Here is a 121896-nt window from a genome sequence, read left to right as displayed (position 1 = left end):
AGATGTCACTGAAAATCCACTGTTGAACAGCTGCGCACGTACACAGCATATTTCATACACAAATACTGACTGTATTTATTCCATCTATGTTTAGGTGTTGGAACTAATAGTCCAAAAATTCTACCTTGGCTCAAACAAAAACAGACCATAGCCCCAAATAGTGAATAACATTAGAGTCATTTATAGATTTGAGGTTCGTTTTGTCTCGTTATAGGGACTTTTTAAAAATAGTTGTTCCAAAGACGGGGTTAGAATAGGTAGTATTGGAACACTATTTTTGCTGTGGTACATGCTTGTATAGCGCATGACGCTTTGCATTGCAAGAACTTGGAAAATCGCAGAGTAGACTGCCGGTACGCCACAACAGCGGTTTATTGTGCGCATGCGTGTTCGTAACTGCATGCTACAGTAATCCTTTATAAACACTTGTAATGCTTAATTCTAACCTAGTAGAGCATATAAGACTTTAACGATTGCTGTGTTGGGTATGGCAGGCCTAGGTCGTCAAAATTATGGTGCGTTCGGTACGTTTGCTAGTGCTCCAGTGATGGTGAATCCTCCCTATCTCGTGACTGCAGCTCGAAGAAAGTACGGCCGCGGAATCCTTGTTATTGGGACACTAGACACTCAACTGAACGAGTTTTGGGGAAGAGTAGAGATGCGAGCTACACAGTTTGACGGCCAGCGTCCTCATGAAGTAGGGCGAGCAGTTGTGGACATTACAGCTAAGGAACACGTGAACAATGGCGATAAAGATGATACGGTGCAAATTACTGATGATAAAGTGGAAACAAGAAGCGAGAAACAGACATACTCCGTTTCATTTAAGAAATCCTGGGAATTTGGAGGCAATTTAAATGTAGGAGCTAGTTTTTTCAACATTATTGGAGTTGGAGGAGCTGCATTGGGGCTTGGTGGATCTTTTAAAAAGGCGAAGGAAACAGGTGAAGAAGTGAAAAAAGAAGAAGAGCGTTCACTGGCACAGAAATATGGTGTCACGGGAACAATCACTGTACCACCAAATTCAAAACTGAAAGTGCAGATTATCACTTATGCAGTCAACTATGCATCTGCTGTCAAAGTAGCCTTTACTGTTCCTGTAACAGCTGTGCTCAGATTTTACTACAAATCTGGTTTGAGTAAACTATGCTGTGGAGGTACTGGTGCTACTTGTCGTAAGAATGGCTTTGTCACAGCAGAAGAGTTATTTCAGAATGAAGATGAATTTAATATAAGTGGGGGGTATATCTACTACACTCGAGAAACAGATCTTAGTTACCTTGGGGAGACTGTAGAGATGTTCAAAGAACAGACATCACTCATATAGTTTGTTTTATAGTTGTGTTAGTATAGCTATGTAAATTAGCCATAGGAATTTGGACAGACAATTGCTACAAGTTAATTATTTGAGTAATTTCAAATGGTGCATGTGTATATTCATATATTTATCTAAGACCAGATTTTAATGCTGTGACCTGTAGGGCATGTATGTACAGTGCACTATGCAGTGCATTGACAAATGATGCACACTCAGTAACTTCACTTATAATAGACAAAGATAAATACAATACAATTATGTAGTCATTATTTGTAAACTGCTTAGTGACGTCATAGATTATAGTCTATAATCTATGGTGATGTTGAGGGTGACCCACCAGCTGGAGGTTGTGCTGCAGTACAACATGATCATTCTAAAGTGCAACAAGCAAACTTTTATGTCAGTGGCAGATCCAAAGGGGGCACAGGGGCATGTGTCCCCCCCCCCCCCAAAAAAAATCCATACAACAGATCAAGATACTCAAACAGTCAGTCAAATACTCTAATATAACAACAGTCACCACATGTACATGTAACATTATACTATAGAATCCTCCACAGTTATTGCTGAGTATGAAAACTTGCATCTGCATGGACTATATAGCCTGCTGCCTGCTAGTAATTTACATTAAATTCATTTGGTCCTTTGTACATCATTCTGTAATATTATATTTACTTTAGGCTCATAACTGAACTCATGACTGTCACTGTATGGTCCCTACAGCTCTGATCAATGCTAATCTTTGAAAAAATGATATTTTATGCTTAAAACTACTCTACGTTAGTCATGAATGAAACATCTTTAACATCTGGGGGCACAATCCCCTACTACTCTGGTCATTCTCCCTGGATCTACTCCTGGTATGGTGTCTATTTGATGCAACACAGTAAATCTTTTTTCACAGAATAGATAGCTACCCTTGCAGCTATGCACCCATAGTAGCTACAATAAAGCTGATATGCAATAGATTAAGGCCCATACAGCTACATCTGTATAGTGGCAGTGGTACAGCCGCACAAGATGTAACTATACTATGTACATATGCCAATGAAACAACCGAGCATAAATTGCTAACACATGTACACTGCATGATACATACAGTAGCTACTACCAGTGGTACATCATATTATTATAAACATGAAAGTACTATATTTTACTTTGTCAGCCATAATAATTATGTGAATGGGTATAAATCATTTTGAAAAGTTGACTGAAAGCTTTGAAAGTGACTAAGGCAGCTCAGTGATTGTCCAAGTGGAACATCTCATTATTAATGTGTTGTGTTGAAAACAAACAACATGCACAAACACAATTACCACAAGATGGCAAGTACTCCTTGTAACAAAATATAAACAGACCATGCACATAAAAGAAAAACATGGGTGTAACATTTGAAAGACTGTAAACAAGCAAAAATACGAAAAAAACATGGTCATGAATGTATCTACGTAGCTAGGATGTGGATTTGTATTAGCTATACCAGTATTTATGTAAACAACATGCATGTTGACATCACTATAAGAAGCCAGTATGACAATCAGGAATACATAGCTCCTCCACACACAGGACAATTATTTTACAGTGCAAATCAGGTTCACCAGCACTCTACATGTGCACCATTCAGGAAAACTTGACCTAATCAGGCCTTGTTGAAAGAAACAAGTATTTCCTCAATTGTGCACAGCACCCAGTCTAGTTTACCACTATCCCTATGAAATGTGGTTGTACACACTACCAAGAATTAAGATCTGTTATGAGCAAGTGACAGCATAAACATACTGTGGTCTATATTTTGATCACAACAATTTTGAGGGATCATATCCAAGTTAAGTTGAGTAGATTACATAAAACAGTATTAGCAAGTTGTAAGGCTATGTGGAGTCTGTTGCTTACTTAGGGCAGAATGAAGACACTGGCAAGATCAATGACACATTTATAATAGCTAGCCAATTCCAACAACCATTTATATTAATTGCTTAAATAGAAAATTTATACTAGCCTAAGGAATAGATGCGAGTCTGAAAAGATGCAATGTAACTTTAAACTAGCTTGCAAACAGTGAGACTCACTAACTCACATAAGCTTCAAATAAAAATACTTTCAATTTTCAACAACCTCTTGGCTTACCATTGGTAAATTTCTGCAATTGTATTGTCAATACAGTTGTTCATGCACTGTTGGTTGAGGACCAACCCCTCCCTCCTTTAGGAAATAAATATACTCTTCAATCGTTACATAGGGGGAAATTTTCTTTATAAAATTGCATGTTTTAATTTAAACAGCCACACTATATAAAGACCACTTAAACCATTACTCAATACATGCATGCATAATTTACAATAACAGTTGCAGTAATACTGCAGTGCAGTAACATTGATAACAAATTGTGTAGAATAGTGCACAGCATTAAATTAAGAGATTATCAGGATGGTTCTTTCTGTACTGTAGGCATGTCAGTGGGCCTGCTACTGGATTCTCAGACAAAACGCATCATCTTTCAAATGAGCATCATCGTTACTTATACTACTACCTTGGTTCGAGAAGATGAGTATCTCCAGTGTAACACTGGGGATACTCATCTTCTTCCTGGCTCTAAAAGATGAGAGGACTTATAGAATATTTGTTTGATAAGCACAGTGGGTGCACTGCTATACTTAACATGAAGCCATAAAAGTTTGTGGACCAAGGGATTGTTCAGTGGAATACCCGTGGTGGCATGGACATAGAAAATAAAATAAGTCAGAGTTAATCTAATAGCAATGTTCCCATAGATACAGTAGCAATTTTCTGCTTGACATGCACACAGGCAGATGTTTCCCAAGTTGTATAGCAGTAGCTACATACTTTTATAAAAGTGATGATCATGCCAAAGAACCCCTTTTCTAACAGTGTTATTATGTTCAACCTATCACGCGCCATGTTGAGATGTTACCGCCACTATTAGCCACTGGTGTGCCAACAAGATTGTACAAAAACAAGTTCAGCAGAGCCATCAACAAATTTGAAGGGTCAACTGCTTTGAACAACCACAATACAGTCTACCTACTGTAAATAAACATCTCAAAAAAATATTTTTGAAAGAAAACCACAAATGGGTTGACACTTGCATGTCATGTTGGTGTAATGTTCATGACCTCCTAAACCATTTTTAGTGATAGCCAAAGGCTTTATACATACTGTAGCTGTCAAGTCTTTCTTGCTTAACATACATAGCAAGCACACAAAAAAAAACCAAAAACACTTACAAGAGCAGACTATGTGAACTGAAGCACTCTGTAATCATTCACTTTCAATGGGAATAATCACAAAAAAGCTTTCACATTAAATTTATCCAGCTTGCTATGAACACTGAAGTTCCAAAATGTATACATACAAGAGCAGTTGCATAGATACAGTTTCTTAGTTAACAATAATATGTCATGACAGTTGCTAAGAGCTGTCATTACACACAGTCATTACAATAACAGTATTTTGTGCTGCAGTAATACTGCAGTATAATAACATTGGATAACAAATAGTGTACAATAGTCCACAGTACTGAATTAATAAGTATGGTCAGGGTGATCCTTCCTGTACCATACCCAGTAATAAACTTGGAAGGGAATTCCCACTATCAGGCATATGACAATTGTAATAACAGTAGCAATAATCAGAGGATTTGGGTTTTGATTCCTGGAGCTCTGGAAGATTGCCTGTAACAATATAGTACATGACACAGATAACAGGCAGATACAAAACTACAACTACAATAACTTTGCATACAAGAAACAAACATCAACGAAAACACTTGTAAACTTCATCTCCCACAGCTTATTTACACTTGTAGTTATATATGTGACTGTCTCAGCAAAAACCCGACTTGTTCGAACAAGCATGCATATTGAGAAAAATTAAATTCAAAAATAATTATTTGTAAAATTATGCATGCTACAATAAAATATACAAGTTTTTATCGGGCCATTACTCAGAGAAGGAAGCCTCAAATCAATTAAAACTATATACCATCTTACTCACCTTTGCATGGAGAGTTTGAAATTTTTTATTTCATTTCTATAGCCCCAACAGTATGTGTGTCACGTACGTTTGTTTACGATGCGGTAAACATATATGCATTTCTTCAACTAAACCGTCAACATAGTTCATACCCATATGCGTAAGTGACTACAGGGCTAACACTATACCTTGGCTGATGTGCTAATCCATGGTGAACATTTTAAGCCAAGTTGCAGTGTTGTAGACTAATGCAAATGGAAGTTATGGCAGTGAATGTAGTATATTTTCAGTATAATCGCTGTACAAATCAATTATCTTGTTCTTCCTTCTGTATGGCACGATAATTCTAAAACTACTCACCACAAAAGGTTCAAACTTTGGTGATCCATTCCTTGGACACCACAGATAATGCTTACAAAATAAAAAATTGTGTGAACAAGTCTGGTTTTTGCTGAGATGGTCACATATACATGAGTGATAGTACATGTAGACCACTACATGGCCACAACACAATTCTTCGTTAAGGTTTAGGATATATCATACCACAAACCAAAACCCAGCTATTCAATATACAGTACCGTTCAAACACAACGTCATCTCTCAAGAGTGCAAGCGATTAAAAAAACTTGCTAATAAAGGGCATGGCACCTGTTTCGCTTGTGACTGTACATCCCAAGCGAAATGGGATGAATACTCACAAGCAAAATGGGTGCCACTCCCTTTAATCAGTGAGCTTTTTAATCACTCGCACTCTCGCGAGACAATGTTGCATTTGAGCAGTATCATAGAACCATGCACGTATATGAAGTTTATAGAACCATACATGTACAAATAAACAATCCACACCTGAAGAATCAAACAAGTGTTATTGAAATGATTATGGTTTTTCACTCTACCAGCATGTATCAACTACCTGGATACACAAGCTATTGGTGTTCCAAAGTACACAGTAGGAGAAAGCTTGTCACGTAACAACAGGAGCCCATGCACACGGAGAATGATATGTGAAGCTGGCCTCTGCTTTCTTTGACAGTTCGAGGCATGGTGCAAACAAAAATTACAGTCGATCTCAGTTTTATCTTATATGATACACACAAAGCCATGATGTACTACCATGAATCAACACCTTGCACTGTCAGTGAAATGAAATGGAACACAAAGGAAGACAAAGGCGATGGGTGCATTGCATGTAAGCACTGCAGTATGTCAGGCTGAAGGGACATCTAACAACAAAAAATCAAGTCTGTAGCCTTAGCTGTTTGTAGCCTTAGCTGTTAGTGAGTTACACTGATCTGAAAGTCAGGATTGAAGGCATTAAGCAAGTCAGTCAGTCAGTCAGTCAGTCAGTAGAAAAGTCCATTTGACATAATTGTATTTCAAAATTTTGTGGCAACTTGTTAGAAGCACTTCGAGTTGCATCAAGATGCAAAGCCAAGTCTTTTAGAAACCTTTCAAAATCATTTGTACAGGAAATTACATGTAACTGTGGCTACCTAAGTAATGAATTCATTACAAGCCACAAAAATGTTAGATTTCTACATATAGTAAAATCTCTTGATAATGCCTATTATCATCCTTCACTTTGCTTTACTACTATAGCAATTACAAAGTGAGACCTTCATTTATCTACTGAGCAAATTTAATCTGTGCTCATTGACTACGCAATCTTGTTGACATTCTACCAGGCAATTGAATATATCTCAAATCTCATTACAGCAGAAGTCTCAATCTTACATGGCTTCCAATTCACTCAGCATTGTATTGAGTGACACTCACACACACACACATGCTAGCACACATACATGCGGTCTCAGGGGTGTTTCACTGGTTTTCAGAAACCAGTGAACTTTTTCAGTTTTTAATAAAAGATTGACATATTCATACATTTCATTAACTACTCTAATACAACAATCACCAGCTTTGGAGCACTTGTAGGTGCGATTGCTCATGTGACATTATCTAAACTTATAAAATGTTGGTAGTGCTGTGTCAGAAACTTTTAGGCAACATGAGGGGCTCCTCTATGTGAGTAATATTGATTCCAGGATGTAACACAAGACATGATGTCAGGTTTAGAACAAGTATTATTATAGACGATTTGCTTACTACATTGGATCCTCAGTTATCCAAACAGCTTTGTTCTTATAGTTAGCCAAAAGTGTTCAGATAAGTGAAATTGTCCGGATAACTGAAGTCCATTGATTTATACACAGAGCTTCGTTCAACTACTCTAATAGAACAGTCATTTACTCTAATAGAGTGCACACTAATGACAAAATACTCCAATAGAACAGTTGCATTTGGCATTCGGATAATCGAGGTGTTCGGATAACCGAGGTTCGGATAAGCGAGGATCCACTATTACTCCAATAGTAGACTTCAGTGCTAGCTTGTTGGACAGAGCCACACTGAGTCATCTTCAGTGACCACTGGAAGATTACATGTAGTTACATGTAAATTATCATTGCACCATAAATGGCCATATGGGACAATTATGACAGACCCTATTGTAGTATAGTCTCACATAGCCAGACTGCTTTTTTTCTTTTGTGCGGGCATTGGGGAAAAAAGGGTCTGGTACATATACGTACATCAACAAGTATAAGAAAAAATTAGGAATTTTAAATTAGAGTAGGGACAGTGTATAGTGCTGCAATAAAAAGTACTGAAACAAGCTGGATCGGAGTAGTACGTAATGTCCAAATACTATAAAACAATAAGAAGTGAATATCCCAATGCACAGTAGGGATATACACTTCTTATTGTTTTATAGTATTTGGACATTACGTACTACTGTACTCCGATCCAGCTTGTTTTAGTACTTATTATTGCAGCACTATACACTGTCCCTACTCTAATTTAAAATTCCTAATTTTTTCTTATACTTGTCTGTGAAGTATTTTTGCAAGCTTATGACCACTAAATAACCTGCTTTGCACAAAACCAGTCACAATATTACAAGAGTTAATCACAGCACTATTATACTAGATTATGACTCATACAATAACAACTGATCAGTGGGTGCGGCTCTACATAAGCCTGTAGACAATAATGGATGTGGATTTGTGCATACCTACAGACGGATGAATGGATGTGGCTACCATATGTCTACAGACAGTAATATACGTAAGTGGGCATGGCTCACAAAAGAAGCAGGGCTAAACTATGACATGTAGTAACACATCCACATTTAATTTAGCACGTGGGGTCAGACCCGAATAATCTGTAAAGCGGGACCTGGATGACCCGACTTGGTTTAACATTGTTACTAAATAAACTATATTTATTGACTTACACATTGCTATATAGTTCGCCGTGAGTTGCTCTCACTGATCGATATCAACAGCAAGGCACGTACGCGTGTGTTGTAGTTAGGTGCAACCAGCGACCACGTGTATTCGAATAGTTTGATGCAATATACACTGGTAGATGGAAGCCGTATTGTAGTCCATTAACATTCAGCGGTAGAACCTTGACTGATGACCATAAGGATAAAAGGTAAGACAATAGCGCAAGCATTGTATGCTTATCAATATACCAAAGGTTTTCTTAAGCAAGCTAGAAACATTTCTGCGAAAGAATTAGGGCTGTAGCTATAGACAGTTTTCCGCTATGCTTGACTGAAGGTGTCAGGCAGGCAGGCAGGCAGGCAGGCAGGCAGGCAGGCAGGCAGGCAGGCAGGCAGGCAGGCAGGCAGGCAGGCAGGCAGGCAGGCAGGCAGGCAGGCAGGCAGGCAGGCAGGCAGGCAGGCAGGCAGGCAGGCAGGCAGGCAGGCAGGCAGGCAGGCAGGCAGGCAGGCAGGCAGGCAGGCAGGCAGGCAGGCAGGCAGGCAGGCAGGCAGGCAGGCAGGCAGGCAGGCAGGCAGGCAGGCAGGCAGGCAGGCAGGCAGGCAGGCAGGCAGGCAGGCAGGCAGGCAGGCAGGCAGGCAGGCAGGCAGGCAGGCAGGCAGGCAGGCAGGCAGGCAGGCAGGCAGGCAGGCAGGCAGGCAGGCAGGCAGGAAGGCAGGCAGGCAGGCAGGCAGTAGAAAATTTTGTTGAATAATTTTTTTAATTTTTATAAATTCTGTAGCAACTTGATGGAAACGTTTCGGGTCAATCTGAAGACGCTACCCAACCAATACTGTCATGTTGTTGTGAGGCAGATTTTTGGGTTATATTATATCATGGATCACCCCCACATCTTCGATGTCCCTACTATACAGTACTATTGTACTGTATGATAATTCTGTACAACTGCTCCACTGCAGTCAGGGTGAATGTTGATTGTTGCTGATTGGCAAAGCCAGCTGCACTTTTTAACAGGTCTAAGAAGTTTAGGGCTTTGCCAATCAGCAGCAATCAACATTCACCCTGACTGCAGTGGAATCCTACACAGAATTCTGTACCAGACCCTTTTTTTCCCAACGCCCACACAAAAGAAAAAAAAGCGGTCTGGCTACATCAGACAAATTGTGGTAAGCACCACAACAAGAATGCGTCATCACTGCATATAGCTTTGACACATTGTTTGTTCTACGTTAAGAAACTCATCATCGTCTCAGAGAGCAAGGTAGGAAAGTATCGCAAGATTTTTTTTCTGCTCAACATGTAAATAACCCTAAGTTTCATCATACAGTATGTCATTACCCTATGACATGCTATTATGCAAGCATTGTGCCAGACGTTTAACACATAAGGCGTTGTACTGAGAAAATTTGTAAGGGACCTAGGACATGCTGGAATAATAGGAAGTGTGACAATGATGATATACCTTTTTTGAGATCACAAGTATCACACCGTATGGTATAGTATAGGCAGGATTGTATGGTGATCTTGTTAGTGCATGCAACACCATTAGTGGTGGGAAGTAGCTAGCTGTCACATGTGACAACTTACATATGGTGAGACGTGGTTGGTCATGCATCATTATTCATACAAGATTATGGATCACAGGAAAAACAGTAATGAAAACAAACAAGAAAGGTCACTAAGTGGACATTTAATCCCTAGATTCACTCTAGGGATTAAATGTTCACTTGTATTAGGCAAACTTCCTTGTTTCATTACTTTGTTTCCTGTAATTCCTAATCAACTTCTAATTTTTCCTTGTGCTTGTACACACATACATGACCAGTGAAGTTTACCGGGGTTTTCAAGTCCGTTGTCCTATGTATTTTGGCGCATGCGCTTAGCAGTGCGAAAGAAATGGCAGATTCAAGTGAGATCAGGTAACTGTGTGTGCCCTATTATGATGGATGATTGTAAATGTGGTAAAACTATTACTCACTGTGTTGTTGTGACTCCTTTATCACCAGTGAATGGCCCTTCGGTTAGTAGGTTTTTTAGCGCATGCGCAATTATAATAGGACAACGGACTTGAAAACCCCGGTAAAGTTTGGGAATGGGTAACCCTGTTGTCAGAAAAATTCTTAAACTATCCTGCACACAAAAAACATTCATGTGTGCCTACAGACATCACAAATACACACATGTATACACTCACAAACAAACATAAAGGACTCACCGCACAAGTTAAGCAGCAAGCTACCAAGGATATTGGCCAACAAATAAAAAATGCCACAGTCGAACAGATGAACAGTAATATAAATTTGGCGGTGTAATCTGAAGGACTGTATAGTCTCTCCATTTCAATAGTAGATACAGCTGTTGGCTATATCAAACACAAAGTATGAACTCAATAGGAATATCTGTACTACATATGTACTACATATGTACTACATATACTAACTAAGAACAAAATTGATACAAATGACTGAAATGAGATTGGAATTTTACATACAGTATGTACAATGCCTACTGAGGGTAAATGTTATGCAATACATTACACAATTATGATCTTATACACTAACTACTAACTACAGTACCACATTCACATGCACAGGAAATGAGTACATACTGCACATAAACAGTGTACATTCTGTATATACACAGTTGCTACTGTAAATGTGACAATTGACACAGCAAATCCTCTACCCATCACATGCATAACTAACACACTAACACACACACACACATACACACACCTGAGTCATAATCACATGCGTCTCCTTGACACCAGCATACTGCGGATGATAAGTTGATGGGTACTGTTGATACTGTTGATACCCTTGTATGGGTGCTCCGGTGTAGTTTGGAGGTACTCCAGTATTATACCCTGTACCACCACCAGTTTGAGTAACACTGTAACCTGGATTACTGGGAGGTGGAGCACTGGTGTAATCTGGAGGAGGCTCTTCTAAGAAGACATGAAAACAAGCAATAAAGTTAGACAAAACAGGTTAACTCACTGTGTACTATGTGTACACCTACAGTACATGTATTATGAAATTTATCATATGATAGAGTAATTTACACAACCTGTATTACAATAATCACAAAGGGAGGAAGCATAGAATCTCAAGCACCACACTACATTAGTGCTCACTTGAGTTACTAGTATGTAAATAAAAATTTAGAGTTCATATAATTGATATGATTCAAAACAACTTGTAGAATACAGCATACATTACATTATATTTCAGAAGGCTCAGTCTCTCATATCAACGGTGTTTGACCAGTTTTCTTAAAATAACAGCTACGTTTACAGCTCAAAATTAAACTAAATGTATATACTGTACTCCCACAATCGAACCCACCAATCGACCTTTTTCTTAGCTTGAACACGTGTGACAGCTCAGGAACGACGTGGTCTACTTTAGTGATGACTGACGCCAACGAAGTACTTTAGAAACTGACTGATCAGTTACAATCACTACAAGACGATGTTTCTTCACTTAAACAGTGGAAATCGAAGAAGAAGAAGAGGAGATCTCACCGCTCCAGGAGCCATGAGAGGCGCTACCATTCTCGGAGCAGAACTAGATCTAACAGCCCTCGGAGAGGGCGAAGATCTCACTCTCGGAGTAGAGCGTACTCTCCCCATGTCTCCCTTTCCCACAGTAGATCCCCCTCTCAGAGTAGAGGACCAACACCCTCTCGGAGTACAGAAACTGCTTTTTCACACTCTCGGAGTAGAGTATCGCCACGCTCTCAGAGTAGAGTACGCCATAGGCACGATGGTGAGTCGCGATCCAGAGGTAGGAGTTATTTGCGATCACAGAGCAGAGGTCACTCACGTTCCCGGAGTAGAACAAGACACTCTAGATCTCGTTCTCGGAGTAGAACACCTAGCCCAGTAAGCAAGAGCAGAGATAGGGCAGACCGGTCGGATGACCCGGACTATGATGAACCTGTAGTCTTTTTAGACACGGAAACTCGTGGTGCCAAGACTGCTCCACCTACCAGACTGGTAGAAGTCACCGACGAGACAGCAGCCTTCCTGAAGCAAGCATGCTCTAAGAGACTAGAGAGTTCCGACCGTCTGAGTACAAGAAATGCCTATGCTCTCCCCAAAGTACCAGCCACAAAGACAGCAGTGCTTGATGCATATATAAAACCAGAGGTTTCTCAGAATGGAAAGGCAACTGATAAAGAGCTGGGAGTGATCCAAACAGCCATTCTAGACTCCATGGCACCCCTCACTGCCATTGTTGAGGCCGACGCCAAATGTGACAATGTCACCCACAAACAAGCTGTTAATGCTGCAAAGGCAGCCATTCAACTTGTGGGCAATGCAAATGCCAAATTCAACCATTTGAGGAGAACTAAGATTATCTCACAAATGAACAAAGCTCTCCTCCCCCTAACAGAGGATGATGAAAACTTTATTGGTGCTGCTCCTTTCCTATTTGGAAGGGAATTTGCCCAGAAGTCCAAAGAGCTAGTGGATCAAGTTAGAGCTATGAGATCCCACCTCCCTGGAAACAAGGACAGCAGCAGCAAACCACGTTTTTTTTTCGTCCCCAACAGCAGGGGGGGTACCAGTACAGCCAAAGGGCAAGGAGGGAAGGCGACCAAGGATTCAGACGTCCCACACAAGGGCAGAGACCCCAGTGGAACAAATGAACATATTGACACATACTGTTGTTCAAAACTTTTTGATAATAGATTTCAAAAGTACACTGCAGAATCACCTAGCATGTCTGGGTATAAACCCCCCCAAACAAGTAAGCTATCCCCCAGCCGGGAGACTAAGTTCATTACCAACAAAATTGGTTGAAGGTAACCCAGGACCGTTGGGTCCTAAACACAATCCAAGGTTACCTGATAGACTTCTCCTCAAGTCCACATCAACCTGTAACACCACATTGTCCCCAGTATTCTGCGGAGCAGACTCATCTGAATTCAGATGAAATAACTGAATTATTGCAGAAAGGGGCAATAGGGGAGATAGTACCTGTAAAGCAACCAGGCTTTTACTCAAACCTCTTTCTTGTTCCCAAGAAAGACAGAGGGCAACGCCCAGTAATCAACCTCAAAGCTTTGAACAACTTTGTGAACAAGCAACATTTCAAAATGGAGGGCATTCATACATTGAAAGACCTCCTGAGGAAAGGGGACTGGTTAGCCAAAATAGATCTAAAGGACGCCTTTTTCTCGATCCCCATTCACCTAAACCACAAAAAGTTTCTCAGGTTCATTTTCAAGGAGAATACATACCAATTCAATTGCCTCCCTTTCGGCCTGTCCTCAACCCCTTGGGTGTTTACAAAAACTTTGAAACCAGCATTGGCCATCCTCAGAGAGAGGGATGTGCATCTAATAGCCTATATCGACGACATATTAATTCTGGAGGAGTCCAGGGAGTTGATCCTAGATCATGTGATCGGAATGCGGTACCTTCTAGAATGTCTGGGATTCATTGTGAACACCAAGAAATCAGTACTAAACCCAGCTCAGGTAATAGAATTTCTTGGTCTGTCCGTAGACTCAATAGCTATAGAAATCAGGCTTCCTCCAATAAAAATCAAACAAATTCGAGCAGAATCTCGCAAGCTAGCGAGGCAGGAAACAGTCTCAGCCCACATTCTCGCACAACTACTGGGCAAAATGAATGCCACAAACTGTGTCCTTCCTCCAGAGCCCCTGTTTTATCACCACCTACCTGTACAAATGGCACTAACGAATACATTGGGGCAGAGCTCCCAATGTTACGAAGTACAAGTCCCCTAACACAAGAGTGCCTGGAGGAGCTGGAATGGTGGGACAACAACATGTGCAGGTGGAATGGCAAAACACTCATTCAGAGGGACATAGATCTGGTGATCGATTCCAATGCATCCCTGAAGGGATGGGGTGCCTGTTGCTCCAAACAGAGAACACCTTGGTCCCAACAGGAACGCTTGATGCATATCAATTGTCTCAAACTACTTGCAGCAACTCTAGCAACCAAAACCTTTGCAAAGTCCAAGACCGCAATATCCATCTTATTGAGGATCGACAACACCACAGCGGTAGCCTATATCAACAACCTGGGAGGAACAGCCTCCAGAGAATTGGTGATGCTTGCAAGAGATCTTTGGATGTGGTGCCTGGAGAGGAATATCCACATTGCAGCAGTGCATTTACCAGGTGTTCTGAACACAATAGCCGACACAGGGTCCAGGGAAATGCTGGACAGGACAGACTGGAAGTTGAACCCTGTGATATTCCAGGAAATCAACAACCTCTATGGACCCCTAGACATAGACCTGTTTGCGTCCAGACTGTCCACCCAGTGCCCACTCTACTTCAGCTGGCAGCCAGATCCCTATGCACTGGCAGCAGATGCCTTTCTCCAAGATTGGACAGCCATGAAATGTTATGCGAATCCTCCATGGAATCTAGTAGGCCGGGTTCTTGCACAAGTACAATCACAACAGGTTTGAGTGGTGCTAGTGGCTCCTGTCTGGAAGGCTCAACCATGGTTTCCAACACTTTTGAACATGTTGATAGACCATCCTCAGTTAATCATACCGAACCTGAGGAAGCCGATCAGCATAGATCCAATGCCTCTTCTTCCTCAGTTAGCCGTATGGCACATCTCAGGGATAAGTTCCAAGGTCAAAACCTTTCAGAAGAAGCTACAGCACTCATCCTCATATCATGGAGGACCAAAACAAACAAGTCATACGACACACCCTTTGGCAAATGTCACAGCTGGTGTGCTGAATGGAGTTTTAATCCATTTTCTGGACCTATAATTAATGTAGCCAATTTCTTGGCACAGCTATGTACTGAAGGATACCAGTATAGCTCAATTAATTCTTATAGGTCCGCAATCTCATCAGTGCATGAGCAAGTTGATGGTCACAATGTGGGACTACACCCACTGATATCCAGACTACTGAAGGGTATATTCCACGATAGGCCTCCACTGCCCAGATACACTAGCACGTGGAAGGTTCAAACTGTGTTAAATTATCTGGAAGACTTGGGAGAAAATCAGTCCCTCTCCTTAAAGGCATTATCATGGAAATTGACCATGCTGCTTGCTCTGACACGCCCTTCACGGTCAGCAGATTTTGGACTTGTCAAGAAGGGTGCACAAACCAGACGGTATGTGCTTCTATCCTAATGTGTTAGCCAAACAATCTAGACAAGGATTCCAAATAGCCAATTTCTCTTTTCCCTCTTTTCCTGGAAACCCTACACTGTGTCCAGTGATGGCTCTTAAAGCCTATGAAGATAAAACCGGACCTATTCGTGGTGATGAGACTAAGTTGTTAATCTCCTTCATCAAGCCACACAAAGCCGTGACATCCAGTTCTGTGGCTCGTTGGCTTAAGTCAGTTCTGGGTGCAGCTGGGATAGACACTGCAATATTCTCTGCACACTCCACTAGGGGGGCATCTTCCTCTGCAGCTGCTAATGTTGGTATCACCACCAATGATATTTTAAAGGCAGCTAACTGGAGTTCAGAGTCGGTATTCCAAAAATTCTACTATAAGCCATCTGACAATTTGTCATATGGTAGAGCAGTTCTGTCCAATTCAGCTACAAACAACACCATTGATATGAGAGACTGAGCCTTCTGAAATATAATTCATAAATGGCTCAGACCACGAAGTGGTTGCATGCTATTTAGAATTATATGAAGAAGGTGAAGTCGAACATATCAACGGTCCCACCTACCCGCCCTTGTAGGCTTTCTCAAGCTAATGAAAGGTCGATTGGTGGGTTCGATTGTGGGAGTATATACATTTTATTTATTTATTTTGAGCTATAAACATAGCTGTTATTTTAAGAAAACTGGTCAAACACAGTTGATATGTTCGACTTCACCTTCTTCATACAATTCTAAATAGCATGCAACCACTTCGTGGTCTGAGCCATTTATGAATTCATTAGTGTACACGATAACTCCACGAATACCAAGAAATGTAGGAAGTGGTTTGTTAGTCTCTATAGTACATACATGGTACATTTACACTTATATGCACTGTACATACCATGAGTTACATCAGTGTTAGGAGGTGACAACAGTGGTGCATTTTCACCTTTCTCTGTCATGGCTATAATGAAGAAAGAAATGCTGTAAATGAACAAATATTTGTTGTAAGTGTGTCTATTGTATACTGAGAATTTGTTTGAGACCACATTTACCTTTGTACATATACAAGAGAGATACATGCCCCCTTTCGATTCAAAGAGATATGCTATTATAGTCTACAAGGCCTGATTTTAGTCATTACAATACCTGTACAGCCAAAATGAAAGGTTGCTCACGTATTATTGATAAACCAGTTTTACCCATTATTTGACACAGCACCTCAGCACAATGCTTACCTGCCTGTGTGCTTAATATTGGGCTTATAGAATAATCAGTCTGGAACTTGCACAAGTGCAGGTGTGGACAGACTTACATACAGGAAACCAGGCATGTGCTAACAAAAATTTTAAATTTCATTAAACATCAATAGTACTGAGGTTACCCAGTGGCAGATACAGGGGGTTGCAATGGTTTCAGCTGAAACCCCCTCTGAAAATAGTGCGTGCACCCCAAATTTATTTATGATTCGTGTGGGCGATAAATCACCAGGAGTTATACATAGTGTATTATAGTGGGACTTTTTCTAATGGCCAAACTTCATACTATTGCCTTTGAAATCACTGAAAACACCATACGGCATTTAAGCATGTAAGCGCCTCTAAAAATAATTATCATTCTAATGAGTACAAGTGCTGTTTTGCTTCTGGATTGGTTGTGAAACAATGTTGTGGAATTTTTACTTATTCGTTCCTAGCTATAGACCACTGAGCTATCATATACTGAGCTAATTAACATTCACCCCAGCTGGACTTTTCAGTCCGGAACCACCTTGGGGATCACCTCAGGGATCACCTCAGGGATCACAGTTATTGAAAACTTCTTGAACCTGAAACCCCTTCTGAAGATTTCTAGATCCACCATTGTTACCTACACCTGTAGTCATACTAACACACATTGTGACTAAAGTTTCAGGAGAGTACAGTTGTTGAATTCTTTGGTGAACTAAAGAAAATTCAAGAAACTTTATTTGCCAGTTAGCCATTTAAATTCAAGCATGGTGCTTAAACATATAGTAACAGTTTACCACACTACTGTAAGCAGGAAAGGTTCTACAGTTTACCACACTACTGTAAGCAGGCAAGGTTCTAAGGGGGTTTCACTGGTTTCCAGAAACCACTCAGCCTTTTTAATCAAAAAAAAATCATAAATAGTACTATTTAAGCAAAATATAAGTCAAAAACGAGGTGTATTACTAAAAAGATGGTAACTTCTAGTGATCTAACTACGTAAACTGCTTCTCTGCAGCATAAAACTGCTTCTCCTGAGCCTTGTTCGTGTTAAGCGTCTCAAAAAATAATTATCGATTAAGCTATTGTGACTTTTGCAACTCTTCAATGATGCATCAAATCTAGGGTGATTTTATTCATATTTAGCTGTCTCAGAATGTACCCCACTCCTGATGGGCTTTTTTCCCTGCCTTTTAGTTGGAAACCAGTCAACAAATTTTCTAGAACCGCCCCTGACTGTAAGCTCTAACCATTTACGATGGCTTGATAGCCGGTTTGAGGGTGATCACATTTCAATGCAAATCTTGAGTTTCTATGACAATGACAATGTAATTTTACAAGACAAGCAAATTCACCAAAGTACAGCATGCAGAATAGTAGACCTAGGCAAGCTCAGCCAGATAGTTTACTTCGCCCATGTGCACAACAACACAAGAACTACCCACATGCAAACTTTGTCCATTTTGCCTCATGATCACTACAGATGAAGAAAATACTTTAAATAGTTTTAACTGTATGCTTTAAAATATAAGGCACTCATGATGACAATGGAATCAGTTCTATACAAACAGGAAGAAGCAAAGCACTCCCTATCATGGACTGCCCACTCAGCTAGGCTTGACCTATATCCAGCACTCGGTAGCTTTGCCCTCATGTGAAGACATTTATACAAAATTTTAAATCTTGTGCGTCACTACACTATGCACCTTGATTATGATACAACTAAGGCGAGGTCATGTTGATCAAAGATTGGCCTTGAACCATTCACCACAGCACTGGATATCTAACAGTACTTGTCTGGCTATACTACTATTTGCATATATTTGAAGTTTCTTCTATTCCTGATCAATCATCTCAAACGTATACTACAGATAATTTCACCATAGATAATAGACACCACTGCCTGGATTGGAAACATCCATATAGTGCCCATACAAAACTATGTAACTATGGAAATTTTGTAATACTCTTTTCTGTTCAAAAAATGTTTGCTTGAATACAGCTCAAATGCTTTACCTACTACTGTAGTTTAATAGATTGTTTCTTGGGAGGGTGATTAGCCTTCTACTGGTATAGGTGTCTTCCATATATAAAGTATATACACATGTTTATGAAAATGGCAAGAGTCAACAAGTTTAATTTAAGGCTGATGTTTATTTAATAGTTATACCACGGCTGCGAGGGATTTGCTGATATATACACCCAAAGCCTGAGGGCACAGCCCAAGGGCTGCAGGTGTATAATATCAGCAAATACCAAGCAGCTGTGGTATAAGTGATTTATATCACTTGGGGCGCACTCACCTAATAGGTGAAAGAACTACTGAGAACTCATCCTGTTTGTTTCATACAGTAGCATCTGAAGATCGATCGTGGTTTTAATAGCGTGGGCTAATAGCCATCAGAACGTTATTCATACGTTAAAACGTCATTAATACGTTACTATGCTTCAACACGCAATGTTAGAAAACTTGCGATTGTGGGATGGAGTTTATATTGTTATCATTTTTGTACTAAGTTAAGCCAACTAACTTCGCTATTGGGACAGTAAGTAAGTTATTATATTAAGTTAAGTACTTAGGACTGTAAGTTACTAACCTATTTCAACGTAGTAGTGGCTTTGCTGTTCCGTGGTCTGCTCAAAGGCTGATACGCGGTGGGCAGAAATACACATCCACGATTGTCCAAACAATTATTTTGTGCCTTCATTATCCTTTAGTAACAACTAACTAGTCTATCTTAGCAAATATACTAAGCTTAGCAACCACTACAAAAATGAGTCCCACAATACAAAGCTCTATGTCGCTCAATATAATGAGTCAAAGCGCATCGATTCTTTGAACAGGCTGGGTATCAAAGTCATTGGCAAACCGCTTTCCCATGATATTTCCCGGGAAATAAGCAAGTTAAACACCGAGTGGCACCTTTGAACGCCCACGCAAAAGTGGTATATTAATCATTAACACTATGTGTACTTGTAAACATGGTTCATGGTATACTCACTCCTGTTTAGCCAAGTGTGTAATTTTTGTCATATAAATCACTTACACTTGGTCAAACTGCCTTTGTTAACACACGATAGTACATAAGAATAGGCCAACCCTTATGTTTCGTAACAGTTGGCTACTACTTACCAGTAAACAAAACATGTGTTTATAAAATCTACAATACAACAGGCCAGGGCATGAAATACTGATGGACTACTAGAAGTTACCAGTACCATATACAGTTTCCAGTACCATATACAGTTTCCAGTACCATATACAGTAGCAGAGGGGAAAGTTTAATTTGAGGTTTCGGGGGCTAACAGTGAAATTTTTATCCATTATAATTTTAGGATTGTTTGCAAATATGCAATCACATCTCAACCTCAAAATTTTCCCCTTTGAAATATTTAGGCTATACGGTATGGGGCATCTATTGGGCCACTCCAAATGAATTCTCTGTTTCCCGTCCACCGCCCGCATCTGGTTGCTGTCAGCTCTACACTATTCCGTATTCTTCCATTATTTTCCGGTTATTCTTCCATACTAACAGACTCAGTAAAGGCTATCTTGAAACAGTGTCAGCTCACGTGTCAGCAGTGCTATCACGTAGGAACAGACTTCACGTTTGCCATTATAATAAAGGCAGTGGTTACTGAACCGATAAGCTGGGCTCGCTATTGAACCGACAGTAAAACTTAGACAAAAAAGGGTCACTAAACGAAAAAAATACCACAAAACTCAACCTGGGCTCGAACCCTGGACTACTGGAACTATAAGCAGTGGGCTTACCACAGTGCTACCGCTGCTAGGTACCCACTACCCCTACTTTTCTACCTTATAAATGCTACTCACGTAGTAGTCTCACTATATACACTATAATACAGTAAGAAGAATGTAACCTAATGGTGAAGAAGAAACCAAAGCTGAACCCGAGCCTAACCCTAACGCTAATGTTACTTTTCGCATCCCCTAAAGTCGAATGCTCGGGGAAACTAGACGCAAAAATAAAAAACCTTTCGGTTCAGTAACCACTTCCTATAATAAAATAATGGAAATGGACCGCCCGCCCTCATGCAAATATGCCCGAGTCCAGGACTGGAAACAGAGAATTTATTTGGAGTGGCCTTATCTATGGTTTCACAAAGTCACAGCCAACAAACTAACCATTTATATGACCATACTACACAGTAGACAGATCTTGAGTCTTTCACATTCAGTTGAATTATTACAATTTACAACGGCACTTAAATTTTTATGCATTGTCTACTAAAATACTCATTTCTATAGTAACCACGTTTAAAAACACTGTTAAGATTCATAAACCTGACGGCACATCCGGTGTTTTAGAACAAACTTCAATGCCTTTTGATATCACGACCATTTTTAACTACTCACGAGTACCTGTCACGATCGTTTCTGTCTCTAGCGTTCCAAACTTTTTCGGTGTCAACAGATAGGTCAGTGCTCGGGCGGACGAACTTAGGCGAGGTGACTCAGGATCTCGAAACCAGCTGCACGTGACAACACGTCACATGATCAAACAAAAATAAAATTAGCGCTGGCGCTAGTAGCCCATTGATACGTATTTGCTCAAGATACAAGTGTCCGTGCGTGCCTCCAGCAGTTGATCTTGCTGTTGCTGAGGGGCACCTGCCTGCCCATTGAACCCTGGGCATGCTGTAAGTTCTGTGTAGGTTCTTTTCTGTAGGTTATAATTAATTTTTTCAAATATTTTCTTAGAATTTTATAGAGATGTGTGGGAGGAAGGGAGTGCCATTAGGGCCGGAGGGAATAAAAAAAATTTTAAAAATTGATACGTATTTGCATAGATACCATATAGCCTAAATATTTTGCTGTTGCTACTGACTAAAATGTTGGACTTTTATGCTGAAATTGTGGAGCTTTTTTTATGACTCGAGTGAAATTGTGGATTTTTTTCAGTAAGAGGGGCGGGTTCTTCAGATCCCCCAGAAATCCCTTGCCTACAACTAGGCCTGCATTTATGGAGTTTCATGTGACAAATTACATTGCATGTGCTGTAATTACTGTGACTGAAGATTGATTTGTGCACATATAGATGTCATATAATTTTTACTTCAAAACTATACTATCAGTTAAGGCTAATGCATTCAGTACATTGCATCTTTTGTTGTCACATTTAGCTATATCATAGTTATATATAATATATATATTGCAGCATGTATGGTTACACAGCTAGTGTATAGCTATAATAGCATGCAAGTGTCATTGTCAGCTCTCAAGAACTCCTTTGAGGGAGTGGAGCAACAACTGCTGATCTAAATTTACAGTTTGGAATGATTGTCTTCAGCATCATAATCATTGGTTCTCGAACTTGCTTGTAGTAAAGCCCATATACTATTGGTGCCATGAGAAGGACAATATATCCCATGTTTGGAACCACTGTAGACTCCAAGATGTATAGATAGCTAGTAGGATATTCTAGAACATGCACAGGAACATACAGCAATGGAACAAGCACACCAAAGATTGTGCTACCTAATACTACAACCAGCAAGGTCATCATTGGCTTGAGATTTCTCTTTATAGCTGCATGCCTCCGCTGGAGAGCTGCTACTTCACAGCTAGTTCCTGACAACCTGGCTTCCCTTTGAATTTGCTTGGAAACTTGATAGCCTATGTAGGACAAATATGCATCAACAGCAATTGTTAGTATTGAAGCCACAAATATTGGGATCGTGTGAGTAAGCATAATCTCAGTGTTGGTGCTTCCAAGTGGTATGCAAGACCCAAATACTGCCACTTTTCGATATCCACTTGAATCAATGAAAAGCTTATTGATGAACAAAGCAACAGACAGAAACCAAGAAGCAGTGATAGCATATTTAACAACACGAGGTGTCATTATTTCCCTATGCTTGAAAGGATACATAATTACTATCAACTTATCCAGTGATGTCATGAAGTATGAGAAGTAAATCTCAAGAGATGGGAACAGCAAAAAGAAATACACATTGCAACTGATGAAATCTCCCACAGCCGTGATATGCCCAATCATCATGATGCTCGACAGGATGGTTGAGGGTAGTGATAGTACCATAGTAGATATCATCAAGTTAACCACAAAGATGTTATGAGGCTTGTGTAACCTTCTTGTAGTCTTAATGGTAGTAAACACCCAACCAGCCATTAGCCAGATCAACAGTGTCATGATCAACTTGAATCCCAATGAAATGGAGATCAGATATCCTGGAGGTGAAGGACTTGAATTATTGGCTGGCACAGTTCCATGCCCAATTCCTGATCCAGGACAAGAATCCCCACTGAAGCAATCCTGCTCTTCCATTGACTATTACTCACACTGTATTTGTGCCACAACACTGACAAGTGATCAAAACTTGGCATTAAATAGCCGATCATTGTTAAAATTCATGCTATGTGTTTATACTGATGAGGATTATACAGTTCACTGTAACATTGCACTATGTTGTCTGTTATGTACATTATATATTACTACAGTAGCTATGTATTACAGTAGCTATGTAAACATTTGATACATGTGCATATGTATATGTTTATGTGTGTCCACACTGCTATAGCCTCCATGTAGCAAAACATGGTAACACTGATCACTCTCCCTGACCATTTGGTGAAGGCCACGCAAAACACTCTTGTAAGTGGTAACATGACAGGAGAATACACTTGCACCTAGATTCAATTGCAACTCCATGCCATCTGTCCATGGACTAACTAGCTATCCACCCTCCCAAGGATTCTCTCTTCTTGTTTAAAAGTGAGTTACTTGTCACCTCTTAGCTAGGTGAATAGGTACCTTTAATGAAGAGCAGCCATGCAAATCATGCCAAGTTAAGTCATATACGTATGTATGTATGTATGTATTTATACACAGCATGTACATGTACTGTAGGTACATACACTTTATGCAGTGATGCACTGATAAATAATTGGAAATCAGCTTATTGGTCAAATTTTAGCAATATCAGTATGGGTAATTATTATAAGATTATTTAGCCAATAGATTTTCCTATACTGATATTGCTAAAATTTGGCCAAAATTTCATATGTACTTTGCAAAATTGTCATTTTAAAACAAAATACGTGTGAGATTTTGGTAAACATAAACATCGGATTGGTAGATAATCGGCAAAATCTCTTATCAGTGCAACACTAGTACTACATGTATGTACATATCTGTGATTATAACTTACTATTCCATGCAGTTACACTGTACCATACTTGACTAAATATGGTGTACTGTATGGATGCAATCTGTATTGTTTTTATACAAAATTGTTGAATTTCTGAATTGGACACACACACAATTAATTCGTGGCATATACTCCTATAGGAAGAGTTACTATCCCTGTTATCTATATCCACCAGCTGGTTATTATAGTAATTGATAAACACTTTATAATAATATAGAGAGGAAATAGTTACTCTACATTAGTTTCTTTTAAAATCAATAAAAATTGTTTTATAAATGTACCACTGTATGTAGTGCATGCATACAATGCACGTCAAAGTACTATCCTATACAAATGTCATCAGTATACAAATCCTTACAATGCACCCCGTATTAGTTCACATGTGCTAAATTTGCTTGTATTCAGTTCCTTTCATTGGTCAGTAACACTCTTTTCTGATTTGTATGGAAAGACATTTCCTTTGCAAAACAAAAAAGTCACATTGTCATACAGTTTGGCAGTACTGTATAGTAGGGATCATGGAGGTTTGGGCTTTCTTACCCATGCCAACAATATCACCCACAAACCGGCAGCCTCGCTATTCCTTCTTAACAGCTTGGCAATATTGGTTAAGAATAATCAAGCCCATACACCCCCAAACTCTTCTAACAAGATTCTATGAAATTATTGGTGAGCCTTAGCGAGCCTCCTCCTGCATGGTAGTGTTTGCTTCAACTGTACGTCTGACTGGTCCAACTGTTCCCTAATGTTTTACATAATGAACACGGAAAGCTTCACACTAAGGCTTTCCCATGCTGCTGTTTAATTTTCTGCTAATTTACTGACTACCTAAGTAACTGATGCAAGCATAACTTGACTATGGATAAGGCTACAGGCTTGATTTCTTTCCCTCTTTGATCTCACTTCATCCCGAGACATGTTTTTTTTTGCCAACCTACAATACATTCATCATGGATCTACCATTGTGCTTCTTAGTGTCCCATTTCTTTATCCACTACCTCTAAATGTAGTAATTCACAACACTGCTTTGGTGCTTTAGCATAACTGGATTGATTGCAGAGGTGCTTCTTGGCATTTTGTATACTGTTCTTTGTTCTGTAAAAGAACTGCTTTCTCATGATATCACCTGTATCGCAAGCACTAAATCAAAAGTGGTGATAGGGTAATCATAGAAATAATAAAGTAAAGGGAGGTCATTTTATTTGCACCTACAGTTATACTTAGTACAATATTAGGAATTTTAAGTTCGGTTAGGGATCATAGAAAAAGTAGGGAAACAAGGGAGGTCACCTACACCTGTAGATATCTGCAGGTGTAGGTGACCTCCCTTGTTCCCCTACTTTTTTTCTGTGATCCCTAAAATTCCTCATTTTTCCTTATACTTGCCGGTTTGATTACATTTTTAATATTTTGACTGGTGAACCCATGCATACCGCATCAAAAGAAAGAATGGTGCCAGAGGTTAATGTTTCATTTGTCTAATGTATGCCTCAGCTATCAATTACTGACTCGAAAGTGAAGTGGCCAGTACGCTTCTATGTTCATCCTGTTATACAGTGCTACAAACAAAGAACAGTGCCTCTGCAATCAATCCAGCTACCATGAAAAATACGGACTATTTGTGCCCCAACTATCAATTACTAGCTGACTCGAAAGTGAAGTGGTCACTATGCTTCGCTTTCACCTATTTCAGCCAGTTATGCAGTGTTATGAATGAAGACGCCTCTGCAATCAATCCAGTTACCATTTTACATACTGCAGTATGCCAAAAAGCACATCTAGGGATGAAGCAATGTCAAACAGTAAAAATGAAACCTGTAGCCTTATATACGTAGCTTACCCGTTATCGAGTTACTCTTGTCTGAAGGCATCAGGCAAGAAGTTAGTCAGTAGAAAATTCTCTACTGAAATTAGGGTGATCCTGAAGGCAAGTTTGAAATTGGTTATACCTAACCAATACTGCCAAGGTACCAGGATGGTATTGTGAAGCTGGTTTTTGGGTGATATTTTTGGCCAGAAAAACCCAAACTTCCTAATATACAGATAGGAACGGAGCAGAAGTTAGCGTGACAGCTAGGAGTTCAGTGAGGCATTTCTCGGATATTTGCCGCCGATAACGTTTTGAGGACAGTCACTGAAGGTGTCTAGAGAGCTCTCCGGGTAAAAAGACCGGATGAGTGCTGTAGCTTAGAGTCTTGGAGCAAGATTGCCAGGATATCAGATGTGGAACCGAGACACATGGCAATTGGGAAGAAGACCAGTTGGTCTCGTCGGATCGCAGGAGAACCAGGAGCTGTATGAGTGGAGGGAGGGAGAGAGACAAGAGTAGCTAGAGGACATGGCCTTTGTAATTGGTGTAGCCATGTAAGTAGACGACTGTGAAGGGATAGCAGTCGGACTAGCGTCTGGGAGGGACGTTGAGAGGTTCTGCTGTCAAGCATTTAGTCTGTGGTGCCTGCTAGTGCTTGTTGATCATTTAGTGTATAATGTCAAGAGATGGATTGTGAACTGTATGGTGTGAGCAAGGACTGGAATGGAAGTACTATCATTTATTGGAGATGTACTAGGGTGAAGGATGTAGAGAATGATTGTGAACTTAAGAAGAGTGATGATGCATTCATGTGTTAAATGAAATAGTCAAGCTTAAAGGTCCAAGCTTCTATAGGGAAGGAGTTACAGTATGTAGCATAGCTGTGTATAGTGTGTACTTGTACGCATGCGTGTAGTGTATTTGGGATGCATCAATAAGAATAGTATAAGGAAGAACCACGTGGTGTAAGGTTCCAGCCCTTGCGCTGTAACGGGGTACCCCAGCCTGTTACATGTGCTATATGATATAAATAGACATTTAATCCCTACTTCAATGTGCATATATTATTGACAGGCCGTATTACCTAACACCTAAGTAGAAATTAAATGTTCACCACAGGTGTAGATGATCTCCCTTGTTGATTTCTATGACCCCTAGTTCCCTAATGTCTAATATTTCTTTCATGTGTGCGTGTGTATGTGTGTGAGTGTGTGTGTGTATATAATGTATATGTGCGTGTGTGTGTGTGTGTGTGCGTGTGTGTGTGTGTGTGTGTGTGTGTGTGTGTGTGTGTGTGTGTGTGTGTGTGTGTGTGTGTGCATAGCAACCAAACAAATGAATCTGCACATTGGCATTAACATAATTGCAGCCATATAGCTGTCACTTTTGATTTCATGAGAGTCACACTCTTTCTCACAGTTTGGATATTTAGGTGATGGATATCTTTTGTACCTTTAATAGTGATGTGTGACATGTATTATATACTAGTTAAAGCACTGTACATAAAATATATCACGAGAGTGTGGGCAATTAAGAGACAAATATAGCGCAAGGCAAAGTTGAACGCTATATTTGGCTTGAGAGTGTTATACTGCTCGTAGTGTATGAGTATGCACAACTTTACTAATGTATAAATCTGGAGATGTAGTCAAAAAGTTAATCAGCAAATAATACAGCTTTTCATGACCTGGAATGCCACAGTGACAGTGAAAAAAAAACTTGCAATTAGCAGAAGGTTAATTTGTAGCAGTCAATGCTGATTGCCGCATACTTTGAGGTCTGCGTAAATAAAAAAAACTAGATTCCACAGAAATGTGTTGGAAGTGTTTGAGGTTGCTCTGAAGGCGGGCTTAGGTTTGATGATTATGTATGTTTATACCCAATACTGCCACCTGCCATGAAGGAAAAGTGAGATTGACTTTTGAGTGATTTTTCTTTGGCAGGACAAACCTTAATTATTACTATTCATTGCTACTACACTACAATAATATCGCCATAAGCAAAACAATTTTAGGGTGGGTTTGTAAATACAAAAACAGTGAATAACTTTTTAAAAGTTAGGGTTAAAAGGTGATGTTAAAATAGTCTGTTTATAAAGGCAATAAAAATTATAGTCAATGACATCATTGCAGCCATTCTTGACTAGCATTTCTTGTTTCACACAAGTACACACTTTTATAATACATACCTGCAGGTTGAGAAGTACTGTGAGAATAGCTTGGAGTTAAGTCACTGCCAGTAAATGCTCCAGCTGGTAGTGAAATAGACTGCATATATGTACACACAAAATAACGTTAAAAAATGTGGACAACATAATATTATATGTGGTACATAAATTAGGTCACTGCCTATAAGAGTTGATCAAGTGTATTACCTTTTGGAACTGTGATGCACTCTGTCTATCACCTGCAAAAGTTGCAAAAAGAACAACACTCATACTGTTATGTTACGTATGTAATATAATATGTGTGCGTGCGTGTGTGTGTGTGTGTGTGTGTGTGTGTGTGTGTGTGTGTGTGTGTGTGTGTGTGTGTAGTGGCCTCTCCTATAGTGTAACCTCCAAATATGGCTTAGGTGTATTCCTGACCTCAGTAATGAGGCCACTTCATTACTAACCTCACCACATTATTGAACTTTTTTACCTCACCTCATTATTGTATTTAAGAATAGATAATACCATAAGTAGCCCTATTAATGCCGCACTGTACATAATTAATACACATGCATATTATTAACGACAATGGAAAAACAAAATTATTATTTAAAGTTGCTATAGTTGATTAAAACAGTGCCAAGTGAATGTGAACATGAATACTTTTACTATAGGCATTATGAGAATGTAGTAAAGTGTTTAGTGCAATACATAAATTAAACCAGTTCAGAGAATTTATATAAACACAAAGGAGTATATTTATGTTAATTCCAGCACTTAGTACTATACAATTTCTTCAGCCAAAGTTCTACAAATATCTTAGTGTTTCTTGTCAATGACACTTTCCCTTACAATGTGAACAACATTAATATTTACCAGTAGATTGTCAGTATGATTTTGCAGTTTGTTAAATAAACTCAAAGGCAAAAGTATTTGTGACATTTACATTTTGAATCCAAACCAGCATAGAGGTCACGTTCATGCCCTACTACAAAGTTCTTTGGATTACAACAATTGGTAGTGTGTTGTGCAGCCAAAATGTCAGCACACCACACAGTGAGTAAACTGAGTATATTGACAAATAATACAGCATTTTCACACATACATAGCTCCATGGCCCCTTCTCCAAAGCACATCATTTTTGCATTATAGGTGTCCCCCAGGTAGGGTAGGCTACACAGAAAATTAGATTAAATCCATACCAGCCATTTGTGATCAAAACTTTGATTTAATTTCTTCTTAAGCCGTAGGGGCCACTAGGGGGTCTACAGTGGCTTCAAGTTCTTTTTGCACACTTTACAAAAATTGTAAATATGCAACACGATTGCCGCAAACTTCTGTACAAATGAAGAATGTATAAAACTTTCTGAGTTTGTTGTGAACCTAGAAAGTTATATCCACAGAGTTATAAATGTAAAAAGATTGAACTCTTCTCAGGGTAAACCAAGCATGAGAATGACTTGAAAATCAATTCACATTATAGGCTGACTATTGTACATCTACATGTGGTAGTACTTTTTGATGGTTTGAAAAACAATGGAGGTACAGCTATGAAGCAAAAACTAAGCAAGTATAAAATTGTGGGATCGGGATACTCTAGTAGAGCAGTCACCGCGGGATAAAAAAAAAGATGCACAAGAAAAGTTGAAAAATTTGCCACGGTTAGAACCAGGGACCTCCATACCTAACATCCACATACTTAACCACTGCTATTTTGGCTACTTTATAAATAAATATTCTAACATTTACAATTTCATAGATCTACCAATGGAAATTCTAGGTTGCTCTAGAACATACTATGTGCTTTCTATTAGAAGTCCTCAAAAACACATTTGTGCTCTTCAGTAATCATCATTGTATCTATAGTAAAAACAAACCCCAAAGTCTGTCATAGGCTTATTAATGCCTTATAAGATACAAAAAGAAGTGAAATCTACACAAAACAGCCAAGCTATGAAAAATGGTGCAGGCTGTATAAGAGCTTACATGAAAAGTTGTGAAATCAAAGCTTGCATGAAAAGTTGTGAAATCAAAGCTTGCATGAAAAGTTGTGAAATCAAAGGTGGCAGCCAAGAAATGGATGCAATGATGTTAATTTTAATAATGGCTGTAGCTATGCACTATTAAAATTTATTCATTAACATCATTGCAGACATTTCTTGGCCACCACCTTTTTCACAACTTTTTCACCTAAATTTAAAATACAAAATGAAGTGAATCTATGTAAAAACAGCCAAGCTGTATAAAAGGGTGCGGCCTTCAAAAAGTCGTAAAAAAAAGTTGTGAAATGAATTTATTATCATCAACATCATTGCAGCCATTTCATGACTGCCACCTTTGATTTCACAACTTTCTTCACCCAGACTTTTTCTTATTCTTATTCTTATTAGTACTTTATAGTGACCAGCACTGAAGGTCTGACAGCAACATGTGCTGCAGCCTTAGGATTACCTAACCTAATAGGAACTGGAGATTTAATGATTACTTAACTTAGCTAACAATAAGGTGAAACAGAAAAGGGCCAAAAAAAGGAAATAAATCCCACCTACCCCAGGATTCGAACTGCAGGCCACCCAATGTCTAGTCGAACGCCACACTCAGTCTCCTCCAGGATGGATGGATTTTCTTCCTTTAAACCTAAGTATTTATTCTTGTTAGTACTTTACAGTATCCAGCACTGAAGGTCTGACAACAACATGTGCTACAGCCTTTAACCTGATACAGCTTGGTTGTTTTTGTGTGGATAATTCTAAGCAACTACACTGTCTACATTCATCCACATAAAATAAGTCTTGTGTGAGACTCATAATTATTATATTTAAATGTTCCTGGCCTATGACAGAGAGTGTCTTATATTACCATACCTTCAGATGAATTAGCTTCTAAAGATAACTCCATCTCACTAGCTAGCATTTGATCTGTAATGGTGCCATGTACCTTCATTATATCAAGCATTACATAAAAGCTGTCAGTAAATCCAGCTTTCAGATGCCGTGCAATATAATCCAGTAATTTCATAATCTTCTCTGAGTCTTGATTACATGATCTGATATCAGATGCATCACCAATAGTGATAACTCTCTCTGCTATGAAGTGTGGTATTAGTGTGTTGACATTAAGAATGCTTGTTAGTCTGGCATAATTGTCTGTAAATACCATTTCTTCTGGACATTCTTTCAACCGTTCTATGGTATATTAATATTGCACATGATGACATAAATGATTATTTCACTATAACTTGCATGGATTTTACAGCTTAATCAAAGAACATTGGCCACCTGAAGTAGTGGCCTGCGCACAAACTTGCAGTTGTGTCACTAGCTAGCTACCAGAAACTGTAAAAGCATTTTTTGCATCTTTCATTCATGAAATTTCAGCAACAATCAATGTTGATACATGTACATTTTCAGGAAGCTGTCATCACTCATGAAATTTGTGAAAATTTTGTCCCTTCCTATTGCTATGATATATTTACAGCACAGTTTCCTTGATGATTGAGATTGATATTTAATTACTGTATTTGCTATAATTTCATTTTTGTATCAATAAGAAGGTGTTACAGGCTTTTTGTCTTCTTTCCTTCATTAAATACTACACATTGTGTACATAATTAAGTTAAATTTTATGTACATGTTAACATGTATGCATGTATGTATTCTACTTACCCAAAAATTTTCTTTGGTCCTACAAAATAAGAAAGAAAACAAAGTTTATATACATACGTAATCTACAGGAGAAATGACTTTTAACCAATATTCTGATATATAAGTGATACTACATATCCTGATAAACAGAGCCGATCTGGCATGGTGACATAGATATTTCCTCTAGCAATTTACATTCTAATTTCAGTTGTAACTGGAGTGACAGTATAGTTGAAATTACATAAACAGGTATTGCTATAGGATATTACTAGGGTACAAATGCCATTAAACTTGTGTTTATGTATATCTGCATCTGCTGCTTGTTCTCGATCCAATACCAATACATGAAAACAAGGCCAATATAGTTAATAACTGATAGTAAATCCAATTATTGGTGTACCTCTATTCTACAGTACATGAATTAATCCTATAGTTGGTTCATATTCACCTGAGCCCTCATTTTTGTTAATAACTCTTGTTACATGAGTCAGCTGTCCAAGTACTTAATAATACTGTGAAGTCCTTTAAATGCTGGAATTGTTTATCAAAAAAGCATTTTGATATAGGCAAGTAAAAGTGAGTTATGATATACATTTAGAATAGACAATTCAAATGCGCAAACATGTTTATATACAACATAAGCCATGTGTACAAAACCATTGGGAGTGAATTATATATCACTGAGGGCTCAGGTGAACTTGAACTGACTATATATGAGTACCCTGCTTACTACAAGACAGCAGCTACATTATAATATTACAAGTAGAAAGAATGCTAAATTCTAATAGAGATCAAATAATATAGTAGTGAAACCACAGAGAGATCGCCTACACCTGAAGATATACTAGTGGACATTTAATGCCTAATTCAGTCCCATTACTGAATACATGCTTTTGTGTTCCCTAATTGAATTTAAAATTCCTAATTTTTCCTTCTACTTATTAATTGTAACATTATAAATAAAGTGAACTCTCGCATACTGCATCAAAAGAAAGAATAGTGCCAGACTTATTGTTTTCATCTGAATGGATCCCCAACTATTAATTACTGAAAAAGTGAAGTAGTCATTGCACTTTGTTTTCAGCTATCTTCAGCAATTACACAGCATTACAAACAAAGAACACTATGAGAAGTATCTCTGCAATCAATTCGTTACTACAGAATACTTGGACGATTCTCATTACAAACGTAGGGAAGCTATCATGCACTACAGTGAATTGACACCTTGAGCTGTCAGCAAAGAGAAATGGGACACAAAAGAGGACAAAGGTAAATTCATGATGCGAGCATGTGTATTGTACATTCTGTGGTATGCCAAAAGACACCTGTCAGGTTGAAGTGATGTCAAACAGTGAAAAAATCAATCCTATAGCCTTTGAGTTATGCTTGTCTGAAGGCATCAGTGAATCAGTCAGTCAGTAAAAAAATTCCACTGAATAAAAGAATTAAATTTCATAGCAACCTATTTTGGAAGTGTTTCAAGTTGCACTACCTTAAAGGCACTTTAAGCTTTGTCATAACCTAATAAATACACTGTGAAGGTATTGTGAGTTATTTTCTGATCAATATTTTATTTTTTTTGTGAGAAAGCTGCAAACTTCCATGATCCCTAACATATGTTATAGTATACATCACACTACAAATATAAGATATGCACTTCCCATGCACACACAGCTACTAACATATTTAAAAAGTAATTCCCTGATTGCAGTGATGGAAAGCTCATAATATGTAGTAATGACAGCCAACGATATACATATTATGTTCTTACTCTTACCATGGGTTCCTGATACCACTGCTTGTGCAATTCAAGATCAATATATCCGTGCTCATTACAGTGTATTCTTGAAGGAACAGACTTATTTCCAGTCATTTGCTCAACATCTAAAAACATGATTGGCTTTAAGCAAGATTTATTATTGCAAAAGAATCCATATTTCAAGCATGGAGCTGAAAATACTTCAAGTAATGCATCAGTAACAGATTTCTGCACTTCATAATGAATTGAAATATTGTCACAAGATTCACTCCTCCTTACATGAATTTCTAAATAGGAAACTTTATCATTGAAAACAATATAATAGCCAGAAGTAGTACAAAATACTACCATGTTAATAAAAATGCACCTGTGTCCATACAGTGAGTCACGAAGCTCCCACTTGCCATAGTTCTCTTGAATCAACTGAACTATAAGGCAACTGAAAATGCCTCGTGGGAAGATTCCAGATTCATACTGCATAGCCAGTGCAGTACCTTCAATAGAATTACAGTTTAAAAAGTCATCATCTTCCTGCTTGTATGAGTCTAGTGCTGTAAGCATCAGATAATCACCACTGTCATGTTTTGGATAAGGCGTGGCTATTTTTAATTTCTTTAGTAGCTCAAAGAAATATTCAAGTTTAATCCCTTCAAGAGATTGAATATTAATCTCCTGCATTAAATTTCTGCTCAGTACTCCTCTAGATTTAAATATTTCTAAATCTTTATGGTCTACGATCTTGTTATCAAAAGAACAGCGAACTACATTGGTTAAATTTGTAAACAGCCACTGGATACTGGAAATTACATAGTTATTCATACCGTCAACATCATGGAAGTACAACAAAACCCCAAACTTGTGGTGGAATTGTAAAGCAGCTTTAGTTTGTTTCTCAATATCTTCTTTACTGAGATGTGGCATTATACTGCCATACATGTTTAATACATCAGGAAACGTTGCATAACATCTACTTTCTTTAGTGCACATTTGTCGTATTTCTAACTCTAGTATAATCCAAGCAATAGGAACTTCATATACTGCTTTGTTGTCAATCGTTTCCTTGACCTTACAACGAATGTCACTTGCTATAGATTTCTGTGAGTCATCTTCTTTTCCAGCAGTGGTATTGTCAACTGGAAATAATATACCCTCACGGTTCCAAATACTAATGTTATCATTGGGTTCCAACTGTTGAATTAATTTCTTTACTTCCTCATTTATTTTATCAACATCTTCTAATCTAACTTTGTCAAGATGTGTTCCTACAAAACAAAGGCCTGGTTTACTACTCCTGGTTTTCTCTGAGAAAGTCACAGCTGGAAGTAATGTGTCTGCAAGAACGGAATCTTTTAGTAGTGCTACAAGGCACCTTATCAGATCTTTGTTGGTATAATTCAAATAGTAAGGCTCATAAGATTTTTTTCCTTTGTTGTAATGACGCACTAGAACTCTATCATCAAGTCCAGTGACACAGTTTAATATATTCATGACAACAAATGTAACAGTAGCTGAAGTATTAACAGCTGGTAACATGTTTATGAACTGCGGTTGACCACCAGTGTCCAGTAAAGTGAGGATATCCCATATAGGTGAAGGCTTTTCAAAATCTTCGGTGAAAGTAGGGGATAAAGCATACAAATGTTTTTCAACATCACTACTATGATCAACATGACGTTTGATGTTCAATGTTGATGGAATAGATGGTGAGCACTCAACCTGAACTGACTCACGATCAGCATCAGCATCATCATCATTTTCTACAGTAAAGTCAATTTGCTCAACTGTGTTTTGCCTGTGCTCTTTTTTAATGGGAATAAAATTAGACACAAGGTTGTGATGAAGTCGCAATTTCAGCTGCTTAATTTCTTTTGTTAAATTAAGATCAGTCCATTTCATACCTTGAAGGCTAGCCTTTTTAAACAACATAATTTGTTGAATATTTCCAACTCCTGTGCTATGGGGCTCAGAAATAAATCTTTCATTTTTCAACAACCGAACAAAACTGGTTTTCCCAACACCAGATGCTCCACAAAATAAAATTTTGGCATGCCGTATTTTCATAGTACTGTCCATTTCCTTGGCTTCTTGAATCAGCTGTTTTATTTGAGCATCTGTGTATACAAAATAGTAGAAGTACACAAAAAATGGAATTTTCAATTAGAGTATAGGACCATAGCACATCAATAAAAAGTACTGAAACAAGCTGGAGTAGTGCACGATATTAAAAACAATAGGAAGTGTTACATCATTACTGTGCTCTTTTTATGTAATCTTGAGCACAGTAGAGATATAACACTTCTTATTGTTTTGTGATTTAATATCATGCACTACTCCAGCTTGTTTCAGTACTTTTATTATGTGCTATGGTCCCTACTCTAGTTGAAAATTCCAATTTATTGTGTATTTATTTGTTAACTTTTGTAAAGCAAAATTATTGTAACAGGTGAACCCACACATACTACATCAAAAGAAATAGCGCCGTGTGCCCCAGCTATCAATTATCATCTGAAAAGTGAAGTATCCATTACACTTCATTGTCAGCTATGTTCAACCCGTTACACAGCATTACAAATCAAAAAAACACCTCTGCAATCAAAGTAGCCACTATGAAAAATACAGACGATTTCCGTTACAAAGGGAAGCCATCACATGCTACCGCCAAATCAACACCTTTTGCTGTCAGCCAAGATGATTGGGAGGACACTGGTAAGTCCATGAAGAATGCATTGTATGTACTGCGATATGCCAAAAAGCACATCTAGGGCTGAAGCGACATTGAACAGTGAAAAAATTAAGCCCGTAGCCTTAACTGTAAACTAGTTACACTTGTCTGAAGGCATCAGTCACAGTCAGTAGGTCAAGATCAGTCAGGCAATCAGTCAGTCAGTAGAAAATTCTGTTTAATAATTTTTCCGTTTAATAATTAAAAAATAGAATTCTATAGCAACTTGTTGATAGCATTTCGGGTTGATCTGAAAGCTAGCTTGTTTGGGCTTAGTTTTACCTAACCAATACTGCCTCATTGTCATCAGGGAAAATTGAAGCTAGTTTTCGGGTGATGTTTTTTGTGGGCCACACCTATACCTTTGTGGTCTCTACTATAACAGTACTATCATACTGTATGATGCACACAGTACATACAAGATTATATTCTATTTCAGCTACATGTATATAGCTATGTATGCTCATAATGTATAGTATAATAAATATGTCGAGTACATCACATACCTTCAACAAATTCAAAATGTTTTATACCATCTTCATCTTTATGCTGTTTTTTGATACAATCATAGCATACTTTGTAGGTTCCTTTAGAAATATTTTTGTATCCATATGTGCCAAACTCTTGTTTTTCTGTTGATTCATCAAGTTTTATTGACCAATCTGAGCCCGCCCATAATGAGTTGGGGAATTTCGATGGTTGTAAGCATTCCAAAACAGCACAAACTGAATGCTCACAGCAATCCAACAAATATATTGCCAATCGATATATTGGATATTGCTTTATTACCTATACATAAACACAATATGCATCAATCAGTCAATGATTATATATGACCTTTTCATTCATGTACATATGATTGTATGCTATCTATTAATATTGCCATGCAAAGATATACAGTAGTGTATGCAAGGTGGTGGAAGTTGGATGAATAGAAATACTCATTCAAAAAAGTGGGAGGAAGGTATGCCTCCAGACTTCCTGAAATTTTACTTTATACATATATACTTATAACCATACTGTAACATTTGCAACTGCAAGACAATTTTAGAATTGCTATGTACTAACTTCTAGAGATTGGAGATAGATTTCAACATGCATGCATACAATGACCACAAAGCTCACTCAATAAATTACAGTCAAAATTGTTATATGCCAAATTCTACTTATTATAGTCAAAAATCTTTTAGATAGACCACACTTCACATACTGAACTATGAATCTGGTAATGGACTTTGACATTCTCAATACATTATTAAACTTCCTGTATGTTATTTACCTGATAATGACTGATCAGTTTTCTTACCAAGAAGGAATATTGTATTGGTATGCTACAATATTGTAAACGGACATGTTGTAGCAAAGAGTGACGGGTCTAATTTTAATCTATTCATGTGATTAACTATACTATATTGGCATGCCGTTCTTGTTGACTAATAGTATCACAGTAACTTGTTTGTTTTAGTGTTATCACAAGTAAGCATTGCAAACAATTACATACTTCACTATACCTTTCTATCTACACTTGTTGGAAAAGCAGTAGTTACACTAACATGTAATCCATGCTCATTACCAAATTGTCTTAGATGGTGCCAAAGATTTTTTACACTTCTACTTCTGTCATGATACCACTTTCCTTCTATAAAGAACATTAGTTTTCCTGACTTTTTGCTAATAACTGTTTCACGTGGTACATTATTTTTTAGAATAGGAAACACATTCATTTTGCATGGATCATCGGTGTCATCCAAAAAATGATTTTGCAATTCCAAAAAGTCTCTGACTGATTTTATTACGGAACAGTAGACATGTTCACCATAATCCATAAGTTTCTCTGCTTTCAAAAAATCTTTATCTGTAGATAGGCAATAATAGGCTCTTCTTACACGAGGTTTCAACTTGTTTACAATAAACATGATTATTTGTGTTACTATATCTATAGTTTTCTGGCGTGCCAATGTAAATGGAGAAATAGGAAGAGCTGTACACAGCTGCTGGTTGAAATACTCAGGAATTTTAAAGCTACTGCTTGGAATTTTGGGAACAACAAATATCACGTGAAAGTACTTTTTCAAAAACCAGCACTGTAAAATAGACTGTATGTCATTCTGTTTGTACTTAAGACTTCCATAATCAATAATTACAATGTTGCGAATGTCTTCTCGCCCATCCAGAGAATGTAGAGGACAGAGGATTTCAAGTGTGTTTTCCATAAACTTTGATTGTATCCTGCAATATAGAGAATAGTGAGTGGTGCATTTGTGCTATGCAGGTTTCACAGTTATATCAAATACCAACTAGCATAGTTATTTGTGTACATAACACAATCCACATTAACCAAAAGAACTTACACTGTATACATTGTAAATTGGTAATCTATGTAACTTGCATCTGTTGAATAAACTTAAAATTTGGTATTGGTTCACTGATGTGTAATTGAGCGACATACTGGGAAACATGCACTTGTTCACAGCACTCATGAAAAATTTACTATCATTTCAGTTTTCATATACATCTTTTCAGTATACTTTTCCACATAGCTACAGCTGCTCTATTTGCTAAGCTGTTATACACATATAAAAACATTTGATCATTTCCTCTAAATACATGTATTACCATGCCATGTATGGCATCATCATGAACCACACTAGTGGCTCATAATAGTGGTTCATAATACAGGTCGCCTATGTTGTTTTTTTTGCCAAAATCCTAATAGAACACACACCTAAACACCAGCTCCTCCAACCACAAAAGAAGCCTTAAAAGGTAATTTGGAAGAAGTACATGTCCACTGGAAAATATGAAGGTAAAAGGAACCAAGAAAAGCACTTTTTAAAATAACTGAAATATGCCATCTTGTTCATCTCTCTTGTTATTTTTTCCACAGGGCTGCACTTGTGCAGCTATGTGATCACAGTAAGTCAAGTAGGCAGTGGTACACAACAACATTGTTGCTCTGGTATGAACTTAATATACTGTGGTTAAATATAAGTAATGATATAGGGTTTCCAAATGAATGTGTAAACAAGCGTTAATCGGATGGCTGCAGGTTCGAGGCTACCCAGGTCCAGTCATGGATTTTTTCTCCTTTCTCCACCTTTTCAAACATACTTTCTGTAACAACTTTAAACAGGCTGTAGGACCAGGTGTCCTACAGACCTTCAGCACTTGTGCTGTAAAGTCTTAATAAATAAAAATAAATAAATAAAATAAACATGAATAGATTGGATACTTATTAATCAAGAAACACGTTGGTTACCCTTGAAGAGACTTACAGTAGTCAGAAGATCAAACTACATTAAGAAGTAAATATGGATGTTATCATTGTAAAATTCATTTTATAAAGGTCATGGATGTAAAGAAAGACATGTTATGTAGTTTTATCCCCAAAAAGTACTCACATTTTGCTCTATGATAAACCAGAAGCTATATTGCTGACCACAGCATGTTATACACTGCCTATAGTCAAAGCTGTATAGTACAAAGTACATTCAATAGTAAGGAAACAATATATTGCTCTGATAAAATTCATTAACTACTTATATAACAGCTATAATAACTGTACATGATGACTAACTTGATATAGATGTTTAGTACTGTGTAATATCAAGCACCACCAGCACCTCTTATTATCATGTTAGCTATCCATAAATGGATTTATAAAAAGTAAATAGAATAGTGTAAAAGAATAATTTTAAAAATTAAAACATGGAGATTTGAGATTGCTGAAAAAAAGTAAAGAAACAAGAGTCAAACAAACCAGGTGTTAAACACGGAGATCTCTATTTGGACTCATCTAAACATTAATATAATATATAGTCGGTACTTATATTATCTGCCTTGAGAAACTACTGCTTTTTCCTTAGTCTCCATTGAGTCCAAATAGAGATCTCTCTGTGTTTAACATGCTGGCTTGTTTGACTATCTTGTTTCTTTACCTTTTCCAGCAATCCCTATTCCCATGTATTTTTTAAAATTATTTTTACACTAGTAGCTATAGAAGTCAGGGCTATAAAGGGGTTAGTTGTGGCTGTTGTGTTGCATCAGAGAGGTAATACCATCATGTGCATATGGATAAGTACAAGGTGTGAATATATAGGTGTGAATAATTAAGAAACATTCTGTAAATTAACCAATACCATCTAATAGTAATTTGTTAATTGCAAAATTACATTTGTGACTTGGGAAGAGCTAATTAACAAGTTTCATGCATTGATTAACTGTAGTTGTAAAAGTTGCATACAAGTAACACATTTCCTAAGCATGTTAAATAACAGGCAGAAAATTGTGAAGACCACTACAATTGAAAATGGTATTCGAATATTTGAATAGTCACCGAATACTCGAACAATAGAATATTCGTTTGAGCCCTAATCCAATTCTTTCTCCACTACTGTCATTCGAAAGTAGCACACTTACTTGACTTTTCAACAGATGTGAAATAGACAGTATATAGCTGAAAATGAAGTGTAATATCTACTTCATTTTTTGGTAATTGATAGTCAGGGCATACATTCAATCGTAATGCTGGTTTGATTGCAGCAGCACTTCTGGTACTATTCTTCATTGTATATATAGTGGTTGGGAACATAGCTGGAACTAAGCAGAATGACCACATGGCTTTTCAGCAATTGCATGCATTCAGTCATTGTGTGTGGTGTCATTCTTTTCTTTGATTTGGTATGTATTGATTTACCAGTCACGAATGAACCATATAAATAAACAAAACAATTGTAAGGAAAAAATTAGAAGTGTTACATAGTAAGAATCATATAAATAAAAAGCAATGAAACAAAGGAGGTCATTTGCACCTGCAGCTATACTAGTGAACATGTAATCCCTATATACTTCGAATTCAGTCATGGGTACAATATATTGACAGGCTACATATGACTGAAGTAGATATTAACTTTCTACTAGTATAGTTGCAGGTGTAGATGACCTCCCTTGTTTCATTGATCCTTATTCAAATGTAATATTTTGTATTATATACAAAAAACTAAACTTTAAATTTTAGTAGGGATCATAAAAATTAAAACAATGAACCAAGGGAGGTCACCTGCACCTGCAGCTACTGTACACTAGTGGACAATTCGGGGGTTACTATTCAGTGGACTGGACTACTGGACTGGAACACTGGACTGGACTACTGGACTGACATATTTTTGATTTTTGCACATTCTATGGTTGGATTTATGGAGTCTTGCCAGTAAGTACCCTTAGGGCACCTGCAGCCCACTTCTAAATGCTGAAGACGAACAATGGAATATGCGAAAACTGTCTCTTATCTTGATAATTTTGCTACTGTTCATTATACCACTATACAACACTTATTTCTTACCCTGGTGTGTAGTAATGCTGCAGGCAGTGCAGGGAATTGATTATGACAGCAATAGTTAATCAGCAATTAACTAGCCAGTAGACGGTATCCTTTGAATTATATCCTTAGAGCAAGCTTGAGGAGCAAGCAAGCCAGTCTCGCTGCCAGACTTCTGTCTCAGTGCAGGGGCTTATCAATTAAAGATTATAAGTGCCCATACTGAAAAATTTCTAATTGGTATTAAAGCCCCTGCCCTGAACTAGAGGCAAGTCTAGAGGTCTGGCCATGCTGGCAAGACTAGCTTGCTCCTCAAGCTTGCTCTAAGGATATATCTTGAAAGATATTGTCTACTGGCTAGTTGATTGCTAGTTAACTATTGCTGTCACATTCAATTACTACACACCACGGTAAGGAATAAGTGTTGTTTAGTGGCATAATAAACAGTAGCGAAAATATTAAGAGACAGTTTTCGCATATTCTACTGTTCGTCTTCAGCATTTAGAAGTGGGCTGCAGGTGCCCTAAGGGTGATTACTAGCAAGACTCCGTAAATTCAACCATAGAATGTGCAAAAACCAAAAATACGTCAGTCCAGTAGTCCAGTCCAGTGTTCCAGTCCAGTAGTCCAGTCCACTGAATAGTAACCCCCGGACAATTCAAAGTATAGGGGTTAAATTTTCACGAGTATAGCTGCAGGTTTAGGTGAGTTTCCTTGTTGTCAGTGCTTTTTATTTCTATGATCCCTACTAGAGTTTAAAATTCCTAAGTTGCTTTTTGGTGCATCAGGGTTCTTCCTCTGTAATCAATCCAGTTATACGTAATTTATAAATTATTTCCATTTAGTCAGCATGCACATTGAATGATTTCCATGTAATAAAAACTATACAATGATGTGGTATAGGGATTTTAACATGTTTTAAATCCACAGAATGCTATGTTCTGCCTGTTACACAGCATTACAAACAAGTATGAGAAGTGCCTCCAAAATCAATCCACTGAATTCAGAAATTATGGAAGGTTTTCACACTGAAGCCATGTTGCATTACCGTGAATCAACACCTGTGTGGTAGTGGAGAAAGAAATGAAACACAAAAAGGTCCATAAACTTAATTATTAGTTTCTCATCCTCCTGTACTCAAAATAGCAGTGTGGGAGGGTGGATTTTTATTTTATTTTTTACTAACTAGATAGCTGAATTAGCTAGCTAAAAATACAATTTTCTTAGACTGCTCTAGCAAGGTACTAACTATAAAAGGTGGCCTCCCTTAGCCACCAGGGGTGCAAAAAATCCTTGATGAGGCAAGAAAAACAGCAATGTGGGCAGGGATGAGAAACTAATGATTAAGTTTATGTGGCACTGTAGCTGCTGTGGTTGGTGAAAAGGCACATCTCAGGCTTGAACAGTGAAGAAATCAAACCTGTAGCCTTTAGCTAAGCATGGTTGAGTTACGCTTGGCTGGAGACATTAGTCAGGCAGTCAGTCAGGCAGGTATAGGAAGTCACTTAGAAAGTTCATTTACATAATTTTTTTAAAAACATAGAAACTTGTTGGAAGGTTTTAAGGTTGCTCAGAAGGCATTTTTTGGGCTTAATTTGCCTAACCAATAAATAGTGAAGCTGGTGTTTTAATGATTTTTTGACAGCTAATCAAAGTGCTGGAATTAGAAATTTGTCAAATGCTGGATAGCATTTAATTATTATGTAATAAGCAAGGTTTTTGGTGGTTTTTTGTCATAGTCTTGTGTAAAATAGCTACAGAGTTTTAAAACAGATATTCCCTGAAGTTTGAATTGAAATTTGAATTGAAATGTGGTACGTATTTGCTGAAAATTGTGGGTTGAAATGTGGGTACATTCAATAACTTTGCTCCCACTTAATTTGTACAAATTTTACATAGCAAGACAGAATGCATAAAAGCAAGAGTTTATAACAACTCTTGATAAAAGTCGTTGATCATAAGTTGAGCATACTTATTGAAATTCAAAAGCTTTACCACAACACAAGCAATAGTTACAGTGGTAACAAATTTCTTATTTGCACTTTTGCATAAGGTGTGAATATATAGGTGTGAATAATTATAGAAACAAACTATTAATTAACCACTTCAACCTAATATTGCTGTGTTAATTGTGACTTTCATCAAAAACTAACACAACAACAACACATGGCTCAAAATAGAAAATAACTGCTATTACGAGTGGAGCAATATGTAACTGAAAGTCATATAATCAATGCAACAATGCACTCACAGACAATGGTGTTTAGGTGGGGAGACATCAATGTATCAATGTAATTGCTAAACACTTCTATTCACATGCACACGCACACGCGCGCGCACACACACACACACACTCAAGCACACACACTCAAAACTCAGAGCCGTACATGCAAGAGCATATCAACTAGCAGTTAATGGCTATACAAATGATGCCCTCACACCAGGGGATATCAATCATGTAGTTATCATGACAAACATACTGTATGCACAGTGAAAGGCAAGTCCATTGTTTCAGCATGTAAAAGTATATTGGAGAGACTCAGAGGGTGAGGCTATATCCCATAAATGTGCTTTAGTGATGTCACTGCTTTCTGGCTGGAGACCCACAAGGAAAAATTAGGAATCACCGTAATAAAATTTAATAGTAGTGAAACAAGGTGGTTGCTCATACCTGAACTACTAGTGAATATTTAATCCTTACTTCAGTCTATACCCATGACTAAATTAAGGTTTAAATGTCCACTAGTATTGTATCTTCGGGTGGAGGTAACCTCCATTGTTTCACTACTTTTTATTTCTATGATCCTTAATTGAACTTAAATTGCTTAATCATTCCTTGTACATACTTGTTTGTTTATTATTTGTAACATTATAAAGACTATATGTGAACCCGTGCATACTGCATTAGAAGAAAGAATTACACTAGACTTATTGCTTTCATCCCAACTATATAGCCATCAATTACTGAAATAGTATATAAAGTGGCCATTATGCTTCATTTGCAACTATGTACAGTGAAACCTCACTTAGTGTCCACCTCATTAATAAGGCCACCTTGTTATAGTGGCCAGGTCCAGAAAGTCCAGATGCATCTTCCATACTATTCCATTGATTAAATTTTCGTTAATAGGGCCACCTCATTAATAAGGCCAGTGGCCACATACTACAGGACCAAACTGGTAAACTAACACAATATTCCCTTAATAAAGGGGCCAGCTGAACAGACAGTCAACATATCACTGCAAAAGTTGCTGCTCCTGAGTACCTGCCAAAAGCTATGCCAATAGTTTTAGCAACGTGCTTCATGCTTTTAGCAGCTGCCTTGATCAAGTAATGAATAATCCTATCTGTGAAACCTGCAGTATGTGTATATAGCTGTTACAGCAACTATAGCCAGGTGTTGATCTGTTGAAAACCTTGGTTTCACTGTAACTATGTTCAGCCTGTTTCACAGCATTAGCTATAAGTGAAGAACACTAAATGAGAAAGACCACTCTGATCAATCCAGTCACTACAGAAAATTCATATGGATGATTTTTGCTACAAATGTAGCTAAGTCATTATTATGAATTGACACCTTGAACTGTCAGTGAAGATAAATGGGACACAAAGGAAGACAAAAGTAAGCCGGTCTATGAAGCATGCATTGTAGCTATGTACTGCAGTATGCCAAAGGCACCTGTTGGGCTGGAGCAACGTTGAACAGTGAAAAAATCAAGCCTGTAGCCTAGCTGTCATTGAGTTTGATTGTCTGAAGGCGTCAGTCAGTCAGTATGTAGATACCAATTTTGTAGCAATCTATTGGAAGCATTTTGGGTCACACTGAAGGCGCTTCTCACCATAGTCACCAATATTGGCAATTGTGAGGCTGGTTTCTAGTCAAATTTTTTTTGTACAAACCCTAATATACACTGGCTTGCAAAGCTTTTGCAAAGAAGGTCAGTAAAGCCTGCAGAAAGTCAGAACCTTGAAATAAAAACTATTAGGAATATTATAATGACTTACAGCTGGCATTTGCAGTTAGGAGCCACACTGGCAATTAAGTATCAATTCGATGTTGGAGAAATTAACACCATATACTACCATAGCTTCGACCATAGCTAAGTGAGATGCTTACACAACTTACGTTAATAGAAAGTATCGGCGGTCTTGCTCCGCAGTAACGGCGGCTGCTCCACTACTTTTCTCCAAGCGGCCTTTTTGTGCAATGTCATTAATAATGACAATAAACAATAAACAATGAAACTCCTCCCTCAGTTTGAAAGGGAATTTTTATTTTCACAGCCATGCCTACTCCAGACTGCACTGACGTCACCAATAACGTCAATGCGGTGTTGTTCAACATATATAAATTCAACGAGTCATGACTGCATAATGATGAAGGGAAACTGACCACATAAATGGACTGGTGTACAGGTATGACATAGGACCGTATAGCCGAGGGGAAAATCAGTATTTTGATGTTGCTAAAAATTTTCGCGGATTTGCAGGCATTCCCAAAATATTTTAGAGGTCTACTAATGAATATTTCAAGGATAAAATTTTCGCTGATAACCCCCAAAACCGCGAAATCAGCGAAAATTTCCCCCCTCGAAATATTTTAGGCTATACGGTACGCACCAGCATTTTAGCGCGTGCAGATTTTTAATATTTTAATGCACATGCTACTAAATTAACGTGTTCTTATTAAAGCACACCTTAGGCTATCAACACTGCATTTGATGATGGATATTTGGCTTTGTAGTCGCCGAGGTGCTTGGAGACGAATAAATTTGTCACCTTTAGTACTGCAGCATATTGATAGCAGCTTCATCGCATGGAGAAATTGGGCGTTCTGATCGTTTTCGCCGGTACGTGCTGCACGTAACTTGTGTATTTGTACAGCGATAGCGGTTGTGTATGATAAAATCCTCACAGTATCAGAAAATGGTATGATATATGTTGTAGGTGCGCTCTTGTGGTCGGTCGCATCCGCTCAGGACAGACTACTCATTCCTGGAGATCAGTTCCGATTGGTGGAAGAGTCCAGCCACGTCCTATTGACTTGTACTACTCCGGATAACTCTCCAACAGTTTGCAGTGTTGGTTGGCTGAAAGATGTGGGCAGTAGAGTCCAGAATGATTCCCACTATACTTTGTACTGTAATGGGAGCTTGTTGATCAGAGACATCACCAGGGAGTTGATTGGAGATGGTGCACCATTTCGTTGTTATGATGGTAGTGGAGTATATAGAGATTCTGAGCCTGTCCTTGTGATGTTTAAACGTAAGCTAAAAGATAAATGTAGCTATAAAGGGTACAGTCAAAGTACCTTAATTGTGAGAAAACCCCTGCAAGATGGTTTATGTGTAATATTAATGTTTCGGAGTATAGTTTTGGTGTATGTTTGCAAGTTGCAATTGGACATAATACTTATATATAGGTGTTTGCGATTATGGTAAGGACTTATGGAGTGTACGTTATAGATGTAGGTTCTATCAGTGTATCTAGACCTTCCTTTTTACTTTAAGGAATAAAGAAAAGGCTTAGCCAATGTCCTTCAATCCCAAGATGTAACATGAAGCCTTACTGTATATTAGACTATAAAAATAGGCTTCTGCATCTTGCCACTGGTGTGGTATAAATTATGTTATCAGACCATGTACTCTCATTGAAGTTGTCCAGATAAAAGAATTTGCAAAAGCTATATACGTTTAACCATACCAATAAGAATGTGTCTAGCAGTTGGCTGACCTTTCTTTAACACAGATGAGAGACTTATGGGTTGCGCATACCTTAGCTAAGGTGTTAAGGAGTACAACTATTCTAACCTTTAATCCTCACCCTCTGTGATAATTATAAAGAGCCTAGATTATAGTATGTTCACATTGAGCTGAACTCTGAAAAACAGCTAAAAATTAACAGTGGATTTTTTCTCAACAGAGTTAGCATTTCTGCCAACCAGATGATTATTGGTAACAGCAAAGATGTCAACAACAGACACGTACGGTTTGGCTCCATTACAAGTTCAGGAAAGGGTTCTAATGGAAACTACTTATATGGCTTCTCCATAGGAAATGTATTGTGAAAATTTTGATTGGCCGTAAATATTATGTCAAACATTTAAACAGCAAGATTTTGAAATATTTTTAGTGGATCAAGCAGTACTACAAATGAGCCAAATTTCAAGATCATGTGTAATTGCATCCATGAGTTATTGAATGTTTTTGAGGATTCAGCTCAACGTGAACATACTATAAGATATACTGTAATTTTGTGGTATGATACACCTGTATGTATAGTGCTTTGATAACCATACACTGAATCATCCTATTGCTCTGTTTTGGTAACTGATGTCTGTGTGTATGTATGTGCATACATACATACTTGATGATACACAACCAATTCTATAAATTTCAAGAACTGCTAGGCCAGGTTAAACAACTGCCATTTTGTTCATAGCACTATAGCAAGCTTTTGCAAGTACTAAAAGTGGCTCTCTAGTGGTGTCTATAACTTATTACATTGTAATAAATTATGTTAGACTATAATACAGCTCATTTAGAGGTTTACTAAATCACTTAGTCACCTGACATGTTAACTTAGTCACCTGGCCTCAAGCTACGTATTTTTAACAATTATAATTGTAATAATTGTGTAATTAGCATTACAAATATGGAATCATGTAATTTAATACAATTATGCAGTTATAGTTTTAACATAATACAGTAGCTAGTCAGCTAGCTTGGCATGTGACATACGATGGATATAGAATGATATATGACAGATATACATACTGTAGCTAAGTTTAATCGTCACTGTTACTGATGCTTGAGCAACTCTTGAAATTAATAGTCACAGAATCACAGTGGTGAAATCTGAAGTTTTCAGGTAGGTGAAAATGCTGTATCTGTTGTTGCTGGATGAAGTTTGGTTTGCTGGTGTGTGAAACAGATTCTTCCTGCAAAACACATCTTCTTTGTACAATTTGGAATGCCTGACAGTTTTTCACGCTGAACTTTACTGGTCCGTTAGTATTATCTCACACCTTCAGTGCTAAGATGACTAATCCTCTCGTTGTTCATCAGCATCACTATTAAAAAACCAGGTGGAATTTGTTGATCTGAGAGAATGATTTGTTTTGTACCCAGGTATTTCTGCAGCTTTGCATAAACGTGCCACTGTTCCAACAAGACTATTGGTGCAATAGAGTACCAACACCCATCCTTGGGTTCCTTCAATGATGTAGATAGAAACAATTTGCTGGGTGGTCATTTGGACATAAACTATTATACAATTTGAACAGTCTCACAAAACAGTGCTTGGGTTGCTCAAGATTTGCATGTTGCATGACCACTTTGGGCTTCTGCCCTTGATCTCCTGGTCAATTTTTTGATGAATCTTCTCTGTAAATGAGATATGGTCATTCTCCTGGATTTTCGACTACTTGTATGAAGTCTCAATTGACGATGCTCTTAACCACTTCTTAGAGCAAACTATAAGCCATTAAAAAATACAATAGTATCAAGCAATGACTGTGGTGTGGCATCTTCCAATAGTTTCTTCTCCCACAGTCAAAGGTTCAGCTTGCTTCTGTTTTGAACCAACTCCAGCACTCTGCAGCCTTTTCATTTCAGCATCCAGTGAGCTCTTAAAATCTGCAAATGCCTTATCATTTAAAAAGTTGATATATAGCTTACCATTCCATCTCAAGTAGCACTGTAGTCCGTAACAAATATGATACAAAGTGTTAGAAGGAAACTCACTAGCTTCAAAGTATTCCTCTGCATTGTTGCTGGACAAATTGGGAAGTGCGTCTAATCTTTCAGCTTGTTCCTGACGGCAAACCACAGCGCTATGTATGAAAATTATCTTCATGGACAAAACTTTAAAAAGGTAGAAAGTTGAGGAACTGTTGTTCTTCCTGTTCCATTCCTCACCACACTCACGCCTTTACAGGTGTTTTAAAAATCGTTGCTATGTGAATGTTGATAAGTGTAAATAAATTAGATGCCGCAACCAATGGGAACTAAGCGATTTAGTAACCCTCAGGCCCTTAGTAGCATCCTCGCTTTGCTTGAGACGCTACAGCATTGGACCTTTGGGTTACTAAATCGCTTAGTTTCCTTGGTCTTGGAGTCTAACTTATTATTTAGATACGAGGCATGTATGTCAACAATTTGCAATAATTGTGTTAATGAGATGTACTTGTTCATATTTGGGTGTTTTGTCAGTATAGTTGTGTACCATATTCTCTGTGTACATGATTTGTGTGGGATGATCAAAGTACTTTGTTTCCTTTGAAACTAAAGCACAGTTAGTTTTGTGGCTCTATGGCTGTGTATACAAGGTGTAAACAACATGGATTTTTTATGTACTGTAATGCTTTATCATACAGTACGATAGTACTGTATATTAGGGATCATGGAGAATAGGAGTTTTTTGCCCAATTATATCACCCCAAAACAAGCTTCACTTTACCTCTATAACAGCTTGGCAGTATTGGATAGACATAGCCAACCCCAAAAATGTTTTCAGACACACTCTAAACCCTTCCAGCAAGTTTCTATGAAATTTTTGTATTTAACAGAATTTTCTGCTGACTGACTGACCGATGCCTTCAGCCAAGCGTAACTTGACTTTGGCTAGAGTTACGGGCTTGATTTCTTCACTATTCGACGTCGCTTCTTCTCGAGATGTTCCTTTTTGCCGACCGCAGTAGCTACAATGAGTACATCATGGACTTACAGTACCTTTGCCCTCCTTTGTGTCCCATTTCTTTTCGCTGACACCATGCAAAGTGTCAATTCACGGTAGCGTGCAATGGCTTCTCAATAGTTTACTATGAAAAGATCGTCCCTATTTTCCGTAGCGAGTGGATTGCTTGTATAGGCAGTTGTCATACTGCTCTTTGTTTGAAACGCTGTATAACGTAGCTTGAAACAAAGCGTAACAGCTACTTCACTTTTCATTAATTGTGGATAGTTGGGGCACACATCATTTTTTCGTAGCGAGTGAATAGCTTGTAGAGGCAGTTTTTGTACTGTCTTTTGTTCGAAACGCTGCGTAACGTGTTGAACATAGCTTGACATAGTCTGGCAGCACCCACCCCTTCGCATAGAGTAAGGGTCTGGTGACCATACTATACAGTACTTGTGTGACAGGAATTCAAATGTGATTTCAAATTGCGCGTGACGTAATAAATTACCTGTTTGGGCTGTTGTAACTCGGCATAGAAAGCATAAAACTTCAATACTTCTCAGCGTAAGTCTTTACAGCATGTGTATCTCAGAGTCTCGCTCGGAGAGTATCAGCTGCTTTCCAACTATTCCGAATTCGGTCACCATGGTTATTGTGTTATTCATGGTGCAAACTACACGTTTTACGTCACAAATATTTATTTAAACCGGATACTGCGATTTGATTGGCTACACTACTATAGTGGTAGCAGCACAAGTACCATATACGACGGTCACCAGACCCTTACTCTAAAAGCGAAGGGGCGGGCACTGCCAAACTAAGCTTGACACGAAATGTAACAACTACTTTACTTTTCGTCAATTGATAGTTGGGGTGTATCTAGACGTTATTAATAATGTCAGGTGACATTCATTCTTCTGATACAGTATGTGCAGGTGCACCAGTCACATTTTATGTTACAATAAAAAGTAAACAAACAAGTGCAATGAAAAATTAGGAATTTCAAGGGATCATAACAATAAAAGGTAAGGAAACAAGGGAGGTTGCCTATACCTGCAGGTATGTCCACTTGTATATTGTACCTGTAGCTTGTTTCCTAACTTTTATTTCTGTGATCCCTGATTGAACTTGAAATTCCTAATTTTTCATTGCACTTGTTGAAATTAGAATAGAGCATTGTAGGAGCTTTAATGACACTGCAGCAAAATGGCTAACTGTATGTAGTATGCACGGAACATAATATTGCTGGAGTGCTTTAAGATATGCTTGTATCTACCCATATAGTTCAACCTGTAGTGGCGAATGTTACTGTTGCTGAAGGAGATAATACTGAGCTTACTTGTGATGTGGGTACAACTCTTCAGGTTCCATTAGAGTTCCAATGGTTTAGAAATGGAGTGATGTTGGAAGATGAAAGGTACACAGTTATTGATGAATTATATTATTTAGATACAGTGTACAAATTGGTGACATACACTGTAAGTAATATTCACTGTAGCCAGATTATCAAAATGAGTGAGCACAGTGATTAATATTTTTGTTCTTTCTTATAGCATGATCACAGACAAGTAGTACAGTATATAGACAAACTGCAAAAGCTAAGGAACATGTGAAAGTAACTACTACAATAACCACTGCAGAAAGTAACTATAGGTTATAAGTAACATACAAGTAACTAGTTACTATAGGTAACTACCCCAGCAACTGCAACTGTATCTCATGGGCTTGATGCTTGGGTTAAGAGCTACAGAGAACCTTTCTTCTGGTAGTTTCAGAGTACAGAAACATACAGTAACACAAACATCAGATGTAAGCATGCTATTGTGATTTGCTTTGTACAGAGAATAATAGTTCAAGCATTATGAGAGATTGCCTTTTGGTGGTTTTAAAGAAGGCCCCACAACAACTAAACAATCACAATATTGAGAAACTCTAGTAGAACAGATACACTCTAATAGAACATTCAGTAAATACAGCAAGCCCCAGTTCCAATTATGTAATATATATATATATATGCTAGTGTTGGGGCAAGCTGAAGAGAAGATGCAGCGTTTAAAAAGCCAGAATTCAAAAAAAGGAGCCACTTTGATATGTTGATGCTTTTTTTTATTTATATTGCAGCCCACCACCTCTGATTTCACTTTTTTCACCTTGGTTGTTTTACAAAACTGTAATACACCCCTGTACTATTGATGAAAAAAATAAGAGTGAGAAATCAATTTTTCCAAAATTTTATGCAAAATTGTATTAGCAAAATTTACAAATTACACGATGGACCAGCCCATCTACTCTGACTAGCAATATAGGATATTTTCCTATGACGATTATTGCACATAACATATCACGATACGATATATATCACGATATACAGCTCATCACTCAGCTAGCATATTTACATTGATGACATTTGTTGCAGTGGTGTACTAGAAGTACAATACAACATGGTACATGAAACATTGCAAGCTCTTTTATCACAAAAAAGTACAGTGTACATAATTTCTTGGGTACATTTTTCTCTAATTATAGCTAAAATCTATACCTAGGCTTATATCACGATATAAAGATTCTATATCATATCACGATATAAAAATTTTTATAGCGATGTTTCAATGTATATCACATATCACACATCACTAACTCTCACAATAGCAAATCTGCCAAAGAATTCAAATTTAGTATGCATACCATATTTGACTGACTAATTTCTGCCCCTGGATAGTAGTCGCTAGTCGCTCCACAGCCTAGAATTATTGTCAAAAGGGTCACCCTTGGATAATAGTCACAGCTTGTATCTAGATATACTGATGTAAGTGTTGATATGACACGTATGAAGTAGAAAGCCAGGAAAAGGAGTTGTTTTAACCCTTAAACCCGCAGCTGTTTTATAAAACGCAAACACTGAAAATGCATAATCCAGTTAACTGGATCGCATGCATGCCTTGTAAAACTAAACTCTAACACAAAAACTGTTAAAGCTATCTAAAAACAACAAACATCATTTTACTCACCATTAAATTTTGGTTTAAATGGCCCCATACTTTGTCACGTTGACCTTCATCCAGCCCAGAGATACTCGCTTCACTTAGAAAGAGCACAAGAACTATCCCTCCGTCTTCCTTCTTCACATAACGATACACAAAGGGTCATAACTCGGCCGTACTTTGTCGTGTCAATTTTTGCTTGGTGTCATGTTACTCCTCACATGATGGCAATTCAGTTGATATATAGGTATCACGTGATAATGTCACTGTCGAACGAGCGCAGTGGAGATACGAACGTGGAAGGACTGAAAATAATTCAGCGCATCGTGGTGGGTGAGCTCTTTGTATGTTGAAAGTTTATATACTGGCAGATAGCTTACTCTTTGCCAATTAATAAAATCTGTTTTTCAAAGCGATCAGATAAACGCTTCATGAGATATGCTTGTTTGTAACCACCTATGTAGATTAGCAAAAGTATTGTGCATTTTCAATTTGTTTTTTTTATCAAATCCAGTTTTCTGGATTATGCGGGTTTAAGGGTTAAGCCAGGAAATAGAGTTTTTGAGAGAATTTAAAATGAATGATAGTAATTAAAATGATTTTAATAAACAAGATTAGTCACTCGTTAATCCATATACATATAAAAGCCATTGGCTGCTGCCACACAAGCCCATAGTAGTCGCCCTCGCATCATAGTAGCCACAAGTTTTTCCTTGCTGTAGCTGTACCTGTATGGCTATTTCAAATGTGGTGTACATGTGGTGTACAGGTGTATATATTTCAGTTAGTTGAAGTGAGAGTATATATAGTAGTTGTATACAAACAATATGGCATGAAATCTTACACATTGCAGGTTTACCGAGTTGTACTTTGAATCAGTAACTGGTAGTCAATCTGGCAACTACAGCTGTACTGTAACTATTGGTGATAATGTTGCTATGGGATATGGGATACTGACTGTGACTTGTAAGTTTGTAATGCAAACATGTGACAAATGTTCTGTCATTCCATTTGTTGCCTCTTGTACTATAAATTCTATATCAAAGAAGATGTATTTATTTATAGTCAAAATGTTTGGAATCAGTTTCAGTGCTGAGGACAAATAATGTCAGCAAACATGTTTGAGGTTTGGGAGAAAAAAATTTAGGCCTAAATGTTTCCAAGGATGTCTAAAGTATAGTGAGGTACTGACTCTGTTTCCAGGATATAAACGTCACAGGTTTACACAGAACAGTGAAAATATTGTTAACTGAAGTATCTAGCTACAGATGTATGTACAGTATTCACATATGTTAATTCTACTTATAGACATTTATATCACAAACAGAGGAGATGCAAATGTTGTGACCAAACTGGGTAACCCTGATCAGATTATATTCACCTGTGTGGCTGAAGGATATCCTGCAGTACACAAAATGTGGTGGGATGTTCCCTTTAATGGGACTGTATTGAATGAGACAAGAATTACTAATACGGCAGCTATTTCTACAATACAACTAAATGGCACAATAGAGTATAAACACTCTGGCCAGTATGTATGTAGTGCCAGTAACTCAGTGATTGAACGCTCCCTAGCATTCCAGGTGGTAGTGAAAGGTGAGCTGTTGTGTATATGCATACAATACATACATACAAGTGTTAGGAGAATTAGAAATTTACGTTTAAGTAGGGATCACAGATAAAAAAAAGCTATGAAACAACTGAGGTTATCTTCACCTGCAAATATATTTAATTCCTACTTCAGCCTTTCAAATAGCTAGTATTGAAGTAGGAATTAAATGTTCGCTAGAGTAGCTGCAGATGTAGATGATCATGACATCCCTGCTTTCATTGCTTTTTGATCTTTGATCTTTACTAAAATTTCCTTACATTTGTTTGTTTACTTTTGTAGCATTCATAATTCATTACTATCACATACCGTATCGAAGGAATTGGGCATTTTGCTTTAGCTCTAGCTATGTTCCATTCGGTATACAGGTGTAAAGTGTTGCAAGCAAAGAACAGTACAAGAAGTACCTCTGCAACACACTACAGAAAATAAAGCACTGCAAAGCCATGAATTACCACCAATGTATCAATGCCTACATGATAGTAGGGAAAGAAATGGAGCACAAATACAATATAATACAATACAAAGGAGGACAAAAGTACAGTGTAGGTCCATGATGTGTGCATTGTAGCTGCTGCTGTTGATGAAAAGGCATGTCTCAAGCCAAAGTGATGTCAAACAGTGAAAAGATCAAGCTTGTAGCATTCGAGTTATGCTGGCTGGAGGCATCAGTCTGACAGATGTGTAGTCAGTCAGTCAGTTAGTAGAAAATTTTTAGTGAAATAATTTTTCTTTGAAATTTCATAGAAACTTTTTGGAAGGGTAAAGAATACGTGTATGGTCTTGGCTATAATATTGCCAAGCTGTTACAAAATGAAAAAGTAAGATTGAATTTGGTTGGGCAAGAAAGCCATGGTCCTTACTGTACAGTTACTACCATAATGTATAATTTTACGTTCACGTGCTTATTCATTCAAAATTGTAAGTATAACAACTGTTGGGACTATCATAGAACCACAACTTATTCACCAATATGCAGTACTTGTGGTAGATGGAAGTCACATCCAAAGCCTCTTTCCATGTCCACAGCCTGACAACTGTGCAGAGATTTTGGCAAAGGTATATATTGGCTAGGGAGAAATCCTATCCTGTAAGCAACTGCATGCAGCATCCTGTGTTGTCACAAGCAGGAGGGATATGGGAAGAACCTCAGTGACTGACATGTAGCTCAGGGAACACAATTCCTATCATTGACACTGAGGAGAAGACAAGTCAACTATAACCCTCTGTTTTCCTAGTTGGTGTACCACTGAAGTTTTGTCATATTGAAATGAACTACTCTACTCTTTACAGACTACCTGAAAGAATAGCACTATACCTGTCATGACTCTTGTGTGTTTATGACACAATTTATGTGTTATAAATTCATTCAGTAGTGCTACATAATAATACAGGTATGCCAAACAAAGTCCTCCACCTTCCTGCAGTCATACACTCCTAAAGTGTCGGCTGATCCCATGCCTTTCAAAGTATCCATCACTTAGAACCCCATTAGCCCCTTACTATATGATACCCAAAAAACTAGCAGTTCCACCTCAGCTTAAGATCATTCCATACCTTCCAATACATACTACACCTGTACCACCAAAATATCCAACAGTTCTGCACCTCAGCTGTAGTATTATCCCACATCTGATGTAATAGCTGTTAGAGTAACACTTTCTGGGAATTATCTTTCTGCATTAAACATGTTGCCATTTGTACATTCTAGTACAGTCACACAACCTGCATGATCATACAGTATAGTAGTACTGTATATTAGGGATCATGGAGATTTGGGTAAAAAATTCACCCAAAAACCAGCTTCACAACTCCATCCTGGCACCTTGGCAGTATTGGTTAGGCACAGCCAAGCCCAAAGGTGCCAATCCCAAAGGCTTCCAATAAATAGTTACGAAATTTAAAAATATATATATTCAATGAAATTTTCTACTGACTAACTGCCAGGCAGGTAAGCGTAACTTGATAACGGCTAAGGCTATGGGCTTGATTTTTCACTGTTCGACATCACTTCATCCTGACACGTGCCTTTTGGCATACCGCAGAACGTACAATGCATGCATCTTGGACTTACCTTTGTCCTCCTGTGTGTCCCATTTCTTTTTGAGGTGTTGCTGGATTCGCAGTGGTGTGATGCATGGCTTCCCAACAGCACGTTTGTAAACAGGAATCGTCCATATTTTCCGTGGTGAATGGACTGATTGCAGAGACAATTCTAACACTGTTTTTCGTTTGTAACGCTGTGTGACGAGCTTAACATAGCTGAAAGCGAAGCATACTTTTGGGGCAGTAATTGATAATTGGGGGGGGGGGGGGGGGGCACGGATCATCTTATCAGTTTCGAGGTGACTAGATTGTTGCAGAGGAACTTCCTTCTACTGTTTTTCGTCTTTAGCGCTGTGTAATAGGCTGAACATAGCTGAAGGTGAAGCGTAATGACCACTTTTGAAGCAGTTTTTGATAGCTGGGGCACGCATTCAGATGAAAACATTAATTCAGGTGCCATCCTTTCTTTTGATGCGTGGGTTCACCAGTCATAATAATGTTACAAAAAAGTAAGCAAACAAGTTTAAGGAAAATTAGAAATTTTAAGTTCGATTAGGGATCATAGAAAATAAAGGTAGGGAAACAAGGCAGGTCGCCTATACCTGCAGATATACTAGTGAATATTTAATCCCTAATTCAGTCTTGGTTATAGACTGAAGTAGGGATTAAATGTTCACTAGTGTATCTGCAGGTGTAGGCGACCTGCCTTGTTTCCCTACCTTTTTTTTCTATGATCCCTAATCGAACTTAAAATTTCTAATTTTTCCTTAAACTTTATGCTTTACATGAAAATTCTGTGACAAATTTTTTGTCTAAACGTTCATCTGTTTTCACTATGAATGTTTGTCATAGATTACATGACTGGTTGCAAATACAGAACACTCCTCATATAATATGTACTCAATATACATACTATACATTTGCAGCTCATAAAACTATGTATTACTGTTACACAGGACCACCACACCCCCCTGATCAACTCTCATTATTGTCACTGTCAGCATATGAGGCTCAAGTATCATGGGTAGTTGTGTTTGATGGTAACGATCCAGTTGTGATGTATCACATCTTTGTGTGGAATAGTGATGTCAATGTGAGTTTGTGTGTGCGTGTGTGTATGCATAGCTAAATATGGTAAAGAATAGAAACATCCATAAACTGTGAAACCAAATAATACACTAACTGCTATACCAAGAGTACATAATAAACATAGGGATGGAAAGTGTCTAACTAGGACACTTTCAGCCACAATTACTGCATAGTATAGAACATCCACACATCAGTAGAACAAAAATTTTACCTTATTCAACACCTATCAACAACACTCAGCACCTATCAACAGATCTCTATCATCAGTAAAAGTGTTAATTTGTTCAAAGATTGTTGTTTATTCATTGGCAGTTAGACACTCTCCCTCCCTATTTTTATTATGTACTCTTGCTTATACATACTTTGGCATACGCTGTGTGTTTCTTTAAATCTAGTTTACTGTCAATTCTACTGAACCGATGGTCTTATTAACACATCTCCTGCCAAACACTTTATATTGGTACCAAGTTATGGCTGAGAATGGAGTTGGAGTTGGAAACTTTAGTGAAGCAGCAGAATTTTTTACTCTTTCACTTTCACCACCATCCCCTCCTAGTAATGTAAATGTGATGTTAATCAGTAGTACCTCAGTCAACATTAGCTGGGAGGTTAGCAATTGTGTATTTTTGCAGTACTAATTCCTACACATATACATGTCGGGTTTTTATAAAATTAATTTTAGTGTTTTTGGGGTAATTCGCTGAAGCCTGAAAGTTAATATTTTGGTGCCATGATAAAAATATTGTCATATGATTTTGCAAGGATCACATGCAGTTCCGTCACTAAGCACTCTGAGAAGGTGCGTTTGCCTTACCAAAGCTGTATCCGGTAATGTGAGTTGAAGCTAAAGGTGCAGATAAGAAAGTTGTTCGTGATTACTATGATTGCAAAGTATCAAGTCTTCAGGTTGTCCAAAATAAGGCTCAATCAATCAGTTCCTTAATATCTTATCAATGCTTTCACTATCTTATAATTGTCTTCTCGATAATATCTCATGTGATCCTCCTCAGTGACCAGATATCATCACTCTAGGATTGCTTCCTTTAAATGTCAGAGCTTAGGATATGCTGTACAGTCACAATGCCCTGGCTATCCGGCATTGGCCAGACAATTACCTATATTACTGGACATTTAGAAGATCATAGCCCATTCCATTGTGTCCACTTACATGAAATTGCATACATAGCAAAACATACAATACTTACATGTGCGTATATCACATGCTGTTATGTAGTTTCAATACTGCAACATAGGTACATTAGTGGTCACACCCTTGGGTAACAAGAATGTACAAAATCTCATAGCAACCTAGGGACTATACTCATTTGATTGATGTGACACTGTATATACTGTACATGTGTGTCTTCATTATGGTCAAACATCCTTGCAATCTGACCAGGTTTTGTCCAGTCTCCAGACTTTGTCATGAGTTCTGTTGGTATGTATCTGTCCGGTCATCTCCCAACAAGTCATAGATGGCCCAGGTTTGAACCTTTGGAAAAATGGATAGATAAGTTCTAGTTCTAAAAAGCCAGATGCCCAGTTAATACTACCCTTGGTATAAAATGAATACAGTGCAGCGTTGTGTAGGGACTAAATCAACAATGTATTCATTACAAAATAATACCATGAAACTAGCTAATTAGTCTTTGTTTTGTAATAACGTATATAGATATTTTGTATTGTAATTAAACTTATTTCGTAATTAACTAATTATATTGCATTACAATGCACTGCTAAGAAGCATATCTCAAACAAACCACTGTAAATTACAGGTGTACAAATTATGCAAGGAAGTATCTCTTCAATGATTTTATAGTTTGTCTATCGTGTTTTCTTACACAAATCCTCTAGACAAAGCTGCTAAGCTGTTGTCCATCATACACAGTGTTGGGCAAGTTATTTTTTAAAAGTAACTAGTTACATATTACATATTACTTGCAACTGAACTATTTAGTTACAGTTACATATTACCCATTAAAAAAAGTAACTATAATAATATTACATTACTTTGTGTCCACAACCTTAAGCTATCACGTGTGGAACTACCACCTTATCACGTGACATAATTGTGTTGTTGGACAATGTGCAAAGCTTGGTTATAAGTAAGAAGCTGGTGAATAAGCTTCATTCAGTAGGCTTCATTACTTTGTTGTGGCTAGGTGTTACTCAGTGGAATACTAACGAGATTAGTAACTTCGTTACTTGTAGTAATAATATTACGTAATATTAGATTCGTTACAGTAACTATATTACTTAGGTAACCCGTTACATTTGTAAGTAAGTAACTAGAGTTATATTACCTGTTTTTATAGCGTATTTCATTATATTACTTAGTTACCACAAAAGTAACAATATTACATAACGCGTTACTCCCAACACTGATCATACACATAAGAAAGGGACAGGCAATTTGTAGAGGTATACTATTCTGGATAGCCTGCAAGGCTGCAATGTCATTTTCAGTACAAGGCTTGCAACTAGTGCTGTTCGATAATTGTGAATAATCGATTATCGTGAAAAGTCGTTATTGTGAAAATTTTCAATATCGCATTATCATGATAATAAGAAATTTCTGGATACTTCTGTAAACTGCACGTGGCCAAAAATGCTACAATTCTAGGTATAATTCTAACGAATACTTTTAATGTTTTGTCATGATACTGGTTTCCAGATATAGCTATAAAACAAGCACAACTGCATAATGAGTGACACGATGATAATTTATTAGAGACATTTACAGTATCTAATTGATATTTAGTTTGTAGTCAAGTATCGTGATAATCATGATATTGAGGTACATTATCGCAATAATAAAAACTTCATTATCACACACCCCTACCTGCAACATCGTTTTCAGTTGTTGAACACCTGCTAAGCCAAATGGGAAAATTGTAGTTATTGTTATTACATGTAGTTAAATAATTATTAAACTTAAAAGAGTTATGAGGCTGATTTACTTAGGACAATGTATATTATACTATTACAGATTCCAATGTTCAACTCCAGTGTAGGAACTATTTGGTACACATATGTACAGTACAAGACTTATATGCACAGGCATAAGCGTTTAATGAATGAACTGATAATCCGCAATGAGACTAGTGTTGTCATTGAGAATCTGGCCAAGGGCACAGAGTATGTTTTCAGTGTATGCTTGGGTAACAAGGAAGGAAAAGGACCTTGTGAAGAAATATCAGCAACTACACTCACAACAGGTAACCATTGTAAAACTTACATACTGATTACATACATACTGATTAGGACTGAGCGATACTGCCATTTTAGTATCACGATCGATACTAAAGCCACTATTCACGAACTGAATAGTTCACGATACTTACAAATAAGTCAATCATAGCTGGTGCCACATAATGTATTGCTTAGCATTCCTGCAGGAAGTCCTTATAGGTGATAGCAAACTAGCCACTATCATCCTTGTTTACAGTAACAGTTATTGTAACACATGCTTTGAGGCTGTTATGGTGTTCACACCTCTCTGCAGGGGAAACCAGATAGGTGGTCTTTATCATTTACAAGGATTCTTAGCCAACTACTGCATAACAAATGGATTTTTAATGATAGTAATGTACAAGCATGGTATCACGATAATTAATAACAAAGTATCGCGATATCGATACTTTCAAAATATCGCGATATATCGCTAAAACGGTAGTATCGCTCAGCCCTAATAGTGATACATACATACATACATACATACATACATACATACATCAGAGTACAATATAACGGTCGGCCCTCGGCCATTTTCCGACCAAGTGATGCTGTTGACCGATCAATGTAGCCGTTGGTTGGCCATTTGTGCCGATCAAATTTTTTACAACTGTAATTCTTTATTATTAGTCTTTATAACATGTATTATTATAGTTATTATTATTGTCGTATCGTTAACTTTCCTTACCGAAGCTATTTAATCACTACGTGAAGTCTCGATCCCTTCGAAGCATCGACTCGATGCGCATGCGTAAGCTAGAGCACTGCACCTCATATTTACCCAAATTATTGATTGTGGGTTACTGTCGATGTTGTGAAGAAGCGATCAGTACACTGACTACACGAGTGGCGCCTTCCAAGAGAAGAAAAGAAAGTAATGTTTGCGAAGTGGAGGTACGATATTAAGTATAAGATGGCCATTTCGTGGTTATAATCTGTAGAGATGCAGTGGCTGGAGAAAGTGGAATGAAAGTCATGCGATAAAAGTGTTCTGCACACGGAAAGTTCGAGAGTAAGTTTTGATCTATTGCTATTCACAAGAGAAACTTTAGCAATAGCTAGTTGATAATTCAATCTGTGCTGACTCAACACTACTTGTAACAATGCATTTAGCCTAGCTAAGTCTACAAACTGGCTGTACAATACATTGATTCATAGTAAAATATGTATGCAGCAACACAAATTTTGTACATGTATTACTAATAAACAATTAATTCTCTGTAAAATGCATGTGCATAAAGTTCAGTGATAAATAGCTGAAAGTAGTCTCAGATTCAATCTGAGTGATCCTTTTCCAAAAATTTCCTGGGGGGGCATGCCCCCAGACCCCCCTAGAAGGCTTGTGCTTTGCACTGCGGGGTGTGCTTCGCACACTAGGATAGTACACCTCTATCTTATGGCCATGCAATTTCAGAAATGGCCAATCAAATTTACTTTTGATTGGCCATTCTGTCCGAGAAATAATTTTCCCTTATATTGTACACTGTACATACATACATACATACATACATACATACGTACGTACGTACGTACGTACGTACGTACGTACGTACGTACGTACGTACGTACATACATACATACATACATACATACATACATACATACATACATACATACACATACGTGTAAGTTGGAACACTCGTAGTCACAAAATAATATTGTTTGCCCACTTAATTTTGTGTGTGTCCTTTTTTAGTTCCTTCTATACCAGTTGTCAGAACAGAAACAATCAGTATGAATTCCATTCGAGTGTCATGGAAGGTTGAAGATGATGGGGGGCATCCCTTACTGAGATACTCATTGAGGATGTCAACAGACCTAAACAGTGTAGGAGAACTAGTACTATACAGTGAAACGGTACAACACAGATCATATTTGGTGAAGGATCTAATACCAGGAACTAGTTACTGGTTTAGTGTGGTAGCTCATAGTAGCAGTGGTGACAGTGGTATGGGATGGTCAGAAGAAACTACCACCAGTCCATGTTAGTGAAATACAGTGTATGTATGTATACATGTGTATTAGGTGAAACTTGCACAATCTCCTATTGGTACAGTGTGAAGGTTCTTGAGTGTACCTTGAACTTTTAGCAAGAAATTAGTTGAAAATTATTCAAATGTGTAAATATCTGAGTTTGTAATGATTGCTTTCCACGTTCACATTGCCTAGTCTGGCAGCACCCACCCCTTTGCATAAAGAGGAAGGGTCTGGTTACTCTAGCATAATGGAGTTGTGACAAAGGAATGTAATTAAGCAGTGTCATTACAAGAATAGCATGACGTAAGTAGTTTTTAAATCTGGATAATAAACGGCTGCTAATGCAGCTATACCCCTGTAGGTACTTACATTACCATATTCTTTAGGCAGCATCATGAGTACATCAGTTCCAATTACAAGACTCTTTACTACCTCCACCTTTTGCTCTTCTATAGAATACCCTATTTTTGACTATAATCTTAACGCATACTTACAAAACTTTGTGACAAATTCTTCCACATGTTACAGTATCTATGGTAACTCTATATTTGGTGTTACCTGTTTTCTGTAACACACTACAAATTTTGAATGCTAGAGTGACCAGATCCTTCCTCTTTATGCGAAGGGGTGGACGCTGCCAGATTAGACATTGCCTGGGTTTATATTGATTCAGTCAATATAGCTGAATGACTTTAGTGGTTAACACTTTCTAATTTCTTATTTACAGATATGAAAAAAGAGTAAACAAACAACTATAAAGAAAAGTTGGGAATTTTAAGCTCGATTTGGTATCATAGAAAAGAAGTAAGGAAACAAGTGGAGGTCACCTACACCTGCAGATATAGTAGTGGACATTTAATCCCATGACTGAAGTAGGGATTAAATGTCCACTGGTATACCTGCAGGTGTAGCATACTGATGGGCATAACGATACACACTGGATTCAGCACATAAAAATACTGAACATGCTTTTGTAAATATTTTGTGAATATAGTAAACAACATGAGGACAGTAATATTTTGTTTCTTTGATTTTGTATCTATGTGATATGGCTTTTAAAATAAGTTAGATCCTATTAATGAAGTATACCTTAGCTACACATTCACGCCCTTTGTAAAGAGGTGACTGCTAAATGGAGGATTTACAATGGTATATTTAGACGCCTGTATTGTATTTATGTGTATTCTGTTAGATCCTCCTGAAGCACCAACACTGGTAAAGGTGAAGTACAGTGTTGTTTCGTGGTCTACTAATTCTGTCAAGACACTACCTGCAACATTTTATGTTGTTGAAGTTGTCAAAGAGACAGATGACTGGACAGGAGCAGTTGTATTCAGAACAAGAAACCTGATGGTCAATCTCACTGGAATGTCAACTGGTCAAAGGTATCGTGTTAGAGTAAGGGCTGGTAATAGTGGAGGATTAAGTGACTGGAGTAACCCTGTGATCTTCACTGCCACTAATTCACCAGCTAGAATGACAGGTACTTAACATAGTAGTGATCTTATGTATTTGGTTGATGTAGTTGTGCATTTCAGTGTTTTACACAAGCACAGATTTGCAAAGTCCTTTGACAAAACGACTGTTTTTTCTGCTAATAATTCTGTTAGAGCATTTTGTGCCAAGTTTCTTTATCATGGCTTCACCTACGTACGTGTTATTCTTAGTAACTGGCAGTCTTCCTGAGACAGATATTCTTGTGTGTTTACATTTATGTTCTATGTACATACATAGCTGCTAGTTCATCATCATCATCATCGGATAAGAAAACAACTGTTATCATTGCGGTGGTGTGTAGTCTGACATTAATAATTGCCATCACCACCATTGTGATAGTGGTATTGTGTTGTGTGGAGAGCCAGAAAAAGAGTAAGTCTGTCATCTGCAATATGTGCTGTAGTACTTGTAGCCTGTACATCATAATGACATTAATATAACAAGGGTATGACTGAAGTAGGGATCAATTAATCGTATATCTTCAGGTGTAGACAACCTCCCCTTTTTTTTCCTTTGATCCCTAGTTTTTTCTTCTACATGTAACTCTTTGTTTATTTTTTATTATTATGACTGGTAAACCTGTGCATACTGCATTACAAAAAAGAATGGTGTCAAGCGTATTGTTTTCATCTGACTGCGCACCACAACTATCAATTGCAAAGTGGCCATTATATATATACTTCATCTGTTATGTTCAGCCCATTACACAGCATTACAAAGGAAGAACACTATGAGAAGGACCTCTGCAAATAATCCAGTCACAGTGGAAAACTAGGACAATTCTTGTTACAAATGTAGGGAAGCCATAACGCAACTGTACTGCGAATTGACACCTTGCAAAGATAAATGGGGTCCATGAAGCATGCATTATAAGTACAGTAGGACCTCCGTATTCAAACACATGTGTGCCAGTTCAATCATAAAAGTGTTCAGATAAGTGAATTTGTTCGGTTAAATGAAGTCCATTCATTTATGTACAGAGTTTTATTCAATTACTCTAATAGAACGCACACTTACTCTATTAGAACGTTCACCTAATGGCGAAATACTCTGATAGAGCAGTCACTTATACTGTTTAGATAATCAAAGTCCTACTGTACTGTGGTATGCCACCAAAAGGGACTGAAACAGTGAAAAATTCAAGCCCGTAGCCTTAGCTGTTATCAAGTTATGCTTGTCTTCAGGCAGTCAGTCAGTAGAAAATTCCACTGAATAATTTTTTGTAGCAATCTATTGAAAGCATTTCAGGTTGTAATGAAGGCATTTTTATGCTTGATTATACCTAACCAAGAATGTCAAGGCACCATGAAGGCTGGTTTTAGGTCTATGTTTTTTGTAAGAAGGTGCTGATCCCGGTGCTACCGTGCTGCATGACATTTATTTGAATACACATATAGTATATATGTTGTTTGTCATGACTTATGCATTCTGTGATTTAGGACACAGGTATAGGATCAACTCAACAGGTGATATGTACTATGATGAGGAGCCAAAGGGCAAATACACAGTAACCACTGATAACCAACAAGCTTATGGTGAACCACAAGATGTACGTACCCAACGCTTGCCTGGTGTCCTTTTGGTAAAAAACTATATGTATGTATGTACTGCATGTTATTACTACGTATATCCCAGTACGAGGACAATATTGTAGTTATCACTGCAAGTCTGAGGCAATGCTGAGGACCAGGGTGTTAAGATATAGTCCGGGTGTACTGGGAGGGTATAACTATTTTATATCCCAGTATGTACCATGAAGCCACCTAACTTCAAAGGCAAAATTCAGGATACATATCTTACAAACCCTGGCTGGCCATGGTACATTTAAGTTAAACCATACATGTACCATGGCCTTGATGTGGGAGCATTTCTTTATATAAAAATTCAAGCCAAAAGAATTTATTATTGGTCATGTGATGAAAACCATGCATCCGATTTTGCATCCTACAGCACTCAGACAAAAGCGATTTGTTACCCTTGCCATCTTATGAGTTGAGAAATGTTAGTTTAATGTGAGAACTAGTGTTATAGCATATATATACCACTTTAGCGTGGGCGTTCAAAGGTGCCGCTCGGTGTTTAACTCACATATTTCCCTGGCAATATCATGGGAAAGCGGTTTGCCAATTACTTTGATATCCAACCAGTTCAAAGAATTGATACGCTTTGACTCGTTATATTGAGCGACATAGAGCTTTGTATTGTGGGACTCATTTTTGTAGTGGTTGCTAAGCTTAGTATATTTGCTAAGATAGACTAGTTGGTTGTTACTGAAGGATAATGAAGGCACAAAATAATTGTTTGGGTGATCGTAGATGCGTATTTCTACCCACCGCGTATCAGCCTTTGAACAGACCACGGAACTGCAAAGCTACTACTGCTACGTTGAAATAGGTTAGTAACTTACAGTCCTAAGTACTTAACTTAATATAATAACTTACTTACTATCCCAATAGCGAAGTTAGTTAGCTTAACTTAGTACAGAAATGATAACAATATAAACTCCATCCCACAGTCGCAAGTTTTCTAACATTGTGTGTTGAAGCATAGTAACGTATTAATGACGTTTTAACATATGGTTAATGTTCTGATGACTATTAGCCCACGCTATTAAAACCACGATCGATCTTCAGATGCTACTGTATAAAACAAACGGGATGAGTTCTCAGTAGTTCTTTCACCTATTAGGTGAGTGTGCCCCAAGTGATATATATCACTTATACCACGGCTGCTTGGTATTTGCTGATATTATACAGCCGTAGGCCTCGGGCTTTGGGTGTATATATCAGCAAATCCCTCGCAGCCATGGTATAACTATTATTTACAAGCAGTTCACCATGTTTTTGAATATTGGCCACTTCCACTTTGTGAGTAACACGAAATAAACTTCTCTACAGCAAAGTTTACCCTTAGTAAATGTTGTAAACAGTCTGTAAAACTATGTAGCAACTTCAAAATACTTGTAAAATTACATAATTGAACTTTTCTGTGATACCTTTAGGACTTAATTGTCATGCATGTTAACAAACATAGTCACCAAGTTAGTTGCTGCTGTCACATAATCGAATTTCACAAGTTGGTCTACATAATAAATTCAGTGGTCGGTCTCGTGTTGGTTTGGGTGATTAATCATAGAGGTGCACCGGTATCGGTAGTGATATCGGTATCGATGAAAAGTTGAGTTTTTAACAGATATGAGCAGATGTTACACTATAATTGTCGATAAATATTCTATGGTTGACTTGCCATGAGAGCACAATGATTAAAGTATACGACTCAAGTTTCCAAGGCTTTTGTGATGGCCAGGGTTCAAATCCTGAGTTGGTCACACTTTTTTTCTTTTTGCACACCTTTTTATCACTACCTTTTTCACAATTCTTTTTTTTTTTCTTTCTTTACATAGACCACCTTTTAAGCTTTCCACATTTTTAAAATGTTTATTGTAGTGTCCATACTGAAAACCTTTTATGTTCAGATAATGGTATTGGAATCGGTGTAGCCAATATATTGATTATCGGCATATTGGAAAATTTCCATATTGGTGCGCCTCTCATTAATCACCCACGGGCTCTTAGCCTGTAATTGGCAGGGTACATATCAGTTGTATCACGTGCCCTCATGATTTGCCTGATATGTACACCCATGCTCTCAGGCTGACGGCCCTCAAGCTTGGGTGTACATATCAGGCAAATCACTCGGGCTCATGATACAACTATTGCATGATTCACAGCTCATAAGCCATAATTTTAACAATGTATTCTAGACAATTCATTCATCACACAGTGACTCAAGTGCCGCTTTTAAGTTAATATATATTAAGCAATGTATCTTGCCCAGTCTGCCTTGCATAACATCACCGGTTTCAAAGTTTGCTCATGCACTAGTTGACAACCCACACACTGGCCATGGGGAGACTAGTTAGTTATCACACAGCGTAGCAATTTGGTCCTCCTGTTTACTGGGATAGAATGTATGTCCACACCCACACTTGTGTGGCAAAAGAAGCTTGAAGTTTATGCTGAAAGCAGCCAGTAAGAGCACACCATATACTCTATAAGCAGATACTGTAAACTTTACACTGAAGTATAAACTGTTAATTCAAAATACTGGTCAATAAGCTGTGAACTACTTTGCTAACAGGCTATATGGGTGTTGAAAACAGCAACATGGACTTTGTAGCATGGACTTTGTAGGGTACCAGAAATAGCATATCCCTTCAAGTCAAGGGGGTAGGGCATGTCCTACAAACATGGAAAGCAGACTCAATGATTTGCTAAGAGCAAGAGATTGAAATAATTTAAAGGGAGGTTTCCTTTATATTATAGTAGGACCTCGAACCCTCGATTATCCGAACAGTATAAGTAACTGCTCTATTAGAATATTTTGCCATCGGGTGAACGTTCTATTAGAGTAGTTGAATAGAACTCTGTATATAAATGAATGGGCTTCATTTATCTGAACACTTTCGTGATTGAACTGGCACACAGGTATACAGATAATGGAGGTCCTACTGTATTATGAACTCTCCCTAAGAGAAATTTTTAAGAAGATGGTTTTGGGCGTTATTTGTGGTATAAAGCTAAATTATGCTTCCTTAAAAAGTGATAATGAATTGCAAAACACAGTAAATAATACAAATTAATTAAATTGCATCATAGTTTTAAAATATCACTTTAATAATTACAAGTATAAGAAAACAAATTTTAAGGGATCATAGGTAGGGAAACCAGGGAGGTTGCCAGCACCTGTAGATATACTAGTGGACATTTAATCCCATTTTTCCTTATACTTTTTGTTTACCTTTTTGATGGCTGGTGAACCCTCGCATACTGCGTCAAAAGAATGTATGGCTGCGCCAGATGTAATTTTTTCAACTGAATGCACACCCCAGCTATCAATTACTGACTCAAAAGTGAAGTGGCCATTATGGTTCGCTTTCAGCTATTTTCAGCCTGTTTCACAGAGTTACAAACAAAGAACAGTAGGAGAAATGCCTCTGCAATCAATCCAATCACAAGGGAAAATATAAGTGATTCCCATGTACAAATATAGGGAAGCCATTGCACTACTGTGAATCAGCACATCGAGCTGTCAGCAAAAAGAAATGGGACACAAAGGGGACAATGGTAAGTCCATAACACGTGCATTGTACGTACTGTGGTATGCCAAAAGGTACCTGTCGGGCTGAAGTGACGTCTAGTAATGAAATAATCAAGCCAGTAGCCTTAGCCGTTATTGAATTGCGCTTGTCTAAATGCATCAGGCAGGCAGTTAGACAGTCAGTAGAAAATTTCTAAAAAAAAATCATAGCAATTTGTTGGGGTCAAACTGAAGGCACTTTTGGGCTTGGTTATACCTAACCAATACTGCCAAGGTGCCAGGATGGTGTTGTGAAACTGATTTTTGGGTGATATTTTTGGCCACAAAAAACCAAACCTCCATATTCCCTAGTATACAGTACTACAGTATACTGTATAGGCATCTGTTTTTTTTTAGAAGTAGGACATACTACTTCAACTTGTTCAGTGTTAACTGTGTGTGTACAGGTGTTGTGTTACCAGCCTTTGTAATCATAAATATATCAAGACACACGGTAGTGTGTCGTGCGGCCCAAGAAGCCGGCGCGCCACACCGTGAGTATATTGACAGGAAGAACGAAAACGTCATTTTCACACCTTTGTATCTCGGTGATCACTTATCTGATTGGAACCAAATTTGCTACACAGTTGCCCGCCAGCCAAGGGAGTCTACATTCCAAATTTGAAGGAAATCGCTCCAGCCATTTCCGAGATACGAGCTGCCAAAGTTTCGTTTTTTTTTCTTCGTTTTTTTTTCTTCTTCGTCTTTTCGCACACTTGCAAAAATTGCTATAACAAGCAAACGCGTACTCCGATCGCCTTGAAATTTGGCACACAGAAAGGGAGTCCAAAGGCGAATCCTAGCATCAACTTTGGTACAAATCCGATGAATGGTTCAGGAGTTATGACCGATTATTCGCGTAAAACAAGATCGATTTGTTGTCACGCCTACAGGGTAAACCGCTTCATGGAATGAGTTGAAAATTGCTATGTAGATGGAGTAACCATCGTAGAAGTGCCTTTTGGTGGTTTGAAAGGAATCGAGATAAAGACCACGGAGATATGACACAAAACCCAACCTGTGTCACAATTACGCGATCGATTTTTATGAATAAAAAAGTATTAGTTTTCACGCCTACTAGGCAAACCGCTTAGAGCAATGAGCTGAAAATCGGTGTATAGCTGGAATAATCTTCATAGAAAGTCCTTGCAGTAGTACAGAAGAATCGGATTACAAACCACTGAGTTATGATTCGAAAGCCAACTCCGTGTAGCAAATGTGAGATCGAGATACTCTAATAGAACAGTCACCCTAATAGAGCATTCGGCTAATTTATTTACTCCATTATAGAATTTTATTACATAACAAGTTATTCTGTAGGGAGTTCAGCTGCAAACAGTTAATCTTATAGACAGTTCAGCAAGAAGACAGTCACCATGTGGAGAGTTAAGCAAATATACCACTATAGAGATTCAGAACATTACAAGTCACACTGAAGAAAGTTCAGCTATAAACAAGTCATGCACTGTGTAGAGAATTCAGCTACAATTAAGTCACTCTCTAGAGAATTCAGTTACACAGAATTCAGCTACACACAAGTCACTGTGGAGAGAGTTCTGCTACAAACAAATTACCCTTTAGAGTGATCAGCTACAAACAAAACACTTTGCATGGTGTTCAACTGCAACAAATCAATTACCTTTAGAGCGATCAGCAATGAACAAATCAACACAAATCTACCTGTAGAGAGATCAGCTATATACACACAAATCAACTTGTAGAGAGATCAGCTACAAGCAAATCACCCTGTAGAGAGATCAGCTACAAACTAGACACAAAGTAAGGAGTTCAGCTACAAGCAAATTACCCTGTAGAGAATTCATCTACAAACAAATCAACCTGTAGAGCAATCAGCTAGAAACAAATCACCCTGAAGAGAGGTCAGCTACAAAAAAATCACCCTGTAGAGAGATCAGCTACAAACAAATTGCCCTGTAGGGAGATCGGCTACAAACAAATCAACCTGCAGAGAGATCAGCTACACACAAATCAACTTGTAGAGAGTTCAGCTACAAACAAATTACCCTGTAGAGAGATCGGCTACAAACAAATCACCCTGTAGAGAGTTCAGCTAAAACAAATCAACCTGCAGAGAGATCAACTACAAACAAATCACCTTATAGAGAGTTCAGCTACAAACAAATTACCCTATAGAGAGATCGGCTACAAACAAATCAACCTGCAGAGAGATCAGCTACACACAAATCAACTTGTAGAGAGATCAATTACAAACAAATCACCCTGTAGAGAGATCAGCTAGAAACTACACACAATGTAAGGAGTTCAGCTACAAATAAATCACCTTATAGAGAGTTCAGCTACAAACAAATCACTCTGTAGAGAGATCAGCTAGAAACTGGACACAATGTAAGGAGTTCAGCACAAGCAAATCACCCTTTAGTGAGTTCAGCTACAAACAAATCAACCTGCAGTGAGATCACCTACAAAAAAGCACCTTGTACAGAGTTCAGCTACAAACAAATTACCCTGTAGAGAGATCGGCTACAAACAAATCAACCAGTAGAAAGATCAGCTACACACAAATCAACTTGTAGAGAGATCAGCTACAAACAAATCACTCTGTAGAGAGATCAACTAGAAACTAGTCACAATGTAAGGAGTTCAGCTAAAACAAATCAACCTGCAGAGAGATCAGCTACAAATAAATCACTTTATAGACAGTTCAGCTACAAACAAATTACCTTGTAGAGAGATCGGCTGCAAATTAATCAACCTGCAGAGAGATCAGCTACACACAAATCAACTTGTAGAGAGATCAGCTACAAACAAATCACCCTGTAGAGAGATCAAGATACAATGCAAGGAGTTCAGCTACAAGCAAAATCACCCTTTAGTGAGTTCAGCTACAAACAAATCAACCTGCAGTGAGATCACCCACAAAAACGCACTTGTACAGAGTTCAGTTACAAACAAATCACCCTGTAGAGAGATCAGGTAGAAGAATTCACCTTGTAGAGAGTTCAGCAACAAAGAAACCACCATGTAGAGAGTTCAGCTGCAAACAAATCACCCAGTAGAAAGATCAGTTAGAAGAAGTTACCTTGTAGAGAGTTCATTTACAAAGAAACCATCATATAGAGAGTTCAGCTACAAAGAAATTACCCCGTAGAGAGTTCAGCTAGAAGAAGTCACCTTGTAAAGAGTTTAGCTACAAAGAAACCATCATGTACAGAGTTCAGCTACAAAGAAACCACCTGTACAGAATTCAACTACAAACAAATCACCCTGTATAGAGATCAGCTAGAAGAAGTTACCTTGTAGATAGTTCAGCTACAACAATTCACCCTGTAGAAAGATCAGCTAGAAGAAGTCACCTTGTAGAGTGTTCAGTTACAAAGAAACCATCATGTAGAGAGTTCAGCTGCAAACAAATCACTCTGTAGAGAGTTCAGCTACAAAGAAACCGCCATGTAGAGAGTTCAGCCTCATACAAACCACCTTGTAGAGAATTCAACTACAACAAATCACCCTGTAGAGAAGAAGTTACCTTGTAGAGAGTTCAGCTACAAAGAAACCACCATGTAGAGAGTTTAGCTGCAAACAATTCACCTGTAGAGAGTTCAGCTAGAAACAAATCACCCCGTAGAGAGATCAGCTGGACGAAGTCACCTTGTAGAGAGTTCAGCTACAAAGAAACCATCATGTAGAGAGTTCAGCTGCAAACAAATCACCCTGCAGAGAGTTCAGCTACAAAAATCACCCTGTAGAGAGTTCAGCTAGACGAAGTCACCTTATAGAGAGTTCAGCTACAAAGAAACCATCATGTAGAGAGTTCGGCTATAAAGACACCACCATGTAGAGAGTTTAGCTGCAAACAAATCACCTGTAGAGAGTTCAGCTACAAAGAAACCATCCTGTATATAGTTCAGCTACAGTTCAAGTCACCCAGTAGAGAGATCAGCTGCAAAAAAAATCCTATGGGGAATAATGAGCATGTAATAAATATATGTATATAATTTGTATAATTACTAATAAAATCAAAAATAATTGAAGTACTAAAATTCTTCTTTAAGTTCTTTTCTTCTTCCTGTGTTAAAAAAAAAACAACACATGGGTTAAAAAAGCCCCAAAGCCAGCCATAGGCCGGCTTTGCAGTATACAAATACAAAAAGAAGTGATATCTAATCAAAAACAGCCAAGCTGTAAAAAAAGGTGCGGCCCCCATAAAGGCCATGGTGAAAAAAGATGTGAAATCCAAGGTGGCGGCCAGAAATGGCTGTGATGGTAGGTTAATGGTTACATTTTAATAACGGCAATTCAGGTGAATTTTGTGCCGCTTGGTCTTGGCACCAAATTCACCTGAATTGTTGTTATTAAAATGTAACCATTAACCTACCATCACAGCCATTTCTTGGCCGCCACCTTGGATTTCACATCTTTTTTCACCATGGCCTTTATGGGGGCCGCACCTTTTTTTACAGCTTGGCTGTTTTTGATTAGATATATTTTACATGAGTACTGTATGTATACATATGAATGAGATCATTTTGTTTGCCTCAGTACAGTACAAAGACAGTTTTCCTATTATCTAAGTTTCATGTTCACGTAATTCAATGTAAACTTGCATGTGTATATATACATTAATAAAAGTGTTTGCAGTATTACTATACAGTATATATTGTTTTAGTCTGTCTTTTATAACACTGTGCTAGGTGGTAGATAAACCAACTCCTCAACCACAACAGATAGACACTGGTACTCATGAGCCTGGCATTGAAACTCGGCCATCAATCATGCGAGTTCAGATCACTGCTGCAGAAACTACAGATGTCTAAACTGTCAATCCCCATATCTCATAAACAGTACAGAAACTAGGATACACTGTATATAGCAGTCAATTCATATTATTTGTTGTGTTGGTGTTCTGCATTGATTCATTTAGAAGGTTATTCTCGTCAGTCACTCCACTCTTCCAAGCCCATGCATCTTTGTGATCTACTCATAGGTGGTTGAATTGAATTAAACCAGGCCCAAGTTTATTCTACATATCAACTTAAAACTAGTTGCAGGATGTGTACGTAGTTGTGTACACTGTAGATCTATAACATTTATGCCCCAAATTTGCATGTTAGACTCTACACAACAATGACCATTACAATCATACCTGCATGCATGTTTGTGTACATGTAAGTATATACTATATACATGATAAATATTATTATTCACTCTTGATGATGCCAAGTGTTAGGCTGTGCAATGGTCTATAATGTAGTAACTCAAATCTGTAAATACATCTGCATAAGTACAATTACTGTGAATATGTTATACTACAGAGTCTGTACATTATAAAATAATAGTGTCAAATGTGCAGTCAATATATATATATATATATATATATATATATAGTGAGGTACATATACTTTTGTGTTAGTAGTCTTTCTCAAGTCAAGAAATCTTGTCACATCCAGGCAATTTTTCATGGCTTTGGAGCAACAACTGCTGAAGCAAATTTGTCCCTACACAGTAGCCTCTTCAGTATCTTCATCATTGGGTCACGTACTTGCTTGTAGTACAGCCCATATACAAAGGGGTGAAGAAGGGTTACCATGTAACCAATGTTGGGACCAATAACATATTTCATAACATCTTCATAAGTTGTGGCTGTTTCTAGTAGTCTAGCTGGAACATAGAGTAGTGGGAAGAGCAGACCAAACACTGTGCTACTAAACACAACTACCAAGAGTGTTATCATTGGCTTCAGGTGTTCCTTTATGGTGGCTTGCTTCTTCTTCAAATCTTTTAGCTCTTTGCTTCTTCCTGATAACCTGGTCTCCATTTGTATCTGCTTGCGAACTTGATAGGCTTTAACAGACAAGTAAGCATTGAGAATTATGGCAACAAAAGATGCAATGAAGATGGGCAATATGAAGGTAATTAGAGTGTTAACGAAGGTGCTACCTTCTGAAAGACAAGTGCCATATTGTGGTGTTTTGGTATAGCCATCATTGAAGAATACATGAATGGACAGCAATGCAGACAAAACCCACACACTAGCAATGAAACCACCAATGACACGACATTTCATTAACCTTCTGTGCTTGAAAGGAAAGGCTATAGCTATGATCTGATCAACTGATATCATCAAATATGTAGAGAATATCACCATTACCGTCAATAGGAGAAACTTAAACACCCTACAGTTGATGAAATCTCCCACTCCAGTGGCAAACCCAATCATCATAATACTGGTCTGAGCAGTACTGAGCACAGCTGATATGATATCAGCAACCATTAAATGAGCCACAAAAATGTTGTGAGGCTTATGGAGACTTCTGGTAGACTTGATAGTAAACAAAATCCAGCCTGACATCAACACTGTGATCAATGTGGCAATGAATTTAAATCCCAACAACAGGTAGGCAAGATATCCTGGAAGATCAGGACCTTGATGATCAGCAGTTGTTACTGGAGTAATTCCTAGTCCAGAACCTGACAGCTCACCACTTCCTTCCATCACAAACATTTGAATGCAAATTGTTTATTAATGCACACTAAAACCTTATCAGTATCTTGACACAATCTTCCTCCATCCATGTGATGTGTTAGAGATGTAATAAAATGTGTAAGGTACAGGTATCCTAGTGTGTGGATTTTTAGTTACATTGGGGTTGTTTATCACCAGTGATACTAGCACTGCATGTCTTAGACATTGAATGGCCCATGTGACTACATCTGAACGCTATCCCACTAGGTACCTGTGAGAAGGCTAAAGCCTGTGAATACAGGGAGTCATAAACATGTAACTAAAACGTTGAAAAAAACAACATTTTATATAATTATTGTAAAGGTTGTGGTTAGGTATCTTACCAAAATACAAGTTCTGCATACCTTTCAAAGCATTTTCTGCATGCCAATGTTTAAAAGTAAAATGTAACTGGATTTTGGAAAAATGATTCAAATTGCACATTAGAAGTTTCGAGATGAACGGTTTTAAAGAATTCAAGTCAGCATAACTTGCCAAGGATAGCAAGCACGCGTATGAAATTTACACAAAGGATGCATCAATCTATTACCTTTCAGACCACTTGTAGCTGCTTGTAGAGTTTCCCACCAGATAAGATTGAAAATCTGAGCAGTTGGGTGAGCGAAATAGTATCACAAGTGGGGGGGGGGGAAGGGATAGACTTCAAAATGGAGGCAGACCACAATTGGAGTCCAGACAAGAGATAACAGGGCTGTGCTGGCCCCTTAGTGGCTTGCCAAGCCAGGTCCTTCACAAGGCCAGAAACCACCATTCGAGCTCTACACACCACCCAGAAAAGACGTCTGTTGAAACTAGCCTCGAGTAGTTTGAGTAATACTGATGGTCAAAACTAGTAGTACGATAGTGTAGCCATCCACTGGAGGTGTTAGTTTGATTTTGCCTGATGTGTGATTTGGATCGGTTTTGTAAAATCTGGTCTCAAATAATCTTTTTGCCATGTGTCAAATGATCTGTATGCAGGAACAGATCCTCCAACGTTGCATTGCATAGTAAAACTGTACATGCTTTGTCAGAAACCAGCAGTGCATTGTGCATGCGCAGTATACTAGCAGCAGCAGCAGCAGTAAAAAAAAAAACCTGCAAAGCTATCTACATATGCCAGTTTTGCAGCTAACTTGATGCCAGTTATTATTCTGAGCCATACATGAAAGCAAGAGTTCATAATATATATATTTAGATTATGAACTCTTGATATATTCTGAAATATATATATTATGAACTCTTGATGAAAGTCAATTTCACAGATCACCAACTGACTTGCCTTAGGGACTTTAGATGATCAGACCCTTGGCCACTTGCCTACCATGAAAACAAAGAGCACTGACAAAAATGCTTGTCTATAAGATCTTATTTCAAGACTACAGTATATATAATAATAAAGCTTTATCTTTTACTTATCTAATAATTTAATGGCATCAAAACTCTGTAAGAAAAACCAGACCCTTCTGACACAGGGTAAGCATTGTCCTTGCAAAGTGTGGAGAGAAGATTCCAACTTCAAGTTTACATCATCAAGCACATGCATGGTTAGTAAGCTAACTCTATTTAAAGAATTATGGTTACTTTTATTGATGTTTCAGGAACTTATGCTTGTTCCAGAAAATTTAATTCTTAATCATCCTCCAGATCCCTTTTAAGTGTGGTCAGGGAATAATCAGCTATGGATGTTCATGAGCTCCAAACAAATTAAATTTAATGGAAAAGAAGGACCTTAGCAGTATGTAGTTTCATCCTCAATGGAAGGTCAACAGGGATTGTAGTTAGGGTTCATCACACTAACTGTCAACAGTTACAATAAGATATTAAGCCAGTAGTGTCATTCCTGAATGGAAAATTGGCAGCAACAATACAGTATGGTGCTTTAACTTTGCCACTATTTCTAATGCATGTTGCAGCTGCAGTATCATCGCCACCAGCATTCAATAACACTATACTGGTTTACTGATAACCAATGACAGTAATCTAGTTTCCAATTAATCTTTCAGAGCATCAAGATTAAAATGAGTAAAAGTTATACATTTACTTGCTAGCTATTAAAGCAACAATACCAGTGTACAAGTTACTCAAGCCAAAGGCACTGTTGATACAGCCATCATTCATCAAAACCGTACCACTAGATTAGCTAGTTGAAGAGTATTTGGTATGTAGTATTGATCATTTCCTGGAGTTGAAGAAGCTGTTAAATTCGTGAGCTTGAGCAAAGGGACAACACCTTGTAAGCCTTAAATGACAAGCTGCTCATCTCAAAATATGAAACATATTTTATAGAAATGTAATGCACAAAGATGGCTTTCAATGAAGTGGAATCAACATTAATTTGTTTTAGTAGCGAAACAAATCATCAGGACATACTATGATTTTCCAAAACAATTTTAGAAGTATAACCAGGCACAACCCAGCCTGGAGGCATGTGTAGTCTAGCTAAAAATGTATAATTATGCAGTCCACTCAAGCTGTGCAGTCTTCAAAAGCACCATCACTAAAATTTATTAACATTGCAGCCATTTTTTGGCCACATTTCCACCCAGGGTTTAATCTTGTCTGTTTTCACGTTTTGTATTTTACATGGCCTGGATGGCTGGCTTCGGGGTTTGTTTTTGCTCGCATTTCTTCTTATCTACAGACAATGTGAGTTAAAATTGTGACTACTAGTTAATGTGTTTGTAATACTCTAATAGAATTTTTTATCTACAGACAATGTGAGTTAAAATTGTGACTACTAGTTAATGTTTCTTTGTAATACTCTAATAGAATTTTTACTTATTATTATTTTTTATTATTAGCACTTTACAGTGACCAGCACTGAAGGTCTGACAGCAACATGTGCTGCAGCCTTAGGATTACCTAACCTAATTTCAAGGACTTAGACCTAGTAACTTGACATACTGACTGATAAGGTGTAACAGAAAAGGGGCCAAAGTAAGGAAAAAAATCCCTCCAACTCCAGGATTCGAACTGCAAGTCACCCAATGTCTAGTCAGGGCCACACTCAATCTTCCTCCAGGAGGGATGGATTTTCTTCCTTAAACCTAAAGTATTTATTATTAGCACTTTACAACCAGCACTGGAACTCAACTCTGATAGAATGTTTTCCATTGTTACATAGATTTGTGAAATTGTTGTTATCTAGATTTAACTTTCACTTGTAAGAAATAAAGTGGACTGAACATGCATCCATGACAGAATTAGCTGGTTTAATTCTAAGCCCCCCCCCCCCCCACCACCGACAATCCGACATCTTATGATGAAGAAAGAAAAATATCAAAACTTTGGTTATCCATATCTTGGGAATGGCTGTATATCAAATTTGGTGTAGACAGAAATGGCACCATGGAGCCATGTATGCATGAAAAATAGTGTAATTGTGTTTTCTTTTTTTTTCTTGTAGGTATATATATATATATATATATATATATATATAGCTTTATTGTCATGTATCAAGGACACATGGTAGTGCGTTGTATGGCCAAGAAAGTCAGTGCATCACACTGTGTGTATATTAACACAACAAGCACATACATACTCATGGTCATTGACTTGGTACAGCATAAAAATATTAAAAAACATGTGTTACAATATGGTAATCAATGACAAGTACGTACATATAACTAGCTTCACAACTGGTTCCAGTACATACGTAGGTATTTAGGTATTTCCTATCATGAACACTTACAAGTTATTATACAAACACAGTTGTGTATTTGATCTTTCACATATAACTTTGATGTCTGGGCTGATTTATGCAAACCATCTTGCACACACACATGCAAAGCCATTGAAATAAATATGTTTATTCTTATGTGTTCATAGCTCAGTGTATGGCATACATAGATATGCCTGTATATCAGCTATGTGTTGTACTATACATACATATAGTACATACATAGTGTAATATTGTGCATGCTCTGTACTTTGTTACACACAATGAAATAGTGCAATCTGTGAAGTTGCGTGGAAGTGTCAAATCCATCAGTAGACTCAGTACAGTCTTATGTGTGTAGCTTGAAAACTGTCTCAGTTGATTCAATGGATGGATCAAGTGGACTTCCTTTCTCAGGCTCAGGTTCCAGTAAAGAAGAGACTTTACCAACCAGTGATCCATGTCTTGAAGCTCTTCCAAACTACTTTGTATACTTGACTGTGGGATTTAAGTTGATTGCCACTTCAATCATCTTACTGATGGCTGGGTGGGTTTTTGCTACCATCAGAAAGACAAGAAGTCTACACAGACCTCATAACATCTTTGTGGCTAACTTGATGATCACCGATATTATAATGGTGTTGCTGATTACATCTCTACAATGTGCTATAATGCTCGAATACGTGGTTGGTGTTGATTATATCAGTTGCAATGTGCTGGATTTTCTTCTATTTCCATCTCTAGAAGCATACTTCACATTTTTGATGATATCAAGTGACAAGATGATAGCCATCGTGTTTCCTTTCAAACACCGCAAGATCATGACAAAACATGTGGTAACAGGTGCTATCATAGTTTCTTGGGTGCTGTCCATGGCTTTCTTTTTCCCAAAACTTTACACCATAGGTATTTACACAAAGAAGCAAAAGTACGGAAACTGCAGATCTACTGAAAAGGGTTTTCTTATAAACTTATTTACTCAGATAATACCAAGAGTATATAATGGGGAGGGTATATAATGGGGAGGGAGAGTATCGAACTACGCTATACGCTGTGAAAAATGAGCCCGTCAAGTCCTATGGCATCGTTCAAACGACTCGGTGATTTGTGTTGATTGGTGACTAATTATAAGCGCAGTGGGCGCACTTTGTAGATGTAACTACTGAGTGAAAGAACGGTGTACTAGAGAAAAGTATGGCACATTACGTAGAGGAACTCGCCGTACAAAGAGAAAGACAGACGCAGCTAACCTGGAAAGCAAACATCGAGGTTTCATCATGGTCGAGCGAGGTCGAGATTTCGATATTTCATCATGGTAGAGATTTCATCATGGTCGCCATCCTCGACAGTTGTACTAGTTAAAAGTGACACGTCTAAATGGAATTTCAGCCATTGCGATTCCATACGGACCACCCATTAAAACATTTAAGGTGTTAAATCTGAGCAATCAACAGCGGTCAGGTTTACGACAAGAAACGAAAGTATGCGGGTTACTTTACGGGCTCATTTTTCACAGCGTATAGCGTAGTTCGATACTCTCCCTCCCCATTATATACTCTTGATAATACCCACTACCACATCATTAATGCTAACTCTGGGTATTGACATTTATTTGTCCATCAAAGGGTGTCAAGTGAACAAGCAAATTCAAAGGGAGACAAGGCTATCAGGTGCTACTAATCAACTTCAAGGCTTAAAAAAGAAGCAAGCTAACATCAGGAAGAATTTAAAGCCAATGATCACACTACTAGTTGTTGCGTTAGGTGGTACAGTCATTGGACTGCTCTACCCACTGTTGTCTGTAGCAATGAAATTACTAGAGCTGTCTACATTTTATCAATGCACTATAGCAGATATCATTAATCCAAATATCTTTTACATCATAATCCTCCTACAGCCTCTTGCTTATGGGCTGTATTTCAAGCAAATCCGAGATCCTATGATGAAGCTGATGAAGAGCATTGTAAAATTACATTAGTACTTGTACTGTAATTATTATATATCTTAATTGTAAATTTTTTTTCTTAGGTATACATTTTCTTTACACATATAACCATTCATTGTATAGTGCAATAGTTATACCTATACTTGTATTGTTGTATCTTACTACACCAGATTATCATATAATAACACTGTGAGATTGGCTATAGCTATGAATGACAATTGGGGTTTTGTTGAAAAATCTGAAATATTATATGGCATGCAAAATTGCAGTATATATTACAACAGAAGCTGGTACTTAAGCTGTTATCCAATTGTCATTGGTAATTGTATTTCACTATTGCATCCTAGCTGTACTTCCTGCCTAGTATTTAATAAAAAAAGTTACAATTTTATACATCATTATCAGTCTCAGGTTTTCCCTTCTAACTTTTAGTGTTGTCCAGTGAATCCTATTTAATATGTTAATGACACTAGAGTACATTGAGTAATCATTTCGTACAAATCTTGCTGCTTTCCTTTGTACTTTTTCTAGTTTATCAACATTACTCAGAATCAGAATATAGGGAACAAACTACACAGGCATACTCTGATATGGGTCACACTAAAGAGCTATTTAAATAACATGCTTATTAGACATTGTCTTAAATTACACTGCAGAAATGCTCGTTGCTTTGTTGCATGTGGAAGTTCCAAAAAAGTGTTTCATCAATATGAGCTCCCAAGTACTTGGCTTGTGGAACTTGCTGAATCTTAATATTATTTATGAAATATTGCACAGCTAGGGATAAGCATATTTTACTTAATTTTATACCACCTATTTTTCTTTCCAGCAATTCTTTTTTTCTTACCTATTTTGCTAGAAATTTCTTGACTTTGCTGGCTATCAATTGCAGTATCTCGAGCTTACAAGCAAGTGTGACTGCTCTATTAGAATATCTCGATCTCTAGTCACCATTGCTCAGTTCCAACCCACTACTTTATTCTTTCCTCACTATCTTTAACATGTTGATAGTCCACACCAATAATTATAATTGTTCAGCATCAGGAAGTATTTAAAAAAATTATCTACACATGCAGTATATCATGCAGAGTATACTGTAATAGTAGAACCGGTACACTGCGATAAGTACACTTCCCAAAGGTATATAAGCGTGATTCTTCCATTAATAACTCTTCTTAACTTGTTGATACTTCACACCAATAATTATAATTGTTCGGCATCAGGAAGTATTATTATTGTTAAATAATCATCTATCTGTTTGTCTATCTATTTTTTATTTTTTAACATTTCTGAACTTTTTCGTAGCACCTTTTTGTTTAATTTTTTTTATTACATTTGCTGGACTTTTATATCACCTTTTTGTTTTATTTTTACACTTTCTGGACTGTTTTTCTGTTTTGTCTATCTATTTTAAAAAAAAAAAAAACATTTTCTGGACTTTTTGGTAGCACCTTTTTATTTAATTTTTTTTTTTTTAATTACATTTGCTGGACTTTTTATATCACCTTTTTGTTGTTTTTAAAAACATTTCTGGACATTTTGGTAGCATCTTTCTGTTTTGTCTATCCACTTTCATTTTAAAAACATTTTCTGGACTTTTTCGTAGCACCTTTTTGTTTAATTATTTACATTTGCTGGACTTTTTATATCACATTTTTACATTTTCTGGACTTTTGGTAGCACCTTTTTGTTGAATTTTAAAAAAAATTGCATTTGCAGGAGTTTTTATATCACCTTTTTGTTGCTTTTTAAACATTTCTGGACTTTTTTGTAGCATAATAAGTCACTTTCTAGGGTTACTATGGATAAGAATAGTAAGAAGAAAATATCCTGACCGCCCCTGGCAGACTCCTGTAAGCGTTCGAGCGTTAATCGGATGGCTGAGGGTTCGAGGCTGCCCAGGTCCAGTCATGGATTTTTTCTTCTTTCTCCTACTTTTCAAACATACTTATAGTGCAGTTAATATAAACATCTTAGGCCTTTATAAGGCCTTCTGGTACACAGGTTCTGCCTTTACCAGGTACTTTAATCATAACAATCATAGTAGCACCTTTTTGTTTAATTATTTTTTATTACATTTGCTGGACTTATTATATCACCTTTTTTTTTTTTTTTCTGGACTGGACTTTTTGGTAGCACTTTTCTGTTTTGTCTATCTACTTATTTTTTTCACATTTGCTGGACTTTTTGGTAGCACCATTCTGTTTTGTTTATCTTTTTTTTTTCACATTTGCTGGACGTTTTGGTAGCCCTGTTTCTATGAGCATATGTGACCGGATTTCCGAAAAGGGGTATCCAATTCCATGAATTTGGAAGACCATAACTTAGTGTTCAAGTTACATATAAACCTGAAATTTTCTCAATCCATTAAGCTACTGTATGTTGGTACTCACTACTGACCAAAGTTCAAGTCATTAGCTTTTTCCAGTCTGAATGGAATGTAAAAGTTGGTAAATTGGATGTGTGTGGAAGACCCCCTTTTGCAAATCCGGTAACATATGTTGTCCTAATACTATGTATGACTGTTCTATTAGACTATCTCGATCTTTTTCATAAAAAATGTGCTAAGTTTCCATTCCTTGGTGACCATTTTTCCAACCTTTTTTTCCAGCATTTTGCTCTTTGCTTTTATAACAATGTATTTTTCTAAAAATTTTGCAGTAAAAATTGGTGCATCCCTATGTGCAGCAAAAGGTGAGGACTTATTAGTTACTCTTAGATATTCACATTTTTAGTTACAGGATTAAATTTTATCATCCAGTGTTCTTACAGTGGCCTTAATTTTATCAGGCATATCATTCATATAACATAATAATAAAGGTACCGGTACTGAACCTTGGGGGAATAACCTGGGCTGTGCTGCTCATCTGACCATTTTTACTGTAACCTGTTGAGATCTGTTCATAAGGAAGGACTCCGTCCATTGCATTAATAGCCCATTAATATCATGTGAATCAATCTAGTGTGTGGACAGTGTCAAATGCCTTAGCAACATCCAAGAGTATACCACCAAGGTTCAGTACTGGGACCTTTATTTTTATGTTACATGAATACTTTTGGATCTTGCTGAGGCATTTGACACTATCCACACACTAGATTGATTCACAAATTAAGTATATTACATGGGTAGACAGTACAGGTCATGTGAGATACAACTGTCAATGACTTAGCAGAAGCCCTAAATAAGGGAATTCAGGTTGACAATAAATAGATGATGATATTATATGTTCTAGAGTCTTACATAGTACACAAGTAAGCGATATAGGTCTGTGGTTATATATACTAAAGATCCTTTCTTGTACAGGTACTACTTTAGCTTTTCCCCCCATTCATTTGGAACTCTTCTCTGATTGATTGATGCTTGATATAGTAGGGTCAATGATGGAGCTATTTCAGTAGCTGTTTCTTTTATGTATCAAGTAGTTACAAAGATCTAGACTTGTAGAAGTGTAATTACTCCCTCAATAGATACTTCAATAGGGTCATGCTGGGATAGTCAGTATCTGGTAAATGGGGAAGAGGACTATCATCTTCCTTTGTAGTGAGTTATACAAATCATTATGGCATTTTCAATATAATAATTACGCTTAGCTTTCTAGTTCCCAAGTCTTATCAATTATGGTTTATGGCTGGTCAAGAGTAGTGTATAGTGATGCAAAATCTCCAATTAAAACTCAAAACTTTTGATTTAGGTACTAAATATTTCAAGCTAGTGTTGCATTATGCCCATTTTAAATTGCAATCCATTGTAAATGTTCTGTTAGGGTAATTTTACTGTTCTATTAGAATACATCTGACTGCTCTATCAGCGTATCTTAATTTTCATTAATGCTCTTCCTATATAGTCCTTTTTGATAGCGCCCATTTTTCTGTATATTTGTGCAGCCAAACTGTGGTGGTTTGGTGTCAAGTTCAAATTTTAAAGGGGGCTTCAGGACACCCCCTAAATATGCCTCTGTATTTCATAGACAGAATAAATACAGGCAGTATTGGTATATGAATTATGCTGTGTATTATATTAGACATAAACATAAGCTTCAGTTAACTAATTGCATTAAAATTACTACACAGCAATGACTAATGCAATTATTGTTTCCACCGTGGGTGGTCTACATATACGTAAATACTTCACAATGACTGGGTATATAATGTACAACCAGTAAAGATAACAACACAATAGAACTGCAAGTACTAATTTAATTTAACAATGCTCTTCATCAACTTCATCATAGGATCTCGGATTTGCTTGAAATACAGCCCATAAGCAAGAGGTTGTAGGAGGATTATGATGTAAAAGATATTTGGATTAATGATATCACTCATAATGCAATGGTAAAATGTAGATGGCTCCAGTAGCTTCATTGCTACAGACAGCAGTGGGTAGAGCAGTCCAATGACTGTACCACCCAACGCAACAACCAGTAGTGTGATCATTGGCTTTAAATTCTTCCTGATGTTAGCTTGCTTCTTCTTTAAGCCTTGAAGTTGATTAGTAGCACCTGATAGCCTTGTCTCCCTTTGAATTTGCTTGTTCACTTGACACCCTTTGATGGACAAATAAATGTCAATACCCAGAGTTAGCATTGATGATGTGGTAATGGGTATTATCTGAGTAATCAAGTTTATAAAGAAAGCCACTCTTGGTTGATCTGCAGGTGCCGTATTTTTGTGCCTTTGTGTAAATATCAGTGCTGTAAAGCTTTGGGAAAAAGAAAGCCATGGACAGTAGCCAAGATAGTATGATAGCACCTGCTACCACACGTTTTGTCATGATCTTTCGATGCTTGAAAGGGAACACGATGGCTATCATCTTGTCGCTTGAGATCATCAAAAATGTGAAGTATGCCTCTAGAGATGGAAACGAAAGAAATGCCAATGCATTACAACTGATATAATCAACACCAATGACATATTCGAGTATAAAAAGCATATTGTAGAATTGAAATCAGCAGCACCATTATAATATCGGTGATCATCAAGTTAGCCACAAAGATGTTATGAGGCCTGTGTAGACTTCTTGTTTTTTTGATGGTAGCAAAAACCCACCCAGCCATCAGCAAGATGATCGAAGTGGCAATCAACTTAAATCCCACAGTCAGGTATACAAAGTAGTTTGGAAGAGCCTCAAGACATGGATCACTGGTTGGTAAAGTCTCTTCTTACTGGAACCTGAGCCTGAGAAAGGAAGTCCACTTGAATCATCCATTGTAATCAACTGAGACAAATTTCAAACTACTCACATAAGACTGTACTGTGTCTACTGATGGATTTGGCACTTCCACACAACTTCACATATTACACTATTTCATTGTGTGTAACAAACTACAGAGCATGTCATAACATTACACTATATGTATGTACGTACATATATTATGTTGTTGCTATGCAACTGGTATACATCAATATGCCATCTGCATGTATTATATCATGTACTCAGTATCATAGGCGGATCTAGGAGGCATTGTCAGGGGGGGCTAAGGGGGGGCAAAAAGTTTTAGTGTACAAAAGTGTTTATTCCACTAAGAGGAATTCTAGTACGCAAGTTATATTCAGTTACATAACTCCATTCAGTATAGTTGGATGAATGATAGACATACGGTTGTAAGACTGTAGTTGGCAAAAAAAATTTTAAAATTAGACTTCCTAGGTTTGAATCTGGGAGCATTTTTGATAGCATTTAGCTAACAAAGTGTATGCTTACAATGCATAATATAAAGATTAGTTAGCCTAATTGAGATAAAGCCTATTTGATGGTAAAGTGTGCTAAATAGAGATAAGGTGTAGCTATAGCTAGTATTGTTGTAATGACATTACAATTGTGACTGTTCTATTAGAGTAGTGACTGCTCTATTAGAGTATCTCGATCTTGGCACAAAAATTCAAACTTATATGTCTCACTTTCTTTACAATGTACAGTATAACTGTAAAGTACATTTACAATTGTTGTCTTCTATTTGCCCATTTGCTTTCTATACTTCTGAATACAGTATGAATACATGATTCCAGTTTCTGGTATCAACTGTGAGCCCAAGGGGGGCAAGAGAAAGGCCAGGGGGGGCACAGCACCCCTTGGCCCCCCCTCAGATCCGCCTATGCTCAGTATAGCTATGATGTAGTCATTGCACTTTATTATCTGCATTATAGCTATGGTGATCACCTTATAATTAATAGACAATAGATCTAATCCTACTGTTACTAAACTGAAGGTGCTAAACCAGAGGCAAGTTGATATTTGTTGTGGTAAAACCTTTATGATCATCAGGACACACGATAGTGTGTCATGCAGCCAAAGAAGCCAATGCATTTGGGTGTGCAACGAACAAGTGGCGTTTTATAGGAACCAAGAAAATACTATTTTCATGCTTTTGCATACCTTGGTATCAGCTAAATGGAAATATCCCAGTTTTGAAAAATTCCTCAGGGTGGGACAACTTATGTTCCGAATTTGAACTGCATTGGTTCAGCCATCTTTGAGATATATCCCTTCAAAGTTTGCCTTATTTTCTTCGTATTTTTCTTAATTTCACCACTTAAAAATATTTCCATAATTCATGCAAGCCTTATTTCCAGTTATTGGAATATTTTCAAATTGGTGCTTGGAGTGAAACATACACATCGCAGCTTAACACCTCCCTGGACTAGTAGTAATACAGGTAATACTGGTGGTTTGGTATGGGTAATAGGATATATAGTGGTAATGTACATAACAGCAGTAATACGGGTAATAGTGTGACAGATCAGCTGATTTATATGGGAGAGCAACATTGTCACTTTCCATGATAGATGCTTCAGAGACAGCACCTGATTGTCTCCTACTATGTCAAGATGCTATAATTTGATACTTTCTGAAAATCCCAGGTTTGTTAATACCATGGGAATGGGGTTTTTGGGACAGATGGGACCCATTTCCAGTGAACCAAACTTTCCTGTATTTGTGGAATATTGATGGAGACAGCTTCCAGTCTTGTTCTTTCCATCTGTGACCTTGATTCTGTTACATGTAATTACCATTATTATAGGGGTCCCAGCACTAGATAGTAAAGTGTTTGACAAAACAAGACTGTGATCATAAGGGATCAATGGGATGAAAGTACTTGAACCTCAGGTATTGCAACGTCAAGTAGTCACGGGGGGTGCCATGATGAGACCTTGCTCCATGCAAGCAGGTCATTTGAGTAAAGAAAAGTTGGCAGAGCATCTAATCCAAGACAACACGTTACCGTACATGTAACTCTGGTCTCTCTGAGAAGCAAGCTGAGATTCCAACCATTTGTAAACTGTTGTGGCTGCACCAGCGTTGAAACCGGGTCACTACTGCTGACCCGGATGACCCACTGACCCGGATTTGACCCGGATGTGACCCGGATTGACCCGGATTAAATTAAGCCGAGGCGCTCGATAAGAGCTATGTTTCGGGTATTCTCGAGCGATCGAGACTACGTTTTGAGCGTTCGATTCGTGTTGAGTAAACGAGTAGTTATGTGATAACTAAGCCGGTAAGTTTATAATTTAAAAATCAGTCAGTGGGTTTGGTTCCACGTAGCTACTGTGAGTTTACAGACAGCAATTGGGTGTGGCTTCATACATACTTAGTATTGCAATTTCCCAATATATTATGGGTGTGGCTCACAAAACACTTATCCTGCTGCAAGACTAGACCTAGACTATATACAACTCATACATTAATCGATTAGTGGGCGTGGCTCCACGTAAGCTTGCAGACAGAAACGGACACAGTTTCATGCTACAGACTGCACTTACTAATAAATGGGCGTGGCTGAGCGTATGTTTGTAACGCGATAAGTGGGCGTGGCTCACGAAAGAGCTACGCGACTAGCGTTTATAGGTTCCACGTCGTTAAACCATCTATGGTTAAACGATCAATTTCGTTTCTCACGTGATCCAATCCGGGTCAGACCCGGATAATTTGTAAACCGGGTCAGACCCGGATGACCCGGAGAAAATGTGACCCGGTTGACCCGGTTGACCCGACCCGGTTTCAACGCTGGGCTGCACCACCCATAAGTAGAGAACACCAATGGGATGAAAGGAGCCCATCCCATGATACACTGTTCATACATTTGCTGTTTGTCACACTCAAACCTGCTGCTGTGTTACGATAATTAGGAGCAGTCAGTTTGAAGACTCTTACATCAAAGGAAGCTCTCAGATGCCAGAATCCTTGCACACTAACATCCAGGCATGCCTCGTCCTCCACATTGGTTGTGGCATAATGAAAAGACTCACCAGATAGGGGTTGTTCAATCATAGGCCTCAGGGAGTTATGCTCAAAACTTTCCATCATTATGGTATTCTGAATTTCTCCAAAAAGGTTATCATTTTGTTCTTATTATTCCCAAAATGTATTTATTATTCTCAAAATTATGCCAGTTTTGAATTTTTTTTTGACTTTTGCAATTTGTAAAGTTTAGCAAGATTTTGGAGCAGTAGAAATTCTATTCTATTAGACAGGAAGGCTAGATTTTAGTTAGCAAGATGCTTTTCACTGTTGCAATAGAGTAAAAATTATTCCACTGACTGTTCTATTAGAGTAGATGACTGCTCTATCAAGGGTACATTGATCTCAATATACGTGAATCAAAAATTATGCCAAATATGCCCTAAATTACTTCAAAATGTTGAAATAATTCCCAATTCTTTTACCCTATCATTATGCTCAAAATTATCCAGGCATAATTCCCGGACCCCTACTCAATCACCACGTATGACAAACCTTCACACAATGCAGTACTTAGGCAACCACCAAATGCACAATGGCTATAGGTATGGAATGCAAAACCATATTGCTCCACATAGGAATAGTGGCTATAGCACCACTATATATTCATATGAAGAAGTCTGCAGACATTTTTGTCACATTTCAGTGGCAGATCCAGGATTTTTAAAAGGGGGTTTCTGAAAGTTGGTATAGCTGAATAAGGCATCTGATAACATGTCTCCAGAAAATTTTGAGATTTTGGAAACTCTGAGATTGGATTTTAGGCTACTTTTAGTTAGCAATTACAATAAATCCAATGCTTTAAACTGTAAATACTATAGCTATCTATTAGGGCTGAAACGGATAGCAACTTTTACTATCCGGATATCCTGAACAAAACCTATCCGGATATCCTACGGATAGTGACATCATCACTTGCTATAGAAACATTTTATAGTTTATTGTAAGCATCCTTGTTTTACTAGTACTAGAAGCAAACAAACGTTAACATGATAGCAAAAGGTTTGTGGTAATGTTACACTGTTACTTTGCACCGTCTGTAACAAGATTGGCAGCTGGAGAAAACATGAATACAAGATGTAGCAGTTGCTACAAGACCTTTTCCAGGTACAACTAGTTAGTAAAGAACTCTTTATAAGGCAATAACTATTCTGTTACAACTTCTTCAGCAACATTCACAGCCTCGCTTCGTAATTTAGCGATGGGCGTGGTCGCGAGCAAGCTGATTAACTTACCAGGCTGCTGTTAACTTCACATAATCTAGCTTAGCTAACTCTCCATGATGAAAATTGATTCATCTAGTGATGAGAAAGTTGGACAGATAAATGGCTTTAAGTTATTACTATCCGCTTGGCTTCAAAGTACTATCCGGATAGTAAATTATTATCCGGATATCCGGATAATACGGATATCTGTTTCAGCCCTACTATCTATAGGGAAAAGATGGTGACTATAAGCTGCAGCTTTGATTGCTCTATTAGAGTAGTTGCTCTATTAGAGTATCTCAATCGTTTTTAATGTAGTGGAGGAAGAAGAGTGAAGTGTTGCTGAGTATTTAATAGCTATGAACGGTGTCAGTTAAGTGCAGCTGCATGCATGCTACTGAAATACAGTGGTATATAGTTGTTTGATATGACAAATTGTCAGTACAACAATGTTTATGTATTTAGACTTCTAAATTTAAAAGGGGGTTTCTGTCGAAACCCCAGAAACCCATCTAGATTTGCCACTGCATTTACTATACTTTGTTCATCATAAAATTGCCAGGCATGTCCATTATATTTGCTATTGAAAAATGATAAAAATGACACTATAGCTATTCATTGTGTACTGCATACCTCATGTTTGTTAGGTTGTATTCTGAGGTGTGGCAAGTACAATGATGCTAGAAGAATGAAAACTTTGATGCATTAAAATAGCCTAAACCAACCCAGCCCATGTATTCATGTTGGGGCCAAGTGTAATTAATTATAATTACCCATGACACGTGATAGATATAGCTATAACTACCTCAGCTGGATTTTGGACCAGATTTGAAAAGTGCATGGAAGAACGATTCAAAAGACCTATAGCACTCAGCAATAGAAATCAGGAATTTAGATACAGGCTGAAAATCACTTTCCATGCAGTTGTATTGATAATTAAATGGCAGATTTGAAGGGTGAATGTTCTAATTGTGTACCAATGTCTTGACACCCATTATCCCCACCACTGATAGACAATTTGACTTAGTTGCACAGGTTAGTTTATAAAATTCCAAATTGATGTCCATTACTGTAACAAATGTCTTCATTTGTTTTATTTATTGGCTTTACCGGTTAGGAACTGGCCATGGAGGACATGCAAACACAGAAGTTCATAGGGAAAAGATCACCGTACTGAGGTTACACACATGACAACAGAAACATAACACTGTACTTTCTCAATAGTTTTATAATGCATTACGCACAGGCACATGCATAAGAACTGAGACTAGCAATAGCAAGAGTTCATAAAATTGTATTATGAACTCTTGGGCCTTGGCAATAGCTACATAGCTACTCAGTTGCTGAGAGAACTGACTCCCCAGACCATGCAGAATCCGGCCCCAGACGACTACGTTGGCTGCATAAGCATCATAATAGTAGAGATATCTACACTAGCTCTATACTCATTAAAAGTCTCACCTTCAAGTGTAAGCAGAAGTTCCCAGCCCTCACGTTTGGGTCACGTGCGCAAGATTCATAATTTTGCGGAAAGCTTCATATAAATTCGTACGACCATTCACTGACCTCGACGCGAACACAGACTGAGGACAGGTGGACAAGCAGGTGAATCTCTTTCCTAAGCTCTTAGAAATAGAACCTTGATTAAAGTGTAATCGGTTGATCAGGAGGAAATTTACGTACGCTGTTATCAAGACTAGATATACTCTCGGATATACTAGTGAACCCCAAGTCCCGACCCCAAGCCATAGATTATCGAGAGAGCCCAAGCTGAGTGATTCGTACCTGTTCAGTGCTGCATTCAAGGCTGCATTTTACTGATAATATTTCTCTCGATATTACAATGTCTTATACACAAGACGATTACTATTTTTATAGGACGTAACCCTGTCCATTGTTTAGTCAAGACAATGAATATTCTCCGAGTGTTAACGCTAGCTGGTCAGTTGACACTGTTAGTTGTGGTGCTGGCAACACTTTACTGGTACTGCAGGTACATGATCACCAGTGGGGTACTGACACATGCCCGTACACAAGGACTAATTGGCAGAGCTAATAGATCACAAGAGAGATTAAAACAGATCCTCGGCTTACTACCAGTTGATCAGCAGAAACTGTTGTCTTCTGATAAATCTGATGGTAAACATTTTGTACCGTCCCCAAGTAACCTGGAACCCTTGCCTGGTGGTGACCTGAATTGTGAAGAATCTAAGTATGATGTGAAAGATCAGAAAGTTGTGAATACATTTAATGCTCTTTTGCCAGAGTATGCTTTATTTCATAATGAAGGGATACGGCTATTACAAAATGGACAGTTAAACAATGTCCGAACACTAACTTGGTACTGTGCTGAGACTTATGAATGTGGGGGACTAGGTACTCGATTCCGAGGCTTTATGGCAACCCTGACATTTGCAATCCTTACTAACCGAGTATTGTTATTTAGATGGGATCACCCCTCAGCTGAAAATGTGTATTTATTACCAAATAAAGTTGACTGGCAATATCGCGACTACTCCTTAAAATTGACTGAATCTTTTAAAGATCTTGGCCTCATTAAAAGACTTCATTTAGTAGACGAGAGATACAAATACTTAATTGATGATTTTATTGACTCACTGGTTGGAACTACTTCACATGTACAAGTACACTATAACCCAGTTGAAAAATTAGTACCCATACTTTGTAGAATAATAGATAACCTACACAACCCAAAATTAAGTACATTTAATGTCACTAACATGTTTGATGTACGCAACTATCCCATAGTGGAATCACTATCTTATAAGTTCCTGTTCAAGTTCACCAGGGAGCTACAGGTGTTTGCCAATGAGGTGCGGAACAGTTTAAATCTGCATGGTAAGAAATACATTGCTTTGCATTTAAGAACAGGACAATTCAGTGGTAGTGATATTAAAGAAAATGCACCTCGTGTTCAAAACTCATTATCTGATGCCAGGTTTAGTGTGGAGTGTGCCATTAAACAAGCTGACAAGTATATAGGACCTGATGGCCCAGTTGTTGTTGTATCGGATTCTTCTGAAATAAAACGAACAGTGTCTAAAGAATATTCTCGTGTAGTTATATTGGAGAATAATGTACTAGTACATGTTGATAAATCAAAGAACATTAGTAAGGAAGGAATGCTGGGAACGTGGCAAGATATTATCATAATGGCAGAATCACATTTTCTAGTAATGCGACCATCGTCATTCTCACTGATCTCTGTTGCCATGTGTGAAATAACACGGTTCCGTACTAAAAAGATGACTGCCACAAGTAAATGTAAATCTTAATTATATACCATTTTATTTGTGGCTAATAGTTTTGTTCATTTAATACAGGGAACGTATATGTGTGTTGCTAGTATTGTATAGTATGAATTGATGGTTCATATCATACAGCATGGTAGTACTGTATATTGATTGGAGGTCTGGCCAAAATATCACCCAAAAACCAGCTTCATAATACTATCCTGGTGTCTTGGGAGTATTGGTTAGGTAATACCAAGTCCAAGAGTGCCTCCAGTACAACCCTAAATTACTGCGCAAAAAATTATGTTTCCTGACATTTCGTGCATAATGAATTATGACAATTCCTTGAGTCAGAAATACCCGAATGTGCGTAATTCCTGAATTAAAGGAAATTTGTAAGGAATTGTAACAATTAATAAATTTTTCGGTAATTATATACACGTATGTGCCTAATTCCTTTCAGGAAATGTGCATGAATTATGACAATTTTGTGATGAACTTATACATTTTCTGAAAATTTTCATTACAGAAACATAATGGAAACATATCTTTTTGTGAAGTGAAATGTTTCCAATATGAAATTTTACAAAAATCGTATCCAAACTGATTTCTTCAGGCAAGATAACAACTAAAGCTACAGGCTTGATTTTTTCACTGTTCAACGTTGCTTTATCCCAAGATGTGCCTTTTGGCATACCACAGTATGTACAATGCACGCATCATGGACTTACCTTTGTCCTCCTTTATGTCCCATTACTTTTAGCCCAAGATGTCAACTTGTGGTAGTGCAATGCATGGCTTCCCTACATTTGTAAACGGGAATCATCCATTTTATATGTACATTATGACTGGATTGATTGTAGAGGCGCTTCTTATACTGCTCTTCATTTGTAACACTGTAACGTGCTGAAAATAGGTGAAAGTGAGCTTGATGGCCAATTCACTTTCAAGTCTGACAGTTGGAATGCACGACTTGTCCATATTTTTCATGGTGACTGGATCAGTAGTGGCATGATATAGGACCAAGTGTCCTTGAGTACTTCCATGTATCCAGGGTATACAGGTATACGCGTATATCTATTGCAGTGCTGCATTGATATGAACAGAGCTGAGTGCCAGTGCACTGGAGACACCAAACCAATGAACATAGCATCTTTTTTCTAAAAGGATACATGGTATACACATTGGTAAACACAGGATAGCTACTCTGGTTACCACATGTATATGTGAAGGTATATACACTGTCTGTATTATACACTGTTATATTGTGGTGTTATATTGGAGAACAATGTATTAGTACAGTCATGTGAATTATCAAAGAATGTCAGTAAGGAATGCTGGGAACACGGCAAGATGTCATAATGGCAGAATCACATAAGTGAAATTTTATTAAACCCATTTCCTGGGATTTTTGTACTACTGGTAGCTATCTATTATTAACACTCTAAAAGATAACGTGTGCCCTGTGACACCGTATGGTAGGCCATTTGTTTCAAAAATAATATATGTTTGATTTTGTACTACATTTAATATGTGATGTTGAACAATTTGTTATTTGATATTTACTATTTGATAGCTATTTGATATTCAATATTAATATTTATTGTTCAATTTTAACCAAAATGTGCCCCATTTTTGTGTGCAAAGCACACTTCATTTTTTTGCAGTGAAGACTGATTAAATTTTCATGTGTATCTCTACTCTAAATGCTATACACAGTATTGATCAGTCAATAATGGTGGTCCACTGGAAATCTACACATTTTCACATTCTTTTTCTGGGCCTATGATCAAGGGTCATAAACCTCAATTTCGTGACCATCCTCTGGCTAACATGTTTTGATGGTAGAATTGAATTTTAGAGACCTTTAACTTTCTTTAAAAATTCAGTTGGCCCCAGGCCCATAGCTCTATACAGTCGAGAGTTGTGCTGATGCTGTAAATGGAAGGTAATAAAAGGTCATCCATCTATCTTCGTAACAAAAGCATAATGCCAATGCTGCCTAATTTATTAACCATGTCAGTACATCAGTATTGGAACCCAGTATAGCTAGCACAAAAAGTGCATTTGTCTACATTCAATCTCCTTTGTCAGCGTTTGCACCATTCTATAATTAGATTAAGGCCTTGCTGTAATATCTTGGTACCTCTTGGGGAATCAGTCACACAGTACAGAATACAGTCATCTGCAAACAATCTCAATGTTGAAGAAACACCAAATCCAATGCCATTCATGTAAGCAGAGGACTGAGGAACTCCAGACTCCCACTTACTTAGATGCAGTGCCATCAACAGTATAACACGTTGTAATCTGTTTGTTAACCAGAGTGATATCTTCAAGCACCTGCAATTGGCCACCAATACCATAAATCTTTAGTTTATATAGTAATCTTTGATGAGGAACTGTGTTAAACGCTTTTTGGAAGTCAAGCCTTAATAATTAAGGTCTATATAGCTACCTGTTTTTGTTGGTCAAGTCTATGGTCAAGTGCTCTCTGAACATCCTCTACTAGCTACACACAATTAGCTGCATTTCACATTAATGTCCTTCCATACTGCTGATCACTCAGGATTGGCATTGAGTATAAGGTGATTCGTTATTGAAGTGTCACTGAGTACAAAACATGCTCCATTAGCTTACAACAAGGCTAGCTATAGCTACTGCATAGCCATGCAGGATCATAATTAATTTTCGCGAAAAGTTTTAGCGACGATACGGACAGGTGGTCTCTTCCCAAATCCCTTGGTAGTAAATATTGGACTTATACTTAATACTGAATATTAAAGTGCAATTGGTTCAGGAGGAAAATTGTGTATGCTGTTACATAGACTAAGGTAGGGGCGGGCGTTTCCGGACAAAGTTTGTACATGTATTAGAAAATCGTTTATTTCTCCTTGAGAGAAGAACGGATTCTAACATGCTTGATGCCGAATTGTAGCCAATGAACTAGGCTATCAGTGGTATAAATTGTAAGTGGTAAAGTATAGGGTGCTAGGAGAAAGAACGGTCTAAACTTGCAATTTGAGAAAATGCTAAAAATTTATGTGGCTGGGGTTTCCGGACACCGGTAAAAGTAGGCGTACCTGGCATTGCTATGGGAATTGCTGCACTCCACTGAGTGCCGTGGCCCAGCAGAGGCTGATAGCGTTCTGTTTGGCTGGTTACTTTGTTTATGGCAGCGATTTTTTTTAGCAGCAGAATTGTGTTATGCTGCTCCGGACCTTGCAGTTGTCTTACAACGCTTTCAAAGATGCGACGTTTGATCTACTGCCTGGAAATCTGTACCAGCCCTTATCTGAACACTCAAACAGCATACTTTAGCAATGTGGTCCAGCGGATCCTTGCTGCAGGCTTCTCCGGGCTGCTGGTTGTGTTGATTTCGCATTCAAGTTGACACGACGCAGGTAATGGGCTTGGAATCCAGTTGTACTATCTCTAAACCGTATATCCGTTCACTGTATAGTGTGATTGACAATTTGTGGTGCATATGGTCGCTTAGAATTACGAACGATGTCCTCAATCTACTGTTAATGTTCTATACCATATGCGTATTTTGTACCATTCGCGTATGGTACCATATGCGTATACGCGTACGGTACAACCATACGCGTATATATATGGTACGGAAAATCGTACCATCTGAGTATAGCTAACCTAGCTGGTATGCGTATAATATCAAGCAGAAGGTTTTTGCACTGCCGTACCTATTGACTACGCCTGATGGCACTCTGCTTTCATTTCTGTTCGGGGAAGCCAGGGAGGGGGGAGGAGCTAGTCTTTCTGTTCAGTGAAGATCGAGATACTCTAATAGAGCAATCATATATTTTATTATTATTATATAATTGCAAGACCTCGCACAGCGAGTATAAATGCAATATACAAATCAAAATATATAGCTACAGCTAACTAATTACAATTTTACAGTTCATTTATAAGGTTGTTAAACACGGTGATAGATGAAGCTTCAAAAGTCTCTGGTTGCAAGTTGTTCCATATAGCAGTGGAAGGAAAAAAGCTGAATTTATATGTGTCAATTCTAGTGAATGGCAGGGTAAGTTGATCTGATTATAGCTATTCTATTCTCTAGAGCTAAGATCAATTTAGCTTTACTGCGATTAAGATATAATTTACTTTACTGCATGATGCAAACCTATTTAAAATAAAGCATTCCTTAAAATAAAAGAATAACATGATATCTCGCATGACTATATATAAGTGATGAAACTGACATCTTGATTTAGGACAATATATGATAAAAACAATCATGAATTCATCACACTGTTGGCAGATCCAGTCTTGAATTGCGTTAAGTCCTGCTGATCTGGTAGGATCTGATGAAATTCTACATTGTCAAAACTAATAAAGGTCAATCATCTGGGTTGGAAGCTTTACGAAAAACATGATAACACCTAGCTGCATACAGTATAAGTCTGAAAAAGTATAAATCAAAGGAAGGGGATTAAATATAATATGTCTTAATTTATACGTAGTCATTGGTGTATATCTAGCTATAACAATGTATCTCGTCTGTTTAACATTTCATTTCATCAAAGTATCTGACAGTTCCACAAAATACATGCAATAGAGCCATCACTCATATAATTATGATGGTTTATGCATGTATAAGCACCTGTGGATTATTTTCTTGATGTCTTCTGACTTTTGTACATATTGATTTATTGCCTCGTCCCGCTGTCTACTGCCTTATTTGTCATGGATTTCCATCTTGCATTTTTATAATAAATGACTTCATTTATCCACAGTGTAATCGATTTGAAAGTACACAAGCTGGTATACTGCATGTATATGTTCTTTAGAATAGTTGAGTTAAAATGACCAGATTTGTGAAAAGGTACTTTTTCCACACATTTTACATACCAGCAAACAAAATGGTGTAACACTTGACTCCTTACACTGATAAACTTGCTCTTAGTATCAAAATGCAGATAGATGCTAGTAGCTACTGTACAGTTGTACACTCATGGATAATTGCATGCAGGCAATTATAAGGTATATGTTCTAAAACTTACGAAACCCCAAATTTCAAAATATGCATGGGTCAAATTTTGTCTGTGAAAAAGGTACCTTTTTGCAAATCTGGTCACAAATTATCTAGTTGTTGCATAGCAACTGCACACACTGACAACATATGGTAAATTTTAATTTTTGTTTTTTCTTCCACACAGTACATTGTGGCTGCAATTGCTACACATATATTGCTTCTTATTGGATTCATGATCCATTGTTGATACAATGAAAATTCAAAAACTATAGGCCATTATTACAAATGCTAATCCTCCTTCATATCTATAATAGAGTTAATGATGTAATGTAATGATGTGACATGATGTAATATAATGTAATTTATGCATACCTGTAACATTAATATTGTGTACTGTCGTTGTAAGAGTTAGTTGTTATTGTGTACTTTCAGTTATTGATTAATAATATTATATACAGTAGTCTGTTTTGCCTATAAATGGTCTGCCTACACTTCCCTACAATTAGAACAATACCCATACATAATATTTATGTGTTTACAAATACTCCTGAAGATAGTCAAAGATTAGTACAATAATTAAAAGCTATATAGAGCGATATTACCCAAAACTCTACTAGGGGTTTCTCTATACTTGTATATACTTTGTAAAAATGCATGTGTTTGGGTTTAAAGGTGCCCAATTATCCCTTCAACATAAAACAAGAGCAGTATGCTCCTTGTCTTACTCAGAAACTGAAATTGAAGTTTGATCTTCTAAAGCATTATTTAGGGCAAAAGACATTGATTTCTTTTAGGCTGTAGAATTGTGCCAGCATATTGATATTCACGATTTTTCAATGAATATAACTGGAATGCATAGTGATATAAACGCTAAGCCAGTAGAGGTAGCATTGTAGCTAAATATAAACATAAGATTTTGATATAATTATCTATATACTACATTCTGATTGGTTACAACATAGCAACCATATTAAATGATTTGCATCCATTGGCAAATGGAGCCAATTTTTTCAGGCATATATATATTATTTTATTAAATATTTTATTCTATTGTTGCTACATATAATCTATTGTTTACCTTTAATTTGTTAGTACACTAGCTTCCACTTAAAAATGGATATTTATGCCTGGTGGCACTAAAGGTGTGTCACAGTTGAGCAGACAATTTTAATCAGATGAGCTCGAGAAGTACAATGTATAATGATTGCTCAAACAGAGGAAGACCTGGAGAATGCTGATACAATAACATTGAGGGAGGTATACATCGGTCTTATAGTATAGCATGTCTAATATTGCTATAAGCTACAGCCATGCAGATTTGCAAACTAAAAACATTACTTTCTCTACAGTTATATCTTTTTGCTATATATAAACAAGAAAAGTAAGTAAACAAGAAATTGGATCCTCAAAAGAAGAAGAGTGTACATATAGTATATAAAAATGCAAATACAGTGAGGAGCCATGTTGCACAACTGATGACACTTACGAAGTTCATTTTTCCAGTTATTAGCTTTGCACAAGCAGTATAATTATGTATAATTCAGTTAGAACTTACTAGCTACCTACCATACATGTTGTAATTGCTCTCCTTGCTTATTTACCCAATTCTGTTGTAAATTGTCAGTTATCCAAACTTATAATTGAGTATATTATATAAGACCATCTGCATGCTTCTGATAGCTAATGTATAAAGTAGTATACATGCACAGTACCATTTATGTGAAGTTCTGCAGACAGAGTGAGATCATGTACATAAGATTTAGGTACATTAGTATAGGACTATAGTGAGTATTGCATGGGCATGGCAAGCTAGGATAAAATGCATGTGTGTGCTGATGAATAAATTTATAGTTACAGCTCAGTAGTAAGCAGATTATTGTGTTGTGTTCTAAGTTTGCTCAGCTAGAAATACTTGTAAAGACAGCCCATTGTAGCTAGGTGATGGCAAGGCTAGAAGATACTGAGAAAAGGCATAATACGCATATGGTACGTACCATACGCGTATGTCTATACCGTACGCGTATGGTACGGAAAATCGTACCGTACGCGTATGGTATGGGGATGCAATTTATTCACATCATCTGATGCCCCGTATACGGAAACTCGGATATTTATCGTGCTATAGCGCCTGCGATTTTATTTCTCGTTGTTGGTTTTGTCATAGATATTATATACATAAGATCTATGGTTTTGCGGAGTATCTATGGTTTAATATCTGCCTTCCGAGCGTCGGTGGCAATTTCTAATTTATAATGGTTTACTAATTGAACCAGATCAGATTTCTTCAATAACGACAGCTGAGGGTTCCCCACAAATCCTTCCACACTACATGACACTCAAGGGGGTGTCACTCAGGCTCTTGCTGTAGGTAGATCTGCGACCGCGGTCAAACTCTAAGTCAACGGTCAAGGCCACAAAATAGCTCTTACAGTGGGTCAAGGGTCAAGACGATACAGAAGGTTCGAAACACACAATCGAAAACTATAAGTAGCTATTATCAAGTTTACGGAATTATACGTAACTTACAAGAAGTAAGGATCTCCAAGAAGATGTTTTAAAGCTCCAACAGGCATTTCGCCGTAATTATAATGATTTTTCTCTCACAGCTGCTGGTAGCACGCACTAAGAAAATATTATACTAGGTTACAAGCGCAGGTGCGTATAGGAAAATAGAGAAATAAGTGGAGGTAAAAAGTTCGACAAGAAACGCTCAAGTCACAGGTCAAAGACGATAAACGCTGCAAGTCAAGGGTCAAGGTGAAATTATCCCCGGTCAAGACTTTGACCGCGGTCGCAGATCTACCTACAGCGTAAGCCGACGTGACACCCCCTTGACACTCCACCAAGTAAAGCAAAAGGAAAGGATTAACAATAATCAGTCGTTCGTTCCAAATGTTACCCATCACTAAAGCTTCCGAGTCGTATGAACCGTGCGCATAATATATATAAGGAAGAGTTCCTTATATATATTATGAACTCTTGATGTTACTAATAGAACCAAAAGTCCAATTAGAGCACACATTAAATATACTACTTGCCCATAGCTACCACTTGAACTTTTGCAAATATGGATTAACTTATTTTTAGTGTAGTCCTCCAAAAAGCCTCCCACCCACTTCATGAATAATACAGCATTCAAAGTTCAAACCACTTCACATTGCTATGACCACTGTAATTAACCACACAACAATCATGAATGGCAGCTTGTGGGTAACACCACAATAAAACAAGTACACCTAAATGCATATTATTTGTTGATCCTCTACACGACTCAGATGGGGTGCTTGTAACTTGCAATGATTACTGGATGTGATACTGTCATAGTGATATCCATTATGAAGCAGTTCAATGTGATGTACTTTAAATGGAAAATGTGGCTGTGGTATCACGTCATGGGTAATCAACACATGACACGGCTTAAAGGTGATCCATTTGTGGCTACTTGTGGCAGAGCAGTACATTAACTCATACACGGGTACACCTAGACAATCAGACGCCGCTTGTATTTCCAACTGTGTACCCCATATTCCATCCTTAGACATCCTGTCAACATGCTCCTCAAATCCATTTCTTCTTCCCATATACAGGGGCTTGTATATCTCCAAATTGTCACTGATCAGTGTGACCAGTGCCTTACGCATTTGAGCATGGTAGATCTGATCACCAAAAGCCTGATGAGCCAATGCTCTAAACAAACAATTACCGTCTGGGGCAACACAATGTATTGTACGATTGTACTGATTGACTGTCACAGCCATTTGCTGATACTCTGGAAATACTTGAACATACTTAGCAGGAATAGAAACTCCAGGTGGTGCCAAGTACTTGGGACACATCTGCTGAAGCCCCTGTCACAGATACACCACATGAAGGCAAATTTGCTGATGTGCAAAATTACCTGCTGCATCTCATCCACTGACACTGTCTGACATTGAGCAACTGTGGTATCACTACTGGGTGGGATCTACAATTGTGAACACTGTTACCACACATCCAACATCAGAAACATGAAGCACCTGAGGCCTGGATTTTTCTCCCTTTGTCTGTATGTTTTTACACTGTCGTTGCACACAACACTTCTTCTTTTTACCAGTACCACCATGTCTTTGCAGTTGACACACTCTGCACAGTCATCTTTAGAGCACGCACCACATGTTCCACAACGTTGTTTTCTCTTTCTCTTGCCTATATACAGAATCATGTAAATCCTTTACTACATACGTGCAAGATAGCATGCACGATACCTGAGCCGTTCTTGTTTTGAGCTGTCCTAGTAGCAGTATGATGATCTTTATCTTGATTAAAAGCCTATTAAATGTACGTATCTAATACAATTATACAAATGTCACACACACATACCTTTCTTAACATGCTTGCTTTCCTGCCAACTCTGCCACGAAACCTTGAATCATTCTTTTTCCTTTTTGTAGTACACTTAGGCAGCTGGGTTAGTCTCTTCAATGAAACTTTTCTCCTAAAGGATTTTTTCATCTGCTTCCTTATTTGTGGTCTTATTAACAGTCCATGGGATTGTGGTAGTTGTTCTTGAAACTCTTGCAATAGACTGGATAACTTATGTTGGATACCTTCCAGGACGTCAAAGCTAACATTGCTATCGATATTGTAGGTTACAGTTTTAAAGCATTCCAGGGTAACTCTCATGTTTGTAACCATTTGTTTCAAATGCCTACTTTTCTGTGGAAAATAAAAATACCATGATTAGAGACAAACACTACCAAATAACTTAATACAAAAGAACACTAAAATGGTAATGAGTATATTCTGTAAATGACAAAGCCCGACTTGAAAACTTTCATGGCTTTAGTAAGCCATGCAAATTTTTCTTATACATTTTGACTAAACCCAAGCACTTTTCTCCCAATCATATGCAATACCTTAGCAGAGGGCAATGCTTCAAACACTTCAGTAGTGGTAGTATTAGGTATAGAGTCATCAGCCCCACCATCTGTGTATCCAACTAAATCTGATTCATCTGGTTCTTGTGGTGGTATTTCAGAATCCAAGGGTGTGGTGCCTGTGGAGTTTAGATGTGAAGCTATAGCATCGGTATCAATCTTCAAGTATGCAGATTCCAGATATGATTGAGGCAACCTGTCCCAGTTCCAGCTTTCTTTCACATTGAATATAGCAAAGAAATGTTTCCAAGGAATATGGTAAGCTATCCAATCTTTGCACGTACTTGATGGTACTGAAAATTCTATTGTGTGATCTGTGTTCTTTCCCTTTACTTCAAATATTCCTCTAACCATATCAACTTCCTTTACATCAGAATCACTGTACTTCAGACTCTTTGATTTGCGATGGAGGCAGTGCAAGATGGTTGACTTTGGCTTGGATTGAAGGTATGGTGGAACTACAGCCGGATTATATGCTCTGTACAAAGTTGTTTGCTTAAAGTTCTGAAACACATATTTGTAATGCAGTGCAGGTATAAACTCCTCAATTAGCTTAATGACCAAAAACGACAAAGTCAGGGTTTTCTGTCTTGGAAGAAACTTGTATTTCAGCAACTTATTCATTGCCTCTGCTCCATTATTTGGGTTAACAGCAGCATGATAGGTGTCATCTCTGTACGCTAGTGCCCATTTCTAAAAATCACAAAACATACTTAACAATACGTCAGCATATTGTGACTATATAGATGTGAAAGTCATGCAGCTATATGAAACGGAAATGGTGACTACATATATGTGACATACCTCAGAGATATTCAGCCATGTCGTAGTCAACCACTGATGGACATTGCTATTGCGATTCCACAAATTTGTAGCTTTTAAAACTGCTACGGCTGAGTCATAGTGATGATACCTTGAGAAATTGTTCCCTTCTTCAAATTCTTCAGGGTTAACAGAAGGTGCCCAAGCTATTGCCCTGAAATGGTCCAATAGGATGTCTGCTTCAGAATTGCTTAGTCCATGCTTACTGGCTTTGACCCATCTTTCCCAGGCTTGCTCCCTATGAAAATCACATAGATACACAACAGTATCTGGAAATGCAGCTTCTAAGGCGGAAATTTCAGCTTCACTGTAATCTGTCATGAAGCACTTTGGAGCCCACCGAGGATTCCAGGATTTGATGATAGAAAGAGCATTCTGTATGCTTTCTTTTGTTTCACCTTGGACAATAAACTCTGCTACAACACAGTAGCCAGTGTTTGTATGCACTGTTATAAAGAACAAAGGTAAATCATATTTGGTAGACTTGTATGTGGCATCGATCATGCTAACTGTATTGCCATACTTTATCAATAAGTCCTGTTGCCACGGTTCTTGGTGAACCCACAGTAGTTCAGTCCCATTTGAATTCTCATTGTCGATAGGTTTGGTGAATGGTTGAAAATGTATTTTCGTTTCAGGTGCAGTTTTCATGGAAACATTTTCTTGATCAACTAAAGACAGTTTCAGGGTCTTTTGCGCTTGATTCATATGATTCCTTATGTCATCAAGAGTAGGGTAATACGCACGGTCATTGGGATCTGGGGTTCCACTTTTGCTCAAGTAGTGTAAAACATGATGCTTTAAGTGGCGCTTCATTTCAATTGGCTCTGAGACACCAGCCAACACAAGTTCATGAATCTTCTGAATCAACAAAGGATTAACTTTCTGAGAAAATGCAACAGATGCACCTGTGGGGTGTGTGTCATGGTGGGCTTCACTTGCAGGTAAACTAACAAAGTATTTGTCAATTGTACGCACTTCTGAAGCTGAGTTAGTTAGCTTATCTTTCAACTGTTGGAGGGCAGCTTCCTTGACTTTTCGCTCCTGTTTCTTAGCTTTTAGAAGACAGTTCAGAGTGCACACTGTATTCTGGATAAAAGATAAACTTTCTAATATGTAAACTGGCACTGCACCCTATCTTTCTTGTGCTCTGCAGCTTAATGCGATCAGTTGTTGGCTGGTGAGGCTTAAAGTACTGCTTTCCATACTGACAGTGCAACAAGCGCTTTTCACCTATGCTAAATGGTGTACTGTCCCAATTAACAGTGTAATGACCAACAGTGTGACTCCAAAACAACTTTACAACTTTTCCCTAAAACACAGATTGCTTATAACTTAGGCCACAGATAAGTGACTAATGTAATAGTACCTGCAGGTTTTGGGCTACTTGTTTATCACCAGTCCCATCATCAGCTGTCACCTTGCTGCTTGTTCTTGTCCCGTACGAGGTCACAGTGTCTCTTCTGTGTCCTTCAAGTAGGGTCTCCACATCATCACTGTCCACTAGTCCTTCAAAATAAAAACCGCGTCTTTTCAATTGCCTAGCCCAGGGTGGTTTCTCTGTTTCAACTGACAACTCCATATCAAAACAGCGGGCAGCCCAGAAACCAGGTGCAAAACCACAATGAGAAATAAAATCGCAGGCGCTATAGCACGATAAATACACGAGTTTCCGTATACGGGGCATCAGATGATGTGAATAAATTGCATCCCGCGTACGGTACAAAATACGCATAAAAATTACGCATAAAAATTATGGTATAGAACATTAACACGCGTATAGAAAGTTTTTTACACAAAATATTCTACATGCGCAAGCAAATCGTGACGAATCTCAGTAATCCTTGAAGCTATCGAGATAAAACTTTGGTATTTTATAGCGCACAAGTGGAGTACTTAGGTACTCAAACCATAGCCTGATTGGTTTCCATTCCATCCTTCAGTAGCGGATTATAAACGAAGTGTCCGGAATACGCAGCTGTCCGGAAACCCCCTTACTTACCTTATCTCGTAGACTATGAGATAAGACCGAGTGGACCCAAAGATTCGTACGTGTTTTTCTGGTACTGCTACGATTATCTATTATAATGTCTTTACTGCATACACAAGACGTTTTCTATTTATGAAGTACACCCTGTCCATTGTTTCGTCAAGACAATGAGTATTCTCCGCGAGATTCTCCGAGTGTTAACACTAGTTGGTCAGTTGACACTGATAGTTGTGGTGCTGGCAACACTTTACTGGTACTGTAGGTACATGATCACCAGTGGGGTATTGACACATGCCCGTACACAAGGACTAATTGGCAGAGCTAATAGATCACAAGAGAGATTAAAACAGATACTTGGCTTACTACCAGTTGATCAGCAGAAACTGTTGTCTTCTGATAAATCCTTGGATAAATCTGATGATAAAAATTTTCTACCATCCCCAAGTAACCTGGAACCCTTGCCTGGTGGTGATCTGAATTGTGAAGAACCTAAGTATGATGTGAAAGATCAGAAAGTTGTGAATACATTTAATGCTCTTTTGCCAGAGTATGCTTTATTTCATAATGAAGGGATACAGCTATTACAAAGTGGACAGTTAAACAATGTCCGAACACTAACTTGGTACTGTGCTGAGACTTACGAATGTGGGGGACTAGGTACTCGATTCCGAGGCTTTATGGCAACCCTGACATTTGCAATCCTCACTAACCGAGTATTGTTATTTAGATGGGATCACCCCTCAGCTGAAAATGTGTATTTATTACCAAATAAAGTTGACTGGCAATATCGCGACTACTCCTTAAAATTGACTGAATCTTTTAAAGATCTTGGCCTCATTAAAAGACTTCATTTAGTAGACGAGAGATACAAATACTTAATTGATGATTTTATTGACACACTGGTTGGAACTACTTCACATGTACAAGTGCACTATAACCCAATTGAAAAATTAGTATCCACACTTTGTAGAATAATAGATAATCTACACAACCCAAAATTAAGTACATTTAATGTCACTAACATGTTTGATGTACGCAACTATCCCATAGTGGAATCACTATCTTATAAGTTCCTGTTCAAGTTCACCAGGGAACTACAGGTGTTTGCCAATGAGGTGCGGAACAATTTAAATCTGTATGGTAAGAAATATGTTGCTGTACATTTAAGAACAGGACAATTCAGTGGTAGTGATATTAAAGAAAAAGCGGCTCGAGTTCAGAATTCATTATCTGGTGTCAGATTTGCTGTCGAGTGTGCCATTAAACAAGCTGACAAGTATATAGGACCTGATGCCCCAGTTGTTGTTGTATCGGATTCTTCTGAAATGAAACAAACAGTGTCTAAAGGATATTCTCGTGTAGTTATATTGGAGAACAATGTATTAGTACATGTGGATAAATCAAAGAACATTAGTAAGGAAGGAATGCTGGGAACATGGCAAGATATTATCATAATGGCAGAATCGCATATTGTAGTAATGCAACCATCATCATTCCCACTGATCTCTGTTGCCATGTGTGGAATAACACGGTCCCGTACCAAAATAATAACTGCCACAAGTAAATGTAGACCTTAATTGTACCATTTTATATGTGGCTAATAGTTTTGTTCATTTAATACAGGGAACGTATATGTGTGTTGCTAGTATTGTATAGTGTGTAACATATAATTTATATCCATTAATTTATTGCTCTCATTGATTTAAGGGCAGAAGATGTGTGCGTATGTTTAGAGTGTCTGGTGCTACTGATGTCATAACAAAATTAATGAGTAAAATTTTTAAGTGTGTCCCTCTTCAACAATCCTGCCATACATTCTCCTCTTTTACACAGCAGTACTGTCTCCATGCAGGCTATAGCCAAACATGCCAGGGTTAGATGTGTTGGACCTTCCTACAACTGTATGTGTTCTCACCCACTTCTGCACTTATAAACTTTAACAGTCTAAGAGACATGCTCCATCCAAGGATTGGTTGAATTTAAAGAGACTTTGGATTTGTGTATGCAATAATGGAATGTTTTATGTTGGAGAAATTTTTGAAAGACTGAACAACTCTGACTCTGCCGAGGTGCACCACATGTGATAGCAACAGGAACCAGAGTTGTTGACCCTTCCTAAATGTACTTATCAAATGTTTTGTTCCATATATTTGTGTTCATGTTGCTATCCATAATCTAATCAATATCCAAGTAGATTGAGATTGGAGAGATTTAACTCACATACACACCTAGCTAGTACTGAAGGCACAGTGTTAAACAGCATCTGATATCATCAACAATTTGGTGGGCAATTATTCTATGTGTATTTTGCATGTACTTTTATTGTAATTATGTTGACTATGTGATTGTGTGCACTATGAATGTACTGTATGTATGGGTGAATAATTATATTGACATAATAATTGTGCCCAATGCAATTTCTAAATTAGCTACATGAAGTAATGCATGTCCAGTCAACTCTAATCATTGAGATTTTTTTTGTTCACACCTTAATGTCATTCACAGGTTTATCAGTTATTGTCATTCTATATAATATTATATAGGCTGTATGTATTTATGATGATTGGCTTTATGTTCTTGTTTAGTTTTGCTCTGAAGAGCGCCAACTTCAATCCCTTTAGTTCTCCTTTAAACATGGTACATCATTTGAAAGGAATGATACAGATTACAGACAACACGGATAAAAACATAGGCCATGTATTGCTAGTAGTGAACTGAGTTATGGTCACATAGAACAAAAGAATGTTCCATGTACTGCAGCTGATACATGCAAGCAATTTGATCACAAACATTACAGTAGTGCAATGTAACCATCAGGTATGAGGTTAGTCGCGTTTCTTGAAGATATGGTTGTGACAAAATCTGGCCCAACTAGAAGATGAACTTGAATCCATTGATAAGTATATAGCCAGGTCCCCTAATCCAGAAACAAACACGACATGTACATTTCACTGAAATTGTACACCAGTGAAACACCACTTCTATTTTGACAATATGCATAACACTTAGTATTGAATAAGTTTCATGATTTAGACAGAGAAATACTGATGCCATTGAGAGCCAAATCTAGGAACTTGCCAGAGAAGGGATACAACCAGACAAAGATGCAGGCACATTACTATGCTTCTCCTGAATCACCTGCCTCATGGTACGTACTTTGTTGATATTCTGGTCATGTAAAAATCAACTTTATGGTCACCACTGAAATGGCTGAGGCTTAACGGAAAATCTAACAAGTAGTCAAACATAGTCACTAAAATGTAGATGTATATACATTAGTCACTAAAATTAATTACCTCAGCATCACAGTGAAATAATTATAAAGACCTGATCATTTATGTTCAGCTTTGTAAGTAGGATCTGGTGAACATTGTTGTTCAGTGATAAGTCAGATTATTTAGGTACCGTATTGCCTCAAATTATGGCCGGTCTTGTATAAACGCCTTAGTCGTTGGGGTTGATAACAACATGACCACCGTGAATGCCAGTTTGTACTTTAAAGAAATAAACGCCTGGGCCATAATTCAAGGCAATACGGTACTTGAAAACCAACTAATACAAATGAATGCAATGACATAATGTTAGTATACTCAACCCACAATCAACCTTTCTATCCACTATTTTCTAAGTCACTGTCAACTGAGAGATCTTCATGCTTTAAAAACCCTTGGTTTGCCTATATAGGGTTTTTTAAATCTCTGTGGGAGGTCTCTAACTATATTTTCAGATATTTAATTTGATTAAAACTAGAAATCATCTGTATCACAATCCTATTTATGTATAAAACTTTGTACAGGTTTGTTACTATGAATGTTTAGAGAATCGTGATGATTTTCTTCTTGTAAGATGAGGTGTAGGCTTGGACACTTTCAGTATACTCTTGGTTGGTTGTTTACTACTATCAAATGTTGTATTCACAGTATCTTGATATGCTGGGGAAGAAACACATTGATAATTTACAGTAAGTAGGATGAGTTGGTGACCATGAAGTGGGGGATGCTATATTCTGATGTACATACCATATGACTTGTTCTTCTGCAGAGCTAACTTTAATTTTTTAGAGCCAGCACTCTTTTTTACTGGTTGTGGAGATAAGTCTGACAATCTCCGTACTTGCTTCCCAGACCTTGTAGCCAGTGGTGATATCTTGACAACCTGCTTGGGTGTCTTCTATGACAATAGGAATAATTCAATATTTATATGTCAGCATACACACACACACACACACACACACACAATTACCTCTCTGACTGAGACCTCAATTTTAGAACTCTTTACTGGCTTCGGTTCACTTTCTTCTAATAGCAGGACATCTTCTGGATTAACAGTAGGTAAAGTCTGCTTCTTCTCTTTGGCCTGGAAAAGTATATTAAAACTACCAGTCACTTGTATACATGAAATATACAACCTTAGGTTTTGAATAAAATAATAAGCTGTCCTGATGATCCACAAGTGACCGGCATTTCTTTTTAGGAATATCATCTTCCTCTGTATGCCGTGGTGTGCTGGTAGCAGGTAAACTGCGTCTCTTTTTAACCTTGTCTCTACTAACTGGTGTAACAATCATGTCCTTTGTGATACACTCACTAAGTATATCATTTTCAGTGTCATGGTTATGGGTGGGTAAAATATCTACACTAGGGGTAATTGTTTCATTATTCTCTAATGAGTTTTCTTCTTGTGAATATTCACTGTTAATGTGACTGTGTTTACGTCTTTTTCCTGAACGATCCTCACCAATACTCTGTCTATGGCTACCTACAAACATACAGTACATATACACAGGTAAACATCTGTACAAGCAAATACACCACATCAGTGTTTTGTAGTGATGTGCGATAATAAGTTTGCAACTATATCGATTGATCACGATAATTGCATCATGATACAATAGTTATCACAATAGTAAATCCAAATGATAAGATGCATAATGTAGCACTTATTTTGTTTATTTTCTGTGAATACAGGTAAAGGCACATCCTGTATACCTGAATGCATATATGTCCTGCCTAAATACCGCAAAGTTCAATCTCAGAAAACAATTAGAATACATAATTGAATAAACAAATGAATGTTTTAATTGTTCGAGTAATTCCAGCGAGGTAAGAAGGTCTAATATTGATGTTCATGATAATCACAAGCTATTATCATATCACGATAATGAACCACTGCGATATGATTATCACACTATCAATATTATTGCACATCACTAGTGTTTTTCAGGAGATATTTACAGTGGCACCTCCATTCCCTGAACATCTGTGGGCCAGTTCAATCACAAAAGTGTTCATATAAGTGATGAGTGAGTCCCCATTTGCTTATATAGTTTTAATTCAACTACTCTAATAGAACATACACTTACTCTAAAACACTCTAATAAAACAGTCACTTATAATTTGAGTCCTAGCCACTGCACTATGTTAGTTGGTGTCAATCTCAGACGCATATACCACTGAGAAGCAGTGCAAAAAGGGACACATACAGGGGGTGGCTGGACAGTTGGTCCCATTATGTGTTCACTTCAAAAGTCAACATGTGACCATGTGGTTACAGGTCTGAGTCATTTGGAAATAATGCCAATTATTACTGTATTTAAAACTACATACTTATCTATTGAATAACCAGACATACACTTACTTTTTCTTTTCTTGTGCTTTGTCAGCTTTCCACCATCTGCAACATCTTGTTTTAATTCACGAACACTAGGAACTTCAACAACAGACAGGTTAGCAAACCTGAAATAAATCAACTATGCATGTGCATACAGAACACGAACCCAGACAATACCTCTGGCGAAGTCGATAAAGACATTTTCTATTAACAGAAGACCTGGCTCCATTCGGATCCTTCGCTAACTCGAGAAACTCATTTGACATGTTTGTAAGAGTAAAAGGAAATTTTCGCTTAGTAGAAGTCTCCATAGCAACTGCAAGTGGTTCAAACACAGAATCAGTGATAGCTTCTCTCAAGGAAGGGTCTGGGGTCACCGCCAAGTGGTGACAGAATGGCTTCACCAGTTTTATAATTAGATCTTCACTTAACTACATGAGTATGGTTAGGGAACAACAAGTACATTAATAACTAACTTGATCAGTGGACAATACTTTCTTCAGTTCAGTCAGGAACACATCCACAAGGTGAAATGTGATGCCATCAGCTAACTGGAGGTATGAAATTTCACAGCTGTACTTTACTAAATCATGATTTAAATTAAATATAGTAATGGCATAGAGAGAATTAAAACCACTGTGACATTGTAACAAGCCAGGCACTTGGCACGCAGTTAATTTTATCCCTTAGTATATAAAGTGACCTGTAATTCAGTGTATTTCATGATTCATGAATTAATTTGTAATTCAGTAATTACGTTGCCATGTACTGCTAAGGAAGTGTAACTCAACTTTAAACCATAAATTACACAAAAGTACATCTTACTCGTGTTTTCTTATGTACATGTAAATTTCCTAGAGGCAATTTGAGGCTGTTCTTCAGGGCATACCTCAAAAGCATTCATTATTCCTAGTAGCCGATGAGGCCAGATACACTGTTCTTCAGTTGTATAGCCCATTGTGAAAGGCCTCAGGAACTTGCTTCACCAGAAATGTTTGGTAGCATGAATGATACACTTACCACGTACGTGGATGGAATGTTTAGTGCTTGTTTCATCAGTTCCAGGTAGTGGTTTAACAGACTACAATAAACACAGGGACATAATCACCAATGATCATATAATAACATCTGTACAACAACTCACCTTTTCTCCCATCCGTTTTGTTGCAAGTATTCAAATGTTTGTCGTAACATTTTCCGTATAAGCTGTAACAAACATTGCAAATTCAGTGCTAGAAACAGGTCAGTTAACATAATTTATGCTTACGACTGCATACTGTAATTTACATGCTAATTATGTTGGACAGTGATATCAAAAGCAGTACTTTCCCAGTAATCGAATAGGTTCTACATGTACAGTATGCCAAGCTACAGTAACATAGGTTCAAGACAGGCAGGCATACAAACTACTCAAACGAATGATATTTCCAACAATTAAGAATTTTAAAAAGTATATTTATTTTTTAAATTTTCATCAAAAAAAATGTAATTAAATACGATACCATATAGATAAAGAAGGTAGAACTAACACTTCTAATTAATACTCACCATGTAAAACTTGTCCATCCTCAATCGATCTAGGTTACTCCATTCTCTCCTGATGGTCTTGAAGAAGGAATGAATAAACAGGAATACTAAAAATACAACAGAGTTAACAACATATATGCATATACACAAACCTGTAATAACAAGGTTAACAAAAATAACACACAAGTCATATGATAATAGAATAATGACCCAGTAACATCTGAACATTTAGTACATTCGTAGGTTTCACTGTACAGGGGTACTATAATATCTAGAGTAATATATTAAAAATTATAAATTTAAAAATGAAGTAGGGTTTCAAGCTATAAAAAGTAGTGAAACAAGAGATGAACAATGGTAGCTATTACAGCATAGCTCAGTGTTAAATCCCTACTTTGGCATGGTATAACAATTGTTCAATGCCAAAGTAGGGATTTCCCACTGAGCTATGCTGTAATAGCTACCACTGTTCACCTCTTGTTTCACTACTTTTTATAGCTTGAAACCCTACTTCATTTTTAAATTTATAATTTTTAATATACTAGTTTGTTTAGTTTTTTTGTTAAAGCATACAGCTAGCTATAAACATGTGACTGTTTTAATAGGGTGACTGCTGTATTAGAGTATCTCTAGTCAGCCTGCAAAGATGTGCTTGCCCAAAAAGGGGTGTGGTCATCGTGGTTTCGATTGATTATTAGACTAGAGTATCTCGAATCAGCCTACCAACTTGAAGGTGTGTGGTCATAAATACAGCTAGCGTAAAAGGGGCGTGGTCATTGTGGTCTCGATCGATAGATCGATAATACGTAGAATAAAGAATGGGTGTGACCTTGTGACCTATCGTGGAGTACTGGTACCTCCATACAGTCGGAGGCCGTACAGTAGCGCAGTCTAAGCACCTTAAATAATTTTGTGGCATCCATTATGCTGCGCTTAAAGAAAGTGTTGATATGGAAAATTGACGCCTCGATATGGTTTCGTTGGATGAAGAAAACAAGCAGCCTGATTGAAGATAAAAGAAAAGGCGCACACTCGTCGGAACCCCAAAAGGCACATCCCACCGGTGAGTTTGTTGTTGTGGCGTAAAATGGTGAGCATATGCATGCGCTGCTTCATTTGGGCTCTAGGCTTGCGACTGTGGTGAGTGAGTGAGTGAGTGAGTGAGTGAGTGAGTGAGTGAGTGAGTGAGTGAGTGAGTGAGTGAGTGAGTGAGTGAGTGAGTGAGTGAGTGAGTGAGTGAGTGAGTGAGTGAGTGAGTGAGTGAGTGAGTGAGTGAGTGAGTGAGTGAGTGAGTGAGTGAGTGAGTGAGTGAGTGAGTGAGTGAGTGAGACCAAATTTCGAGTTTAGACGATTTTTAAAAAATTCTATATCTGGCCGCCAGTAAGTGTTTTCTTGTTTTTAATGCTACATTTGATGTTAGATGGACTAATATTATTCCATTAAGGTGATTTTCATCGCGTAAGAAGTTTCTAAGCTGGTTTTTAAGGACGGTATTTTTGGCGGCGCGCGTCACTTTTGATGCAAACCCTACTTAAACAGTACTACCATACTGTTTGATAATAGTAACCAAGAGTATACAATGTAGTATTACAGCATAGCAAATGGAAAATGATTTTGGACAGTGAATGTTATTCAACCAAGTATTCAACAGCTACCGTACACATAACGAGTAGTAAGGACCTGAGATAGCTCACTAAGAAAGTCGTAGCAGAAGACATGTAATAGTTGTAACATGGGCATGAGGGCTTTGCCTGATATGTATGCCTGACTGCCTAACCCGAGGGCAGAGGGCATACATGTCAGGCAAAGCCAGAAAGCCACCGAGTTACAGTTAACACTTATCAGGCTGACAGCCTGTACAGGGTGATCAATCACCCAAGCCAACACACACGAGTGCAGCCACTGGATGTGTTATATATTTCACATGCACACCTAAAATATTTGATTATGGGTCAGCAGCCAGTATGTTCTGGCTATGTTTGGTTACAATGAACGGACATATCCTAGAGATATCATGGAGAATTTCGGTTACACGAGTTTAATGTTTTAATCGGCGCTGTTGAATTGTCTATGCAGAGTTCACTAAAGGCCTACATAGGTAAGCTTGCTTGTAGAGTGGTTACTCCGTGCAGAGTGGTAGTTTCATGATGGAGGCATGTCTGTATTTGAAAAAGTGTGGAAACAATCAGTGAATAAGCTATAGCACTAGCTAGTTCTTACCTTATCCAAACATTTTTCGACTCACAGGTAGGGTTGACAATGAAAAAATCTGTCTCTATATATCCAACTCTGGGTGATCAATCCTACCCAAGTCTACATCAAATGTAGGGTCAGTGTACATTATGCAATCATCTCTTCATGGGCTAATTTCATTATGGCATTTTGAGCATAGTGGGAATATAACACTTCTTATTGTTTTAATGTGGTTTATAATATCGTGCACTATTCCAGCTTGTTTCAGTACTTTTTATTGATGTGCTATGGTTCCTATTCTAGTTGAAATTTCCAAATTTTTTGTGTACTTGTTTGTCAACTTTTTTTGTAAAATAAAATTATTATGACTGGTGAACTCGCGCATACCGCATCAAAATAAATGGCGCCCCACGCCCCAGCTATCAATTATCATCTGAAAAGTGAAGTATGTCATTACACTTCATTGTCAGCTATGTTCAACCCATTACACAGCATTATGAATCAAGAACTGTTTGAAAGCACCTCTGCAATCAAAGTAGCCACTATAAAAATACGGGGTTGCAAGCACATCGTTTGCTTAGTTTATAGAATGAATACAACAAAAGAACTGGATCTACAAGAGCAGATATACTAAAGTAGGAAATTCACACAAAATAATCTTCAATACAATTAAATACAGTACCTTGATCGGTATCTGAAAAACACTGCACTAGGCTAGCTAAGTTTGATGCCAGTTCTTCCTAAGAAGAAACACAAACATTTAATGTACAAACAACAACACAGTAGGAGTATATGCAATTCAGTATGGCATACATACAACAAGAGTTCATAATATTATGAACTCTTGCATACACTAATATTACACAATAGACTAAAGGCATAACAGTATTGTAGGACTCAATAGTTTTAACATGAGTGGCCGATTTAAGGATCCACCAAAAGTTAATTTACATATTTTTTCTTTCTGTTATCTAAATTAAATTACCAAAGTTTTGGCCTTGTATGTTCTTAGAAAAACAGAATTTAAGAGCATACACAAACACCTTCTAACAACTAGACTAAACTGATCTCACAGGAGCGAAACCTGACCTATAATTGATAAGATTTCTTTAAAATAAGTACAGAGTCATATTTACAACAACACAGAATTCTTGCAACTGCTACTACACTATAAAATTATCTACCAAAAAACAGAAGCATTAATTGGAACATTCCTTACACTAGTTTGTGATTAGTCAAAACAGCCAAGTTGTGAAAAAGGTGTGGCCTTAAAAAAAAAAAAACCTGGGTGAAAAGTTGTGAAATCAAAAGGTGGCAGCCTGGGTGGCGTACAACAAATGGCTGCAATGTTAAAAAAATTTATTAGCATTAACAACATCACTGTAGCCATTTGTTGGCCGCTACTTTAACTTTTTAAAGCACATACCCACAGCTGGTCTTCTGTGGGCACGCACCTGGTTTACGGAGATGGTTTTCATAAAGTGTGTGTATGTGTGTGTGTGTGTGTGTGTGTGTGTGTGCGTGTGTGTGTGTGTATGTGTGCACCTACCTATCTATGTTTGTCCGTATGTACCCACGTGCCCACATGAGCAAAACCGTTAATGATTAAAGCAGCTTGCACATAAAAAGTAAAAGCAAAATGAAGTCTGTATTAAACTTCCGAACAGGTGAACGTTGCTTTGAGGTGGTTTCTTTCTGGCGGTCTGAAATACAGGTGCAGCGACTCTCCTCAGACTTTGTGAATTACCTTCCCTTTGTGTTTTACAGGCATTTAACAACTGAAAAACAATGGTGCACGCCTTGTAGAGTATCAGGAATACCCTATCCCTTCTAGTTGGAATGGGGGCACATCCCCTACTTACTCGAACAAAAATGAACAGCAGCTTTGAGGTTTTGTCGAGCATACCTGTTGTTGAGAGAATTTGCCAGAAAAAAAACTATAAAACAGTTATTTTTGTGCATAATATGTTGCTTAAAAAGCGGTTTGTTTAACAAGCGCTTCCTTAGCAATGCATAGCAACGTAATTGAAGAATTACAAAAATTTCATGAATTACAAAATCTTAATTACTTGATGCATTATTGCAAAGCCAAAAACCTATAAGCTAAATTAGCAATACATATAGTTGATTAATTACAGATGAGTTAGCTAGCTTGCTACATGGCACCTGTAGCACAACATCAACCTGTTTCTGATGTGATGGTATGCAAAATCATCACTGCTGCTAACAGTCACCATCTTCAAGCTGCCACTGAGCAGCTTTATCTACCTTACCAAGTGGGAGGCTGGGGTATTGTCAATATTAAACACTTCTACCAAGAGTTCATAATATTATAGGGGCCCCTATAATATTATGAACTCTTGCTTCTACAATTCCATGTTGTGATGCTGTCCTACTACTTGTAAAAATCTCAGGATACACTAAAGAAAGCTTGCTACTGTACAAGCTTGTTGCCCACTTCCATTTTGCAAGTCTCTGGTCTGCAGGCCCAATGGAATAATTGCCAACCTCACATAAGTAATTGCTAGAGTCACCTAGACAGATTAGGAAGTCACTATGTGTTATCAGCCTAATTTAAAGTACTTGCATGGGTGAAGATCGAGTGCTATTATTTCCACACAGCACTGAAAGTAAAATATAGCACTGTTGGTCAAGTTTGTAACATTTTAAATCGCCAGAAGTAGCCAGAATGATGCTATCTGTTCGTTTTATGACAAAACTTGTACTATAGACACTTATACCATTTGTCTGATAGCTGAAAACCAATGCAGTTCGAGTCTACAAAATGAATGCTCCGAATAAAGAAAGCACTTGAAACCAGTTAAAGCATTACTGTAAGTGCAATATGAAAAAATAGCAATCTGGCGTGGGCAAGAGACAGAGCATGAGGCAAAGCCAAGGGCTGTATTCGACTCAAGACCACGCCCTCGTGCTAGTTTTTCCATATTGCACTCGCAGCAGTGCTTTAACTAGTACATATATCCTGGAACACAGGACTTGGTCCTGTATGGCCAGGTAACTACTTTGGATTGATAGTAGAGAGAATTACCTAACTACAAAAATAAAGCTTCTTGCAGGGTAAACATTCTCTGAGTGAACTTGACATATATAAACTTGCTGTGCTATGGCTTGGCACAAACAATTCACAAGGTGATCACACCTAGTCCTCTGTCCCAGATGTGTTGGATTTTGCCATGCTAGGGAAAAGATACTTCCAACACCTCTTGGCTACTGGACAGTTTGCACTACTCCTTTAGGCATGCTCTTGGTCATGTGGCCATAAAGATGCTTGCACCAATGTTGGGGCACAGGTCTGGTTCTTACTGTAGGTAGATCTTTGACCACGGTCAAACTTGTTAACTATAAATGGACAAAATCATTCTACAGTGAGTCAAGATGAGATAAAGAGTTCAAAACCCACAATTAGAAACTTATAAAACCAGAATCAAATGCAACTCACAAGACAATGTCAAAATTCAACAAGATGGTCAAAACTTATTAATTAATAGTTTAGTCACACATATTGTGAACCCCTAATACATCACAAGGTGTAGTCACTGCCAGTTGATACATGCGATCAGGATCAAGAATTATGATTGTTGAAATTTTGCCTTTATCACTTGATTTCACCTATAAAAGACCCTTGATTCTTGATCATCTACCATAAAATCGTAGCAAATTTTTGTACTTGCTATAAAAGTTAGCTTTCAAAGGTGCTTGATCGTCACTTTTGCGGACATCTTGATCGCTTGATTCACTGTACAAAAACCCTTTGATCACTTGATTGAATCTTGATCCCAGTCTTGTTTCAAGAGACAGTATTGAAGTGACTACCCCTTGCAATTCATCAATTCAAAAGTACACATTATACAATTACCTGAATTAGTGGTTTATCTGCCATCCACATGGTCATGTAAAGGCCCATCCACAGCTTCAGCATCTCGTTCTCTGAGATTGCTATGTGATTAGGCGGCAAATTAAATCGGTCAATTCTAATGCTGGCACGTGGCCGATGTAAAAACGTACCGCTAGGAGCGCTGGACAGCCATTTCCGTACTTTCCTTAACGCTTTGTCTCTAGTTTCCTTCTCACTGGCAGCCAGTTGTCGGCCAAAGTTCATCACAGCTGACGAATCAGCACTTTGCTCCGCACCAGACATGTCGCTTCTAATAAATTCGAGCAGCAAAAACGTGTAGCACGTGTTATAACATAGACAATGATGTGACGTCATTACGTTGCTACAGCATGGGAGCTTTATACAAAGGATTTGTAGACAACAAAAAGACGTTGTGTCGTAGTCTAAACACCTCTGTAATTCTCGGGATATTGGTAGACATTCTTTTGCAACAGAGAAACTGCACATAACCAGCTATAGCTACTGTAGCTAACTGTCAAGAGTTCACAAAAGATAGTAGGGAGAGTATTATAGGACACTTCTGAATCAGGCAAAATCGCTGTGTAACTAAAAGGCAAAGAGTAATATGAACTACCCATGAACTCCGAGTCTTGTTAAATGGCATCCATACTTGGAATGGTAGTTAGAACAAAGATTTTACCCCTTCAAGTTATCGTATCATCTATGATATCATGGATGCAGTATCTAAAATTTATTAGAATTGCGTAACTAGTAGCTGTATACCTCCGGAAGGGTGTCCAGGATTCTTTGACTTATTAAATTTACACTGAGGCAGGCATAAATCAGAACTGAAATGTAGCTACAGACAAATCTTTAATTTGTATAGACTGAGGCACTTCTTAATAATGAACTCTTGGCATTAGACTCTCAAACAGAGTAATGTGGCATAAATCACACTAACTCCATGCGTGCACTTTCAACAAGCATAGCTAAGGGATGCAACTTCAGAGGTACACAGGCAACCCTTTAATGCAAATTTAGCTGTAAAATAGGCAATGCCATTGTAAAGGCAGGATCTACGGCAATGCCAATTGCAAGGTGCAGCTCAATCCATCCTGTGGGCTATAGTTAAAAGTCTACTGAATAGCTATTGTTTTCAAGTTTCATGTATATCATAATATTATGTTCATCACGTCATGCAATCTTTATGCAGTTGCATATCAGCTACCTGCAACAGTGTGCTTGATCTAATGAATGATTGCTTTAAGTTTAAAAATAAATATGAAAGTGATATAAAACACCTGCAAACAAGCATTATGTAACGTACAATATGTACAGATTTAAAGTTTACATTTACTGGATGACTTGATTCTACTTTCAGGTATTTGACAAATGT

The 121896-nt window shown here is 37.7% G+C and overlaps 9 protein-coding genes across 15 annotated transcripts in view; 2 read left to right on the top strand and 7 right to left on the bottom strand.

Annotated features, from left to right (window-relative positions):
- Positions 1-4667: 4667 nt before the first annotated feature.
- LOC136259684 (uncharacterized) lies at positions 4668-21469 on the bottom strand. The gene is made up of 5 exons (XM_066053193.1): positions 21335-21469; positions 16620-16682; positions 11334-11545; positions 10814-10960; positions 4668-5010 (listed from the first exon to the last, which is right to left on the bottom strand). Exons 2-5 carry the CDS (start codon positions 16678-16680, stop codon positions 4861-4863), a joined length of 570 nt encoding a protein of 189 aa, XP_065909265.1. The 5' UTR covers positions 16681-16682; positions 21335-21469; the 3' UTR covers positions 4668-4860.
- Positions 21470-22190: 721 nt separating this feature from the next.
- LOC136269029 (galanin receptor 2a-like) lies at positions 22191-23258 on the bottom strand. Its single transcript, XM_066064523.1, has one exon. It carries the CDS (start codon positions 23256-23258, stop codon positions 22191-22193), a length of 1068 nt encoding a protein of 355 aa, XP_065920595.1.
- A 1090-nt stretch (positions 23259-24348) lies between these two features.
- Positions 24349-45789, bottom strand: LOC136259676 (uncharacterized). Its single transcript, XM_066053181.1, has 9 exons — positions 45672-45789; positions 37740-38457; positions 36735-37017; positions 33525-35617; positions 31769-31787; positions 30968-31288; positions 28326-28357; positions 28140-28218; positions 24349-24599 (listed from the first exon to the last, which is right to left on the bottom strand). The coding sequence occupies exons 2-9, from the start codon at positions 38439-38441 to the stop codon at positions 24553-24555; spliced, it is 3576 nt and encodes a 1191-aa protein (XP_065909253.1). The 5' UTR covers positions 38442-38457; positions 45672-45789; the 3' UTR covers positions 24349-24552.
- A 44-nt stretch (positions 45790-45833) lies between these two features.
- LOC136259651 (cell adhesion molecule DSCAM-like) lies at positions 45834-74706 on the top strand. Of its 5 annotated transcripts, XM_066053160.1 has the most exons (14): positions 46201-46395; positions 46493-46810; positions 51509-51641; positions 54059-54171; positions 54514-54801; positions 57817-57953; positions 58345-58557; positions 60939-61167; positions 62880-63167; positions 64353-64643; positions 64895-65029; positions 66097-66206; positions 69710-69783; positions 74470-74706. In XM_066053160.1, the coding sequence occupies exons 1-14, from the start codon at positions 46362-46364 to the stop codon at positions 74474-74476; spliced, it is 2370 nt and encodes a 789-aa protein (XP_065909232.1). In that variant the 5' UTR covers positions 46201-46361; the 3' UTR covers positions 74477-74706. The 5 variants fall into 5 exon arrangements, with proteins under 5 accessions (XP_065909243.1, XP_065909232.1, XP_065909225.1 ...); XM_066053153.1 differs by lacking the exon at positions 69710-69783; XM_066053144.1 differs by lacking the exon at positions 69710-69783 and having other exon boundaries at positions 66097-66239.
- A 527-nt stretch (positions 74707-75233) lies between these two features.
- On the bottom strand, positions 75234-76280 carry LOC136268929 (olfactory receptor 7C2-like). Its single transcript, XM_066064436.1, has one exon. The coding sequence runs from the start codon at positions 76278-76280 to the stop codon at positions 75234-75236; it is 1047 nt and encodes a 348-aa protein (XP_065920508.1).
- Positions 76281-102720: 26440 nt separating this feature from the next.
- Positions 102721-107815, bottom strand: LOC136259628 (uncharacterized). Of its 2 annotated transcripts, XM_066053114.1 has the most exons (9): positions 107678-107815; positions 106694-107622; positions 105307-106636; positions 104482-105195; positions 103946-104281; positions 103831-103894; positions 103603-103771; positions 103485-103550; positions 102721-103434 (listed from the first exon to the last, which is right to left on the bottom strand). In XM_066053114.1, the coding sequence occupies exons 3-9, from the start codon at positions 106138-106140 to the stop codon at positions 103335-103337; spliced, it is 2283 nt and encodes a 760-aa protein (XP_065909186.1). In that variant the 5' UTR covers positions 106141-106636; positions 106694-107622; positions 107678-107815; the 3' UTR covers positions 102721-103334. The 2 variants fall into 2 exon arrangements, with proteins under 2 accessions (XP_065909186.1, XP_065909193.1); XM_066053121.1 differs by having other exon boundaries at positions 106694-107794.
- Positions 107121-109015, top strand: LOC136259643 (uncharacterized). Its single transcript, XM_066053130.1, has 2 exons — positions 107121-107524; positions 107577-109015. The coding sequence occupies exon 2, from the start codon at positions 107581-107583 to the stop codon at positions 108889-108891; it is 1311 nt and encodes a 436-aa protein (XP_065909202.1). The 5' UTR covers positions 107121-107524; positions 107577-107580; the 3' UTR covers positions 108892-109015.
- Positions 109016-111044: 2029 nt separating this feature from the next.
- LOC136259612 (ribosomal RNA processing protein 1 homolog A-like) lies at positions 111045-120850 on the bottom strand. Of its 2 annotated transcripts, none has more exons than XM_066053102.1 (13): positions 120671-120850; positions 120522-120601; positions 117327-117384; positions 114473-114558; positions 114069-114130; positions 113945-114005; positions 113401-113475; positions 113102-113355; positions 112952-113049; positions 111723-112072; positions 111557-111670; positions 111334-111481; positions 111045-111246 (listed from the first exon to the last, which is right to left on the bottom strand). In XM_066053102.1, the coding sequence occupies exons 1-13, from the start codon at positions 120801-120803 to the stop codon at positions 111119-111121; spliced, it is 1647 nt and encodes a 548-aa protein (XP_065909174.1). In that variant the 5' UTR covers positions 120804-120850; the 3' UTR covers positions 111045-111118. The 2 variants fall into 2 exon arrangements, with proteins under 2 accessions (XP_065909174.1, XP_065909165.1); XM_066053093.1 differs by having other exon boundaries at positions 111334-111484; positions 120671-120848.
- Positions 120851-121775: 925 nt separating this feature from the next.
- The window catches only part of LOC136249083 (uncharacterized), a 1504-nt gene continuing 1383 nt past the window's right edge, over positions 121776-121896 (bottom strand). Inside the window, exon 1 of the mRNA XM_066041001.1 lies at positions 121776-121896. This exon is cut by the window's right edge and continues 1383 nt beyond it. Within this exon, the coding sequence (XP_065897073.1) occupies positions 121841-121896 (56 nt within the window). The 3' untranslated portion in view covers positions 121776-121840.

The sequence above is a fragment of the Dysidea avara genome, chromosome 1 (assembly GCF_963678975.1).
Source record: "Dysidea avara chromosome 1, odDysAvar1.4, whole genome shotgun sequence".
NCBI lineage: Eukaryota > Metazoa > Porifera > Demospongiae > Dictyoceratida > Dysideidae > Dysidea > Dysidea avara.
Note: the sequence above shows the minus strand (reverse complement) of the source record. Positions and strands in the feature narration are given on the sequence as shown.

Bases quoted from the DNA above. Each gene is read 5' to 3' on its own strand.
- LOC136259643 (XM_066053130.1), top strand. From the start codon at position 107,581: ATGATCACCAGTGGGGTATTGACACATGCCCGTACACAAGGACTAATT.
- LOC136268929 (XM_066064436.1), bottom strand. From the start codon at position 76,280: ATGTTTGTGATGGAAGGAAGTGGTGAGCTGTCAGGTTCTGGACTAGGA.
- LOC136259612 (XM_066053093.1), bottom strand. From the start codon at position 120,803: ATGTCTGGTGCGGAGCAAAGTGCTGATTCGTCAGCTGTGATGAACTTT. The intron at 113,356-113,400 runs GTTAGTTATTAA...ATACTCATGTAG, and splicing joins AAGTATTGTCCACTGATCAA to TTAAGTGAAGATCTAATTAT. The intron at 111,671-111,722 runs GTTGTATATTTC...ATACTTTTCCAG, and splicing joins TATTTTATTCAAAACCTAAG to GCCAAAGAGAAGAAGCAGAC.
- LOC136259676 (XM_066053181.1), bottom strand. From the start codon at position 38,441: ATGGAAAACACACTTGAAATCCTCTGTCCTCTACATTCTCTGGATGGG. The intron at 35,618-36,734 runs GTATGTGATGTA...TTGTATACACAG, and splicing joins ACATTTTGAATTTGTTGAAG to ATGCTCAAATAAAACAGCTG. The intron at 28,219-28,325 runs GTAATACACTTG...ACATATATGCAG, and splicing joins GTGCATCACAGTTCCAAAAG to TCTATTTCACTACCAGCTGG.
- LOC136259651 (XM_066053144.1), top strand. From the start codon at position 46,362: ATGGAGAAATTGGGCGTTCTGATCGTTTTCGCCG. The intron at 54,172-54,513 runs GTAAGTTTGTAA...TTCTACTTATAG, and splicing joins TGGGATACTGACTGTGACTT to ACATTTATATCACAAACAGA. The intron at 58,558-60,938 runs GTTAGCAATTGT...ATACTATTACAG, and splicing joins CAGTCAACATTAGCTGGGAG to ATTCCAATGTTCAACTCCAG.
- LOC136269029 (XM_066064523.1), bottom strand. From the start codon at position 23,258: ATGGAAGAGCAGGATTGCTTCAGTGGGGATTCTTGTCCTGGATCAGGA.
- LOC136259684 (XM_066053193.1), bottom strand. From the start codon at position 16,680: ATGACAGAGAAAGGTGAAAATGCACCACTGTTGTCACCTCCTAACACT. The intron at 11,546-16,619 runs GTATGTACAGTG...ATGTCTTCTTAG, and splicing joins TAACACTGATGTAACTCATG to AAGAGCCTCCTCCAGATTAC. The intron at 5,011-10,813 runs GTGAGTCCTTTA...ATATTGTTACAG, and splicing joins CTTGCTGCTTAACTTGTGCG to GCAATCTTCCAGAGCTCCAG.
- LOC136259628 (XM_066053114.1), bottom strand. From the start codon at position 106,140: ATGAAGCGCCACTTAAAGCATCATGTTTTACACTACTTGAGCAAAAGT. The intron at 103,772-103,830 runs GTATCGTGCATG...TTCTGTATATAG, and splicing joins TCAAAACAAGAACGGCTCAG to GCAAGAGAAAGAGAAAACAA. The intron at 103,551-103,602 runs GTGCTTCATGTT...TCACAATTGTAG, and splicing joins GAGAAAAATCCAGGCCTCAG to ATCCCACCCAGTAGTGATAC.